The 109,016-nt window shown below is 41.2% G+C and overlaps 3 protein-coding genes across 3 annotated transcripts; all 3 read left to right on the top strand.

Annotated features, from left to right (window-relative positions):
• Nucleotides 1-11,672: 11,672 nt before the first annotated feature.
• Nucleotides 11,673-37,746, top strand: ABCA5 (ATP binding cassette subfamily A member 5). Its single transcript, XM_088537603.1, has 38 exons — nt 11,673-11,786; nt 12,520-12,724; nt 13,894-14,052; nt 14,508-14,605; nt 14,804-15,033; nt 15,659-15,800; nt 16,540-16,728; nt 17,071-17,218; nt 18,099-18,267; nt 19,924-19,982; nt 20,574-20,684; nt 20,903-21,078; nt 21,332-21,451; nt 22,054-22,192; nt 22,355-22,445; nt 22,650-22,789; nt 24,308-24,427; nt 25,026-25,227; nt 25,474-25,643; nt 26,444-26,571; nt 27,613-27,750; nt 28,571-28,684; nt 29,126-29,296; nt 29,959-30,072; nt 30,309-30,446; nt 31,028-31,102; nt 31,621-31,712; nt 32,714-32,840; nt 32,968-33,085; nt 33,205-33,296; nt 33,460-33,635; nt 33,749-33,824; nt 33,910-34,004; nt 34,696-34,815; nt 35,028-35,177; nt 36,207-36,286; nt 36,566-36,621; nt 37,415-37,746. Exons 1-38 carry the CDS (start codon nt 11,682-11,684, stop codon nt 37,520-37,522), a joined length of 4,941 nt encoding a protein of 1,646 aa, XP_088393729.1. The 5' UTR covers nt 11,673-11,681; the 3' UTR covers nt 37,523-37,746.
• Nucleotides 37,747-43,123: 5,377 nt separating this feature from the next.
• On the top strand, nt 43,124-66,907 carry LOC104564921 (ABC-type organic anion transporter ABCA8). Its single transcript, XM_088537436.1, has 39 exons — nt 43,124-43,169; nt 45,287-45,399; nt 45,834-46,044; nt 46,231-46,383; nt 47,123-47,223; nt 47,947-48,173; nt 48,699-48,834; nt 49,492-49,677; nt 50,038-50,170; nt 50,895-51,063; nt 51,496-51,554; nt 52,002-52,112; nt 52,603-52,778; nt 53,160-53,279; nt 53,605-53,743; nt 54,198-54,288; nt 54,904-55,043; nt 55,442-55,561; nt 56,090-56,288; nt 56,587-56,753; nt 57,129-57,256; nt 58,087-58,224; nt 58,537-58,650; nt 59,213-59,383; nt 59,616-59,729; nt 59,892-60,002; nt 60,191-60,259; nt 60,771-60,862; nt 61,188-61,308; nt 61,532-61,646; nt 61,905-61,996; nt 62,707-62,879; nt 63,360-63,435; nt 64,196-64,290; nt 65,089-65,208; nt 65,542-65,682; nt 65,787-65,866; nt 65,957-66,012; nt 66,669-66,907. Exons 1-39 carry the CDS (start codon nt 43,142-43,144, stop codon nt 66,765-66,767), a joined length of 4,884 nt encoding a protein of 1,627 aa, XP_088393562.1. The 5' UTR covers nt 43,124-43,141; the 3' UTR covers nt 66,768-66,907.
• A 3,203-nt stretch (nt 66,908-70,110) lies between these two features.
• Nucleotides 70,111-91,131, top strand: LOC104564890 (ATP-binding cassette sub-family A member 10). Its single transcript, XM_088537775.1, has 38 exons — nt 70,111-70,261; nt 70,644-70,854; nt 71,311-71,469; nt 71,569-71,669; nt 72,498-72,724; nt 73,168-73,306; nt 73,791-73,976; nt 74,609-74,756; nt 75,181-75,352; nt 75,930-75,988; nt 76,431-76,541; nt 76,646-76,821; nt 77,054-77,173; nt 77,341-77,479; nt 78,079-78,169; nt 78,317-78,456; nt 78,763-78,882; nt 79,052-79,244; nt 79,984-80,150; nt 80,414-80,541; nt 80,927-81,064; nt 81,524-81,634; nt 82,025-82,195; nt 82,360-82,470; nt 83,451-83,579; nt 84,968-85,036; nt 85,641-85,732; nt 86,115-86,235; nt 86,477-86,594; nt 87,015-87,106; nt 87,656-87,834; nt 88,383-88,458; nt 88,958-89,052; nt 89,412-89,531; nt 89,799-89,939; nt 90,208-90,287; nt 90,368-90,423; nt 90,848-91,131. The coding sequence occupies exons 1-38, from the start codon at nt 70,160-70,162 to the stop codon at nt 90,944-90,946; spliced, it is 4,887 nt and encodes a 1,628-aa protein (XP_088393901.1). The 5' UTR covers nt 70,111-70,159; the 3' UTR covers nt 90,947-91,131.
• Nucleotides 91,132-109,016: the final 17,885 nt, after the last annotated feature.

Here is a 109,016-nt window from a genome sequence, read left to right on the forward strand (position 1 = left end):
ATAGGAGATTCTCCCAAGACAAGGGGGACCAGCTGGAGGAAAGGATGCCCCCAAGGGAATGTCTGAGGAAGGAGCTTGAAGAAAAGCCAGGGCAAATAGTGGGTGCAGATGCTGGAGGGAATAGCAGGCTTGCTTTAGAAGAGAGGAGGTGATAAACAATGAACCATCCGAAGCACTAGGAGCTTATGGGAGGAAAGACCATCTGCTCTTTCCCAGCCTGAATGGTGCAAAACGATATCCTGCATTCTTTTGTTCTCCAGTTTAAAGGGGATTGTAGGCTGCAGCATTTTGAAAGCCAAATAGAGTTCAGCTACATCTTGCCTTTTGTTCACACTTCCTCTGGCTCTCTCAAGCATTTTCTCTTACAGCCATGAGTAGTGCATTTTTTTTCATTTATATCTTGAATTGTTGGATCAAATGAAAGCGAGAATATTGCAATTAGCAGAAGTTTAACTGCACTACGCCAATATAGGTAGAATAAGGAGTTGATAAAAGTAGTTTAGTGGCTTTAACCAGATAGCTTAGGAATTTATATAGGTTAAAATGATATGTGAAGTACATGCAGCTCATAAAAGTGACAGAACTCTAATAAGCAAAGACTGCTTATATAGATGGGGGTGCAGGAGTTATCAGATGTATCTTGAATTGCAAAGAGAAATAGACCTTGAGATGCAAGAGCAAGATAGGATGTTTCTCTCTCTCTATATATATATATGTATATATATATGAGATTAGTACACAGATGCACAAACCAAAGCAGCTTTGTATCACTGTTTGGGGAAGTTGTTTTTATATGGCATATCTTATTTTGCACATCATCTTTTTTTTTTCTGAATTTGCCATCAGAAGACAGAGGTAGATGTGCTTTGATTGACATTTTTCTCGCTTGTAAAAAGCCTCAAATTTTACCAGATACTTGGTCACATTTTTGCTGTGTTGCCATGCAGAGAGGTAAGTAAGGTTAAGTATTTGACCAAAATGCCTCCTTTATGTATTATAGGAGTGCTTAGTTCAGTCTTTAGTCACGGACCTTTTGTGCTTTGCCAGAATTGCAGCGTTCGCTCTTGGTCCTTGCAGTGCAGCTGTTTCAGTACAGTGAACATCATCAGCCCTTGCAAGACAGTACCAGATAGCTTCATGTTCTTGGACTTGTGGTTGCTCAGCTTCACCTGGAAGTTAGAAATGTAAATATCTTTGGGTTCCTATCTATAATCTTCAGTCTCATTTGTATTAAGATTTGCAGGGCCTTTGCCAGCTACCGACTGAGCATCTAGCAGTGTGTGTCTGCTTTGTCCCAGCAAGGAGTAATCAGCAAATTCACTCTTGATCTTGTAAATTCTGTTTGGCTGAGTGTCTGTGTAAAGAAACAGGAAGAACTTCTGCATGCACAGATACCTTACCACTTTCCTAAGGTTTAGTGAAAGCACCCAACACGCCACAGAAAGCCAAGTGAGTGTGTTTTTAAATTATTCCTTTAGGGTTCCCTTAAGATAACAGTGCGTTTTGGCTTAATTAAGTAAATAGCCACTGAGCAGCATCCATCTGGGTGTAAGTGTCTCTTGCTACTGGGCAAGAGACTTGCAACGCTGTTTGGTAGCAATTATTTAATTGCTATTAACTTCATAGTAGATGTAGCCACAACCTTTGGCCCAATGGATGTTCGTCTATAGCAAGTCACTTGCCTCATATCCGTTCTCAGCAGTGACTTTCAAACTGCCTTTGCTGTGTTTCTGTCACCTTGCAGGACTGCGCTGCACTTTGGACTTTGTTTCCTGCTGCTTTTTCTTGCCTCCTTCATTCCACCAGGGATGATGGCGCCTCTATCAAGCCAACAAGAAATAAACTCGCACGACTAATGCTTAGGAGTTCCTTACCCTAACGCTTAGTTTTTGCAACCAAGAGAATTGCAGGCTCATTTTTCTTTTATTCTTCTGAGAAAAAAGGTTCACCTAGAAATCATTCTGGACCCCCCCAGATGCAGAGCTCTGTCTGTACACGCTCCTCTCAAGGGTTTTTTTTTGTGATCAGCTGTAGTGAGGCAGCGCCTGTGCAAGGTATCATAGCCCAGGGTGTGCAATGGGTGTTTGCAAGGCCTGAAGCTCTGGGTGCTGCAAGAGCAGAGGACAGGGTAGGCATGAGCTGAAGACAAACCACGCTGCCGAGTGCAGCCTGCCAGCAATTTGGTGTAGAGATGGCCTGTATCATCCTGCATGTTCAACAACGATCACCACACGACTGCTTTTTATTGAGGTGGTTTATTAAACCTTTATTATATTTACGTAGCTGTCAGGGGAATGCAATTTGGTGTTAATTGCTGCAGCCTGTTTTCTTGGTGAATACGTCTGAGGAGTTTGTCAAAGGCTCGTGGTAGCATTTTTTGCTACTGCTCAGCATGGTACAAATTCGAATGACTCCGTGTAAACATCAACGGGAAATTCCAGATACCAAAGGCATAAGGGAAGGAGTTGCTCAAATATTGAAAGCTAGAAAATCATGCTTAACTAACAGCCAGGGAAAGGAAGGAAAAGGAGGAAGCTACTAGAAAAACATTCCCAAGCAGTGTTGAATGAGATTTAGCAGTTCAGTATGTGAGATTCTCAGAAAAGCAGTTCTAAATAAGGACAGGTAGCAGCCTCTGTTGAAGGCATATTTTTATTTGGTTGCCAGCAGGAAGCATAATTTTCTTTAAATGACATGTATCTCTAGAGTGTGCCTTAATACAAAGTCGGCCAAAGCGGTGCTTTTCTAAAACAGGAAATTATATTTCATAATCTGTACAGCAAAAATTTACTGGGAAAGGAAAATAACTAGTGTTAGGCAAGTGTTTAACAACCACTGAATGGAGAAGATGCTGCACATACAGTATGATCGGTGGTGAAAAAAACCTGCTTTTTGCTGCATTTCATTACCTGGAGGGACACCTTTGCTTACTGCTAGACTCCTGTGAGGCGGATTAAATCTCTCCTTTCCAAACAACCTGCTATGGAGAGGGAAAGACCTGTCTGTGCTGTAAGTTTTGCATTCCTGCTGGCATCCTTTGCAAAAATGATTTAAAATAGGCATTTTGATTCCTTTTTTCTACAAACATGATGTATCATTCATAACCAGAATGAATACATGTCTCTATAGACATGGCTATAATCACAGTATATATGCATTGCATGCAGTGTGTGTATTATCCTTGTATCCTTATCCCCCGATGCTGTTGTTGTATTTTCATTTAGAAATGTGGGGTTTTTTTCAGAAGTTTCTAGCTTCCCATAAAAGACTCTGGGATGATGTGGATGCAGCATTGTTATGCTAATATACAGGTTTATTGATGCAAGCACATCCTTACCAGTAAGTATGGAATGTGTTTATTCTGTAGAGTGTTCTCTGTTTTCTTATGAGCTGTTTCATCTCCTTCAGAAATGGAATAATTGTTGGCAAGCAAAGTTCCGTGATTTCTATGGTAGTCTTGGGATTAAACTGTGGAACTGACTTTTGGCTTATTTTGTAAGAGGAAGGAAAGGCCTAAATCTGCTGTCCAGTTTCACCTGTGCTAGCAGGTACATCCGCATCATTGTGAAAATCCTTAATTAAACCTAAAAAAAATTCCAGACACCCTGTCTTTTTACCAGTTTTGTTTCTGGCAGGATGAAACTGTGCTAGGTGAGGTGAGCTGGAAAGCAGCAGCACTTTCTGATGTGGTTTCTGCTCTAGCTTTGCACCCCAGTTCATATTGCTGTACCATACCGCATGCTGACTTGCAGCCCAGAAAAAGCAACAATAACAAAAAAAGCCCTTTAACAATAACAAAACAAAAGGCACAGTGTATTGCTGTGGGCTTTTTCTCCTAGCCCGTGCTCCATTGAAAAGCAGGGCACATGGGAAATGCTGTCTCCTAACAGAACTGGGACACAACGAGTAACTCCGTTTTCATCTATAATTTGGTTCTACCTGGCATCATCTCCAATAGCAGTCGTTCAAAAAAATAAAAGACCGGGTTTTTAATGCAGTCCTGCAGCAGTGAGAAGCCAGGCTGTAAGCACGAGGCAGAAAATCTGGCACCAGCTCTCCCTTCCAGCGCTCCTAAAGGGAATTACCACATTCGAGCACTTTCAGACCACCAGCTAGAGTACAGAAAAAACTTTTTGTTGGTTGGGAACATCTGCACCTTCTTATAGCATGACAAAAGCCTGTATGATTTGTTATAAATACTGTTTCTTTTTTTATTTCTGCTTTCTGCAAAGCAAAAGTACCATTAGAGGCAATCTCCCTTTGAAGAGCATGCCAGAGGCTCATAATATTTGAAGTAGCCTTTGGGTTACATTTGCACCGTATCCCCTGCAACAGTGATGTTTTCAAGGTCAGGAGAGTGTCTGCAGCAGAGGAAAAGCACAAACGTAACCGAAGCGCAAGCCTATGTTTTGCATGAGAAAATGGCTATAAATATTAATGAAAAAATGGGCGAGGAGTAGTATTGAAGTTAGTTAATCAGATGGTAAATCCAAAGAAAAAGTAAAACAGAGTTTGTTTTTGCCTGTGTTTGAATCTCTGAGCAATGTATGTGGCAGACTCTGATTCTCAGCGTGTTTTGCGATGGAAATAATGGAAGGAAATTGCTTACCTGAAGTTTCAGCATTCATGGATAGCATCATCTGAGCATTCCTGAGTTTTCTGTAGACTCTGAATATGAAGAGGAATTGGAACAGGTATGTAAAAGCCATGCTGGAGCCAAAAGAATAGTGACAGGAGAGTGACAGGAGAAGACCTGGAATCCACACAACTGAAATCCAAAGATAAGATAAGAGCTGGCCATCTGGTTGTTATCTGCATGCAGAACTTCAGCATACTGAACAACCATTTCCATAATATCCTGTTCACTAAATGCTTTAGGTGAGAATCCAGCAGCTGTGTACAGCATTGAGCAGTTCACAAGTATTGAGTGAAGCCTTTCCATATGATCCTCCAAAAAAGTGAATGTCCATCCATAGTTCCTCAGGCCAGAAGTACTATTCTCCATGCGCTGCGGTGGCTTTGGAGTCCCTGGTGCAACGTGGGTTATTAAATAAGCAGAGTAATGCGAATTGGAGGAAAAAATCTCACTATTTTGTCAAGAGCTGTCAGTCATTTGTGTGCAGAAAACAAATTTGAGACTTACTAGCACAAACACTGGCAAGATACCGAGTTCAAAATTTCAAGATTTATTTAAATTCTTGAACTACATATTCCAAACTTAAACTCCGTCTGCTTAGCTATATATGCCATGCAGAAAGAGCATCCAAAAGGAGGAGCTAGTGAAACACCGTCCTGTTAGCCTCAGCTGTAACTATGATGCTTCCAAATAGTGGCTTCCTTCAGCGTTCTGTACATGAATCTCTTGTCTCTTTTAGTCATTTCCTTCTCTTATGAGGAATGTGGATATGTGGACATGCAGGGATATTGTAAAAATTAATTAGGTAATGGTTTTTATGTTGGATATCTGAAGTTTGAAGACAGACTGGGAAAGAGAAAAGGTTGGGGCTGCCTTATAAAACAAAATAAAGCAAAAAAACCTTCCTGCCACAAAAATTACCAAACCCTATCGCGGGGAGCCCCTCTGAGGCCCTTGCTCTCAAGAGCTCCAGCCCCTCTGAGCTGGAAGGCACCTTGTGCAGGTTGCCTTCCCTTGTCCAATTCTTGTAATTTAGTTTAAACACCAACTGTTTCATGTTTGGAGTGTTTATACCTCTCTCTCTCAGCTGCAGGGAGAAGAAACATCCAAAATTTAAAAATAAATGCCCAAGTGTCACAGCCTGCTTACTAACTCTTTTGCCAGGATTAATCTTTCCATATGTTTGCTGTGGACTGCACCCTTGACTGATGGTGACAAAAGGACCCTTGATGTAGAAGTGAAAGCTTTGCCATTTAGAGGTAAGTAGAAACCGTAAGTCTGTAGTCTGTGTTTCTGTACACAAGATAGGATGGTTTGTACTTACCAAACCTCTGCTTTGTTGCATAATTCTCTTTGCCTGGTTTTGGGTGCTTAAAACCTTATTTCAGTGAAGGAAATAAATTTCATTTCTCTTCAATTGAGAGGTTTTTGCCCAGAAGTAAAAGTTGGAGTGGTTTCTGATTACCACTGGTTGAAGTAAGGATTGTGCCTCTTTCTTAGATGCAGACTCTTTTGACTTCCAACAAATTGCATGACTCCTGCCTGGCTTTCTCACTGTATAAATGAAGATTATATTTAAGGCAGCTAAACATGCAGGGATATTGTAAAAATTAATAGGTGATGGCTTTTATATGCTTTGTAGATGAAAAACATTGCTGTGCCGTAGGTGACAGTTACTCTAGGCAAGCTCTCTGCCCGCTCTGGGGACAGTTTTTGACCCGCTTGTTGCACCAGTCCTGCACACAGATATCAGGACACATTATCTAGAAACTGCAGTGTGAGAGCACTGTTTGAGGTGAAAAAAAAGGTGTTGACTTGCTGATGAGGGGCTGTTATGCTAAAATACCGTAAACTGACAGGATTTCAAAACTTTCTGGTAGAGCATAAATAAAAGTAGCTAACATTAGTTTTAAGAATAAAAGGAGACCACAACAAACAACAGAATGATTAGAAAAAAACAGTCCTAGACTGGTCTTCTCTTATTTTTAATGCTAGATAGTGTGAGGATAAGCTACTTTTCTTGAAGCCCAGGTTAGGCCATTGTATTTACTCCACATTCATTAGGCAAAATTAGGCATTATTTGGAGTATTTGTGTCTAATACTCCTTGCTGGATGGAAATAAGAAGGAAAAAAAGAGAAGTTTTGAATCAAAGCAGTCCTTATCAATGACTTTTTTTTCTTTTTTTTTTTTTCTCTTTTCCTGGTGGAGCAATAGCAAGATGACAAGATGCAACTTGATGGTTTTCTGAAGGTGATGCCTGAACCCAACCCCCTGGGAGGTGTCTAGTGAAAACAGCTGCTGGTTTTCATGTGCTGCAGGAATCAGCGGGTTTGAAGGTGGGAGAAGCTGCCAGGGTGCCTGGAGCCAGGGCGCTCTCGGAGGACACCTGCTGGGAACAGCCTCACCCGCAGAGCCGAGGAGGGGCTGGAGACGCCTTGTTGTGTCCAGTGGACTAGACTCTGCAAAGCTGCACGTGAGATAGCACAAACGATGAAAATTCCTCATCCTCATTGCATGGGGAAGTGTGAACATAAAGGCTCCTGTATGGCAATGGTATCTAGAAATGTAAGCTTGAGCTTTCTGCTTAATGAGGTATCTTGGGACCCTTTTCTTCCAGATGAGGAAGCAGGCAACTGATTTGCAGTTTTCCAAGTAAAAGTATTGAATCCAAATTGTTGTTACACAGCTGCATTTCAGCGCATCCCTATGCGATGCTCATACAGCACTCGATAGGTTCACAAAACCAACCCAAAGGGGCATTTTGAAATACCGGCTCAAAACCTCCTCCACCAGAATACTGTGTTTGCTGGAGGAAGCTGTTGCCAAGCAGTATATTGTGGAACACAAGGAGGTGCACAGGAGTCTCTTCCTGAGCTCTCACGCACACATATGCAGCATCTTTTCTGCAGCAAAACCCCTGGGTTTAATTTCCAGCTTGTGCTTTCTGCTAAGAACTCAAAGCCAGCGTTTTAAACCGAGCATGCAAATTGGTCTCTTGGCACTGGCAGCGCTACTGATAAGAGCTCTGTATCTCTGATCACAGAACATCCTGCTCGCCCACAGTGGGCTGGTCACCCACCAGGGCCACGGGCCTTTCCAATGGGCGCTCAGGAGCCGTGACTCAGCAGGCAGTGTCGCTGCCGTATTCCCGCCACCAGCATCTCCTGTTTCTGTAGGCAGTGCTGGGAGCTGGCATGCAGCATCGGAATTCTGCAGGGGTTCCCAAGATTTCAACGCTTTGGACCGTATTTTGGGTAACGGGGGTGGCTTTTAGCTCTGCGGCACTGCCTTTTACACAGTGGGTGCCCCTTAAAAGCACCTGGCAAAGGGGCCCTACTCGCTGCAGAGGAGAAGGAAGGGGATGGACATGAAGATGAAGGCGGTGGTCATGCTGCTGCAGGGGGGCAGCGCCGCGAAGGGGGGTTTGGAGCAGGGGGGAGGATGCAGATGCAGCCGCGGCGCCGAGGGCAGCTCCGCTCCGCCCCGGGGGCGGTGGCAGCAGCGCGGCCGCCCCTCACCCTGCGCCGGGCCGGGAGCGCCGCGTCCCGCCGGGCCGAGGCGCCCTCCGCGGTGAGTCCCCCGCGACGGAGCGAGGCGACCAGGGGACACCCCGGACCCGCCGGTCCCTGCGGATGGGGCGGGGGGAGGCGATGCCCATGGGGATGAAGCGGGTCGTGGGCGAAAACGAGGAGCAAACAGCAGAGGAGGAGGAGTTTTGCTGCGCCGGGCGTCGCGCGTCATTGCTGGAGAGCAAGCGGAGCGTTGGGTTTGCTCCATTTCCTTAGGTTTTGGGTGTTTTCTTTTCCTTTTTTTTTTTTTTTTTTTTTTCGTGGGAGCAGGGTCCCAATCTGGGCGAGCTCGTAATTAGCGACCTTGCCAAGAGTCCCACGGGAGCCGCTGCCTCACGTTGGGGCAGCAGGGTCGGCGAATATATAAGGGAATATATAAAGGGAAGGCAGTATGGAGTTTAATATGGCTTAAGGAATGCAAGATCAACCAAAGGCCTGTCGGGGTGTTTGTTATATTTAGTCTGTTACCTGCTTGTAGCAAGATCGATAATCTGCGTTGTTTTTATCATTTTGCAGAGTTGTCCTTTGGTGTATTTCCTTTTTTTGTTGTGTTTTCCCTCCCTTCTCCCCCTCAAGCCACATTTCAGTTGACTGAGGCTTACGCTTTTCTTCACTTGAAAAACAAGGGTATGTGATTTGAAGCACGCAAATCACATTAACCACTGCAGGCCACTGTCAGCTTGTCATCTGAAGAAAAGGAGGAAGTCTTCTTGGGCATCACATTATCATTGTTTTTCTCCTGTAAGGATTATCAGTATCTCGAATGTAGAGTCAAATGCTCAAAAGCGACAATTTCCCTGGGGTTGCTTTGATTTGAGACACCCACAAGCTGTTGTGCTTCAGCCGCATCTCCTGTCAGCGCACAATTGCAGAGAAGTGGCTAAATCATTGAGGACGTTTGCAGGTTAAGAGTCTTTTCATTTCTTCTAATATACTTAGTCAAATAGCATCATGGCAATGCTTCTTTCTGTTCAGCAAATGTTTTCTGTTCAGCATTTGTTTTCTTCATCTGCAGTTTCTGAAAGCATTTTTTCCTTCTTGCCAAGAAAAAGTTTGTCAGCATTCACGCAATAGTTCTTAATATTCTTAATTGCTTGTAAAGTAGTTGAAAAAAAATTGCTGTTGCTATTCAAATGCAATACCGAGAAATGAGTTAGTCTTATAGGGACTCTCCCTTCAACCAAAATGATGTGAATTAAAGCATGGAAGCACTCCGAAGGATAAGTAGAAATGATATTGTTTTGTTCGTTCTGTTTTTTACTGCATAGGAAGAAAGGAGCAGTCCTTGACCCATATGTGATTAAATCAGCTTTGCCACTTTTCTGGATTTCATTAAACTGAAGTTTAATGAAGTTAATACTATGCTGTTTTAATCCAGTCATGCTGCATTCAGCAAGGAAATTAGTGGAGCCTCTTTTCTTGTGAATCCCCTTGAAATCTGCTCCTGAATGCAGGCAGTGGAAGTCCAGACGCTTAGAGCTTGTGAGCAGAGAGAAGAAACACTTTGATTTTTACAATTTGTAAGAAACGGTTGCTTTTCTTGGTTATTTTTAAAATCTCTCTTATGTCATTTTGAAGGGTTTCTCACCTGATCCACATCCCTCCTGAACCATATCATCCTTTTTCTTTTATTTTTATTTTTTTGCAAGAATTAATAAGTGGCATTATGGTGACATTTAAGTATCCTATTTTTAAGGAAAGAGAAAAAAAGCAAGATGTTTAATTTTTAAAGTAGCATTCATTTTCGTGCTATTAAAGGCACTCTAGGAAATAGTTGCTTGCTCTGACGGGAACCTGTTCCCAAGGCTCTTTTTGGGTGCAAATGTGTGTCTTGCAGGTCCTTGCATTGCGTGTGCCCAGCCAGAGCTGCCGCGCAGGGACTGCTGACCGACGGGCTCCGAGCATCTGCCAACCTGCCTACGCAGAGCCAAGTCCAGCATCAGAGCCAGGGAGAGCAGTGAGTGGTGGTTTGTTTGCTTGCAGATGTCCTTCCCCTTCTCCCTTTCCTCCTACGCTTAAAGAAATACGTGCTCGGATAGAAATGCCTATCTCTAAGCAGTTTGACCATTTGAAGTTTTTCATTGCACAAGCTAATCTCGCAGCAGCAGTGCTGGCATCTGAGCAACCTCATGTGTTACTTCAGTTAAATGATGTTTGCATTCCCCAAATAGCTTTCAATATTATAATATAGCAAGGAAGGAGCCTTGAACTGTGTGTTGTCTCTGTGTGTTGTCTGTAAGATAGCAGGGCAGCTGGCTCCTGCTACACAAGTGCTTTGCATGTGCAGTCACCAAACGCATTTCTTGACCCTCTGAATAAGGGTCGATAACCGGAAAGCCTGGAATATAGATAAACTCTTAAAAACTGTACTTGTTTTGTCTCGAATGCTGAGAAATGGTTGAATTGTTCCCCTGCAGCATGCCAATACTGCTGCAAGCCAGATTGGTTCTGTGTGATATCAGTCTCAGAAGGGAACATCTGGGTACAGGGTTTCAGTTTCCACCCATTTGAATGGTTTCTTTTTGTGCCATCCCAAACATGTTGCCATTAGAAGGAGATGCTAGGCAGGAGACCTGCCTTGGGTTTGCAAGATCTGCAATATAACTAGTGGGACACTAACCTTCTTAGCTGGGCTAGTAAAATAGGATTTAGAAAGGATGGTGGTAATGGTTTAGAGTTGCTTGTATCTGCCAAGCAATATTAAGACTGCAATTGTTCTCATATTAACTTTCTTGGGAAGTTAAGGCTTGTATTTCAATTTTATAGGTGAGGAAATGGAGATAGAGATTAAGTAGCGACTCTGACAGCAAATTGGTGGCAGAAGTAGGAATAAGAGGCGGATTATTCCCCATCTTACCATTCGCTCTGATCACAATGTATGGCTTGGTGGAATTTTAGTAGCACCTATTGAAAGAGCATTTTCAAATCTCTTTTTGTACCAAATGTGCATGTTCAGCGACACTGTACTGTTCATTCTGCTTGCCTAATGAAAAGGTAAATTAGGAAAATAAGCAGTATTGCATTTGCTGCAGTATAAAGGATTACTCACAGTAAATTGAACAGTTTGCCTAGGGTGATATGTCTTGTTGAATGTATTGGTCTGGCTTGCTGCCCTGAGCTTGTCTGTTGGACATTAGAATTATTCATTGAGTTGAAAATGTTTGTTTATAATATCTGGATAATAAAAAGAAAATAAGCCAAGATTTGCTTGAGTCTTGTTATGTTGCATAGAACTAATCCTGTCTTTGAGTGAAAGACCACTTGAATGATATTCTAAAATCTCTCCCAGACTTGTTTGCAATGACTCTGATTGTAAATAGCAACTTCTGCCTGTAATAGGAGTCTAGCATGTGTACTGGAGAGCCCTTTCTGGAGGTAATGAATGCTGCAACTGCCTGGCTTAGGCGTTTTGAAATTATTTTGTTATTTCATTTTTTTTCTTTGCTTCTGCTTTTAAACAAACTAGTCTTGAAAATGGCACCAAGTACTCGGAGAGAGGCAAGTGTGTGGCGACAAACCAGAGCCCTTTTATTCAAGAACTGCCTTGTTAAGTGCAGGACTAAGAAAAGCAGTGTTCAGGTAAGTGCAGTGCTTGTTTACTGTCATCTTTGTGTCTGCAGTTACTCTACATTTAAGTGGTTCTTGAATTGGAGACAGTGTTCAGCTTCATTACAGTGTTTCTGAAGCTTCTAGGTCTTATTTCTGGTTTGAAATAGGTTTTCAGAATCTATTGCAATCCTTGGCCTGGAAATATGTATCACAAGAGTGGTAATCTGGCATTATCCAGAAGATATCCTTGAATAATTGTGCAATCAGTACACTTTCAAGAAGTGTGCATGCTTTCTAGGGATCATAGCTGACTGGTATAGCAGGACTAGGCCTCTTCAAAAGATTTCTATCTCTTCTAAAGGTTTAGCCAAATGTATGATACTCAAAGGGAAGTTCTGAGGTAAACTCGTTTAGTTGTCATGGTCTTTTTTGCCTTTTTTTTCTAAATAGCATAAGTTTTACTTATACGTAAGACTGGGTAGAATTATTCCTTTTTACCTTTAAAGCTTTAAAAATAGCTTTAAAGCTATTTAAAATAGCTTCTCAAGTTACCAATGCATGCCATTAAAATCCTGTTACAGTGCCACACAGAAGGTTTTGGCATTAAAGGTACTAAATCTGTTATTGCCTTGAAATTATTAAGGGATCTTCATAGCCAAGTTATTAAACATAGTCCCTTCTTTCAACTTTGTATGACTCAGGATTTTATTTTTTCTACTACCGTTCTTTGAAATTCTCAATTTTTATATATTTCTTTGTACAGGAAGTCCTTTTCCCGCTCTTTTTCTTGTTTTGGCTAATACTCATGAGCATGATGCATCCACATAAGAAATACAGCGAGGTCCCTAACACCGACCTTGGTACTCTAGACACCTCCTTGCTGGTGAATTTAATTGTTGGATACACGCCGCCAACCAACATGGCAAGAGAAATCATGAAGAAAGTGGCTTTCGATAACTTTGAAGATGGTATACTGAATGCCTAAGAATTTTTTTTTCTATGTATATCTCACGCTGTGGCTTCAGTTTAAAGAGGATTGATCAGACCTGCCTCTCCTGGAAGGCATTGCTTTTCTATCACAGCTAAAGAGAACAGACCATGAAGGCATTTGGGGTTGGTTGGTAAATATTCCTGCATTGTCTCCTCAGAGCAATTCACATTCTCCACATGTGTGTTCCTGCTACATCCAGCAATTCAGTCCTGTTACATAGCTAAGGGAAAGGATTTTAGAGAAAATGCAAAGGCCTCAAAGCCACTGAAACTCTCTTGAACTAATTTGTATTTAGACTGCGACATCCTGGGATAGGTTCAGGAGAGGATACTGATCTGCAGATATTTCAGGTTGAGTTTTCAATCGTGTTGTTACTATTAGAACAATGATTTTCTTTTTAATGATGATTCGTTAATACTGTGTCACCTCTGTGATTTTAAAAGCGATCTTTCAAAGCACTTTTTTAAATTTTTTTTTCTCCCCCTGCAGAGCTGACATAGCTAGTGGTAACTGAGCTACCCCAAACCACTCTGATGTATTTTTAGTTTGATATCTTTGACTCTCTGCCTTGTGGTGTTCATGCTTCAAAGGTATCGCTAATCTACAGCACAACCTGATGTCTGCATTTTCATTATGGAGATCCTCTTCTGTTTTCAGTAAATCATTCCACTTTCTGCCTTCAAAGCCTGTTCTCCCTTAAAACTTCTGTGGTGCTTTCTGTGGACTGAGAACTGAAGTTTTTTAATGAAGTCAGTGACAAAATACTGTATTTTCATATATTTAATTGTATATGCTAGTTGATCTGCTCTTATTGAAAAGTGCTGATACTTGAACATAAATTAAGGATTGGGACATAGAAGTTGTTAAAACAGAAGAAACGCAGTGGGGAGGGCAGGGAAAGGATTGAGGGAAAGGTGCTGGGGTAAATTTCTCTTTGAATTACTCATGCAGCTATTAACAGGGCGTTCCTGCAGGCTTATATTCATGGGAATACTTTATCAGAACAAAACCATAACCCTATATATAGCCAAATCCAAACAAATCATCAATGACTGGCATGACTTTGCTTTAAAATAAACTGCTGCAGAGTTTTTTCTTGCTGCTGTGCTGATACCTAAATCCATGTGATCATTTGTTATCTTGCAGGCATAATCACAGAAGAGTATTTAAGTGAAGAAGAACTTCAAGAGGCTAGTACTTTCAAATCCTCAAACTTTGTGGGGGTAGTATTCAATGGCGCTATGTCCTACCAACTTAGGTTTCCTGATTCTGTCACCACGTCTTCTCTTTACATGGAGTCGAGAGGTACATGTGCACACTCTTATTTTTGTTTGTTACAGGAATAAACTGGAAAGTCAGATCCTCAGTTTTCCTTTTTTTTCTTTTTCCTTTTCTTTTTTTTATTTCGCTCTGATATTGTATGCTGCAATATGTGAAACTATTTGGAGTGCTGTTTAATTTAGCGAAGTGCAGAAGCAAGTGAGATGCACCGGATAGCTTCAGTACAGCTCTGTGGCCCTTGCTGCTCGAGCTGCTGTCATGGTTCAGGGCAGGCCAGGGTCTGGCAGGGACCCTTATGGCTCTGACACCTGTGCTGTGCAGATATGCTCTCTCTCTCTGTGTGTATATATATATATATATATGTATATATAAAGGGATTGTATAAACCTGCAGCGTCTTTACATTCGGGATGGGACAGCTGTAACTCCAGATTTTGGCTTTTTTAAAATGCTTTTTTAAATGCCTTGATTATTCTGTAGCCAGTTGCTCCAGCTTGGTGAAAGGATGTGAATCCGTAACGTACTGGCATTCCGGATTTACAGCTCTGCAAGCCTGCATCGATGCAGCAATTATACAGGTAAGCGTAAATTAACAGTGTAATAAGACCAGAGGAATTCAAATCCTTGAATTGCCTTCAGTCTGAATGTTTTTGTGAAGTTGTCTGTTATTGGAATAAAATACCTTACTGACCTTTAGCTTACATACATTGAGTAGAAAGGATACAGATGGAAAATCAGAAACCAGGCCAGAATAACTCTTCCTTCTTTCCTTTTAGCTGAAGACTAATCAGTCAGTTTGGGAACAACTTGAATTAACAAGAGCTGTCGTTATGGGAGAGGCTGAAGTGATGGAAATAGACAGTTTTCCTCGTGCCATCATTTTAATTTACCTCGTGATTGCTTTTTCACCATTTGGTTATTATTTGGCAAGTCATATCGTGGCAGAAAAGGAGAGGAAGTTGAAGGAATTCTTAAAAATATTGGGACTTCATGACACTGCCTTTTGGTATGTGGGTATTTGGTATGACCTATTCATTCTGGAGAAAATGTAAAAAAGGAAAGAAAAAAAGCCTTGTAATGAAACTTTGATAGACAGCTGAAAATAATCTAACCAATTTGCTTGTGAGAACATCACCTGTAAGAATTCTTTGCTGAGATCAGACTTGCTCACTGACTTCTAACTCTGTTTTTGTACAGAAGAGTATTTTATTACCCTGTTCAGCTACTGGACTGGCTAATGTATTAAATATTAAATAGAATTTCTTTAATAATTGAAACATACTACTCAACTTCCCTCTTCTGGTTAAAATAGGGAATTAATTATGCACGTTCAGAAAAATACCATGAATCATCAGTGGTTTCGTGTTGAGGCAGTCCTGGGGCCTCATGTGCATACTGTAATGCTACAGACAATTATATTAATATTTACCAGAGCTCTTTTCTTTGGGGAGGCTGTTGTTTTGTTTGTTGCAAGCCTGTCACTTGTTGCATCTGTCAGGAGTAATAAGGAATTGTATTTTTAGCTGCTTTTGGGAGTAATTCAGACTGTGAATTCATTCACTTGTTTGTTTGTTTGTTTTTGTCTCTTTTTTTTCTGTGTCTGTGTGTTCCTCCCCTCCTTTTCCTTGTAGGCTTTCTTGGGTGCTGCTGTACACGAGTTTGATTTTCGTCATGTCCATTCTTATGGCAGTCATCGCAACCGCCTCTTCACTCTTTCCCCAGAGCAGTGCCTTTGTGATATTTCTTCTTTTTTTCCTATATGGAATCTCTTCAGTAAGTATTCTCAATCTCGTTGAATTTGGCCATCCTATCCAAGAGTTTTGCATTCCCATCGGATGCTGTTTTCTTTTCTAGACAATGTGGATGTAGTTTCGTTAGAACCAGATATTTCACGTGCCCTATCCCCTTTCTGTATTCCGCTCTGGTTTGGGGACTTTGAGCAGGTCTTGATTGTGGCTATGAGAAATCGCTTTCCTTAGCAAAGCATTTCAGTTATAGTCATCATATGTCTTTGAAGAGAAAATGCAGTGCTGTACTACTTCGAAGCCCCAAACCATGCCCGCTTCTACACATTTGCTATTACTATATAGTATAATGTTAAAACTCTAATTAAACTCAAGAATCAATTTAGTATAACAAATTACTTGTCAAAGTTCATAATGAAACAATTTTAAAATACTTATTTACTATATATCTCTTAACATAAATTTCTGTATGTATGCATACATATGTATAATTACGTATGTATGCCTCCTGCAAAGAATGGCTTCATATTTTTCTTTCCTAATTCTTCTTTGGTCCCTTGCCTGGATCTTTGGGAAATCTGTTGCTCCTGATAGTCTGTTTTTAAAGGACATGTGGGTCTTGGTTATTGCTGAAATGGCAGCAACCAGGAACACAGTTTGGTTACCAGAGACGAAAATGAAGTTATGGTCTTTCTTTTATATTTTCTATGCTTTGTTATATTTTTTTAATATATTACTGTACTATATATTTTTTAATCTGTTTGTAGGTTTTCTTTGCACTTATGCTGACCCCTCTATTTAAAAAGTCAAAAAATGTGGGTATAGTTGAATTTTTGGCAACGCTGGCTTTTGGTTTTGTGGGTCTTAATATTGTCTTGCTGGAAGATTTCCCGAAGTCTTTTGTGTGGATTCTGACGCCCCTATGTCAGTGCACCTTCTTGGTCGGCATCGCAGAGGTAAATCACCTTGCACTGCTCTGGTTGCAGCCTTGTTGCAGTCATTTGTCTGGCATTACCTTCAAAGCATTAGTGATATTGATATTCTTAGTGTAATTCTCTCTCTTTTTTTTTTTTCTTTGTCTGTTTAATGATGGTGGAGGACATTGCCTACTTTAATAGGTCTCTATGGCAATTTTAATATCAAGTAAAATGCATTGGGCAACTATTGCTCATTTTTGTTGTGATCTCAGTTGCTTTTTGATCTCTTTTCTTCCTAAGTTTTGCACCATGCCATCATTTCATTCCAACTCATAATATTGCCGGTCTGTAACATCTCAGTGTGTCCATGTTTGTTGGCAGGTCATGCATCTAGAAGATTATGAAGATGGTGCAACATTTGCAAATCTAAATCATGGCCCTTACCCACTCTATATCTCTCTTATTTTGTTGGTGCTGGATAGCATATTTTATCTGCTTGTAGCTGTCTACCTTGATCAGGTTATTCCAGGTATGTTCATGAAAGAAACTGAACTGTGCTAACATTATTTCTACCTTGATCAGGTTATTCCAGGTATGTTCATGAAAGAAACTGAACTGTGCTAACATTATTTCCAGAAGTTCTGAACCCCCAGTTTGAAATCAGTGGCATAGGTGGCATTTCTGAACCACTAGGTCCTTTGTCAATGGCTCCAACATACTGTGGTATTGCTGTCCTTTGTGGAGAAATGATATGGTGCCTGCTGTTTACAAATATATTTTTAATTATGGCTTAGACTAGTTTTTCTGAATAATTTTTATTGTAATAAAACTGTGAGATGCGAGGATGATATTAGCAGTTAGAATTGATAGCTTTAAGATATATCAGACAACTTTTTAAAAGGAAAAGCTTCTTTGCTGGGTTAACTTATGTCTCAGCCTTTGCAATTTGTTTTTACAGGGCTGAAAATTAAAGACTACTTTGCCTGTTCCAGACCTTTCCTTGTGATAGCAGTAGTTTTAACAAAGAATATAGAACAACGTTGTTAATCTTGCTACTAATCCCTGCTTAGGCTCTTCAGCTTCTTTTGCTTGTTATCTCCGTTTCTTTACATTGTGTGTATTTCAGTCATGTTTCCTTTGGTACTAGGATTTTTTCCTGAGTGGAGAGAGATTTCTGCATGTATTTAAATACTTAAAGAAACCAGAATCTACCAGGAGCACTGTTGGGAATGATGATTTAAATGCAGATAGTGTGAACTTGGCTGCCTAGATCCCTCCAGCATCAGGAGGTGGGGTTGGCTCCTAAACTTGCAGCAGGATTGCTCACAGGTTAAATAGCCAAAACTGAAACGCTGAGATATATCTACCGTTACTGTTAAGAAGTTTTCTTTTTGCCTATTATTATTCAGGGGAGTTTGGACTGCGCCGAACATCACTTTTCTTCATGAAGCCCTCATTTTGGTCAAAGCGCAGAAAAAATTACAAGGAATTGTATGAGGGCAGCATCAATGGCAGTTTCAGTTTCAGTGAGATGGTCGAACCTGTGCCATCTGAATTTCAGGGCAAAGAAGCCATCAGGTATGACTCACCTCAATCTCCAAGTTCAGCTGAGCAAATCACCTGAATTCCTGATGTTTAATGCCTGAACTGAAAATTGCTCTTGTTTTTCTAGCGTGTTGATTCAAATAGCATATGGTATGCATTGCAGATAGTTCTCTACACACACAGCACAACTATTTTCCATTTTCAATGAAGCCCCATCATCAACTACGTGGATGTCCTCCAAGGATAAATCACTCTGCTTAAGGAAAGGATTTGTTTGTGTATTGTATTCCTTCAATTGGAGTCCTCTCAAAAACAGTCAGTTTTCCATTCCTTTGATTTCACTGAGGCCACAAGAGGCATAAGTGTTTGCAGATGTCGAAACGTCTGCTCTTCTGGGAGGGTTATTTTCCATTAACACGCATCTGAGTCTTACAGGAGAGAGAGTTAAATTTGAGGTTTATACGAGGACTAAGTTCTTCATAAATGGGGGAACTTCTTGGTTGTTTTACACCAGGTATCATATGTAAAAGGGTAAAAGACAACTTAAAAACTGCTATGCTTGCTTTCGTCTTTCAAGTTTCATGTTACCTGTTGTCTTTCATCTAGACTTTTGTCTGGACTGTCATATATATGCAGTGCTTCTCACAGTTTATTTTCAGAATTATTCCCTTAGTCCTTGTTTTCATTGTTTTCCAACAGAATAGCATGAGAGAAATTCTTCATCTTCATTCCCTTTTGTTGGCTCCACTAGGGTCAAGTAAATATTTGAGCTTAGTGAGCAGAATTACTGTGTTGTCTATGTTACCTACGTATCTTGGTATGTCCAGCACACAGTGAAAGGTCTACTTTTCCTCCTGATGCTCTGAGGTTCATGCGAGAGCATTGTAGCCTTTGCTCATCTGCCCTGGACCCTTTCCATAGCATCTCTGTTAGCTCTCCGTTGTTTTTCTCCCCCTTTTGCCATCCTTGTACATCCAGGTTTTGTTGTCTTTCATTCTCCATTCTCCTCCCCATCCTTTACACTTGTAATTCACTCTCTGACCTCTCTGGCAATCTTGCCAGGCTTTCAAATGCATCTCCAAACCCATCTTTGAAATTGTTCCTTTACGTAACCTGGTTGGTTTGTTTTTGTCATTGTTGCCCTTTTTTTTTAAAAAAAAAAAAAAAAAAAAAAAAAAACACTGGAGCTGGAAGAAGGGTTATTACCTTCCTTGAAGGGAAAGATACCTGTATTTCTTTGCCTGATTTTTTGTCAAGATCTGTCACTAGTTACATCCTGGGGTCTTCGCTAATATCACATCTTTTGCATATCCTCTCTGTTAAATCTTCCGTCAGTTTGTGAAATCATTGAGGAATAGTCGTGCCCTCTTCTCTGGTACGGGATTCTTTAGTGCCTTTTTCTATTCCATGAAAGAAATGCAGATCTGAAATTACTCAGTCATCATAGACAGTAAGCAAGTAAGGTGTTGAGAAAAAGCATTCTGAAACCAGTGTGGAGATGCAGTGAGTCCTACAAGAGCCCCTGTCCTTGGTTTGCCTCTGTGGCTCTTTAGATATTTTGTGTGATTTTAGCATGGTCTTTTTTTTGGATTTGTTTGTTTGTTTTTGTGACTGTTGCGGCATGTTGGTCGATCAAAATGACATATGAAGATCTTAAAGTAGTTTATAAAATGGCGTGTCTTCTTTCAGAATCAGCTGTGTTCAGAAAACATTCAGGAAAAAGGGGGAAACTGTGGAGGCTCTCAGAAGTAAGAACATTTTAGTTTTTAAGTTGCTTATGAGATACAGAGGAGCACTAACTGAATTATGAGTGGTCTTTCACGTTTCAGTTTGGCTTTTTGGTTTCTTTTGGTGGGGTGGGACTTGGAGCATGAACACCAGATACGCTTTTGTGTGTCTTCTCTCACCGCTTGGGCAGTAATCCTCTAAAATTGTGTCTGAAAAAGAGGAGCTCTTCTGTCACTAAGAGAAAATCTAATGACATCTTGGTCTTTATTTCACCTCCATTCATGTTGTTAAGCAATGTGATCGTCACAGTCCCGTTTCCCTCTTCCCTTCCCTGTAATTTCCCATGTGGCATGAAATCATATACTTCTAAAGGGAGGTCTCTCTGTAGTTGGTGCAAGCGGTGGCTGTTCCCGGCTTTGTTTGCTGCTGCTCTTGCAGAGCTTTCCATGCTGTACCCAAGAGTGGAAGTAAGGTGTTCCTCTGAGCAGTGTCTAAATGCATACCCAATATGTCCATATTTGAATTTAGTTCTGCGATACAAGGCTCTTGGGTGTAATACAAATATATCACTAGTGTCTCCTTTTTCCATTGCCTTTGCCTTGCTGGGCTAGATTTATCCTTTGACATCTATGAAGGACAGATAACAGCTCTGCTTGGCCACAGCGGGACAGGAAAGACTACACTGATGAACATCCTCTGTGGGCTTTGTCCACCAACGGATGGTGAGTTTCCCAATTTTAGAAAATTTATTTATTTATCATTAACATTAGCCTTTGACATTAACCTTTGAGGTTATTCCAAGTGATGCTAACTTTTTCTTTGGCCTCTGTCTTCTCAAAGTGATCATTTTAGATGAATGCCCATTTTTAGCTGAACCTGATAGCCTACTTTCTGTCTCAGTGTAAAAAAACCTTCATTTGGTTACTTTTGGATTTTTTAGGGTTTGTCTCTGTCTATGGACACAAAGTCTCTGAAATAGATGAAATGCTTGAAGTACGACAAATAGCTGGGGTGTGCCCTCAGCTAGATATAAACTTTGATATATTAACCGTAGAGGAGAATCTGTCTGTATTTGCTGCAATCAAAGGAATACCTCAGAATGATTTGATACAAGAGGTAAGTCAGCTAGACCTCGGTATCGTCATTGTGTGTCATTTTTAATCTAGCTGGGTAGAACAGCCCTGTGCTGCAAAGATACTTCCTTAAGACAAGTATTCAAATGAATGTTAGTTTACAGCAAAACTGAGGATGCAGAATGTTGATAGATATTTTTACAAAGATAAATCTGAATGCTGAGAATTGTAATCCTGTAAAAATGTCATAGTGCCTTTCTTTTATTAGTAATAATTCTGCTTCTTGTTTTTCAAAGGTGCAAAAAGTAATGTTAGATTTGGATATGCAGCCGATCAGAGACAATCAAGCTAAAAAATTAAGTGGAGGGCAGAAAAGGAAGCTGTCATTAGGAATTGCTATTCTTGGAAATCCAAAGGTGAGTGTGACAACAGAGTTCTTGACTTTGTCTCTAGTACACCTAAATGTGTGGGGTTTTTTTGTTTGTTTTTTTTTTGGTGAAAATTGTGTAATATATGCATTTTATGTGTAATATATAGGATGCAGAAGTTGTTACTGTGACCAGTTGTTAATTTTTGTTTCCTCATCTCGTCTGTATTTTAGACAGATAAAATGGTTTAAACATTTCATCCTTCATGATTCAGGGGTTTAATAGTTTATAGCTATGAGTTTGATCACTTCATATTGGGTAGTGTGAGCAAGCACATGGAGTGAGGAGTGGAGCCAGACTGCTCTTCTGTCTTATAGATTGATGTACTTGTGGCTTACAAGAACTGAAACTGCATTTACATTATTTAAAAATAAGTGTGGCAGCACACTGTGATTTTTAAAAGCTTTGCATAACTGCTTTATGTACTTCAGAATTTTTTCCGGTTGTTTTAGACAATAAAAGATCAAGTAAAGAGCAACTAAAGACAACTAAAGAGCAAACAAACAAACAAAGGCCTATATCTGTTATTTAAGTAGGATTACCTGAGATGCGAATATGGGTTTGAAAAAGTTTCTTATTTTTGCATCTAGGTTTTACTGCTGGATGAACCAACTGCGGGTATGGATCCATGCTCGCGACATGTTGTCTGGAATCTCCTGAAAAGCAGAAAAGCAAATCGCGTGACAGTCTTCAGTACTCACTTCATGGATGAGGCAGATATTCTTGCTGGTAAGTTCTGATATGATGCAGGTTGATACAGTCCTAAAGAAACAGTAACGTTACTATTCTAACCACTGGAATACAGGATTGAAATACATAGCTTTTTAAATTATTTTTTTGAAACAAATGAACAGTACTTTGATTCAAAGGGGATTTTGATTTTGTTTCTAGATCGCAAAGCTGTGATTTCTCAAGGGATGTTAAAATGCCTTGGATCTTCTCTCTTTCTCAAAAGCAAATGGGGAATTGGCTACCGTTTGAGGTACTTTATTTATATGATATGTGCTACATGGTGTTGCTGTTGAAATTAATAATATAGTGCCCCACTGAAAAAAAAAAACAGCAAAAAATATTCTTTTATCTTTCTCATACTAAATGTTTTGTGTTCTGTTGGCTAATGTTTCTGGTATAGATACAAGGAGAAAAGTATTTTTTAAAAAACATTTGTTTCTGCATATTTTATTAGTATGCACATAGATGCATATTGCAACACTGAAGCAACAACATCATTGATAAGACAACATATACCTGCAGCCAACCTGGTCCAAGAGAACGATCAACAGCTTGTGTACACATTACCACTCAAAGATATGGACAAGTTTGCAGGTATTGCTTCTTTCTTAGGGATTGCAAGGCTGAAAGAATGTAGAAGAAAAATCTGTCAAGCGTGTCTGTAGCTGGTATTTGAAAAGTGTTATATAGTCATTTCTGTAGGCATGCATGTCTCTACATACTTGGGTTTTGACTGTGATTTTGCTCAAGTTCTGTCAGTGAGGTCTTTATTTCTCACTGGGTTGTTTCTCTCGGGTTAGAGAGGACCTCCTCTCCTCCTCCAAGAGGGTTGTGGTTTATTCAGTGATGTGGGAATCCAAAAGCAAATATTGGGAAAATGCCTTTTAACAGAAATGTAGAGACCTTTTGGCCAAGAATGTGATTGTCTTGTAGAAGCACCATCTTCTTACTGCAGACCATTTTTGTAAACAAGACTGGCCTTCAGCGGGAAGCCAGAAAGGCACAAGTCCTACAATTATCTCTCTTGTTGTGAGCCGGAAAGAACATTGTGTCATTATGTTAAAATTTGCTGGTGAAAGAGAGTGAGTGGAACAAATGTGCTGATTTCACTAGATGGCAGCAATTATCTTCTCAGTCGCACACAGGGCTCCTTGTTTGTCTCCCAGGAATAAATGGAAGAAACACTATGTCCTGTTGACAATGTGAACAGCTAGGAGACAGAACCACTACAGATGTGAATGTGGATCATATTTCATAAATAACTTCTTATTGCATTTCACTAGTAAATAATTTATTAACTTTCTCTTTAGTAGTTACTGAGGGTACTTTCGAAAAACAGGCATCTTTATGCAAGATAGAATCAATTCCCCCAAACTCTAAAGAGGAGCAGAGGTTGGGAATGCATCTCTGCTATTGAGGTAGAAAAAAAACAGGGTGATCTGGTAAGCATCGCTGCGTGTCCTGCTTGCCCTTCCCACCTTTATGCATTTGCATTTCTTTCAGTTTAACCTTGACTGTGAAGCTCCTGGGTTTGCAGAGTGCTTCATTTTATAGGATTGACAAGAGCGTGAAAATGGTTTTTCTCCGGATGTGCTAATGAGTGCTCTCACTCTGACTGTAATTTGGTCTTCAAATTACACACGTCACCCAGAATATCCTGCTCAGTTAAGGTAGCTTTACAGATGTGGGTAATTTTTAACATGTGATTATTCAGGGTTATATCTGTAAAACTGCCTCATGCTTGGCCTCAGGTCTGTGTAGCCTGAGTTCTTCCCCAATCCCTGTGCTGATGTTTCCACAAGAGATGAGTTTGGAGTCAGCTGATGAGCAACTCAAAGCACAGGAAGACTTGTTGTAAACACCACAACTTTGGGAAGACTGTGCAGCATCTTCCCTAACTGACCAGACGTTTCAAAAAGTTTTGCACTTGAAGGAGCTTATCACCACCTTGGTTCTTAATCCATGGCTTGATTTCTCGATCATGAACACATGTATTTACATAGTACTGGCTTTTTGCTGAAGGCTTTAGAGATGCAGTGTCCAACTTAAAGTGTTTTGGGAAGATGATGTTGCTTCTTCAGAGCAACCAACATATTTCATTTCTTCCCCTAGGCTTATTTTCTGATCTTGACACTCATTCACACTTGGGTGTTATTACTTACGGTGTTTCCATGACAACACTGGAGGATGTATATCTGAAGCTGGAAGTTGAAGCAGAGATTGATCAAGCAGGTGAGACAGGCCTCCAATATTTTCCTTTTATATTTTCCCTTATATCCAATTAATGTAGAATTGTCTACGCTATGGCACAGCTTGAAATAGTTTCATTACAGCAGTAGAATAAAAAAAATCACCTGTAAACACTCCCGTCAGGCAGTTTGGGATGCATCAGATCACATGTTATTCCAGACGTCCGAAATATTCAGAAACAGAGAGTCACTTGGGTGAGAACAGATTCCAGAGGGGTTAGGGAAAGCCTTTTACTGGACATCTTTGCAGTGTTTAATTTTTCATCAAGTTTACTTACATCTAACTTCTTTGCTTTATAATGCCACCACTTATGGCCATATGCTTCATCTTCCTTATGGAAGTTTGTACTTCTGTGCAATTGTAGATGGACAAAATATAATTCATTTCCAACTATCTGCTTGGGCATTAGTATTTGTAACCTGCACTTAGGGCTGAGTTTTCTCCCCCTTCTTTGAATCTATTTCCCATTCCAGTTTAAAAGTTTGAAGAAAAATGGATGACCTCCAAACTTCTTCCAGCCCTATGATTCCAAACTGCATAGTTAGATTTTTTTTAGAAGTTTCCTCTTTTCTTTTTTCAGATTACAGTGTGTTTAATTCCCAGCAAGTACAGGAGGATATCGATACAAGATCAATTGATGATCTGGAGCAGAACCTCCTGGTGTTCTCTGAGACTAAAGCACCTTCAATGAACAATACAGCTCTCTGGAAGAAGCAGGTTTCTACTATTGCAAGAGTTCACTTCCTTAGTCTCAGGCGAGAAAATAAATCTGTGAGAGTTATGTAAGTTTTAAGGCTTTCTTCTTTGCATACAGAATTCTCAAAACCTGTTTGAGTAACAACAGAAGTCCTAGAGGATGTGATTTAATATATTTTAGTAGTTACATCTAAGTGATAACAAATATAAGACTGTGTTACTGTTGAATACCTGGTTTTGGGGTGAAGGACATGTTGTTTCAACTGACGTGCACGTAAACTGGGTCTGCTTTCACTGAATTGTAGTAAAAATGAAACTTTTATTTCTTTCAGGTTATTGCTTTTTCTGATTTTTCTTTTAGTTCAGATTTTTTTGTTTCTCATACACCACTACTTCAAAAATTCTGTAGCTCCTATCAAACTTTCCCCAGATTTGTACTTGCTGAAGCCCGGAGAGGAATATCACAAGTACAGAACTCGTCTCCTCCTGCAGAATTCCACAGGTAGGACTGCAAACATCAGCTTCATGAGCTCCTCATGGTTGACTGTGGAGATAGATAGAAACTTGATGCTTATGTTGTGAGCAAATGTTCCTTGAAATTATTCCAAATAATTTATCATGAAGAGTTTCAGACTTAGTAGAGAATAGGTATCTGTCAGTTCAGAGATAGTGCTGCTTGCATGTGTAATACTCACATGACATTTCTGGAGAAAGGACTGTTTTAAATGACGTGGACAGAGACTGTATGAGAGATGTTCGGACATGTCAGCATTAAAGTCTGAGTGCAAAACGCCTTGGAAAATCCTGGTTTGTTTCAATTCAGAATACTTAAAGTTGTGTAGCTGCAATATATGCATAGAAACAAACCTATATTTGATCAGTCCAGAATATGTACATGCTACAGTCCTCCAAATACTGTGTCAGAGAGACTGTTATTTCCTGCCTTTTTAGTTTATTCTCTGCAGTGTTGAAACTTTGAGTATTCTGGTAATATTTCTTGGCACCTCCACTTCCTGACTTTGCATTGATGCAATTGATCTATACAACTTTATTGGATAATGCTGCTACCTTTTTTTTTGTAATTCTAGTAAGGCTGCTGAGTATGAAGCTGAAAGCAAAACATTTGTGGTATTCTAAGAAAGATATTTGTGGTAGGCATGTGTAAGGAAATAGTGATCTTTCACCAAGGGTTATATCAGTGAGAAAAGTTCGCTGCTGTCGACTGGAGAATTAGTTGATATTTTGTGTAAAATATTCCAAGCTGGTGGTGAGTAATAATGCCGTTTTCCTGTCTTATGCTAGATTCAGATATCGATGGCATTGTCAGCTCTCTTGGGAGCCTGAACATACAATCCGAGATGGTCAATGACAGTAACTATGTTGCAGCTGCACCACACAGCGCAGCTTTAAACATTTTTGAATCAGGAAAGGTAAGAAAGATGGACCTGAGCTGCCATTTCCTGAAGACCACTAGTTGTTGGTGACTATTCTGTGGTATTATATCTACCACATTCAGAATCAACTTGATGAATTTGACACTGATCATTCATTTGATGTGATAGATTTAGATTTTATTTTTGCTATTCAGATGAATACCAGAGGACAACTCTAGGTATTGAAATTGTATTGTGGGTTATTTTTAGTAAAAAGGTCAAATTCTAAATGTCACAAGTATTAAAAGAAATATGGCTAATGGCAGAGGCTTGAGAGATTCATGTGTTAACAGAATGGAATATTATCAAGATAAATGTTCTTTCTAATGGTAATTATTCTCGTGGTTTAACAAAACTTCCACCCTGTTTACTTCCTCACAAAAATATGAAAAGCCAAGAGAAACATTTTGCTTCACAAGAGACCTGGCATATGTACGGCTTTTCTTTTCTTTTTTTTTTTTTCCTTCTTATGCAATTTGAATTTTTTTTTTTTTTTTAATGGTATCTTGAGTTGTAAGTATTCGCTTCAGGTAATTTTTAGGATGTCAACCGGATTTGGATATTTGAATTGTATTTAATGCCTAACAAAGAAAATGCTTTGCAATATGCCATCTTGCTCCTTTGTCCCCGCTTTTTCTTTGTGGCAACTGTTAATGTTGGTATGATGATGCAGTACTTCACTGATGTAATTTTTTGACTTTTTAATGCATTAGTGAAAACTTAAGGTACACAAGGCTCTGCATTCATGTTTCTCAGAGCTGTAGTTGGTAAAACGTCATTTGTCATGGTGCCATCGTTCATAAAACATTTTGGGAATTTATTCCAGTTGACTTGTTCTGTATAAGCATAGCTATTTTACTGAGTTGAGTTATGTTTTACTAACCATCCAGGACAGTACAAACCTCCCTACAAAGCATACTTTTTTACACAACTTTTATCAAAGTTGAGGTGTAATTTTGGCCATTTTCAGCCTTGTTCAGGGTATTACCCTTTGTGAAGAAAATTAATAAAGCAAATACTTTTTTTTTTTCCTTCTAGTACTACCTTTTCACAGTTGCTTTCAACAGTACCATGGTGCATTCCCTGCCAGTTTTATTCAATATTGTTAGTAATCTCCTCCTTCGCAATTTGAATGTGACTGAAAGTATTCAAATCTGGAGCAACCCCTTCATCCAGGTAAGCAGGACCCATGTCTGCAGCAGACAATATTAAAAGAGCTCATGACATGATTGTAGTTAAGCTCATAGTGTGCAGCACGTCATTGCTACAGACCTTCCATAGCTTCCCCATGGGGAGGAGGCACTGCAGGGATGGAACAAAATCTGTTACGGGATTGCCTGCAATTTTGAGAGGCGGAACATGGGGTCACTTGGGATTTGCCTCCTCCCACACGCTGCAGGGAATAACCTTTGGCAGGGGAACTCTGGAAAGGCTAGAGGCAAGCAGGAGAGTGAAGATACAGCACTAGATAAATACTGCAGTAATGGACTGGATGCTGCAGGAGATGCTGCAGTGGATAAATACTTTAGTAGTGTGTTAGACACTCCAATTTTTCACTACTCCAGAAACTTCCATAAGCTTTTCTGTCTTCGTGCAACTGCTCAGATGAGTTCAAGATGTATAAAGTGTATATTTTGAAACATACAGCCTTGTTCCAGTTACTATTGCAACTCATCACGCGCATCCTAAATTTCATGGTATGCTCCTCAGCTGATGAACTAGCTTTTTTTTTGGTTAGCACCTGAATGGAACATGCTGTGGTTGAATGTTTTTGTGTTTGTTTTTGTAGTCTGTGCTAAAAACAATGCAATTAAAAACTTGAGTAAGGAGTGAAATTTTATGTCTGATTTAAATATATTTTCCAAGAATAAGTACTTTTAAAAGCATGTATGACACAGTATCCTTTCTTTTTAATTTTTCTCTATGTATGCACGTGTCATAGCAAAGAATCCTCATGTCTTTTCCCCATATCAAGAAAACCTGTTTTATTTTTCAGGATGCTTCTGACACAGTTTTCAAGCTAGAGCTCTACTTTCAGTCTGTTTTACTGGGAATCATTGTTACTGGAATGCCACCATATTTTGCCATGGAGAATACAGAAAACCATAAGGTAAAAGTTCAGTTAAAATACACAGTTTGAGACTTTTGCAAAGTGTGTAATTAGCCATATAGGGGAATATCTTAGGGCATATGGTCATGCAGCAGCTGCCTGCTAGTGTTTGCTCCAGTGCAATGTTGATTTACAGAGTGCACAAGAATTAACCTAAGTTTCAGAAATACTGTCCTTTGACTTGAGAGGAGCAAGGCAGACACCCCTATGCAGACACGAGCATAGCACTTACTACCATGCATAGGAAAACGGGAGAAAAACCCTTTTGCCTCTTGCGGAAATACATTGTGCTGCTTTGGAAACTAAAAACTTTGAATCAGGAATGTCTGGGTGAATTACTCTGACCTCACTTCAATCTGAAAGCATTATATGAGGGTGAAGAATGAGGCCCAGCTCATTTATCATTGAGAGTTAACAGTATGGATGTTCTCCTTTTCGCAGATCAAAGCATACACGCAACTTAAGATAGCGGGTCTCTATCCATCCGCTTACTGGACAGGCCAAGCTATCGTTGATCTCCCACTGTTTTTCTCCATCCTTGTCCTGATGATAGGCAGCCTGTTTGCATTTCACTCTGGTGTTTATTTCCATGTTGGCAAGTTCCTTGCTGTGGTAAGTGTGGTTGTGGATCATGGCATGTAAGGGAGCCTAAGGACCTTCTTATTTTCCACAAATGTTTAGTCTTATTAGAACTAATGATTCAGCAGATATTTTTTTCCAAACTGTGTTCACAGAAAATGCCTGATAAAATCTGGGCGTTGCTGAAGATGATCTGATTTTGACACAGTTGTAAGAGAGGAGGCTGAGGGTTGCACTGAACTCTGCTTTATTTCACGACAGCTTCTTGGCAGGCTACTTGGCAGAATGATGGGAAATCAGGAGCCCTGAGGATGCATCCCGGGCTTTGGCTTAGAGACACCAGTCACATTGAAATAATGGCAAAATATTGTTTCTTCCTGTAGAGTTTTGGAGTTTCATTCAGCCACTGAAATACTAGAATAAAATTGGAGTTCAGAATACCAGGCTCTTCCAGTAAAATATACAATCTTTCAGTGCTTTGTTTGCTAGATCCGCACTGCTTAGCTTAAAAGAAATTCAAAACTTCCATTCTGTGTGAATGGAGTTACTGCCTATCCATGCAATCTTTTATATTAATTATTAGTGTCCAGAATTAGAGTTCCACTCTAATCCCAGTTCTTATATAGGAAATTCAACCACATCTCCTTGCTATATATTTGCTGAGAAACCTTTCTTTTATTTTTTAATCTTTGCAGGTATTTTGTCTGATTGGCTATGTTCCATCAGTAGTGCTGTTCACTTACGTGGTCTCATTCACATTTAAAAAAGTGCAAAATACCAAAGAATTTTGGTCTTTTATATTTTCAGTGGTGAGTAACTTTATCTGGATTTTGTTTCACTATGAAGACAGGTTAACTACAAAGCCAGAACAGAATTTCCAGTTAATATACTTGCATGCGTGTCCTGATTTGAAACTTTTACCTATGTCTCTTTATTACTGTGATATCCCAAAGCAATAAAAGCTTTAACAATGTACTTCTGATTGCTTATACCTGAAGAGTCTGAACTGAGCAAAAATGGATTTTTTCCCCTTTCTTTGTTCTAGACAGCCTTGGTGTGTACTGTTGTTACTGAAGTGGCCTTCTTTATGGGATATTACCTTGTCACTAGCATCCTGCATTATGTTTTCTCCATCTTCACTCCTATCTATCCCCTTATTGGCTGTCTGATTTGTTTTATAAAGGTAAGAGAACACAGAAAATCTTCTCCAGAACATCTCTTAATTGATGTTATTTAATCTGGAGGTGGCTGATTGTCTTTTACTCTCTTGGCATGTAAATAGAAGTTTTCTGCAGAGCTGTGTAATGTCATCAATAGCCACTGAACACATTAAGAATAGCAACTGCTGGTGAAAAGTCTGCTTTCCTGTTAGTGCTGCTGTTTAAAAAAAATATAAAGAAAAAACTTCAATTTAATATTTAATAGAAAGTGATTTGTTTCTCAGTCCGTGGAACTGAGCTATTTTGATGTTTTGAATGCTGTGAGACTGTCTCTGGCAAACTCAGTGACGGGTGGATGGATTAATTTGCAGCCTGTGGCTCTAGACTGGGAGCAGCTCCAGGAACTTCTACACAATTTTACTAATTTCAAACTAGCATAACCATGATGTCTGTAGAGCTCAAAGTGCTTAAATGACTGATTTGAGATATAAGTAAGATGTATCATAGGCAACTTAAATGACTGATTTGAGATATAAGTAAGATGTATCATAGGCAACTTCTGGTGGATATTTGTTTACTTGAATGTGTGTTTTTGCATTGTCAGGTTTCATGGAAAGATCAGCAAAAGAATGAAGGATTCTACAACCCATGGGACAGGCTCTTGATAGCAGTTATAGCTGTAAGCATGTCTGTTTGCCATAAGGGAACATCAACCTGCTGGGAGGTCCTTTCTTTAAGATTAATAAAGATGTAACATCACTCTAGGCTCCTGCTTTGTCACCTAGTACAGCATGAACTTATCTGTAAAAGCTGCCATCCTCTCCAGCACAACATTTGCTTCAGCAGTTCTCAACAGTGCTGCTACTAATCTTCATTACTGTGGAAGGTTGTAAAGGCGCAGCAAGAAGTGCAGAGAAGGGCACAGTCCTTTCTCTTTCCCTAAGACCAAATGGTTGCCACCAAATAGACATATTTTATCTCGTTCTAAGTCCTCAATGTCATTTCACTAAGCAGGATCTTGTGGGCTTTAGAGGAAGGTAACTTAACTTTGGCAGCAGTGAGCCAAATGAAGGGTAAAGGAGAGGGTGAAAGGGCTGTGAAAGAAATGGGAACGAACTGGACAGGGCGAAAGAGAGAATCCGTGTGGGGATAGCTAGCAGTGCTTGGATTAATTATAATTGTTTTTGTCTATTTTAGCCCTATTTGCAGTGTATAGTATGGCTCTTCCTTTTGCGATGTCTTGAGGTGAAGAATGGAGGTAAAACAATTAGAGAGGATCCATTCTTCAGGTTTGTCTCTACGTTGAATAGATATTTTAATAGTGAAAGTCTGAAGAAGATGCTTTTTACAATAACACTGGCAGTTAAACTGGGATATGTAGCACATAGCTGTCGAGGATGCTACTGGCAATAAAACAAAAACATCCCCCTGTTACCACAGGTTACCCAGTTATAAGGTGTTTTGACAAGGAAACATGGATTTGATTCCTATAGGTTCCATCTTCTATTAAGAGATAATATTATATTCATGCATCAGAGATGCTTTATGATGAAGTGAAATGCTATTTTACTTTTTAAAATATATGCATACAACTTTCAGACTTTTGATCTCTGTTTAGAAAACTGTTCAGCAGTTTTACAGAAGGGAACCACGACTGCTTATTGTAAATAAATTGGTTTTCCTTGGCCTGTCTGCAGAGATTGCTGCAGATCTCTGCAGGATCCAATCCCTGGTGCCTAAAGACTTTTCTCTTCGAACTTCAGCTGCCTGAAATTTAGTCATCAGGGAGCAGAAACATGGGTTTTATCTCTGTGCAAAATGAGGGATTTCTTAAGAACCTTATCTTTACATAAATGGAGTAACTTGAGATTTTTCCCTCAGATTGTCTCTTCCAGTAATACATAACTAGAAACACTGGTGTAAAATCCAGGAACGGGTGTAGCAGAAGGGAAGGTCAGTGTGGTTCACCTGGCCACCCGGATTGCGCTTGCTGCTAACAGAGCAGATCTGTTTGCTGCTTGGCAGATGACTATGAACTTCCTTTCTCATTGCCTGACTAGAGACTTGATACTCTTAACAAAGAGCTCAGTATAAAACTGGCATAAATGCAATCATTCTTTCTCTTCCTTTGTCTTTTGGGGTTTCTCAAATGTCCTATGTAAATATGTCACTTCCAGCTTCGACCAACACAAAGTGCTTCATCCATCAGTTAAGAGGGCAAATCTCTACCAAGAGCTTTGTTTCATTGGAACACAGAGTTAGAGGCCTGATTATATTTTCCTCTTCTCAGGAGATATTTTACGAAAGCCAGAACGTGGAAATGCCCAGAGGTGCCACATGATGAGAATGAAGATGAAGATGTGAAGGCTGAGAGACTGCGAGTCAAAGAGCTATTAAGCAGCCAGAACAGCAAAGAGGTGACACCGTGTGGCCACGTTGCTAAAATCTAATATTTCCACTTTACTTTCTGTCACTGGCCAAGAACTTTGTGCCTACCCCACATGGTTAGTTACTGATCTATGTATTATCTCTGTTTTCTTCTAGATACCAGCCATTCTGGTCAGTGGCTTGCATAAAGAGTATGATGAAAGAAAAGAATTTCTTCTTGGGAGGAGAATAAAGAAAGTGGCAACAAAACATGTCTCTCTCTGTGTTAAAAAAGGTTAGAGTCAAATTGCATGCTCTTGAACTGCCACATTTGCAAAAATGAGTCTTGTTTTTGAATTTACAGTTGCATTTACTGGACCTTAAGCAATATTTTGTATGTCATTCATTCTTTAGGAGAAATACTGGGATTGTTAGGACCAAATGGAGCTGGGAAAAGCACATTAATTAATATGCTCATTGGAGACATTGAGCCAACTGGCGGGCAGGTATAATGCATGCTGCAAACTAAATAGAAAATGAATCTAGATTTATTATTTGTTCTTAGTTAAAGAATTTCTAATGGCTTTTTTTTTGCTAAAATTTTAACAAAACAGTTATGAGAGTTCTATGAAAATATTGTCGAGTAAAGTCTGTCCGTCTTCCCTGCAGGTTCTGATGGGAAATTACTCATTTGGACTGAATAGTGAAGATGATTCATTTAAATTTGTGGGGTACTGCCCTCAAATAAATCCTCTTTGGCCAGATATTACATTGGAGGAACATTTTGAAATCTATGGTTCTATCAAAGGAATGAGTCAGACTGATGTAAAAGAAGTCTTAAAACGGTAAATGGTTTAGTTAGGGGGGAAAAAAAAAGGAAAGAAAGAGAAATAGAGCTAAAACCTCAAATATTTTATAATAATCTTGTCACTTTTTCATCTGTGGGCTGTTTCTGCAGTGTCGCAAATGCCCTGGATTTAAAAGACCACCTGCAGAAAACAACAAAGAAACTAGGAGTAGGATTGAAGCGTAAGGTATGAAAAAGCTTTTAAAGCTGTGGTCTTGGGTGCTTTCAGGAGGCTGTAGCACAATTATCCTTCACCTTTCCTTTCCTTTCAGCTGTGTTTTGCATTGAGTATGCTGGGCAACCCTCAGATTACCCTGTTAGATGAACCATCTACTGGAATGGATCCAAAAGCCAAACAGCACATGTGGTGAGTGCTCACTGGTGCCACAGGCTTTTATATAAAAGATTTTTTTTCCTGTTTATTTGTTTATTATTCTTGTGAACATTGAGAAAAGCCAAATACGGAGAATCAATATTGTACCTCCTTGCAAGGTGAACCTCATCTGTGTCCTTTCTCATAATAGTTTAAAGATTAAAAGACTACAAGTCAAGAGAAAGGAATTTTCCAAGTAAAAGAGCATATAGAACAAGTGAGTTTTGAGTCTTATCTGTGAGAAATTCAGGTGTTAATTGTGGCTTTCAGAGTAATGCTACTCCTTGAAGTAAGTGCTCTTTTCACACTAAACCAAGATTTTCTGTAACCTGTCAGATGGTTTTAGCATGTCCCTTAGAAAGAGACATTAGTCTGCCCAAATCAAACCTTGGGCTGCTGTGTGTCTCCACACTGCACATTTGGTGAAACGTTCTTTATATTGGGAAAATTGCTTGTCTGTAAATCCTTTGCAGACACTTCAGTATTTTCCTCTTAAGTAGAGCTTTTGAAAAACTTCAGAAACCAGAAAGAAGCTGAGTCAATTTGTTTAGCTTTTTACAATGGAAGGAAGATGGCAGCATTTTCTTCATGATCCCCCTGATAGCACACACGAAACGTGGAAGGTGCTATATTTCACGGTTGCTTCAATTGTCTTCTTGACTTCCTTTGTTTTTTGCCTTTTTAGGCGGGCAATTCGAGCAGCATTTAAAAATAAGGAAAGAGCAGCTATTTTGACCACTCACTATATGGAAGAGGCTGATGCTGTGTGTGACCGTGTGGCCATTCTGGTGTCTGGGCAGCTCAGGTACTGTGGGCTTGTGCTGCCCATCCGTACATGCATACTTCAAAACAAGTAAAACCTTTGTTGGCCTGAATATGCTTCATTGGAAATTGGATAGATAATTTTCTTCATTTCAGAGCAGCGTAACTAAACTTTTGCAAGGTTCTGTTGAATGTTAATCTGCTTTTTGGGTGAAGTGTAACATGTACAGCACCTGTTTTTCTACCAATTGGTAGGTGTATAGGTACCGTTCAACACCTGAAAAGCAAATTTGGCAGAGGATACTTTTTGGAAATGAAATTAAAAGAAACTATGGATGCACAACAGCTGGAGTATCTTCAGAGACAGATTTTGAGCATATTCCCAAATGCAAATCATCAAGAAAGGTAAAGTTTAATAAATACATAGAAAACATTCATATTAATGCAAGCGTCCTATTTTTCAGTGCTACGTAAGGGATGCCATGATGTTAAAATTAACAGAAAAAGAAAAGATACATTGCTTTAAAAAAAAAAAAAGAGGAAGGGTTTTGCAAGTTGGTGAAGCATATTCTGCTCGTGCTGATGGGCGGAGCTGTGCATTTCTGAGCAACACGTGCACAGATGTTTGGCACAGAGGAAGCAAAACCAGATTTCTGCATAGCTGTTGGCTGAGAGCTTCCTTCTTGGTAGAGGCCCCTCTTTGATCCAGGAAATGTGGGTGGTATTTGAGTCACTAGATCACTGTCTCTTTTATACAAATGTTTGAGAGTTTTTTGTGGATATCTCAAAGTTTGAGAGTTTTGTTTTGCTCAGAAGTATTTTACTGAGCCCCTCAATAGCTTGGAATTCCTGTTTTAGAAATTCTAGGGTTACTGTAGTCTAGTTTGGTTTCTGTTGCTGAGAATTTGAGAAAAGAGAATTGTAATAATTACATAAGAAAACAGATTTACCTATATGTGGAGTACTGGGAGGAGAGTTTATTTTTTGGGAAACCCATTCATAGCATAAAGCAGCTCCCTATTCTGAAGTCTAGGTTACAGGGACCGCTGGGTGAAGCAGAAAGTCTAGAGAAATCTTGTGACACTTGGCTAAGTTCATCCTTAAGGCAAAATATCACATTTCTTTTAGGCCACTGGCATGGATTTTTTTTTTTCATGAGGTGAATTTATAGGTAGAATATAAATGTCTGACTCGTAGCTAAAGAGTGTGAAAATCCTTTAATTGTCCTGGGATCTTGCCTGATGTACCTTGGCTTCCTTGCTTTGAGACAGAGTAATAAATCAGGTGATCTTCTGGTTTTGGATCGTTGGATCATGGTTTTGGATGGCAATAGCTAGGTTGAAATGCCTGCAGTGGCCTTAGGTATGTTGACTTGGGTTTTAGTATTTTTGGTAATTCACCTGAAGTTAATTTTGGTTTGTTTATTTGTTTCAGTTTTGCATCTGTCTTGGCATATAAAATTCCTAAAGAAGATGTACAATCACTTTCACATTCTTTTTCAAAGCTGGAAGAAGGTAATTAAGTGTTCTGCCACCCATTTTGTAAAGAAATCATTCCGTTCCTTGTAACTGAAAAGTTTGTCTCCGTTCTGTGTATGGTTTAGTGTGTCACATTCACATTTCCGTACCAAATTCATTTAATTTAGTTGTTTGGTTTTTTTTTTTTTTTTTTTTTTATTACTGTTGCCGTCCTCAACCCTATTTCTTGTAAGTAAGCATTTGTACCAGCTTAAAATATTTTAAATCAAGTCACCTCAGATAACACCTATTCGCTATTGTGAATTCTCTTACCAGTAAAACATACCTTTTGTGTGGAAGAGTACAGCTTTTCTCAGGCAACTCTGGAACAGGTATGTTCTATTTCATAAAGGTATTCACATATATCTCACATTATATATTATTATTATTAGGTCATATATCCTATTATATATATTTCACATGTTGTTTCATGAAGGCAAACCACGCCAGTTTAATATATTATGGAATAGATTTTTAGATAATATATTCCGAAGTGTCTGGGTGTGGATTCACTTTGCTTCTGCCATATCGAAGTTGGGTATCCAGGCTAGGGAAATCTGTGTTGTCAGCAGAGGAAGGAGTGAGCAGGGAAGCTCTGGCTTGAACCCTATAGAGATGGTTTGAACATAATGTCCAGCTTTCATTCTGCTGAAGCCAACTTTGCTGACTCCCATTCTTATGCTTCTGGGGAACTTTTCCAAAAGCAAATTTGGACTGTCAGTTCCACTAATTGCATAATTCCTGTTTTCCCTTTTCTTTGAAATATCACTTGTAAACTGCAGTGACTGTCATTACTGAAAATATCCCTTACTTAAATGACAGACTTTGCAGTTTGTTTATGAAAAAGTGTAAAGCTGAGGTTCACGTTCACTATTGCCCTATTCTGCTTTAGTTATTGCTGACAAAAAATATCCTTCAGGTTGTGTTTGGTTCAACTTCCTTTTCACTGTGTTCTTGAAGAATTGGGAGGGGAGGGGAGAAGAAAACACCAAAATGCCAAAAACTGAAATGTGAACTCAGATATGAAGCAACACATTGCAAAGTTTTATAAGGAATTCTGCATCTTGTGACTGAAAGTTCTTACAAGAAACATGATATATTTCTATTCTTTTTTGTTAATTTTAGGTTTTTGTGGAACTTGCTAAAGAACAGGAGGAGGAAGACAGCAGCTTTGGCACCCTGAACAGCACTCTATGGTGGGAAAGAACACAGGAAGATAGAGTTGTTTTTTGAACTCTCTGAGACTCAGGAGCTGTGCTCCCTGGTTCGTGTGTTGTATAAGTGATTGTTCTTCCTAGGACACACTGAGAACTAGGGAGGGCCAGGGGCGTGGAAAACATCCAAGAGAGGAAGGAAAAAAGAAAACAATACTTGGAAAAATGGAGCCTGTTCCATCTTACTGATCGCATGAATGATGCTCTCAAAGGAATAATTCCCTCATTAGTTTGTCAGTTGAGAAATTTCTTCTCTGTTCAGTGTTTTCTAGTTTGCTGTGAGGGAGGAATGAGAAGAAGCTGCCCAGACACACACCGTGGTCCCCCTGCTCCACTCTTATGGCAGCACTTGCCTGGCACCTGTCCCTCCTTCATGCTCACCTCTTGCTATACAGAGAGTTCCTTTACACGTTGAAGAGATGCTGATCAGCCCTGCAGGCTTAGGAGATATTTGGAGTCAGGGTAATGTGTGAGGTTCAGCAGACGTTGCAAAAAATAACTCATTTTGGCAAAACCAGTAGCCTGGCATCGATCCTGCCCCACTGTGTGCTGCTGCCGTCCTTGCCCTGGGCCGTCCGTGGGCACTGCTGGTGCACGTAGAAGTGCTGGTCATATCTCTGTTCCCAAGGGCATGGCTTTCTGTCACTGCCATCTGCTTTGATTGGTCCTGTTTGAGGGGAAAAGTCACTCCAAAGTATTGTATTCACTGTGAACAGGTTCCTAAAAGCTACGCAGTAAGCTTAGCTTGGTGTCTGGCTGATGCAAGAAATGTCCATTTGCAGGTACAATGTGGCACTCGCCAACGTATATTCCTTTCTACTGCAAATTGGCAGATCTTCCTAAATTGTGCTGCCGTCCTAGGTGGCATTAATGTTTATAATGCATGCAGCGTGGGGGTTAAAAGGGGGACACAGTAATGGATGTTTTTTCCCCACCAGTTTGGTAAAAGTGCAAAGACGTACTAACTGTGTAGTTACAATATTTGCAGAAATGTCGGTATTTCTAGACTTTGTCAGTGAAATCTAATTCTTTTGTTGAGTGTAATCACATTTATCCTGCCAGCTGTTTCTAGATACGGCCCTTTTTAGATGTTTTCATTGTTCTTAACAACAAATTTGTGCGCACACGCAGCAATATTTCATAACCTGACTTCATTGCGATAGCAGGCAGTGATGCAGTGGTGTGCTCAGCAGATGACTGTTTGCTTCTATCTGCTATGGTAGTTTCTCCTTCAGCTTCATAAACCAAAAAGTGTGAGATACAAATGCACAACCTCGTCAGTAAGAACGCTGCCTTTGGTTGGCAGTAGGAGGACTAATAGTGGAATATATGATCCTATATTCTCAGATGTGCTAAATGTGTGTTTAAGATATATTATTTTAGTTTTTCTAAACAAAGCTATCACTGCTTGTTTAGTTTTATAACATGAAATTAAAGATTGTAAATAGTTCATTGTGTCCTGCAATGAACAAATTTAGTGATGCATTTATACCAAAAACATTGGCTTCGTAAGTCGTATCAATTTTGGACGCTCTCAGTAAATCCCATCAGTCTGGGATGCTCACACATACTCCCTTGTTTTTCTGTCATAATTCAGAAAACTATGGCTTAAGACAATTTTATTTCTCAAGTACCTATAATTATTGGGCAATAATCTATGTAATATTTATAATAATAATTTTTTATAATGTTGAGAGCCCAAGTCTATTTTCATGCATATCCGTAGAAACCTTTTTATTTAATTCAGTATGGGAAGACATGAGCCCAGTATATATAGGTTTTCCCTCCTTCATACCCTTATGATTAAGTATAAATGTATACATTTTGTTTTGTAGATAAAGTTGAGCCCAGGAATTGCACAAACAACTGAACTTGCCATGTGCTTGTGACTGGTTTCTTTCCAAGGGGAATATGCCCATTCCCATAGGAGAGCAGACAGCCGATCTGATAAGTCCAATGCAGTGATCCTTGCAAGTACCCAGTTCTCATATACTGCAAATAAAATACTGGTAATGAATGGATTCAAAGCACTAGTGTGTAAGTGGCCGCTCTAGTCATAATCTTTTGCAGGCTGAAGCCCTATCAGAAAAGAAAAAATTCACAAATTCAGTCTTTTCGTTTATGCGATCCTATTGCTCTCTTTTCGTTAGCACCGAGGAATACACCAGCTAGTTGCTCTCATCTACATCCCTGCAACTGGCCAGTATTTCTGGAGGTTTCTCTGTATTTCTAATAATGGTGAGACAGACTTTGGTCTCCTGATGCTTTCCTCTGAATACGCACACAAGATAAATGTTTCCTGCAAATCACATTACACTTAATTCTGTTCTTCTTTGTAAATGGTATTAAAACTGCTTCAGCTGTATCATCTGTACATCTGTCAAGCAATGTACAGCATATTCTTTGCACATAAAGTTATAAAAGTACTTATCTATGACATCTTTCTTCAATTTTATTCTCTTTTTATTCTCATTTACCCCATTTAGACATAAATAATAGGCTATAAAGCAATTCTTACTCTATACCATAGTATTTGTTTGCATAACATCACCAAAACTTTTCCAGTAGGTGACTTATTTTTGTAGTATTTCAAATGGGCCATACACAGCCTTTTTTAGCATCTAGATTTTTCTCAGCTTGATATTTTTCTTGTTTATACTGGCACAACCCGGTCAATGGTGGCATTGCATTTATACAGCTACTTGTGCAAAGAATTTATCTCATTAAGTTAATTGCATATTTGGGTAGCATCTTCTGTTTTATCTGGCAATGCCATGTTTCAGTGTGGTATAAAATTATCACCCCAAAACTTCTCCACAATATTGTAACCCAAGTGTCTTCCAAAGCGTGACATGATGCCTGTAATTGCAAGAATAGGGAAAATTGCGTGCAAAATCCAACAACAGAATAGCCTGAAAACCCAAAAGAGTGCTTTGCTCCCAAGGCTGAGTCCCTGTGTTGTAGTTCAGCTGTTATCGCTGACTGTGATTTAAGTTGGTGCTCTTTTCCCAGGTGCAATCCTTTACCTGCCTCACAAGGATATTGTGATGGTATAATTAGGTTGTATATACAAAAGTTGAAGATAAATTTACTTGGCAGAGTTACTCGAGTTATATGTTTTTATATGGGGGACTTTAATAATTGAAATCTTGTTCACATTAGTGAGAAAAGCCTTTATTTAAAAATATGTCTGTATAGTGAGTAAGGCTGCTGCATCGAGGACAAACAGCTTTTCTGGTAGTAAGAAGCAGAAGGCAACAGGTTTGAATGTGCCGTACTTCTAGTGCTCAACCTGACATGACGGTCTGGTACTTTTGAGTTGTCCATGGTTTATTTCGTGTTTTTTTGTTTGTTTAGTTTTGGGTTTTATTCTTTTGCTGTATTTATAAAGTAAGTAGAAGTTTTTGTTGTTGTCGTTTTTTTTTTTTTTTTTTCCTTTTCCAGCTGAAGGTTTACTACAATAAAAGAGAATTAGATTGGTAAATCATGTGTTTCTAAGGTGCATGGGCTGGAAGTAGGACTCTTATGCATTTATTTTATTATTCATTTGGTTTTGTTTGCCACTCCAGGTTTTGAAGATCAGGCTGTCAGTCATGCAAATAGTGGGTTTAATCACAGGCTCTTTAATGCAAGGATTAAGATCAGGTTTCTGACTGGTTTCAGGGAAGAACAATATTTTGTAATGGACGATCCACCAAAAAAAAGATACTGCAATGCTCTGGATTTGGCAGTGCTGCATTTCATGGCCAGGTTGCACATGGCATCTCCAGACTCAGCTAGGAGTGATTCCAAGGCAGTTGCAAACTTCTGCCACTGGTCCTGGTGTATCTGCAGAGATGGATCCCATTTATCCACTGCAAAAGTCACCCACAAAAAATCAAACAGTTCCTTTCCAGTTGGGCCAGTACCCTGGACAAACTTGCACTCCGGGTTTTGCTGGTCCTGCCTCAAACCCGGTGGTTGCCCAAGAGACCAGGGCCAGGCAGGATGGGTCATCTCAGGACCTGCTACAAGGGCAGGAGTTTGGGCTGGTGCCTAGGGAGGCCTCAGGAGGCCTGGGCCTGTCGGGAAAAAATAATTATGAAGAAACCGAGCCAGAACTTGGTTGAATGCTCCTGCTTTTCATGCTTGTTTTTCTTCAGAGGTGGCCATGGGGTAGCTTGTCATTTTTTGAAGACACCAAGATCAGTTAATTCTCCTACAGTGTTTTCTTAGAAATCTTCAGAAAGTGACTAGTTCTGATCTATTTTTAATTTTTTGGAAACTATTTTCCTGTGGCTTTCAGTTCTCCTTTTCTCCAAACTGAACCGCTTCCAGTGATGCCCCCAGGGTTCTGCCCCAGCATCTGCATCCCATTCTCCAGGTGCATTTGGAAGCTCTAAGCAGTTAGATTCATGGGCAGCCAGAGGAGTCCTCTGGTGCACAGAAAGGTAACCCCAGAGAACAGCTAGTATTTTTATGTTAAAATATGTTTTCTGAAGGCTCTGGGAGGGCACACCAGAGCTAGCTGCACGAAGGCAACTATTCCAAGGAGAGCATGTCTTCGTGGGTGTGCGTGCGGGTGTTAAACATTACAGCAGTGTTTAGTGAAGAACCGTTGCTTTCTTCCTCCCCATTCCTTTGAAATGACAAACTCCACAGCTGCAAAAGAGCTATGGCCCTTTCCTGAGCAATCCCCAGATTGCTTTTGTTTTCTGTACTTAATTCTACAAATGAGATGCTGAGTCTCTAAGCTGTGGTTCTAGCACAATCACATTACGTTCTTCTAACTCCTTAAGTTGCCACGTGGGTATGCACACTCCCAAGCCATTTGTGATTTCTGGCTTATCTGATTTCCTTACCTCCCTGTTGCGAAAGCAAATTCACTGAAAACCTGCTAAAAAAACATAAATTCCCTACACTGATTCCAGCTGTGTGGCAGCTGCTGGGAAAGCAACAAAAAGGAGCGGGAACCCAAAAATTGCTAAGAACAAAAAGAGAGGAATCAAGAAAAAAAAAAAAAAAGAATATCATTGGTCTGTGGACGAAGGAGTCTTGTTGGCAGAGGAAGGAACTCTTGCTGACTCAACCTCTAAGCAAAAAGGGCACTGGAGGGTTTCCCTGTGGAGCATTCGCTGCTGCCTGGAAGGGACGTGGTGTCTTCACGGCAGCGCTGGACAGGGTTGGGAATTGTGAGTGCTCCGGCGCAGCACAACTCCCCACCGGCCAGACTGGAGCACATGGGAAGACCTTAGCAAAGGTAAACACACAAACAGCTATTTAACCTGGTCGTAATTTTTCTTTTAAAGCTATTTTGTTGGAAAGTGTCATTTTGTTGTTGTCTTAGTAAAATTGTGTGGATTTTTTTTTTCTTTTTGCAGCTAAGTATTTTTCTTAAAAAAACGACTTTCACACCAATTCAGACTTCGCTTAGGTTGTGGTATCTCTTCCCGTTGCTGCATGCTGTGTACGCCAGGTGCAGCCCCGCAGAGAGGTGCTCTGCTCTTGCCACACACGCTGCATTAGTGTCCCCTGGCTGAAGGCCACCTGGTTGTAGATGTCGCTTCGTACAGCTCATCCTGTGGACACACGTTGCAGCTGAACTCGTTCCAGGACCGCAGGAGGACTGGAACCCAGAGCTGCAGGAGACAAACTTGTCATGGAGAATATGGAGAACACACTGCCAGGTAGGAAGGTTCCCCTTTCTGCTTTGCAAGTGGAAAAAAAAATCATAGCTGTTGTGTTTTCATGGGGGGAAGTTGCATTGGTTTTAGTGCCATATGAGGTTAAAAGCACAAAAGCTGCACTTTCTGGCTCTTCTCTCCAACAAACATGGAGCCTTGCCGCCAAATGTTTAAGGCAAAAGGTACTACATGAGAAAAAAAAACTGTTCCGCTTTTCTGGACGCATGGGGTTCCCAACGCAGATGTTCTGCTATGGGTGCTGGTTCTGGTCCTCCCCGCTGGTCCCCTCGCCCCCCTCCCTGTTCACCTCTCTGTATAAATTTAAAATGTTGGGCACTGATACAGTGGTTCAAAATGCCACTAAAAGGAAAACTTGCAGCAACTCAGCAGTGTGCTCCTGGAGAGCGAGAGGTGTTGATGCATCTATTGAGTCCTCAGACAGGAAATGTTCCCAGTGTCACCAATACTTTTACATGTGATGCTCTGGTTAACCATGTCTCAAGCATTACTGCTTCAGAATATTCACTTTGTGTCTTCCAAAACCCACTGCTTCAAACGTCAGGTCGTGCAGAGACTGCTTCTTTCAGGTTGTGCATCCTTCCTGCTGAAATTTTATCAAAATTGGAAAGGACATTCTTCCTGACAGTTTTTTGCAGGCATCATCATTTGTCTGACTTTCTGGTAGCTTAGTGCTTCAGGTTGAGGGGCACTGTGCTTCTTGCTCTGATGGCAAACATAAGGTTAGGAGTGGTAAAAATGTACCAGGACTTTTTTTATAGTGAAGTGCTTCTGTTACTTGTGTAGAAATTCAGTGCAGTTTTTACAAAACTGTAATGTTTTTCTTGTTCCTCAAATACTCCAGCATGAAACTTTGTTTACGCCCAAATATTTAGCTGAGGATGGGCTGCTGGATTGGGTTCAGGAAGAGTGAAAGCCACACTTCGGCACAAAAAAAAAAGTGGCACTTCCTAGAAACTGCTTCCCAGTTGCCTTTAACCTCTATAGTAGACTGTGATGTCCAAGCACTGGAGAAAGTTCCAGGCAAAAAAAAGAAAAAAAGACCCGTTCATGAAGATAAGACTTTATGCTAACAGTCAAAGGGTAAACAGAGATCCTGGATCACTTGGCCCTGGAGCATGCAAATATTTAATTCTTCCCAAAACAAACAATGGCAGGAACAGAGTAGTAGAACTGTTTATTAACTCCAGCTGCCTGGTCTGCAAAATGAGGAAACGCTGCCTGGCGGGAGCAGGGCACAATGTGCTGAGGTTGCTCTGGGCTGGGCTTGAGCCCTTCTGATGGGCGACATTCAAAATGTGTTTTGAGGCTCCTTCACCTGCTCTTGTTCTGGAAAGGTGGTGAAACCAGTCAGGGGTTTGGCCCGTGGCTGAAGCGGGAGCTGAAATTAAAAATTCCCCACATTTGGTACTTCCCTACTTAGTGTTTAGGTGGATATGAAGGAACAAGCAGGATTTTCTCAATGTTCCTCCGTTCTAGCTATATCAGAGCTATTCTTAGCTGTATACATGACAAGCAGGGCTCCAGCTCATTTAAGGGAGACAGTGAGACATCTATTTTAGGCACTTTTAGCCTCTAACCTGAGTTTCTACCTTGCCCTCCTGAACTGCCGCTGCCTCCCGCCATGGTCTCCATGGGGTGAGGGGCCCTTTGCAGCCCGGGGCTTTGGGGCACTTACACTATTGCTGCAAATTATAGGTACTTTAAGTGTTTTGAATAACTGGATAAGAAATATTTTGAAAAGTAAACATTTTCAGTTTTATTTGTCACCCCTTCTAGTACAGAAGAGTATAGCATCTCTGCTGTTCATTTTATGCAGTTGATGAATCAAATTATAGCTGGTTAAGTGCATCTCTCTGCTAAGTCTCTGTGGGTTGAAATAGGATTAATCTGTGAATCTGAGAGAGGCAGCTGTGTCCAGCACAGCTCTATGGCCTCCTGTACAATTTTGGACTATTTCTTTTGACCTTCTCCTTGGATATCCAAGCTGTAAAACAGGGAAAGCTTTTAACCTTTGCCACCTTCTTTGGCTTTCCCTGAAGTTAATATTTTTTCAGCAATCCATACTATTCTAAATGATATTCTTTTATTTCTCATCCTAGCTGGGAAAATGCAGAGAATATGCAAGAAAATCTCAAAAATATTTCAACAAACTTGTGCCCTCTTATGGAAAAATATTCTTAGGATGTGGAGAACAAAAATGGAAACTTTACAGGCAAGTATCTTGTCTACCAAGGAGAAGACAGGATTTCCACTATGAAGTGTTCTTGTGTTGTGTTGTTTTTATGGTAGGTGATCTATGAAAACTCTCAGCTGATAATGTGGTTCTCTAGCAAATGTCAGCATTGGATTTCTCCCAGTGACACGACATCACAACAGCTTGTCTCTACGCTGGCTCATTGCTTTCAGCTGCTGAACACAGTGTGAAAGTCACAATCGCTGCTACAAAATTATCTGCAGAGCTTGTTGGCTCTGATGCTAAGGAGGCGTGTTTTTTCACTTCATATATTCCTCTTACTCTAAAATTATGATACCTGCCAAATAGCTCCTTCTCATTTGTGTAAAGAAAGCATTGGTGTCTGGAGCACCTTAGCGTGACATTAAAAACCCTGTGATACCACTCACCTTTATTTCCTCCTTTTTGTCTAGGAATGGATTACCATGCTGGCCCTCACCTTCATAATATTCTTAACAACACGAGCGATATTCCAATTCCCACATTATGAAATCCCTTATAAATTCCTTGGACGCTTAGATGATCCTGCCTTCAATGCTACCGGAGTTCAAGTTTTATATACCCCAGCAACGGATGCCACCAGGCAAATAATGGCTAAAGTGGCTTCAGATTCGGCAATGATGGGTAATGCTGCTGTTAAATCCTGGTTTATAGTGACAGTATCTGTCCTACCCTGACCGTATGAGTACATCAGTCTGCAGTACTGATGTTGGGGCACTGGCTGTAGCCATGTAGCTGCATATTTTCATGTTGTTTCAGTACTAATCAGAAGCCCTGCTGCGTTTGTCTTGTTTTGTTTGAAAATGCCAGGTATAAAACCTGAAGAAGTGACAAATGATAAAATAGAAGATGAGCTTTTGGATAGAGACCTTATTGGTGTTGTTTTTAAGGATGACTCCTCCTATAGTCTCCGATTTCGCAACTACAGAATAGTAGATCCAAGTGATGTCCTTGATCAAATAGGTAATGGAAAGAAATGAACCTAGAGAATTGCATAACAATTTTGCCTAACAAACTGCTTAGAGGAATCTCTGTGCTGTCCAACCATTTGGAAGGGATCTAGGGTCTATGTGCTGAGTACTTTAAGCGAAGATAATAATTGGGCCGTGAATTTTTGATTCCTTAAAAAGAAATTTAAATGGCAAGGGGAAAAAATGTTAACACAGATTTCAAAAATTCCTTCATCTCAGCCCCCTGTGTCATACCATGTCAGATCATAAAGTGAAGATGAACATCATGTGCACTAACTTACTTCTAATATATCTGTATATTGATACATATTTAATGCATTAAAAGATAATCACGGACACATGTGTCCACATCTTTCTTCAGCAAGACCAAACATGCCCTTATTTGCTGACTAAAAGAAATAAAATATCCAAAACAAAATAGGAAAGCTGGGAAGGTTGAGCTTGTCTGGCTCTGCCATGCAGTGGAGGCAACACTAATGTTGCCTCAGGTGGTCCGTGGAGCTAGAGCCATTGACTCCCAAAACTGCATCTCCAGGGGAAATACTGAGTTGTACTAAATCTTAATTTTCTGATGACTCTTAAGTCAGATACTTTCACCTTCCCCACCCATACATATGCACATATAATATACATATTATATGCACATAATATATATATGTGTGTATATATGCATATGTGTACGTATGTTTAAGCATACATGTAAAGTGCTTCATTTTCTTTCTTTCCTCCAGAAACCTGCTACAATTATTCATCAAGCTACTGCAATGTCCCTTCATACTGGAAAGAGGGCTTTTTATCACTGCAGGCCAGCATTGATGCAGCAATGATAGAAGTAAGTATGATCATGATGGAAAATATATTTTCCTTTTTTTTTCTGAGTTATTCAACTTTACAAGAGGAAAAAAAAAGTAGTTTTCTGTGATCATTATTTTTTAAATATTATTGTGATTCGAAAGTTAAAATAATGATGGGTCATCTTGGCAAATTGCACCTGTCATTTGGGTACAAAAGATTTCCTGTATTAAACTGAAAATTAGCTATCTGAGCCTCACTTTTCTCCAATTTATTCTTTGCAAATTTACAGGAAAAGGCACAGTGTTTGCAGTTAAGCAAGATTTTGGTCTTTATCAAAATGTTCCATTTTGAAAAATAATTATGAAATGTTTAACATTTCCCAAACTCTGTTTTTCAGTGAAAAACTATTTCAACATAAAAATAAGACTGACTCCAAGCACAATATTTACAGAGCAGTAAAGCTATGCATTTCCTGTCCTTTAACTATCCTATAGTTTCATTACTGCTTCTCTCACATTTCTCTTCCATCTGTTGGTTTTAGGTCATGGTTATACTCATAGCTCAAAGCAACATTATTATTTATTGTATGGAATTATAGAAACATATTGAATGTTGAAATTAATTTACATCATTATTGAAATTACACTTAACATCATTATTGAAAAAACTAATAACTGTAATGCTTATGGATAGGTCTTTGTTCTGATGTTGACTATTTCATTATGAAAAATCAAATTAATGGCAAATTTCTGTTCTTCAGGCGAAAACAAATCGTTCTGTCTGGGAAGAGATGAAGTCAATTAGCGGCATTTATCTGAAATCAGACTCAGTCAAGCCTATGTATAGAATGGACTATATTTGGTTCATTTTTGGCCTTATAGTGTGTTTCACTCCAAATATGTACTTTTTATCAGTGAAGGTTATAAGAGAGAAAAAGAAGCTCAAAGTTTTAATGAAAGCAATGGGTTTACAAGATATCGCATTCTGGTAAGTCTAATAGAAGGAGATTAACTGGACATAATTGCAGGAGTTATATTTGCTGGAATGAAAGTGTTGGTCCATGGGGCAGCTCAGCTTTGTTTCCAAAGGCAGGGAGCCCCAGTGATGGGCAGAGCAGGAGACAGCCACGCATGGACTCCGAGTCCTCACTTGCCAGGGCTTAAAGTGCCTGCGCCAGTGATGAGATGCAGTAACATGTAATATAGGGGTTCTTCGCATAAGACAGAGAACAAAAAAAGTGAAATGAGAAATTTAGAAGTGCATTTGAAATGATCAAGGGTCTACCAAAGCAGGAAAGACTTGCATGATTGTATTCGTTCATCAGGAAAAACATAATTAATAGTCTAGACTGCATTACATGCCCCTCAGTTCTTCCCAGTGTCATTGCACCTGCACACTCATGGGTAGGTGCAAGAATGGCTTTTGACATAAGACGAATGTGTCTTGTACCAGATATGTCGTAGCAACTGTTGCCATTTACAGAGGCAAAATTAACAGTGCCTTCATTTGCAGGTTGTCCTGGAGCTTGCTATACACCGTTTACATTTCAATCTTGGCAAGCTTGCTGACAGCCATCACGCTTCAAGTCATCTATGAACACAAATTTACTGAAATATTCTTCTTTTATTTCTTTTATGGCATATCATCTGTAAGTCTGCTTCTGTGTTTTTAAATTATGCATGGATTTTCTTTTCCCACTTGCTAATTAAACTATTTATACATTTAGATTACAGAATACTCCAGGGCAGGACATTGTATTAGAAGTAACAAAAAATTCTTCAGCTGCATTGCTTAGGGTTTTTTTTAAAAAATTGGTAGACTAAAATGTCACTCCAATTTTAGAAGGTTCTGACTCAGTTTTTGTATGTTCAAATCTCACACAGAGTAGGGACCTTTCAAGGAAAAATGGTAATTTCTGTAGAAACTGTACAGACAATCAGTGTCAAGTGCATGGGATCACCCCAGGTTTAATGTACCTGCAGTAGAGAGTCTTCAGCAGTAACATTAGTGGAAAGTCTGGTGCTGAATGGCTCTGGGACGCACCATGTCCTAAGCTGGAGGCAGAGAGGAGTGGGAACATCTGTCCGTATAGACCTGCGCTAGATGTCTCCTTCAGCAGATGGCTACAAAGCCTTCTGAGATGCCACATGCACACAAATGTTTTTGATTTCACTTTCCAAGAACATGACTGTAGAGGATAACCAAAGCCAACCATGTCTTTAATGTTGCTTGTTAGATTTTTATGTTATTCTTTTATCATCAGCAAAAATTCATCCTGCTAATTACAGTTTTTTCTCTTCTGCAGATTCACTTCTGTTTTATGCTCAGCTCATTGTTAAGGAGGCCTAATATTACTAGTTTTGTGGGGTTTGTCCTTCAAATTCTCTTTGGATGTGTGGGCTTTTTGACCTTTTTTGAAATGCTACCTCCGGCTTTTGAATGGATTTTTAGTTTCATGAATTCTTTTGTCTGTGCAGCCGGGATCTCAAAGGTACGCTCCAAATAAAACAAGCAGCAAACACTGCAGATGTGGCACAGGGACAGGTTAGCACTGTGGGCAATATCCATTGCTAGAATGACCCACTCGGGCAGCTCTGTGCTAAGTGATTTGTAAAAAGAAAGTCTGATTCCAAACAAACATAGTTAGTCTCTCATTTGCAGCAGGAATTTTACGAGCTCTGTATATGCCATAAATTTCTGTGTCTGGAAAACTATTAAAAACAATGTTGTGATCGCAAGTAGGCTTGGGTTGATGGTGGAGAAAAGGTCAGAACACAACAGGGGCTTACATACAGGCTCTCGGGCTGAACGGAGTGTTGCATCTGATCTGTACTTTTTTCCCTCTCCTTAGCTTATAAATTTGGAAAAACATGGAGCAGCACTTACACCAGAATTGTACCCTTTCTTTAGTCTCTACATCATATTAGCCCTTGACAGTGTTTTATATATGCTGTTGGCCATCTACTTCGATAAAATTTTGCCTGGTAAGTTGAAATGTAAGGGAAGGAGTATGAATCGGCTTGCACTTTTTTTTTTTTTTTTTTTTTTTTTTCCCTGTAACCCTCTCCTCTCATGGAGGATGAGGAGCTGAAGCAGCTGTGGGATGTTTTTGAGAAAACTCTAACCTATGGGAAACAGCAAAAAATATGTCCCAGAAGCAAGCTACTCAGGTTGTTGAGCAACATCCTGATGGAAACGTACCTGCCCCATTACACAAGGGGCTGAAAACTAGAATTGCCATGATCATGAGGAAGAAATTGTTGGAAAGATTCTTGTTTTCCCAGAAGCTCAGTGTGCAGAGCTACCCAACTTGGCTCTGCCTTAGAAACAGCCTGCAAAAAGAGCCCGAAATCCCACAGCGGGGCACTGAAATCCTTCGCATCTACTCCAGCATCCTTAGCCAGTAAGGTTTTAGAAGGATGTTGTAGGACTTTGGTTCAGAATATGTTTAAAAAAAAAAAAAAGTAAAGAGAGGGTCAACAAAGTCTTTGCTGCCTGTGTGCATTTTCAGATATGAGCAAGTGAGCAACTTTGATCGCAGGAATCCCTTTGATTCAGTGAAAAGAAATGTAAATTTTGTGACTGTAGACAATGAGATAGCTGAATGTATGAATATATATCAATACATATATGCCATTTATCAAAGTTGAACTGACACAGCAATTTGGGAGTGATAGTTAACCTTTTTTTTGTTTGTTTCTGAATTAGGTAAATATGGAGTACAGTATCCTCCTTCATTCTTTCTGAAGCCATCCTACTGGTTCCCACACAAGTACAGGAGCACAGGAGAGGGAGCTGGCAATGGAAGCAGCCATAAACCTCTCAGTACTGCTGAAGAACCGATGCCTCCAGAGTTTGCTGGGAAGGAAGCAATCAGGTAAAGACTTGCAGATATGAAGAACAACCCCTACACATTATATGAGAGTCTAGGTGGCATAGCCACTGTTGCACCAGCGAAACTGCACATGTGCTTCTGATTGCCTTCCATTATACAACCATGTGCTCTTTCATTCCCTATGGCCTCCTGCTTCATTAATTAATTGTTTGTTGAATTTGATTTACAGACACTTTGCTATCGTTATAAAATTGCATTAACTAAATCTGCTTTTAGGAGATGAATTATAAAAACAGTTTTTTTTTTTTTCCCCATGAGAAAATGTAGTAATCCCCTGATGATGACAAGTAGAATCAAATTTAGGAGGAGGTTGAAAAATATCCTTCCAAAAGTTTTTGTAGGTTCCTTCTAGGCAAAAGAAATCTGCCAGAATTGCGAGATTTAGTAGTAACAGCTTGCTTGCCTTTTCTTTAGAATAAACAATATTAGCAAAACATGCAAAAGGAAGGACAAGAGAACAGAGGCCTTAAAAGGTAAGATAAGTTTTACTTCACATTTCCCTATTTATAAATCAAAACTGTTTTGAAATATTTGGATGTACTTAAATCCATCTTCAGCACTGTGAAGTTAAAACACATTATGCACCTGTTATTTCTGCTGGTGTAACTTACTTGCAGATTCCTAAAAATGTGTTATCCAGTTTTCCTATTCCCTCCAGAAAAATTGCTACAGAATATTTTTTGCAGTAGCAGGAGTCTCCTCAAAAGCTGTGTATTTGCAGACATAAACCATTGTGTAAAAACACCTTAGCACACTAAACATGTAAACTAAATTGCAAAGATGCAATCTGTTCTTCGGGATCTGGTTTTGCCCATCTTCAAAAGAAATCGCACTCCTCTATCAAACCTGACAATAAACTACAGGTGCAAATTATTTCCTTCACACACTTTCATCCTAATACTATTCTGTTTTTATTTTAGGCTTGTCCTTGAATGTTTATGAAGGCCAGATCACAGCATTGCTTGGTCACAGTGGATCTGGAAAAACAACTCTATTAAATGTGCTCAGTGGCTTTGCCCAGCCTTCAGCAGGTAAGATGATGGACCTGTATGCTGAAGATGAGAAGCTGTCTGGCTTTCAAGTCTACCGGGGTGAAGAAACAAAACAAAAAAAGCCACAGCTTTCTCCTGGTGTTCAGTTAGCTCAGGTTGTTCCATCCACAAATGCTTTGGGACTAATACAACTCTCGTGGATATGCTAGAGTGTGCAAGCATGCATAGACGGTTATTTCCCAGTTGGATGTCCAATGTCTTCCTTGAGCTTGATATATGCAGGAAATATGTTTTAGTTCCTGAGAGAGAGATTTGGTGCCCTGAGCTATTTCTGACTGGTATTCAAACCTTTGCACAACAGAAATTTATTTTGCCCACCTTATTTTTTTTTTTTTTTTTTTAACATCTGAGAAACGGTCATTATCACGGATTTAATGTCAAAGATACAAACACAAAAGTGTGTGCTTTCCCCGCACAACTGAGAAATACTGTATACTATAACACCTGTTTCATTCCTTTCCGTGTACAGGTTCTGCAATGATATACAACTACAAAATATCTGAAATAGAAGATATGGAAGCAATTCAGACAATTGTTGGGGTTTGTCCACAATCGAATCTGCATTTTGAAGCCTTAACAGTGAAGGAAAACCTGCGAACTTTTGCTCACATCAAAGGGATTCAGATGAAAGAAGTAGAGCGAGAGGTTGGTATGTGTTTGGTGGCTGACCTCTGTTTTCCAGCATCTTGAAGCATTTGTTGGGCTAAATTTATAAAAGACTGCCACCAGTGTTTGATTCTTCAAATCAAGACTAGCCCTAATTTAGGGCAGAAGTACATTTTAATTCTCTTATTCCCAGCAGTCTCTTTGTAATATTTATTTAAATGGAAATCCATTTAAAGCAGTTAAATTTTATATCTTGAAGCTCCGCTCTTGTGTACTGTCTGTAGCCACATGTGAAACAAAAAGTGTGTAATAGTTGGAGCTATTGTAGCCAGCTCAGGAGTTACTTCCCTGTGCATTTTCAGCAGACGGTCTCCACACCTTGAAACTGAAGTTTGGCCTTTCTTTTTGTATATCACCAAGGTGAAGGAAGTACTGACAGCGTTGGATCTCACTGATCTTCAGGATGCCCGCCCCAATACTTTGACTGTGGGACAAAAAAGAAAATTATCTCTTGGAATTGCAATTTTAGGGAATCCAAAGGTAGGGAGAAGATGATATTTGTGTATCTAAACAAAGGTTTAGTGCATAGTTTTGCATTTTGATTTGGCACAGATATTTGTACTTCTTTTCCCTCGCCACCTAAAAAAAATCCTCTGACCTGCTAATTCACTAGGCTGCTAAAAGGGGCAAGGAATCTAGATATTTTAAAAACTGTATTTAAAACAGAAAGTGTAATACTAAATTAGAAGAAAGAACAATAGAAAAGGCAATCATTTTGGGTTGCATTTTATCTTTAGAATAAGAGCATTCGATTTTAAAAGCATTCAAATGATTCTGCATAAACATGGAAATGGTGTCTTTGCAGGTGTTGCTTTTAGATGAGCCAACAGTGGGGTTAGATCCTTCCTCCAGACACCAGGTGTGGAGTCTTCTGAAGGAAAATCAAGCTGATCGTGTGACGCTCTTCACTACCCAGTGCATGGATGAAGCTGATATTCATGCAGGTGAGCCCAGATTCTCATGCTATGGTTGATCATGATTTAGAACCTGTCACCTATAGACCACGATGTAATGAAGTCTGTGCTTGCTAGATGAGTTTTATCTGATAAACTACTCAGCCTAACCTGAGTGAAAGATAAAACAAGGCTAAAACATTCTTCCAAGACCTTGCAGTTCACACTGCTTCAGTAGGAAGCAGTTATATCTGAACAGCACCTACTCAAAATTAATGATATTGTCAGAATTAATAGCTGTCCTGGTTCCTTATTGCTCTTAGGCTCCATGGGAAATTTTCTATAAGCTATAAGAATGCATAATTAAGAGCAACCTTAGTGTTCAGGAGAAAGGCAGGAAACTTTATAATATATAATAATATATATTTAATGTTTAGGAGAAAGGCAGAAAACTTTATAAAAGTTCACTTATTCACTTAAATCCTTTGTATTTACACTTCCTTAGATCGGAAAGCTTTTCTCTCAAATGGGAGATTACAGTGTGTTGGCTCATCTCTTTACTTGAAGAGAAAATGGGGAGTTGGCTATCATTTAAGGTAAATTCTTTTCTTTTTGATCATCACCACATCAACTAGAAGTAGATTTTCATAAAAGTATTTGCTCATAGGGTCCATGTCTCATTTAAAGTTTCCATATAGAGAAATAGAAATCTTGACAGTCCATTTTAGAAGGCTTTAAGACTGCCAAAAGAATGTTGCTTTGGATAGCAAGCTGCTTTTCTTTGAACCCAATCCTGAAAGCTCTGAACATGTAGCTAAAATGACTTTGCAACACCAGGCAACCGAAAGAGCACTAGCAAGAGAAGAACTGCAATTTCCACATAATCTGTGGTGCCAGTCACATACAATGCATTTAATATAAAATTGCTTTTCTTCGGATTTTAATTTGTGTTCTTGGTTTGACATTGCTGCCCAGGGTCATTATTCTTAACCTTGAGAACCTTAACCCTATTCTTAACCTTAACCTTATTTTTTTTCTATGTAGGCTTAGTAAAAACAGGGGCACTGCAGAGCTGTAAGTTGTCTATAAAAATTCCTGCTGAAATATTGCCTAGATTTGGAGGTTTCTCCACTCCTTGAGGAACTGACTGCTGTTTTTGTATTCTTACTGACTGAATGAATGACCCAGCATTTGCTTCTTCATGCAAATAGGATGCATGTAAATGACCTGTGTGACCCTGACGTGGCATCATCCCTGGTCAGGCAGTACATCCCCAATGCCGTGTTCAGAGGACAGAAGGGGGATGAATTATGTTACATGCTGCCCATGGAAAATACTGATGCCCTCCCGGGTAAGAAACACCTGTAACTGAGCTGAGGTTATAAAGGGACACTAAGCAGTGGGAAAATCAGAGAGCCAGGTTGCTGAGATCATCATCAATATGTTCCATGATCTGCCCTCTATATCATTAGGGAGTCCAGAGCTGCATAAATATCAGCTTTAAGGAAAGCCTCTCATGAACATGATACTACTAATGCTTCAGATTAACAAAAGAATATCTACCAACTAACTTACAAACTAAAATCTACTCTGTTAAAAGCCTGGACTTCCAATGACACTTCTATGGTTTCAAGAAAAGCTTTCTCCTGCCAGGAAGAACTTTGCTATGGCTTTTAAATTATGGAGATGGGTGATTTTGAAGCTCAGAAAGTCTGATGATAATCATGACATCTTTGTTTCTGTGCGCAGATCTCTTCAGCCACCTCGAGAGCAACCTCTTGCAGGGGGTTGTTAATTACGAGGTTAACAGGACCACCCTGGAAGATGTTTTCCTGAAGTTAGAGGGTGAGGAAGCTATCAATCAAGAAGGTAAAATCTATGTTTGCCAGCTTGGTGTGATTTAAGTTTCCAAATAGAGGTTTTTTTTTTTTTTTTGAATGAATGAATGAATCCATACCTAGTTTTGCTAAATGTGACTTTCCATAGTTTTCTGTGGGGCAACAATAACAGTTAAATTAAAAATTTAGATTTCCTTAAGTGACAAATATCTTTCCAGAAAAATCTAGACAAACCAGTCTCAATTTTCACAGTTTTTTAAGTATCAGAATTGAAGAATGATTTTGGAATGACTCTGAAAGTTGTTCTGCCTAGACCAGGAAGAGGTAAACTTGTCAGAGGACAATTGAAAAGACCAGCCAAGATGTTGTGTATGTAGACATATGAGCCCAGGTTCAGCAACTCTGAATTCACCCATGTAAACTATACTCTATACAAATTAGCACCCTTTTTCTCTGTTTTTTCTCTTGCTAAATATGAGTATTCCTAGATTTAGAATAGAAAATCTTTGCTCATTGTTCAGCAAAGCCTTAAAGCATGTCCTTTGAAACCTCCTTGTAGATGACAGTGTTTCTAATAATGAAAATACAGAAGATGGAGACTGCTTTGACTTTGAAGGGATGGACCGAAGTCTCCTGACGCTTTGGGAGAGAGGGAGAGCCACCGTCGGTGGCATGGAGCTCTGGAGACAACAAGTTCGGGCGATGGCAAGAGTTCGCTTCTTAAAGCTAAAGCATGACGGAAAACTACTCAGGTCCATGTAAGTCTGGAAGCTCTTGCTTAATCTGTGGCATTGATAGTTGTCAAAGTACCTGAATATACCCTCAAATGACTGAGGGGAGGCTTAAAAAATGGCTGAGATTTTTTTTGAAACTAAGTAGCTGGAAAACATTTTTAAAAATATAGTAATAAGGTCAGCTAGAACCTCTTGGTAGAACTCTGAATTACTTTACTTCTCCGTTCTTAAATCTCCCATTGCCTTCCTCTGCTTATGTCACTGTCATATGTGAGAGGCAAAATGCTTCTGGACCTCATTTATGGTTTGTTTTTCCATCTAGATTGCTGCTGTTTGGAGTATTTATCCTTCCTTTGTTTGTCACTTTTCTTCTATTGCAACTGACGGAAGGATTCAATAACCTTGAGCTGACCGCTAGCTTGTATTTTGTTCCCACTGAAGAGAAAGCTCATATTAAATCAACAAATCTTCTCATCTTCAATGATACAGGTGAAAGAAGAACTTATTTGTCTTCTGCACCTCCCTCAATCTTCTTAGACTTGATAAAAGTAAATGTTCTTACATGTTTTGTTTCCTTTACATATTTATGGCCTTTTGAGGTGTTTTATTCTGAGCAAAACCAAATCAAATTATAATGATGATAACTGAATAGCCAAAATTTAAAAGAATATTTTTAAGGTAACAGGAATTAAATTAACTGTCCAAAAACGTATTGTATTTAATCTGTTCAATAAAAATTGAAAAGATAATTTGCTCAGATTCTGTATGATATTTTTAGCATCCTTCTCCTGTGCTTGTCTGTAAGAAATGATCTATAAGAAAACCTTCCATTTATTCTAGTTTATACTCTTGGCTTGATTTCAGGATCAGATATTGATGATTTCATTCATGCCTTGAAGATTCAAAAGATAGTGCCAGAAATAGCTGTTGAGAAAAACATCACAAGTATCCCGCAGTATAATGGAGCTATAAAAGTATCCCTGGAAGGCAAGGTGAGCAATAGTTCTTCTTCTTTCATTCTCTCTGTCCAGAGGATTCTCTGAAATGTGTTTAAATGAGGCACAGTGTAATACAAAGATCAGAAAAGGAGAAAACACTTATTTGCCATATTAGATGTTGTCAGTAATTCTGTTTGTGGGAAGCTGGTCTATATTTGGTTAATAAATGCCTGATATTGGCTCCAGCTCTGTTTGCATGGCTCAACAGGACTTTGAGGCAAGTGACTGTCACCTGGGTTCATTGCCATTAAGCCGCCTCTGAGCTTCTGCAAAGGTGCACCGCGTCCTACCGTCCTCAATGGAGGAGAAAGAGGGATTTTGGGAATGCTTTCCCTGCCCAGATCCATGGCTCCACAGGCAGCAGAGCAGCCCTGAGCTGTGCCTGTTCCATAAGATCTTTCCAGATATCATGCAAGACTGAAGGTTCAAGCCTCCCTGTTCTGCCTCCAAGATGTTTGAGGTGTCCTCCACCTTCCTGGAATAAACTGGAGCTTCTTTCCTTGGAGTTGTTTAATCTCTGGCAGTTTTTTTTATTTCTCGGAGAAAAAGACAGTCTTTCCACTGAGTGGTTTTTACAGTAATCCCACTGTACTACACAAGATTAGTACCAAGTTTTTTGTACTCTTCTCCAAAAACATAGTTATGTTTATCCATATTTTTGCTGATGATTATTGTTAGCAGGCTTTCAGCTCTTAGCATTCTCACTCTTCCAAAAAACATGGTGGCATTTGTCATTGTTTTTTCCTAAAATCCTCACTCGGTTTAGCTCCTCCTCCCAACTCTCACCGGCATGAAGGTAATGTCCTTTGATCTTATGTCTCCAGCGCTACCACTACACAATCATGTGCAGTGCAGAGCCCATCAACTGTTTTCCGGTGCTCATGAATACCCTTAGCAACACTTTCTTAAGGCTCTTCAAATCCACAGAACATATCCGCATCTGGAGTAACCCCTTTCCTCATGTAAGTGTCCTGCTTTTCTTGCTGGAAATTATTAGAAATGTTTAGCAAACTGAAGTGATAAGGACTGGATGGGTGGACTGCAAGGTGTTTGAAATCCAGCTGGACCAGCAAGCTCAAAGGTCTATGGCCAACAATATTAAGTCCAGCTGGTGGCCAATTACTGTCATTTCTCAGTAGTCATTACACAGGTTATTCAAAGAATTCCTTTCTCCAGCTGTTGCACTCCAGAGGGTTTCAATGCCATGAAACATGTTTTTACTGGGGAGGTGTTGACTGTTGATAATTTCTGAATTATGAATTTCTCTTCCATAGATAAAACACTCCGCTCTCATGTATGACACGTTTTATCGGTTCCTCTTGCTCATGCTCTTGTTGATTGCTGGTTTGCCTTCTCACTTTGCAATGAGTAGCATGGATGATTACAAGGTAAAATCATGCACTGAAACCATTTAGGTAAGGAGAAATTAATACAATTGTGACGTCTCTGGAGAGATTTTTAATCTTGCTTTGTTCTGCAATTTAAGAATCCTAAGGAGAAAAAAACAAAGGGAGTCGGTTTATTTTGAAGGCTCAAGAAAAATGCAGCATACATGTCCACAGCACAGTGCTCTGTATGGGCAGTGTTCCTATTCAGCAGGCTGGCCAGGATTGCTAGTCTGGAGTCCCAGAAGAAATGCAGCCACATGAACATAGGAAATAATAGAGAGATTGGGGCTTCGGTTGGTTAGGGTTTTTGTTTGCAGTTACCTCAAGGCTCTGAAAGCCTCCTGGGTGCTTGTGACCAGAATCAGTACCAGTCTTTCTTTAATTTAATTTCAGTTTTCATGGTGACTTGTTCGAACACACCCTGTCAGGGAGGACCGGGGGCAGTTAGAGGGAGAGGGGAGCAGGAATGGGTTTGTCCGTCGCTGATTCCTCGAGCTGTTTCCAGTCAAGCTGGAGGCCTCCTGTGACAGCCCCACGGACGTGCTTCCCTTCCCCTTGGCAGATCAAGGCTCGCTCCCAGCTGCGGCTCACAGGGCTCTTCCCTTCGGCCTACTGGTGTGGGCAGGCGCTGGTTGACATCCCGCTCTACTGGGCGCTCATCAGCCTCATGTTTGGGACTCTGGCTTTGTTCTGCAACATCACCTTCTTCAATGCCAACATTGTTCTGTCTTTCGTAAGTGTTTCATTTGCTGTAAAGCACCCTCCTACAAATGCCCCTCTCCTATCTATTGTCTCAGGATATTTCTCTGTATGATGGGAATCACTATGCCATCCTTGCAAGGAGATGGCATTCAAAGTACTTTGTGGTCTGGAAGGATTCAATATTTTAATTGATCAGCTCTATCAAGGGCATTTGCTTTATCCACATCCATTTCCTGGTCACTAATATCAGTCTCTTTGTCTAGATCATTTGCGTCATTGGTTATGGAGTATCTCTTGTTCTACTCATTTATTTGATTGCATTTAAATTTCGCAATGGACGGAGCAATCGTTATTTTTGGTCTTTCATCGTTTTTGTGGTAAGTAAAGTGAATCTTCACTCTGCAGTATTTGGTTTACACATCAAGCCACCTGAGGTTCCACTCCACTGATATGCAGCAGAATAACCAAAATCAATGGCAAACTAGTTTTTAGCAATAGCTCATGAATTTTGGAAATACTTCTTTTCTGCTTTATTTTAGATTTCCTTGATTTTCGATATTTTTAGTAACCACGAACAAATCTTCTGTCTCGTCTTTTCTGCATTGATTCCTGTGTTTTCACTGCTGGGCTGGCAAAACTTATTTTTACCTGTAAGTAAACATATTCTGCTAAAATAAATACAGCTTCTTCGTGGCACAACATAGAAAGTAAGGTGTGCCACTGCCAGGAAGAAGGCAGTATGTTAAACATACTGCTTGCCAAATGTCTGCTTTCACCCTGTGTAAATGGACACACACTAAGGAGATTTTCTAACTGACTGTTATTTTTTTCCCCATAGGGACCGTACTATTTTGACAGGGCCGAGGATTTAGAGCTGCAGAGTGAATTCTTTATCCCTGTCTTTGCAGTAAGAAGCAGTTTGATGATGGTTATTTTGTAAAAGGTTCTTCTTGTAATGCAATGGACTCGCGCTGGTCTATCATAACTCTTGCCATGAATAAAGTATGGCTTATGCAGTAAAAGTTGCATATTGGATGAAGGGGAAGTAAATCTTGAGGAGTCAAGCGCTCATCTTTCAGGTGGCCATAAAATGGCAGATTTTCAGACAACACGTGAAAAGTTATTATTAAATAATAAACAGGGTAATGCTGCTGCTTCAAAAGAAAAATGTGGTATCTGATCCTGTAAGGTACCTCAAAAAGAGCCCTTTGGAGTGCTGTTCATTTGAGCTAAAGCTGCAATATAAATGATCTGCCAGTGAGGTGGAAATATTTGTGAAGCTTCAATTCAATTTATTTCCCTAGCTCTTCAGTATCTGAAGTAAATGAGATAGGTCTCAGCATCCCTTTAGAATTAAAATTAATCAAATGTGCCATTACTTGCCTCTGTTGAAACCTATTTTGTTATTTCATTTTCAGCCCTTTATCCATTGCGTGATTTTTGTTCTTCTACTTGGCTGCTTGGAGGCACGATATGGAGGAGCAGCTACAAGACGTGACCCCATTTTCAGGTCTGTGCCACACAGGGAAGGGGCTGTGAGCTCCGAGGGCCATGGGCTTGGTTGGTGGTGACCATGGTGGCCCGCTGAGAGAGGCAGTGTCCTCTATGCTTATTCCCCACCTGTTCGCCTTAGAGTGAGCTTAAAAAACCATGCTGCAAAGTGTGAATAAAGTCAAAATTCACTGCTCAGTGAATAACATTAGAGGAAATACTCTTTGTGGAGTGGCTCCCTTAATACCGATAAGTTGTGCAGGATATTGTATGGGCAGTACCCTGGGAATAAACCCATAAAATGCTCTTGGAGGCAATTTTCCGTGCCCCATCTCTGCTTGCAGGATGTACTGCGGGAAAGCGGTCACGCGCCAGAACAAGGACCATCCAGGAGAGGAAGCTGCAGAAGTGCAGGCTGAGAGGGAGCGCGTCAGGAGGGCGATAGCATCTCTGCCACAGCAAGAGGTAAACCGAGGTCCTGGAGTCTTCCCTTTCTCACACTCTGTCCTCTGCCCTGTCTCTGCTTTCTTAGTTTATGCACTTCTGTTACACATCTTTTGATTTTCAAGCATTAACCGAGCCCACAGTTAGTTAGTGCAGAATTAGTTCTCAACATAATGGTGAGAACAGGTGAGCTGCCTCCTTTGGTAGCAGGAGGGTTTTTAATTCCCATTTTGTTTCTACACAGGATCCTGTCATCGTCAGTAGTGCACGCAAGGAATATGAAGACAGGAAGGCCTGCTGCTTTTCAAAGAAAAAAAAGAAAGTTGCTGTCAAAAATCTCTCTTTCAGCATTAAAAAAGGTTCAAGTGCTTTGCTGCAACTCTTAAAAATGACTGTCTCATGCAAAGGTCATGTTTGGAGACCATGTTTTTGTTACAACTTCCCCACGTATAACCAAGCCTAAGGCATGATGCACATTCTACACCAAGGTCCTTAATTCCATGGGTTTTATTTTCTGGGATATGTTGATGAATTCCCCTTTCTTCCCTTGTAGTTTTAGATATTGTCTAGCCCATGGGCATGGAGTCTCATTAACAAATCCTGCATATCTGTTGCAGGAGAAGTATTAGGACTGTTAGGACCCAACGGAGCTGGAAAAAGCACAACTATGAATATGATTTCTGGAGACATAACACTGACTGCTGGGGAGGTAAGTGATTTCTTTGGAGCAGTTGGAGGATAACCTTGATGCCTTTAGAAATGAAAAATGGGAAAAGGAAGAGCAGCAAAGCAACCTGGTAATCAGGAGCTTTAAAGATGCACAAAATTGATGGATACAGAAATAAAATGCTGATTGCCTCAAAACATATTCTAGTTTTCATTAAAACTAATGTTATAGTGTTAACAGTTTGAGCTAAGCAAAATTTTTAATGTGGTTTTGAAGCCAATCTTGATATTTCGCAAGCACTGTAAAAAATGTTGACATCTTAGTAAACAGTACTGTTTTCATAAAGCCTGGCAAAGGCAGGAAGTTAAAAATGAATACCAATAGGGTTGGGCCAGTAACAATCCATCATGTGCATGATGATTAATGAAATGTGCTGTTGCTGCTACAGCTTTGTGGCTGAAAGTTTGAAATGTAAATATATATATACATATATATATATAAAGAGACAATAGTCTGGTGTTGGTCCTGTTCCCCAAAGCCTTGGTTTTGTATAACACCTTCCTGCATCCGGATGAGCAGATGTCATGACTGATGCAGATTATCATTTGAATAATGCTGGACTTTTTTTCCATGTGTGTATGAAGTCCATATTATTTCATGCTGTAATACAGGAGAAAACATTCAGGGTTTCAAGGGGCTAGTTTTTTCAGGCCAGAATAACCCAGAGCCCTTTCACCATTGTGTTTGTGCAGGTGCTGATCCAGGGCAGCGATGCCTCTTCTCCAGGCCAGGACAGCGCTGGGTTCCTTGGGTGCTGCCCTCAGGAGAACCCGCTCTGGCCCGAGCTCACGGTGCAAGAACATCTAGAAGTGTACGCTGCCGTGAAAGGGATGAGGGATGAAGATGTGGCTGCTAACATCAGCCGGTATGGAACCAAATAGTTTCTGTTTTCTACTCTTCATCTCTGGAGTTAAAAGATGAGGAGACGTGGAAAGGTGGTTTCAGTGATAAACCTGGCTCGTATGAAAAAGAGGTAGCATCTGCAATGAATTCCCTTCATTATGTTAGAAGAATATGACTTCAAAAGATGTCTGCTGTATCAGTGTTCAAATCCCTTGCATGTGTAGATTTTCACCCTAGTTTGTCTAGAAACGCTTCAGAAAGCATCCAGTCTTGCCTTTTTGGGGCCTTTACATTAATAGCTGCCCTTCTCTGATTAGCTGTACTTACTGTCATGAGCCTTTGCAAGAATTCTTTAATTTATCAGTAGAACTAGGAATACAGTTATCAAGTAACCCAAGGTAAGAGAATATATTATCTTTGATTGCAAGGATCTTCAGTACCCCTGACCACAGTTCACAAATGGAGATATGTATTTTGGTCATCTTCTATCCACTTTCCACAGCATAGCAGTGGCCCTGGAGCTCCAGAAGCATTTGAAAACAGAGGTTAGGAGATTGTCTATGGGAGAAGCAAGAAAGGTAAGTTAGATTTGTGCTCTGTAATTGACCAAATCCCTGCTTTTTCTCAAATATGATACACAAAAAAACCCCTTCATTCAAGCTAATAGAGTTCTTTGGATTCTGTATTGATGTCAGCAAGAGCAGAACGTGGTCCTTTTTGTTGCAGAAATTTCAATTTTTCTTTCACTTAGTAGAAATTTTCTTCTTGGGAGAAAGCCTAAAATTCTGTCATGTGTAACCCCTTCTGCAAACATGATGTGCTAAAGAAAGACCGCTGAATTGAAGTCAGTCTGCAGTATTACAGCCCTTGCAAGGGAGTGGGTTCCTTCCAACACAGAAGTGCATACAGCAGGGTATTTCTCGCCTGATTTATTTCCATCACTATCTTCTGAATCCTCTCTGGCAGACTGCCCCATTCTCCTTTTTCCCCACTTTTTCTGGGCAATTATTTGACAAATGGTAGCCACAAATTGGATTTAGCAGATAGTCACTTCTTTGTGCCCTGCAACTTGCATCTGCCAGGAAATAGGATGGAAAAACGCTTTCAAAACTTTGGCAGACCTGCATGTTTGGGGGAAGTTGATTTTGTAGGATTAAAACATTGACTCAGAACGCCTCGGGGCTCTTTCTGTTCTTGCTGCATTTTTGAATTAAGAGATTTGAATGCAAAGATTTGCAGGGGCAAATCTGGGTTTTAACTGGGGCAAGCTCTGGGTTTTAGTGGAGCTGCCCAGGCAAAGTAAAGGCAGACCTGACCTGGGCACCTTTCCTGTTTCAGGTGAGCTTTGCGCTGAGCGTGCTGGGCAACCCAACAGTCCTGCTATGGGATGAGCCGTCCGTGGGCATGGACCCCAAAGGGCAGCGCCAGATGAGGTGAGCAGTGCTATTTTAGCAGAACAGAGGGGAATACAAAAGGTTACAGATTTATAGCCGTAACAAAATGAGTCTGATCCTCACTGTTGTGGTAACTGTTGGACAAGCAAATAGCTTCTGCTCCAGTGAAAGATGGAAATGTGAAAATGTTTTCCCTTTTCCTAGTTGTACTTCCTAAGCCTATGTCTCAGCAGGCAGTAAATCATTGCTAGCAATCAGATGTGATCTTAGTCATAGCATCATTGAAAAAATATTAGTGGGCTCCAACAGGAACCACACATTTGGTACGGAAGAAAAAACTCCTACTTTCTTCAGAGTTTGTGACAAAATTATAAGTTCTCCCTTTCCAAAAACTAGTTGGCCATTCTGGTCTAGTATTTGCTGTTATTTTTCAACAGCTGTTTTACCTGAAATTGTAAAATTTGGAGGGATGCTGACATGACAAATTGTAATGTAGCCTTCGCATTCACATGTCATCTCTATGCAAGATAACTTAAGCAGCAATGAGAGATATGCCAAGAAAAACGGACTCTGTGCTCAATTTATTGTAGTTAGAGCAGGTACAAAAGGTATTTAGTAACTGCTTTCTCCATGCAAGCTCTATTTTATAGAAGTTGTTGAGAGCAAAGTTAGGAAAGCATTGCTCTTTTGCATGTTAGTGGAAATTTCCTTTGCCACTGAAGTCTTTTAAATGTTAATCTGTTTTTTATTATTTTATCATTTAGTTGTTTTTTGAGGCAAAAAATAGAACAGGAAGTTTTCTGTAGGTGGAAATAACTGTGATCCCTCTGTTTCCAGGAAAGCAATTCAGACGGCGCTGAAGAGCAAGGAGAGGGGAGCCATGCTCAGCACGCATGACTTGGATGAGGCCATGGCGACGTGTGACCGGGTGGCCGTGCTGGTGTCGGGGCAGCTCCGGTTGGCACTGGGATGGCACCATTCACTGGGTCTACTCCAGCTTAGGCGCTGTCCTCATCACTGCTTTTAGTTTACTCTTACTAATCTAATAGGAAAATGCTCATTTTGGTGTGCTTTGCCCAATGTGAATCATGACCATGGTGTAAATGGATGAAAAATAAGAGCTGTAGAGTTTCTGCAGCTCTACAATATTTAGAGTGCTACAGAACTGTAGAGTATCTACAATATCTACATATAAAGCAGTATATCTGCTACTCGGATCCAGAGATCGCGTTTTTGATGCTCACGATGGCTTTTCCTTCATGACTGTTTTCCTTCTTCCCTCCTCTGCAGCTACATTGGCTCTGCTGAAGATCTGAAATGTAAGCTTGGTCAAAGTTACTACCTGGAAGTCACGACGAGGGACGCGGGACACCGCGCCGCCGTCCAGGCCGAGGTGCTGCGGCTCTTCCCCACAGCGGCTCAGCAGGAAAGGTTGCCGCTCTGCTACCATTCCATGATTTAGCTGCCAATAGAGTAGCAGCTCCTAAACTCGCTGCAGAGTAACAACATGATGGATTTTTTTTTTTTTTTAGTAGTTCTTCTTCTTTGCTGGTCTACAAGATACCCATGAAAAATGTCCTTCCTCTGTCCCAGTCTTTCTCCAAGCTAGAAGCAGGTAAAAGGAGAGTGAAGTAAGTATGAAGATAGCTTACAAATTGCTCATTTGGGTTTGATCTGTAACTATTCCTTCTCCGTCCCTGCATAGCTAAACGAAATAGGAGGCTTGAGGAGTACAGCTTGTCTCTGCGCACCTTGCAACAGGTAGGTCATGCAGAACTAGCACATGCAGTTGAGGAGTCTGGGCTTCATGCGTGGCAGAGACAAATATCCCAAAAATGGGACTTAGCCAGACTTAAGTGCTGAGGTGGAGTGGGAAAGCCTTTGCCACCGCATGCTGACTTAAGAAAGCAGGCATGCAGTGTGCCTTTGCCATGCTGAATGTTTCATTTGGTTTATAAAACATATTTAATTGCTGTGCAGCTTGAAGTGCATGAAAAATGACTGCCAAATTATCAGTTAAATGAGTTTTCTTGGGAAAGAAATAGTTATTGCAATTAAATGTCAAAGACATTCCTGCAAGTGAGAGGTTACACTACTGCTGAAAAGGCATCATAAAAAAACAAATTCAAATCTCACTATGCAGTTTGAAGGGCGATATTGATTTCTAAATAAGTTCCAGAAAACAGATACTGATGCTTTAGAAAAAAGACTCTTACAGTGTTGATTTAAAGCTTGGAAAAGAGAATGCTGTGCATGTTAGAAATAGATCTCATATAGCGTTAATCTAGTTGGAAAAAAAATACATAGGCAAGAGTAGAAATTATTTTTATTAAAAAAAAAAAAAAGTAGTATGATCAGTGTTAATACTGTCATATCCTTGGAAATAACGTGACTGTTTGTGTTGCGGTCCATTGCAGGTATTTGTAGACCTCACCACGGATTTCGAGGAGCATGACCAGGATGAAGTGTCCAGTAAAGCTCAGGATCAGAGACCTCTTCATCCCAGAGATGTTTAAGCCAGAAAGGAAAATTTTCAGTATATTTTATCAGTACTATTAATATTAGTAAGTGTGATTTATTAGAGTCTCAAGACTTGGTTATCAGCATAACAACATATACAGCTCTGCAGGTTCCGCTGAACCAACAAATACACTTGTTTTTTGATAAATAAAGCCTTGATTCTCTGCCAAATTTGTATCTGTAGTTCATCTGTAACCCCGTCCAGACTGTGAGGCTTGTTTTGTTGAAGAATAACGCTACCAGAAGAAATTTTACTTCCCAAGCCATCTCATCAGAACAAGTCGAAGGACCCAGTGCTGCTGCTGGAGGAGGTCTCAATCCCCCGCGGTGGATGCAAACGAGAGCTTTAGCTCAGGGCTGAGAACTTTCCCCTCAGCAGTCAACAGTGGTATATTTTGGAGCTCAGGGAGGTGTTTTGTCCCTCCAAAGCAGCTACGTCTGTGTATTTCAGATGCTCTTAAGCCAGCCTGGCCTGTCTCTGGTCCCTACCCCTGGTGAGATGCGGCAGGGAAGGATGTTGGTTCTGACCACTTCTGCACACTCCTGTTGTTTAGGCTGAATTTGGGAGCCGGCAGTGAGGAGATGGGTGCAAAGTTGTTACCTCTTTTTTCTCCTGTACGCTGAGTTCAAACACATTGGTACAGAGCATCTGCAAAGGGTCTGCACATGGGGCCATGGGTCTATCGCTGCTGAAGCTGGAGCTCTGCTGCTCCAGGTGTGGATGCAGGTGTGGATGATGCAGGCAGAAGCTGGTGTGGAGGATGTAGGTGGCAGATGCTGTGGATGATGCCCAGGTGGATGTCAGTGTGAATGATGACCAGCAGATGCTGGCCTAGACATTGCCAAAGGCAGGGGATGCCAGCATGGTCAATGCCTGGGTGGAAGATGCCAGGATGGATGATGCCTGGGTAGAGGATGCTGGGATGGAGGATGCTGGGATGGAAGACGCCAGCATGAACAATGCCTGGATGGAGGATCCGGGATGGATGATGCCCTGGTGGAAGATGCGGTCAGGGGGCACAAGCAGAGCGGGCTGGCGGGTACCAGCAGGTGGCTGCAGCAGCTCAGCAATGCGCTGCTCCTGCTGAGGAAGGCTGCCCAACAGACCCAAAATGCTCCTTTTCACAGTAATCTTCAAAAGAAAGGAGATGAACAGGGAAGTGGCAAAAACTTGTCTACTCCATCACTCAAAACAAGATTTTTTTTTTCTTTCCCCCCGCCCCCCCCCCCCCCCCGCCTTGCCAGGAGGGATTGGCAGAAGAAAGAAGGGTTTCTAGGATGCATAATCAGGGGCAGGTCTTAACGGGATTCTGTGCCTTGACTTACACCTCGAAACCTACCTTGGTCTGGCTGAGACATCTGCACATGATCTGAACCTAGTTATTGGTGCCTTTTTCTCTCCGCAGAGCAAAGGGGAGCGGATCCAACTCCCTGGGCGTCCGCAAGCCCAACCTCTGTCCCAGCACAGCTGCTCGCTGCTCCCTCCCACCGCCAGTGTTTTAAGCCTTGCTCACAGAGAAGCAAGGGGCGCGTGAAGAGCAGGAAGGATGCTGCAGAGCCGGGGACCTGGGCTCGGGGTGAAAGTAGAAGGTTTCCCTTTATTTTAAACTTTACAAGCTCTCCTGCAAGGCAAAGAGTGCAGGAGCTTTATTAGTCTCCATGAAACAGTTGTTTGCAAGAAAACCGCAGGGTCTGGAGAGTCAGCGTTTACTCCTTCACCCTGAACACCATGTCCTGATACTCCTTGCAGCTCAAGCCTCTGCTGCTGCACCGAGGAACACAGTGGAGCAGGCCAGAAAAGGATTTTGTAACATTTGTTGAAAAGTTTTTGGCTTTTTTGTTTTTCGCCTTTCTTGGCTAAGACTCAAGTATTTCCTGAGTAACTTTTCCGAGAAGCTGCTTCAGCGCCTCAACAACAATAAACTCTGTTTGCTTTTTTTGATATAAATAAACCCGAAGATGTGCCCAGGGGGAAGGGAGAGTGGGGAGGAGAAGAGGAAGGCAGCAAGAAGTGAAGCACAGGCGTGAAGAATGTCCCTGGGCAGCAGCGCAGTACCGGGGAGTGAGTGAATGAGAGAGGAGCGCCGCGACGGGCACATCCACGGGCATTTGCAGGCGGGTCACCAGCTGCAAAAACCAGCTGCCACACCCTCCCATTAAGGTAAGACCCTTTCCTTTCTTTTTCCTTTCCTTTCTTTTTCCTTTCCTTTCTTTTTCCTTTCCTTTCTTTTTCCTTTCCTTTCTTTCTCCTTTCCTTTCTTTTTCCTTTCCTTTCGTTTTCCTTTCCTCTCCTTTCAGAACTATTTAATTATTCCAAGTGGGTGAAAACATCTGGTAATTAATAACATCACAAGTAATTGGGTTTGAGGGTATGCATGCATAGGGTAGTTCACCAGGAGTCCTTCATTCTAAAAGGCTTCATTAAACTGGTGATTAAGAGAGGAAAACCACGAATGCGAGTATTTGGAGGAAGATAAACTGCAATGCGCCTGTCGGCACCATGAGATAATATTTTCCCAGAGGGAATAGGAGAACATGCATCTTCTTTTTATATGATATAGAGGGTTGAAAGGATTGCGTGTGGAAACATGCCAATATTTCTACAACTTATTTAATTACAAAAGATGAGGAAAACATCTTGTCTGAAAGTATGTTTTAGCTGCTTGTATGCTGGAAGAGCGGTTTGGCTCCGCACACAGTCCTTTAAGGTCTGAGTATTTAGTCCTTTTACTCTGTTCAATTACTCATGGTTGTTTTACTAACAGCTTGCATATCTCATCTACAAAAGTGTCTCAAACAACCCTCTCTATCCCTAGTTTTTCTAAGCTTCCCATGCCACCATTAATGATTATCCAGGCAGTAAATTATTGTTTTGCTTTGGCTAGAGCTGTTTAAACGCTGCTGCCAAGTTTCTCTCTGCTTGGACAGTGACAGTTCTCCAAGTGCGTGTCCAAGGGTTTGCTCTTTCATAACTCCAAGCTGCTTTCCGCTGACAAGGATTTCAGGATGAGCTCAGCCTCTACAGCATCCAGGAGTTGCTCAACACCTCTTGGTGTGAAGCCTGTAGCCAGTTAGAATGATTTTTGGCATTTTTAAGTGATACAGTTGTCATTTCTTGGACATGAAGGCCACCCAAACGAATGAGATCATGCAGTCTGAGCTTCCCATTACGTTTCATAAATACCTCCTCCCAGTTTAAGGATTTGAGTTGCAATGGATAGTTCAGGTCTCCAAAACAAGACTTAGCAGTATGCTGAGGACAACGTGAGCCTTTAAAAAGTCCTATGAGCTGGAATAAATGCAAAGGTTGTACCAATAAAACAGTCACTGCTATTCTTTTTTTTTCTTGCATTTGAAAGTAATTTAAAAAAGAATTGTAGGTTCAGAGATGAAGAGACTTCAGAGAAATATGAGCGTACTCCAGCAAACAAAAATTCTCTTGTGGAAGAATGTACTTGTCAAATGGAGGATGAAAAGGCAGAGCTTTCAGGTAAGTTAAAATACTGAAAACAAAACAGTGCAAAGCTAAACACTGAGGAGCCTCCAGTCCCTGCCCTTCTTTAAACAGCCAGTTCTTTCTGCAAATGTAAAAAAAACCTAGCTGCTAATGAAGACTTGCGAGACTGCTTTTATAAGAAATTGTACATATGTCATTTATGTAATATATGAAAGCACAGATGGGCTCTTTGCGGGTAATTCACCTAAGTGACATGCATAGTGCAAAGATATCCTTAGTTAATCCACCTCTAAAAAGCCAAGGTGATCAAGTGCCTCTTTAGGTCTCAGTCCCTCAGAGAATGTGCTCTCTATTATTATTATTACAAAATTCCCCTATATCATTAAATTCTCCTCTCCATTTTCTCCTTACCTAGGAGTGGACCCTGTCTCTACTTTTTCTGCCTCTGATATTTTTAGTAAGTTTGTTCACAATGCATACACGCCATCCAGAAGTGCCTTACACTTATCTTGGGCAACTTGATGATCCTGCCTTTGATACTACTGGGGTTACTGTTGCTTATACACCCATAACAGCAACCACAAGACAGATAATGAATAAGGTGGCCTTGAAATCTGTAATGACAGGTATGTTTTGTCTTTTATGTATTTAGATTTGTCATTATTTAATCTATTGTACCTGCATTGTGTTTTCATGTGTTTTAAGTATCTTCAGCTAATAGAGAAAACTCATCCCAGATCTCCCATTTCTTCAAATATTTATACTAGTAGATAATATTTTAGTAGTATTTAAAAGACTAAAGAGCACATCTTCTGCTTCTGTGAAAAGTAGCTCTGCCTTACAAGATACTCACTATATAGAATAATATTATTAAGATGCATTGGCTCATTATTTTGAGAAATCCTTCTTCTCGATTGGTTAAGCATGAACTACCTAAAGGTAGGCAAATGTAACTCATCCAGATAGAAGAAGTGTAAAGGGGCAGTTGCAAAGCTGACAAAAGCAGAATATATAAGCAGTACCCATGCTCACATTTTCTGACTTGCAGAAACTCATTGCAATGTTTTTCTTCTAAACCACAGGTATAAAGTTAGAGGCAATGGAAAATGAGAGAGCGCTGGAGCAAGCATGGATTTCAAATAACACAATTATAGGGGTTGTATTTAAAGACAACTTCTCCTATCGCCTCAGATTTTCTACTTCGAGATTAGTTATTCCAAATGAGAAGTTTGGATACATAGGTAATTCAAAATAAATATTTATGGACATACGTTTGCCTGACTTGGACAGGCGTAGCTTTGTTGGAGTAATCCGTATGTGTTAACCTTTCATCCTTGCAGATACCTGTTATAATTTCTCATCTCATTACTGTAACAGTCCAAAGTATTGGTACAGAGGTTTCCTGTCCCTGCAGTCCAGTATCGATGCCGCTATTATAGAGGTAAATCAAATTCATGAAATGAAAGGGGTTTCCTTTTATTTTATATGTGGTGAAGAAAAGACAAGTTCCTCTATGACAATAGCAAAGGACAGAAAATTCTGCGGAAGAACAAATAGCTGAAGTTGTTCAGATGCCTCAGAGGCTTTGGGAATATTACTGGCAGTGGCAGAGGCAGCAGGAACTTGGATGGAATCTGAAGTTTCTCCATCTCAAGGTTCCCTATGAAAAATGACACGCTTTCAATTTTGCTGTCAAGATCTGTGTTTACTGTTGTTTCTCCTGAAGATTGTAATTGCTCTGAAAGGTTGTGAACCAAATGCAATACCGTTATTTGCTTTAGAGAATATCCCAGATTCCAAGAAACAGACAGTTCTTGCTGGGACTGGGCCCTTACCCAGAGTGGTATGAATGTCTGCTGCATGCTATTCATTTGGAAGAGACCTGTCTGTCATTTCTTGCCCTTTCTTCCCAAATTGTACCTCAAAAATGTGTCTGGGTTATTTTATCTGGCTATGCAACCATCTAGACTGTTTACATAGCCAGAGAGAGAAACACGATCCTGGGCAGTGTGAGTGACTTGCCCATTTGGATGTTTACCTCAGGATGAGATGAAGGATTTATTTTTCCCAACAGACTCCAAGGGAGTCTAGCTGGGTCGCAGGCATCTGAACAAGTCAGATGAAAGCTTCCCACGGGGATTATTGCTACACTTGTTCATGCTTTATATAAACGTGTATAAAAAAAATGATTTAGGGGCTGATAAATCAGAAGGTTCAGTACATAACTACACCTCGCTGCATGACGGATTCTTACCTTGAATTCCTTTAGGGGGTGGCAAATCATTCCGTCTGGGAAGAAATGAAATCAATCGCTGGTATCCGTATGAAATCCCGGGGTGTCATCTCCTCAATTTCATTGGAGTACAGTTATCTCATGATTACTGTCGTGATGTGTTTCTCTGCATTCATGCATTTTTTATCAATGCAAATTGTAAAAGAAAAGAAGAAGCTCAAAGCATTGATGAAGATGATGGGATTACATGATATCGCATTTTGGTGAGTCCCTCAGTAGTAGAACTAATATGACTAAAGTACCTATTTACCAAAAATGAGCGTACCCTTGGGTACTGGCACAATGAGTTCACAAGTTCATTGAGTTCACTAAGGACAAACTGTAGTTGAAGGTTGAGTGGGTCAGGGAGGGTGGAGGTATCTTCTTTTTGGGAGTATTTTCACCTAAAGACAGTCATGCTGCCTACTCTAAGTAGAATGTGAATGAGTTTGCACTAGGGACTAGTTAGTATTATAATACCCTGGGATTATTATATTATATTAATTTATAATATTATATTTTTGTATTATATTTTAATATTATATTATATATACTTAATATTATATTTTTAAATAGTTCTCCCATGCAGATGAAGCTCAAACAAAGATTTTTACTTAAGAAAAAAAAAAAAAAGAGGTTATAATGTCATTCATCTCTCCATCTTCAGGCTCTCCTGGAGTTTGCTGTATGCTGTCTATGTGCTGGTCATGTCCTGCTTGCTGACAGCCATCACCGTGCAGGATGCTTTCTACCTTAGCAGCTTCCCTGCAATTGTACTGCTATTTTTCCTGTATGGCATGGCATGTGTAAGTTGGGGATGTTAAAGACAGATTTGATTTTCTTACCATGTAATTTATTAATATTTTGAGTAGCCTAAACACTACTCCAGAGCCACTTGCACAATTGCTCAGAACTCTTATTTTCCCCTGGTCCTGCCAATGCAAATACTCTCTGACTCAGTTGTATTTCATAACTGGCCGTGATTTGGATTGCAGTCTGAGGATCTGCAGGCAGTAGACTGGCTGTAAACAAAACCTCAGATCTACTCACGACAATCTTTTCTGATTTGTTTTATTACATGGACTCAGCTCACCAGGGAGCTGCTAGTTAAGGATATTTATTTTCCTTCTGTTGATGAGATGGCTTTGCATGTATGTGCTGATACACCTCAGAAGTACTTCAAAAGTAGAATAGCCCCTTCAGCACTGTGATTCTGTGTCCCATGCCTCAGGTTGGGGATGGTGGCATTGGAAATGCATCTTGCTAATGGACAATTCCCATTTCTTACAGGTCCATTTTGCTTTCCTGCTCTCCTCCCTCCTAAGGACTTTTAAGCTTGTTGAATCCATTGTCTTCCTCTTCATCTTTGTCTTTGGATCCTTAAGCCTTGCAGTGCTGGTAGAAAATATTCCTGAACCCATGCAGTGGTTTCTCAGTCTCTTTTGTCCTTACGCATTTAACGCTGGAATCGCCAAGGTATGGTGTGTTATCTCCCTAATCAAACTTTTTCAATAGCTTGCGTGGTCTTGAGGTGAAGGCAGAGTGCATTTTATCACAGATAATGGCAATAAAAGCCCTACTGTGTTTCGGAGGTAGAAAGACATGGGAAGTCATGACCCTCATTTCTCATTCTCATTTCAGCAGCTTTGAATGCTGTTTTCTGGCTCCAGTGAGAGCCAGTTCTTTCATCTTTTGGTTTCATGTCAGAATTGTGCACCACCAGAAAATACACTTAGTTTACTACCAGTTTACACTGCAACCAATTATTGTGAAAAATTCTTATAATTTTTGTACTAGATTATGCACATAGTTAAAATTATCTAAGTGTGACAATATCTCATTTCTTATATCCAATATTGTATTTCTATAAAATTCAGATCTTTTCTTCTGTTTCTGGATTATTCTGGAAAATTCTGCATGGAAACATAGGATCTCTGAGTGGAGTAAATCTGTTTCCCTTTCTCACTAGAAATTAAAAGGGAGAAAAAAAAAATCAGTGTTGCCATCCTGAAAGACTTTAGCGTTAACAAGTCGATTGCATCCATAATTTGATCATAACCTCATGTTTTTTCAATCTAAAAAGTCTTTTATTTTGTCCTTTATTTCAGATTTTCCATTTGGAAAAATTTGGGATAGGTTTCTATTTTTCTAACCTTATGGAGGAATCATACTTTTTATTTTCAACTTACATTGTGCTGATCTTTGACTCTGTCTTGTATCTGCTGTTAGCTATCTACTTTGATAAAGTTCTGCCTGGTAAGTACAACGTGTACTTACAACTTTTTCCTGTATACTTTTGATTTATATGGATTGTGTGCAATAGCTCTTCAGGAGAAGGAGACAACGCTCCACTGTTGTGTGAATTAGCATAGGTTTCGTTTTTTAAAAAAAGTATTATATTGCAGAGTGACTTTCCTAATCCTGCCCAAGCCTGGTTATTGACAAATCAAAGGCAGTGAAGTATCAATATCTTAATACATTAAGTAAAACAGCCTGAAACAGCCCTGAATCTCTCCTTCTTGACCCAGATCTCATGCATGCTAATGAAAACCTCCTAAACTCTCTTTTTAGCAACATAAAGTCAAAATTTTGAGGTAGCCGGGTATTTTTAGACCTTCAGAATAGTGCTTAGATTGTGCTTTAGATTGATCATGGGTCATTTTCTTTGCTTTTCCATTAGGCAGATACGGCATCCCCAATCCCCCCTTCTTCTGCCTGAAGCCCTCATACTGGATGAAGAGCAGGAGAAGCTCCACCAGCAAGAGGCCCCAGTCTGAAATGAGCCCCGAGGAGCTGCTCGGTGACGACGTAGAGCCTGTGCCCCCCGAATTCATGGGGAAGGAGGCCATCAGGTTGTAAAAGGGAGTTACTATTGGCACTGTTTGAGTTCGGTAGCTCAGGTCTAATGCTCCCACTAACACTTCCCCTACTCCTGCCACCAGCTCTGTGTTGCTTTGTCCAGACAGTTTGCATATTCATAACATTTCTGCAGAGCATTTCATGGAGAAAAATTAGAGTTAAAATACATATGAGATAAACAGGTAATTCAGGCCAGTCACGAGTGGTGAAAATTAGATTAAACAGTTGCTTGTTTTTTTGATTTTGGGGAGTTTATTTTCTTTTGCTGTGGACTTTGCTAAAGGTTCACTAGGGAAGTTAAAGGGCAGTGAAAGGGCCATCTGTTGCAATGGGCTTGACCTTGTCCATGAAAGGCTTGGTGCTTTGTTATTGCATGCCACATATTGATATTCCCATCTGTGTACACATTCATGTTTGTGCAAAATCCTACTGAGCCCCAATATCTGTTTAAAAAGACAGAAATTACATGAAAATACATAAGGTACTGAGAGTTAAGACCCATAAAAATACATAAAAGGGAAATGTATTAATGGTAATCCAGAAGTGATATTTTTCTTACCTTCTTTTTAGACTCATCAATATTAAAAAAGTCTATAAGCAGAAGGATAAGAAAACAGAAGCCTTAAGAGGTATGAAAGCTGTGATACTGATTCCTGTTAAAGATGAAGAAGAATAATTGTGCAAACATTTCAATCAAAGTAAAACAGCAATAACTGTATTGCTTGAAAAATTATCTAGAATAATAATTGATGCAATTGACTGCTACTTTGTTCAGTTTCTAGAGATTGCCTTTCTCTTTTTACTGAACATGTAGAGAGAACAAAAGCTTTTTTCTTCAGTTGTTGTATTTCTGTCTTCTCTATTAAATACAGAGCAACGTCTTATGAATTTAGCATTAGACTTGCAAAGCTTTATCCCTCAGTTCGTATAATGCACTTTTGATGGATTATTTCTACTTAGTTTTTATATTTCTTGATTTGTCTTGCTATTGCCTATGACAATGAGAAAAATGAAGTAAAAGCTCCCCCCCCCCCCAAAAAAAAAAAAAAAAACCTAATGGTTTTATTCTAGGTTTATTTTTAAACATTTATGAGGGCCAGATCACTGCCTTACTTGGTCACAGTGGGGCTGGGAAGACAACACTGTTAAACGTGCTCAGCGGACTTACTTTGCCTTCTGAAGGTAGGATGTCAAGAGGTGAAATGGTTAAATCAAGGTGGACTTGAATTAAAATCTGTGTGCAAAGAGAGTTTATTCCACCTTACTGTGTCCATTCCTGTGAACAGGTTCTGCCACCATATACAACTCCAACTTGTCTGAAATGGAAGACAGGAAAGAAATTAGAGAGATGATTGGCATCTGCCCACAATTCAATGTCCAGTTTGAAGTTTTAACAGTGAAAGAAAATTTGCAGACATTTGCTGAAATCAAGGGCATCAAGTCCAAAGATGTAGAACATGAGGTGAGTGGGCATATTTTCCTAAAAGGCACCATTGCACAGTACTAGTACTACTTTATAGAGTAGTAGAGTACTACTAGCACTCTCGCCAACAGTATGGTCAGTGTGTATAGCTCACCTTCAGTAAGGACATGCAGAAATTTCACCTTCAGGCTCAATCAGTTCCCCTTCATGTCTAAAGAAAAGGACCAAAGGAATACTGAGGCTTGTAATGGACTTTCTTGTGCTTTTCTAGGTGAAAAACATTTTGGAATTACTGGATATCAGCAACATTCAAGACACTCAAGCTGAGAAACTGAGTGGTGGGCAAAAACGAAAGTTATCCATTGCAATAGCCATGCTTGGAAACCCCCAGGTAAAGAAGCAGGGGCAGTTGTGTAATACTGGAAGGCTGGGTCCAGCCTAACTAAAATGTTATGCATGGACGTAACTGCAAGCTCATCCATGATTTCAAGGCCTTTTAAAGCTCTTATGATTATACCTCAAAGATAGTAAAATCACAAGCATATCTTCCTTTTGCAGGTTTTGTTGCTGGATGAGCCAACGGCTGGGTTGGATCCCCTTTCCAGGTATCAAGTGTGGAGCCTTCTCAAGGAGCACAGGAGGGGTCGAGTGATTCTGTTCAGCACCCAGTTCATGGACGAGGCCGATATCCTCGCAGGTAAGCTCAGGCTCAGACAGAAGCTTCTCTCCAGAGTAAGTCTTGAGCACCATGTTCTTTTCCAAGCTGACCTACCTGGGATGAAGTCCTGATCTTGTTAAATGCACAGCAATGTTTCTGCTGGCACTAACAGCACTAGGCACTTGCTATCCTTAACAGAAGCTCCAGGTCAACAAGGACAGCAAGACTGAGCTTTGCTAGGGTAATAAAAAAACCCTCCTTAGCAATGCAGAGCATTTGTTCTGCTTCCCTGGTGATACGCACTACATCCAAGCTCACTGTAAATGCTATTGGAATTAAGTTCTCTAGCTTTTTCCTGCATGTATCCTTTTTAAGACTCTTGGTTCATATGACTGAGCTCCAGCAGACGTGTCCTCCAGCTGGAATTGAATTTGAGGATGGCATGCCAGGAGATGGACGCTTCTGTATTTACTGCACCATGCTTTGTATGGGTGTCAGAGGCCAGGAAGGGCATGTTAGAGGGCTGGGAAAAAGGGAACGGGCCCCACAACATTGATCTTCACAAATTAGGCTCAGTCACCAAAGGGTTTTGAGTCCCTGCTCTACAGTATAAACTTCTTGGCTTTTTGTTTCTTTAGATCGCAAGGCTTTTATCTCACATGGGAGGCTAAAGTGTATTGGTTCTTCTCTGTTCTTGAAGAAAAAATGGGGAATCGGCTACCATTTAAGGTATCTATGTAAGCCCTAGCAAGCAGTAACATAATTTCCCGCTAAAGTAAGGGCCAAGTGAAGTATGCTGAGCTTTTGATTTAACAGATCCTGGAAATACAGTGGTTTTCCTCAAAATTAACCATTTACTTTTTAAAAATTGAACAGGATCCATGTCAGTGAGTCTTGTGACTTAGAGAATGTTACAGCTCTGGTTAAACAGCACATCCCAAATGCTGTATTCTCAGGACACCGTCAATATGAGCTGCAATATAAACTGCCATTGGAGAATGTGAACAAATTCCCAGGTAATGCATACTAAAATAATTGGGAGTTTCCATAAAAAGGCAAGTTATCAGAAATGTAGGGCGAGAGAAATGGAGAGGAAGAAGTTCTGTGGGAGTCAAATAAGGACTTTTTTTGAATTATTATGTTTTATTCCCTGCTTTGGCCTCTCTCACAATTTTAACTTCCAAACATTTAAGATCAAAATACACAGCGCCAATCTTCTGTTTGCAATGGTGAACCTTGGTGAGGAAACTCAGTGGCCTCAGAGCAGATGTGTGCTTCTGTTTGACTACCCTGAAGACACTTATATTCTTTCTGTCCTGCAGATCTGTTCAGTCATCTTGACAGTTGCTCTGACCAGGGAATTATCAACTATGGAGTTCACATGACAACGCTGGAGGATGTCTTCCTGAAGCTGGAGGGAGATACCACAGTTGATCAAGAAGGTACAATGCTGCCTCCAAAATAAACTCTTCTCAGATGAAGAGAAATGCTGCTTTACTGCAGCATTTGCCATGCTGTAACATGTTCACTATTTAGGGTACTCTTATTTTTTCCACACATTACAATGCAAAATCTGACCCCAAATAAGCGCACATTGAAAACTCTCTGTAGATGACCATGCCTTTGGTGAGGACCGGGCAGAGGCTGGAGCGAGGTCCCTGGATGAGCTGGAGCAGGGTGTCCTGCTCTCGGATGTCGTAGAGGCGACGGCGAGCGGCATGGCTCTCTGGAGGCAGCAGGTCTGTGCCATGGCACGGGTTCATCTCTTGACGCTTAAGAGCTCGTTGAAAAACCTCGGGTCAATGTAAGTACCAAAGCTCTTCCCTTTCGCAGCCTGAGCATGCTGTGAGCAGCATGGTTGCTGCAGGGTAGGGACAGTTTTCACAGATGCATTTCAATTAACATTTGGAGTAACTGAAATCAGGTCATAGCTGTGAATGAATCATTGGGGTTTTTCAGCCAAAACTTAATTTTTAGCAATTTTGATACCCGTTTTCTTTTGTGCATTTTCTTTCCTACATGGAGTGATATCTGCAATAGCAACCCCATTTTCTTTCTGCAGAAGAGAGTCATTCAGTAACAGTTTTGGGTGAGAGAGGAGATTTGAAAATAAAGTTGGGTATTAAAAGAAAGGAGGAAAAAAATACTACTTTCAAACTTCCTCTATTTTTTTTTAACATCGCTCATCCTGTGTCTGAAGGCATTTGACTTGTTGGTCTTCAGTTCAGCATGCCAGCTTTTCCTGGCGGGCACAAGAAACAGAGAGGAAATGCTGATTTAGGAAAAACTTACATCTTAGGCAAGTGTGAAGGGGATTTCATGGCTTTAAAACACGACTTGCTTAAATCTGAGGCCTTCCCACTGAGTTTTCAGGGCTCTTCTGAATGATCAAGGTTTTAGAACTTCTAAAAACAAAATAGCTAAAATATTTTTAACAGCAAAGTTGTTCAATAAGCTAAACATAGTATATTATTTCCAATACAGAAATTCAATCTGCAAAATGTCTGTCTTCAGAAATTTTATTCGTATCTTTCTCATTGCAGCTTGCTGCTCTATGTGGTTTTTCTGATTCCTATTATTTTGCAAATGGCCCTGGTTGCTGCATGGCAAGGTGTAAGTGCCTGGGAGCTGTTACCTGCGCAATATTTTCTCCCACTTGGCAGGAAGGCTCACTCGGAGACAACCACCCTGCTCATCCTCAATAAAACAGGTGCGTGGAAAAAAAAATGGGCTGATCCGCATCATTTTCTATTCAAAAAATTACAAGGCAAATTTTCAGTTACTGAGGCCAGAATCCATCCACTACACAAAAAGTGCAAAGACCTACTTCATAGGTGCTGTCTGAATTTTGCAGTCATTAGATTTTTATCTGTTTTTGTTTGGTAGTCATGGATTCAGAAAAAGGCAGGACAGTTTCACTCAATACTTAATAGTTCAATATTTTGACTCCTCCACTTTTGGCATTCATGCTAGGATCAGGTATCGAAGACTTTATCCACAGTCTAGAACGTCAAGATCTAACAGTGGAAATAAGAAGCGAGGAAAATATCACAGAGGAGCTAGAACATAACGGGGCTATAAAAGTGTCTCGAGAAGGGCAGGTAAGGATTTTTCTTTTCCTCTATTTCTTCTCATTAATTTAATAATTAAGCAAATTGCTGCTATCAATTCTGTTAAAACTATGTGATGGTCCTAAAAAATAAGACACAGGTATAAAGAATTGGAAGTGTTCTAATGAGTAGACCACATGCTAGAGGGGGTCTCATCTCTCCAATTCTCCTCCCCAAACGTTACTATTTTTGTAATATAGTTATAGTAGTTATACAGACTTCTAGTATCTACTAACTTGAGGTTTTTTAGGAGCTAAGGTATAGGTAAAATTAATTCAGCTCTGGATTTCCCCAGTATATTTGATTCTACTATTTCCCTGCAGTAATAAAATAAAATAAAGCCTTGGACTTCATCTTGTTTCCTTGCTCTTTTAAGAGCTACAGGTTTACCGTATTATGTCACATGGAGGCTATCAACTGTTTTCCCGTGCTCGTGAACATCATTAGCAATGCTCTGTTGAGAACTTTCAATTCCACTGAACATATTCGGATTTGGAGTCACCCCTTTTTCAGTGTAAGTGTTGGAGTCTGAGAGCCAGAATGTGTCAAACAACTTGTCTTAAAACTACTTGAGGTTTCAATAACAGGAAGCGACACATGAGGTTGTCTATACACATTCATGTGTTAGATATGGAAAAAGCACAGTTGATTTCAGGAGTGATTCTAAGGATAAATTCAATATGTGCCCTTGCACAACTGCCCAGCTTCTGCCCCTGCTTTCAAATAGCTGGATGCAAACCAGCTCTGAACCAGAAACTGCGTAAGTGCATCTTTGGTGGGAACCAATCCATCACATATAGTAGCTGAGAGTTCAGGTCTATCAATAAAAGGCTCTCTCCCCGGCCCCATAATATTCAGTATCCCATTTTGTGTTTGTAATGTATTTTAAATCATGAAAATGCAGTAAGATTAATCATGGTGTCTATCTCTTATGATGTAGTGTTTTCTACTTTTTTTTTTCTTCTGTTTTCAGATAGATGCACGATACTGGGATTATTTTCTTTCTTTTTACCTCGCTTATATGCTGATCTTATTCCCTGGTTTCCCTCCTCACTTTTCAATGGGCTACTTGCAAGATTACAAGGTAATTCTTGAAATGGTGCAAATTGTGGGTGGGAAGAAGGGCTTTAAACTGTATTGTCACTAGGTACTTGAATGTGACATGCTGTTTGAAATATTTTTCTTTAGATAGACATATTTTGGACTAGATGATCTCTAGCGATCCCTTCCAACTTTAACAATAAAGATAAGCAGTTTTGCATTTAGCAGAGAATAATAAAATACTAAAAGGACTAGAATTTAACCCCAGCAAGCTAAAAATGTGTAGGTCACTCCAGTGAGAAGCACAACCAGGAAATGAATAATATTACGGTGGTAATATGGAAAAAACAACCCTGGTTTATATTTCATAGAGTTGTTCCAAAGGGTGTAACTGGCCAACTGGGATCCTGCTCTTTTCCATGTGTGTCCCTAGGCAGGAGCTCGTTCCCAGCTGCGGATCTCGGGGCTCCTGCCCTCAGCCTACTGGTGTGGCCAGGCACTGGTGGACATCCCTCTGAGCTGGCTCCTTCTCTTCTCAATGTTTGGGCTCCAGTTTGCAATGAGTAACAAAGTTTCTGGGAGTGCTGGTGTCTTCTGTTTGCTGGTAAATATCATTCCGACGGACTTTCTGCGGAGTGAAAGGACTGGAGTCCTTTATACTCAGCAGTAATTGCGGTGTTTTCTCAATGCTCTGAACCGCAATGATGTGCATGGTTTTCTTGTTCTTTGCACACTCCCTTTTCTCTAATGAAAGCTTTTTCACTACAGGTTATGGCTATTTTTGGCTATGGAATGTCTATTGTTCTCCTTGTATATTTAATCTCCTTCCTGTTTCGCAAAGGATGGAACTGTGATTTTTGGTCTTTTATCCTGATAGTGGTAAGTATACAGCTGGATGATGTACTGCAGAGTTTGCAAAAGTATATCTGGGGCTCTTAAGGATGAATTAGAAGCCAAAACACCAAACGTACATTAAGGATATAGATAAGGACATGTATTTTATGTAGGCAATCCTATATCAAACTCATCTTTTTCTGTTCAGTGTCAGTCTCACTACTTCCCCCCAGCCTTTTGCTCTCACCTCTCTAGAAATGAGAAGTCATTTGATAGTTTAGATCATTCATTGCAGATACTGCAATTCTTTCTCTCCTGTCCAGTGTTTCCTTCATGGTGAAGTTTGCAAAACCAAACCAATGGGGAACTCCTATGGTTCTGGTCTATTATTTAACCAGCTTCAACCAGGCTGTACCCAGGATGCCTACTTAAGGGGTCCACTTTGCATGGCTGGGTGATTAGTTAAGGAAGTAGGAACAAGGCAGCCAGTCCCAGGAAGAGCCATGGAGCAATCCACATAGTTCCCCTTCTTCTGATTAAGCTGCCATGAGCAGCTTAAGCTGCTGATGCTGATGCTGATTAAGCTGCCATTAAGCTGCCATGGGGGATGCATATTGAACTGGTACAGGATAGGAAGTCAGGAAGGTTATTTATCACTCTGTTCAATGCTTCATGACTGCACAACACAAGCTTTGAGACACAAGTTGTCGGATTAGAAAGTCTAAGTCTGATATCAAAAGAGGTAGAATATTAGGCATAAACCAGGATTGGGGAAGAAAAGGATCACAGACCTTGTCCTTCTGTCCAAAGCAGGCCTGTGTCTGGGGAGGAGTTTCCCCAGCAGATCTGAAGCAGCAGCTCTCGCGGCCAAGGAGCTCCTGAACCCTCATTTTTTCTGGTCTCTTTCTCATTGACCATTGCCAGAAATTCAACAGGGAAGTAAAAACATCAATGTATGCAATTCTCACCACTGGTGAAGAGGTGTAACCTTTCCTGTCAGCTAAGTTGCCTTTTTTCTCTTTTAGGTAGGTTTGGTTTCTTTTGTTATCAGCAGAATTGTGGATTTCTCAGTGGATTCTAGCATTTCCCTGCATATCACGCCTCTCTTATTTCCTACATATCCACTGCTGGGCTTCGTCATCAACTGCTACTATGTAAGTTATGGTGCTGAGCTACAAGATATATCTGTACATAAAACAAAAGCAGGTATTCTTTAAGGCAAAATCTCATGGTAATTGCAAACTTGTGATTAGGAGGAGTCATTAGTTTTCTCCTGAGGTGCTTCCTGGGGTGCATCAAGAAGAACGTCTCCAGCAGGTCAAGGGAGGCAATCCTGCCTCTCTACTCAGCCCTGGTGAGGCCACATCTGCAGTATTGTGTCCAGTTCTGGGCTCCACAGTACAAGAGGGATGTGGTGCTGCTGGAGAGAGTCCAGCACAGGGCTATAAGGATGATCAGGGGCCTGGAACATCTGCCCTATGAGGAGAGGCTGAGGGAGCTGGGCCTGTTCAGCTGGAGAAGAGAAGGCTGAGAGGGGACCTGAGCAGTGTCTATAAGTACCTCAAGGGAGGCAGTGAGGAGGATGGTGCTGGCCTCTTTTCAGTGGTGGCCATCAACAGAACTAGAGGAAATGGCCAGAAACTGAAGCATCAAAAGTTCCACAGGAACTTAAGGAAAAATTTCTTGACAGTGAGGGTGCCAGAGCACTGGAACAGGCTGCCCAGAGAGGTTGTGGAGTCTCCTTCTCTGGAGATCTTCAAAACCCGCTTGGACGCAGTCCTGTGCCACGTGCTCTAGGTGACCATGTGTGTTCCGGGGGTTGGACTAGATGACCTCTAGAGGTCCCTTCCAACCTCAACCATTCTATGATTCTATGATTCCTACTGCTGGGGCTTCTCAAGTCACCAGAATGCATCATTCAATGACCATTTCAACAAAGTTACAGCCTCTCCAACTGCTCACTGTTGCTACAGGCTACTTCTCTTGCAGTTGAGCTACGGCTACAGATTGGGCAAGCACCTTTAATTCACTTCAACATCATAAAAGAAAATATGGCTTGAATAATCATAAAAGAAAATATAAGGTTTTTTTTTTCTCTGACTTTGCATGTGAACAGAGCGAAAATTAAGAGCAAACTGCTTTGCTCCATGTCAGCTGAGAGGTGGTACTGGAAAAGCAGCTATTAATTTAGCAAAATCCTCCAGCTGCACAAGTCTGTGCTATAAATGACTTAAGAGCGTAAGTCCAAACAGGAGACTCTCTTCATCTTTGTTTCCCTCCACTTCTCCACTGGGAAGCCAAAGGAGAGGAGAACAGATGTTTTCCCATGATAGACCAGTATTCCTAAATAGGAGAGGCTTTCATTTAGCACTGTGTCGATTTCTGGAGTTTGTTCATCTGTGTTTTGAACATTTTGAAGAAATCACAAGGCTTGTATATTTCTGAAGTAGTCGATGTTTGTACTTAACTGTTCCACATTAGCCAGTCTAATGTCTAAGTCTAAAGAATCACATCCTCATTTTATATTTTTTTATTCTTATAGATTTTTCTAGAAGATTCTGGAATAACCTTGGCACCTCCAATCCATGATGTACTAACAGCTGTCTTTGCAGTAAGAAAACATTTAAGATTACCTTTATTTAGGAATGCCCATTTCCTAAAAGATGCTGAATGTAAACGCGTGTACAATTCCCCAACGCTTAACATGGCAGAAGTTTCGTGTTGGATCAGCGGCTGGCCTGGGATGGAGCATCTCCCAACAGCTTCAGGGTGGGCACAGACCCAAACTGCAGTTCCTCCATTCAGAAAGCACTAATTGCTGGCACATCTTCACTTGTGAGGAAGGGAGGCAAGAAAGCTGAGCTTATATTACATGAAAGCTCTGTAAATATGGATGACCGATTACACACCTGCACAAAAAAAAAAAAATTGTTGTTTTAAAATGGTAAAAGGAAAGCAAAATAAGCCCACGATGTGTCTTAATGCTCTCTTGTTATTTTACAAATTGAGTTTCTCTTTTTACAAGTGATATCTTCTGTAGTATTAATAAGTGTTAGCAAAGGCCTTCGGGATTTAGCTCGAGTGTAGATGTTAATGGACTTTATTTTCACATACTGTGTTTTTCCTCACGTACTTTCTAACACTGTCACCATCTTTTCAGCCGTAGCAGGGCAGAAGGCAAAGCTCTTCCTAATGGGGCAACCTCTTTTTTTCAGCCTTACATCCATTCTGTGGGTTTCATTTTTCTACTTCGGTATTTGGAGATAAAATATGGAAGACCAGTTCTGAGAAAGGACCCAATATTTAGGTTTGTATAAATGCATATGCACCACATATGTGAGATATCAATTCATGCTACACAACTTTTCCTTGAAGACAATTTTTTAGACATAAATTGTTGTCTTCGTCCCTATTTTTGTCCCTATTTTTTTTAATACCAATGATTTTTTATAACCAAAATAGCCCATTAAATACTACAGTAAATAGTAATATTAAGTGGTTTCCAAGCTTGTTAGCATCTTCATTTGCCTGTAATTGTGTGGACATAGCAACCCGCTACTTTGTCCAGTACAGAAAGCCCTACAATATACAATAGAAAACGCAAGAAACATTGAACCAGAGGGACATTCAGTTCTGGTCTATCCAAAATACAATGGTGGAGAACTAAATGGGACCTGCTGGATTTGCAGGATTTTTCCAGAAAAAGAGAACAGGCACCAGAACTCCGAGGAGCTAGAAGAAGAAGACGAAGATGTTAAAGCTGAAAGAACAGCAGTGAGAAATGCCATAGCATCTCCAAGTCTGGATGAGGTAAAACTTTAGCTTTCTCTATTTTGTATTAGTAAGAATCCTGGTGGCAAACTTTAAGTTATCAGTAAGGCAAGTCAGGGGTCCCATCAGTCTAGAGAAGAAAACTTTTAAGAGGACAGTCATATTCTCAGAGAACTAGCAAATGAATTCAAAGATCTTTGGAGGAAGGAGTTTTTCTTCCTATATTACCAATATATTACCTACATTACACTATTTTTTTCTTCTTTTGCCTCGCTTTCAGAAATCTGTTGTTGTTGTCAGCAATCTATGCAAGGAATATAAAATAAAGAAAGCTGATTCTGTATTTAAGAAGAAAAAGAAAATGGCAACCAGAAATGTCTCCTTCTGTGTGAAAAAAGGTAAGAATTGGTACTATTCTTCTACAACTATTTTAAAGACCCCTATGAAGTTAATTCATTAGAGTGTCTCAGTTATTGAACAAGGACATAAAGGTCAAATCTACTCACTTTTCTGGTCTGTGGCTGGTGCGTTAGGAAACAGTGGGAATACTGCATATTTGTTACCATGGACTCTATATTATCTAAACTTACATAACCCCCCTACACAAGTCACTTCAGCAGTGGCTTTCAAATGATGCGGATCAGCGCTCAGATTCATCAGCTATATAAAATTGTGAATTTAGGGACTCTCAGCATGGTCTCTCTATTGCTGTTTATTTTTACAAGATCTTTGTAATTTACATCTTTTTTATGGTGATTGCTCCTGATACATTTATTGAATGGTAAGTCTTACTAAGAAATGGTGCATATTGATTTCAGGAGAAGTATTAGGACTTCTGGGGCCCAATGGAGCAGGTAAAAGCACAGCTATCAAAATGATTACTGGAGAGACGACACTGACTGCTGGGCAGGTAGGAGGCACCTGTGGGCTGGAGGCAAGGGCAGAGTCTCAATAGACATGCATGTGCAAAGCTAAGCAATAGCTATATTACACTGCTGGACTGAGCAATCATTTTCAGTCCCAACAATGTCAGGGTTTGAGGCTTTAGCCGAATGCATTATGCCCTTAAAATTATTTATGTAAAATATTGCAAATCATTTCTGACTGCTGTTTGTTGGAGGTGATGGACTTGTAACTCTTCTACATACCTGTCTAAATCTTAATCAATGTTAGACAGCTAGAAATTGAACTAAAAATCTAAATCAAAGTCTAAAAGCTAAAGTCCATGGAGAGAAATTGGCATCTTTGGAGGCTGATTTACCCTGAGTAGCCTAGCTAAATTTTGGAAGGGATCCCTCTCCTCTAATTTACTTTGCTTGTATTTATATAATTGAGGGTTGCAAAATCAATCTTTTGTGCTTTGGGTTTCCTTCCCCAGGAACCCATAGTCTTCCTTTGAACTGTGCTCTTGTCTGTGGGAAGGGATATCTGAGAGCAGAGAAAGTGTCCTGTTGTGTAGGTGCTGATGCTGAAGAGGGATGGAGCAAGCTCCCACCTTCAGGACCACACACCGGGTTTCCTGGGGTGCTGCCCTCAGGAGGACCCACTCTGGCCGAACCTCACGGTCCAAGCGCACCTGGAGGCCTATGCTGCCGTGAAAGGGGTGAGGAAGGAGGACGTGGCTGCCGCTGTCAACCGGTACGGAGAGGTGGTTCCAGCTGCCAGGGAACATTTTTTTCCCCAGTCCAAGGGAACGGGGAGGGAAACAGAACATCAAATTTCACTGTGGGGCAGCAACAGCATTTGAAACCAACTCAGGAGATTATTCTGTAAGAATATTTTAGTGCTCTACCTTGATGGAATGAGTGGGTCAGGAAAATCTCCCATTCACCTATGCACATTTTGTGGTGATAAATTTGCCTCTAACATCCTTTTTAGTATTTTATATGCGAGAAGGGTTTCTAAAACCTCTGACTTTCTATTTGGCACCACAAGAAGGGTGCTTAAGTATTGCCTGTTCAACTAACACAGGCAAGGTAGAATGGCTTTATAATGCTATTCGTGGTAATGGTTATTTTTAAAAAAGAGACATTTTGATGACAAATTCCCAGGTTTAATGAAAATAAGCAGGAACAAAAAGGCAGGGGGAAGAAAGTTCCTTTTCCTTACTGTTCACAGGTAAGAGAGTGAAACTAGGAATAATAAAATGATGGGTTTTTTTCTTCTTTTCTTCCCTTTCCCCACAGAATAGTGAATGCCCTGGGGCTTCAGGAGTATTTAAAAAAATCAACCGGAAAATTATCCACTGGGATAAACAGGAAGGTGTGTTTTGTTTTTTTTTCTGTAGTGAGTTCTGCACTGTTGCTAGAATGAATGAAAATTTAGTTCGGTGAGCAGTAGGTCATACCTGTGTTCCGAGTTACCTGAGAGAGCCTCCTGGGTGGACAATAGAGGGCTTTGACATGTGTCTGTTCTGTGTCAGATTGGCGACAACTATGTCCCTGTGTCAGCGGTTCTTTCATAGCGTGTTTGCCAAATTACTTAATTTCTTCCAATTACAGTTATTGTGAAAGGTAGAGTTATTTCTGTTTATGAAGATGCAGATGACAAGGTTGGTCTGCATGATTTTGCGACCAACTGGCACAGCTCCTGTGTCAGAAAATAAGGAAAATACAATTTGAAGGTGATGTAAGCAGATATTTTCCAAGTCTACGTTTCCTACAAATCAGAACCCTGGTTCTCATAGATAAAGTGAGTTAAATGCTGCCCAGAGGTGCTTGCACCCCATAAAATCTGGCTCAAAAGTCTTTTCCTGTTGTAGCTGTGCTTTGCAGTTTCCATGCTGGGCAACCCCACGGTCCTGCTCCTGGACGAGGTGTCCACCGGCATGGACCCCAACGGGCAGCGCCGTGTCTGGTGAGTAGTGCCCCAGGCACCACTCTGAAGGGCAAAGGGGTTGGAAGCCAACAGCAAGTGCCCTGAGACAAGCAGAGAGAGGTTTACCCAACCTATGGTTACTGCTGGTTGGCTGCTTGTCAACGGCATTGCTGGAAAATCTGCTTTCCTGATTCTCTTGACCTTAAAGTCTATGCAAAGTGAAGGAAAACTGTGTTGTGAATTCAGCCTCGTAGGCAATTTGGTTTCATGAGAGTTATACATGGATTTCAGAAGAATCTATGAAAGGGCTTGTGTCAAGTTTAAAAACAAAGGTATAATAAGAAACATTTGACATGATTTGGAAGTGTCAGCTTTTTTTCCCCTATTTGTATCCTCAGGAAAATGATCCGTGCTGCAGTGAGAAACAAGGAGCAGGGAGCGATTTTGACCACGCACTACATGGAGGAGGCGGAGGCGGTGTGCGACCGGGTGGCCATCATGGTGTCCGGGCGGCTACGGTAGGCTGCAGCACACAACGCCGTGCATGGCTGCTCACCCTTCATGGCCACGGAGCACCTCTCTGCTCTTCTTTGGTCCATGGAGCAGCAGGGGTGCTCCTCTGGTCTCCGCAGCTTGAGTCCACCGCTGTGCACTTCAAATGCTTCCCGTAGTTGGAATACTGAGAGGAGCAGTTGGGAGTGACCAGATGGTTGGGAATCAAAGGATTCATTGCACCCTGTGCTGGCATCTTTGTCCATTCACTGAGCTTCCTGCCTCCACTACAGGTGCATTGGCTCGATTCAGTACCTGAAGAACAAATTTGGCAAAGGTTACGTACTGGAAATTAAAGTCAAGGACACAGAGCGCACTGATCTTCTGCATGCTGAGATTTTGAGGATTTTCCCAAGTGCAGCCCGTCAGGAGCGGTAACTATAAAATACAGCATGAGTGGTGGCTGCACCACTGCCTCCTCCCTAAAAATGTACTGAATTTAATGATCAAATACAGGATCTCAGGTTGAGAGAGATAGTTGGATCCAAGTTTCTGCATTGGGATTTGATTAGATAGTATCACTTGGTCCAACCCTGCTGTAATTCATGCAGTAAAATGTTCACCTCCATATTGTGAGTTAAACTTTTAACCTAAGAAGCTCCAAACAGAACAAGAGTCACTTTTACTTTTTTTTTCTTCCAGGTTTCCATCTTTGCTAGTCTACAAAGTCCCAATGGAAGATGCCTTGCCCCTGTCGCAGTCTTTCACCAAGCTAGAGGAAGGTAAGAGCAAAACACAATAACTTTTTTGGAAAAGAAAACACAGTATGGGAAATTCCAACTCTCTTTTTACTTCTCCACAGCCAAAAGAACCTTCAACCTCGAGGAGTACAGCTTCTCCTTGAACACTTTGGCCCAGGTGCGTGATTTCAAAACTAGGCATGCTGTAAACGATGCACAGGATAGAAAGTTGCAGAGTGGCCAGAGCAGGAGGATGGTCCTCAGAGAAATTGTCTGGAGTGGTGGGAGGATGGCTCTGCTGTCCACGCTCATGGTGTGTGTCAGGTGGAGGATTACTCTGAGGGAAGTTAAGTGGTGAAAAAATGTTTTTTTTGTTTGTTTGTTTTTTTAATCTTTTTTTTTAAAAAAAAAAAAAAAAAAAAGCAGCAGTCTGCTGTTGCACCTCTTGGCAGCTGTGTCAGCCACCCTATCAGTTCCTCACTTCCTAAAGCTACTTCACATACCTCTCATGGGAGCTGCAGAGCTGTATCTCCTATAAAGCTACACTGAAGTGTCTAGTGAGTGTCAGAGGAGTAATTAGAGTTGTATATTGATCATTTCAGGTATTTTTGGAACTCTCCCGAGAGCAAGAGAAAGAAAATTTTGATCTAACTTTGGATGGAACTTTTGACTGGAAACAACTTCAACAGGAAGACAGCTGAAGACCTGAGATGCTCATTTATACAATTATTCTGTATTAACCTAAGTGATCCGATACTGCACGTATTTACTACCATTATCAGCATAACGAGACGGGGAACAGGCTCTGTCTTCCCAGAGAGTGTGAGCTGAGGGCTACTCTGCAGGGCAGAAGACATTTCAAGTGGACTCTGCAGATGTGTCTACACAGAGCCCTGCTCCACGTTTGCAGTGACTGGTTGATGTGCCCACACTGGTAAGAGCTGCTGTCAAGCACAGCAGACCTGACAGAGGCTTAGGAAGCAAAGGGACCAAAAAGATGTGCAGAAAAATGGTTGTAAGCTGTTTCTGGGATTGAGACTTTGTTTTGCTTTGTGGATTTGCGCACATCAGGGAATCAGGCCATGCTGTCAGTCTTCTGGGCTCGTCTCCCACCAAGTAACACATGTGGAACTAAGTGCCTGAGGCATGTTTAAGTACAGCTTATTAAAATTTACACCTTATTTTTGTATCTTTCCAATAAATGTCTCTATAGACACATGTCATCATTGCTGTGCTGGGCCTTCTGGAGCAGGAAGAGCTGAGAAATTTTGAACTTCTTCCTGTGGGAAAAGAGGTGGCTGAGGTAGGATGGAGGCTATGTGGCATGACCAGAAACTAGGAAGCTGAGGGTTGTGGTTCTTCACTCAAACTGCAGCTAAGCCTGTTGTGCCAGGATATTGGGCATGTCACAAATCTGTCATTTCACAGTAAAGCTGGATTTTCAATGAGTGCTTCTGAATTCACAGAAATTACGTCTAGGTTGGAAAGTCCCCCATTTACAAAGGACTGGACCATAAAAAGAGTGCATGGAAAAGTACCTCCTAAGTTTGCCCTATCCTTGCAGGCAGAAGGTGCTACCCTGTGTCCGGCTAGTGGCACAAACAGGACTGCTTGCCAAGCAGTTGTAGTCAGTCGTGTTTACGCTCTTTGCAGTCTCACTCGAGAGCACCCTCACTTCTTCCTCCATGCTGGGTTGCATCATTGTCGCTTGTGCAGTTGGCTCCTCTCCTTGGAAACCAGAGGTTCTCATGAGGCACCACTCATGTTTTGTGCTTTCTAACGAAAACTGGAGCATTTCTAGTCTGGAAGCCTTTCAGCACTTTATTGCAATCTTTGCCATTAGGTTTCCTAACAGAGAGGAGTCTGAGGAGCTGCCAGATACAAAACCTTTGAGAGGGTAAGAAAGGAGAAGAGAGTGAAAAAGAAAGCATTAACACAGGGGGGACACATGACAGAAAAGCAATCAATGTCCAAAAACCCACCAAAAGATATGGCAACAGCACAGAAACATGTTCCCTTAAGACTGCCGCTAATGCATTTACAGAGTTTTTAGGAAGGAAGCATATTATATCTAAGTTTTTTGCAAAACAAAGCTCCCATTTGGTCTGTCTATCTCACAGCACATCGATTATTTTCTTCTTCAGTTCAACTGTGCTTTCAAAAATTAACCTCATAGCTGTTTAGCTTCATTCTTTTGCTGCAAGACCACTTAAAATGTCATTTTTAAAATCTTAAAACTGGAGTTGGTCTACAGGTACCTCAGCACTCCTGAGGTCCTGATGGTTAGATTTAATTTGCTCTGGGTGACTCCATTAAGTTGCTCCGATTTCCCCAGGAGGTTGATAAAGCATCACTAAGGTCAGAAGCCAGTCAAAGCCTGCAGGAGCTGGTATCAATAGTACTGATATTAGAAGCAAACCAGCAATTCAATTGCTTGAGCCATGGCTCAGCAGTGCAGAGCTGGTTCAGAGAATGAGGGCACAGAACCAAATGAAGGGGCGATGCAATTAATCCAGATGCTGGAGTAGGAACAAACCATGTGTCAGTTGTTTGGAATCTGGACTTGTTGGCCACAGATGTTATAGGTTATAACAGGGCAGCCTTGTCCCAGCTGACATGTCACAGGAAAATAGGGCTATATGGCCATTGTGGCTAGAGGACAGCACAAATATTTTAAGTGCTACCAAAAGGGTCGGCAAATCATGTGTGCTGGTTGAGAGAAAGAAAACAAAAGTTTCAAAAGGACTTTGCATCTTGGGGACAAACACACAGACCGCCCAAGAGCTGCAATATGTTTGCCCATAAACCTGACTGCGCTGCCGGGTGCAGGCAATGCCCTGGCTGCAAAGCGACCCTTATCTCAGTGGGTCTGTTTTTAAAAAACAGACTGCAAACTCCGTCCCCCACGTCTCAGGCTGCAGCAAGGGCGACCAGGAGCCAACAGAGGAGAGGTCCATTTGTTTGTGTAGGCGCCGTCGGGGGAGCAGGGAGGCAGGACCCTATAGAAAAATCAATAGGAAAACCTACAGCATAGGAAAATCTGCAAGTATAGGAAACCCCTGTAAGAAATTCCATAGAAACAGCAAAGCAAAAAGACCTGAGACTTGCGATTATTTTGTTTTTTGCAAGCCATTGCCTGAACACTGAGCTATTGAACACTTCCACCAGTATAATTTCAGCTTGGATCAGAAAGTCTAATAAAAGTTACATTTTTTTTCTTTATGAGGTTTTTCGAGCAAAAAGAACAGCAGAAACTTCTCTGTTTTCCTTATTTTCAAACATCCTACTGTAAAAGAAAGAGTTTCATAACACGCACATGCACAAAGCACCCTATCATGAGTTTCTTACAACAGAAGCTGTGAAATATCACATTAAGTCCAAATCTAAAGTGCAGTTTTCTTTATATAATCTGCAGTGGTGACTATGTTACAATCCCTGCTCGTGGGTGTTTCCTATTCAGCTTCAAAACATATTTTGGCTGCTGGAGGATACTTTTTAAGAGAGATGATTCCCCTCCTGACTGCACAACACTGCTGGATCCACTCATCCACCCTGGGAAAATTAGTAAGTGAAATCACTGAACATTTTGGCCACTTGTTCGTACACTCAGCTCCAGAAAATGTAAACTTGGTGGAAATCAAGAGCTTTATTTAGTGCTCTGGAGGTATTAGCAAAGTTAGAGTTCAGGGCAGTGCAAACCATGCAAGCCTCTGCCATGTCAGGTTACTTGACCCATTCCTGTTAATATTTTCAGTAGCATTTTGTGGTTTGTTCCATTGGAGATGCTGCTGGCTGGTGGGAGGGAATGCTCTGATGGTTGCTGGTTTGAGTGGACTTATAAAATCAGACGGAGGCCCAACAGATGCATTTGCTCTTGTGGGAAGCATCCCAGCAGAAGAGGTATCTCAGGAGGAAGATCCCCTGGAAGTGGGGACATCGCTCTGCCCTGTGGAAGAGCCAGGCAGGATGTGCAAGGGAAGAGGAAGCAGTACCTGCCCGTGCAGATGCTGGCCTGAAGGTTGGTCACTGAGGGATGGAGACAACGAGCACTGTCCAGTGGCGAAGCAGGTAGGATAAGGTACAAAATTTACCTGTAGTAATTGTATTGCAGAAGTAAGGCTTGCTCCTCTTCTCGAGGAAAACACCTCCGCCCTTCACTGTTTCTCCCAACACTTCTTGAACAAGTGGTTTTTCTAAGTAACTACTGCCAATTTGATTGCCCGCACCGGCACCATGGGTTTGACCAGTTATTCTGTCCCATAATTGGTGCCTTCCATCACTTGGGATGGCAGGGAAAGGTCAAAGCAGGCTGAGCTGGCTCCAGCATCTCCTGCACAAAGAATAAAGGGACACAAAATGGGCAGAAAGCTGCCAAAAAGGGGCAAGGCCTGGGGCTTTGTGTCACGCAGTGGGGAAGGGAGATAGGGCTTGTGCTGCTGCCGCCACAAAGTCTCGAATTCTGGGTCCTGGCCACCAGCCAGAGCTTGGAGAATTGGGGTCTGTTAGCAGCACAAAGCCGAGCTCAGATGGGCAAAAGGGAACGAGCAACAGTTCTTGCAAAGGTCATGAGGACATAGATTTTCTATTGAAAAAGAACAAGAGAAAGATTTCTGGGAAATTAATAGGCATCCTAAATATTCCCCCCAGGGCCCTCCGTTGCCTGTCTCCTTTCCCCTGCCCAGAGCTGTTAGGGAAAAATAAACACCCTAACAGTGACCCTCACTCCAGAGAGCATTTGAGATAGGATTAAGAGCAGCCCCAGGGATGTATGGAAAAACACCCTTTCTTGTTTCGGATGGAAAAAAAAAAAAAAAATCCAAGACAGGACCAGCATCAAGCAAAGCTATTTAGGTCGCTCTGAAATGAAGCCCAACGTTAGGAAGTGGCCTCCACCTACAAGGCAAATTAATGGCCGGAGTGCCCAACTTGCAGAAAGAGTAACGAAGTAGTGAGAAGGAGCAAGTTTTTCCAGGCAGCTGCCAGAAGTTAAGCTCAGAGCAGCAGGCCTTAGGGACGTTTTGTCGCTGGAAGCACTGCCTGCTCCATGCAGCACAATTGCCCACGCATGGCTGTCCTAGAACAGAGCCAGATGTTCTTCAAGCACAGAAATGAGGCAAAGCAGATGCTGGCAACCACAAATGCGCTAGAATCCAATTCCCTTTTTCCATTCATGGGAGACAAAAGAAGAAATCAGCTTTGGATTACATCTCCACATGTGAACTATGGAGAGGGTGAGTATGGTGTATCAGGTCTTCAGCTAATAACGCAACATTATCTTCTCCCACTGGCGGCACACGAGGATGTGATAACAAGCATCTTGGAGAATGTTTCATTTTTAAGGTATTTCAACTTAAATCATGCATGCGAAAACTGAAAGGTAACATTTCCTCTTATATTAGTGCTCCTTAACTCTACTTAGCACCTCAAAAACCTTCTGATACTCTCCGCTCAAAGCACTCCAGTTCTTTAGCACCAGATGGATAAAATATTAGGCAGAAGACTATGTGCGGCTGTGACAGCAGCCAAACCCAACAAAATATTTACTTCAAAGAAGGCAGAAGGATCGTTTGTCCAGCTGGAAAACACAGGAAACTTTTTTTTTAAGTGTGGATAGAGGGACAAAGAGAGAGATTATTTTATAGGTCATGATGTTTTAATTAGATCGTGCTTGAATGATAGCAGAAGTTCATGAACTTATGTTCTAGGCAAAAAGGAACTGTCCATTTGTCACTGTGCATCTTTGTCTTAGCACAGCTGTCAGGTAGAGCTTTATGGACAGGCAAGTTAGCAAATAAGCTGTGCAGGAGCCAAGTACCTACTCTGTGTTGTCATAGTGACTGAATACATCCCTCCTGCAATGTCTTATGTTTCTCTGAATGAATTTTGGCTATTAGAAAATGACAGAAGTGTAGACTAGTAAGTAAAGCTAGCTATCCCTAGGTCAGATGAGAGAAGGATGATAAATGCCTTATGGATTTCAGTAGGAGCCGGAGGCCCAAATGCTACAGTCTGGATTAGGACAACTTTTTCTTGTGAACATTTCTTGCTCTTCCTCCCCCTTTTCCTTCTCTCCCATGCCCCACTTTCTGGCATTTTCCCTGCCAGATTCGTATGTTTTTTGTCCCGTTCAGACAAAGGATCCCTCTGGTGAGCTCCATGTGGCCCAGAAGCTGTTCCCTGCAGGAGCCCTTCTCTTCTTCCCCTAATGACAAGAAGGAAAAGTCTCCACACACCCCTAGCTGCCCCCAGGTAGTTATAACTACCATCGACCTCCTTGTGTCTACCAGGTAAATGCTTCCAGGTCTGGAGGTACCTTGAATATGTGAGATAGGCATCTCTGTTACACCCATGTTGGCCCTCACTTTGGATGTTTCACTTTCTTCTTTGCTTTCTTGCTCTCTGTCTCCAATATCTCATTCTGCTGGAGCCAGCAGCCAGGCCAGCAGTTGGCTCTTCTAGCCGCAGAGCCTGCCAAGAAGACCTAAGATGACATTCACAAACAGGCAAATGAAGGGAGCTATTTTTGAACCACCTGCTCGAAGGCCCACTAGGATCCTAATTTCCAATGGCCACACATCGGGCTGAGGACACGTTTGTGAAATTAATTGGTAACAGGTAATTTAGCAGCTGGAGCACTGCCATGCTGGTACTGTTAGTATTTAATTGTCAATGGTCTATTTTTAGGTTTCTTCAGTGATTTAAGTGGTGTGTCCCCAGGTGGACAAACAGGCAAGATTTGCACTGGGCCCACTGGAAATATCCACTGTGGGCGCAGTCCTGGCACATATTTACTACCTGTCTTTAAAAACAGGGGTGCAAGGAAGATTTGAAGTCGTGTTTTGCTCCATTCGGACTCACTTTATGTAGCTGAAGACATCTACTTGCTGTGTTTGGCATGGGCCTCGGCTCCTTCCACCCACACACTGTGGGTTTTCTTTGGCCACACTGTGAGAAACTTGTTTCAAGTTCTAAATACAAATCCCCTAAAGGTTTTTCAAGATGCTAAATAGGAATTTAGGAGGAACGATGAAAAGAAGCAAATATATACCTTTTTATTTTATGCGACTTTAATTTGAAAAATAACTGGCCTTGAAACTGTTGCATTTTTCTCCTCTTAGGAGAGGCTGGACGTCCTGCCAACATTATGTAGCATATCTATACCAAACCCCACTGGCTGAGGAACTGATCTTGCTGAATTTTGCCTGAGGATAGGTAATTGCATGTCATAAGAGGTTGAAAAGCCAGAAATGGGTTCCAGAGAGTGAGTAGTTTCACGTCATTTTTGTCCGATTGCTTGAGTTTGCAGAACATCTGTTTACTGTCCTGGGGATTTCATATAAGACAGGCTGTATTAGTTACATAAGCAAACTGATAGGCATTCTGAGAGTAGAAGGGACAATGAGAAATGATTGGCATAGTGTCATAATGTGTTTCAAAATTATCTCTTCAACTGAGATATGGACAATACATTTCTCAAAATGCACTGTTGGTAGCACAAGCTCTGTAGGTTGTGTTTTTATCGCAAGCAAATCTTTCCTTTGGTCTCTAAATTGCACATCCTTTAGGAGAGAATTGCCAGTGGTTAGAAAAAGAAATACTTTTTTTTTTTTTTTAATTTCCTACTACACTGCCTCAGAAATGGGTGCCTAAGAATTGCTCCCACAAATGAAGACATGTGGAACAAGTCCTATGCAAAAAATGTATTTCACCCAGCCTGTGAATCAGCAGATCCAGACCTGCAGCTGAGGCAGAGGCCACAAACTGCCCTCGCTCAGCCATGGACACATGCAGATATTGCTGTGCTGTTTGGTCTGATTTGCCAGTAAAACTCTCTTCAATTTGCTATCTATTAATACAACTCCATATAAGCCATAAACAGAGTTTTTTCAAGGAATCTGTTAACAGATGGGATACTAGAGCAATGAATGAAGAGCAGCTGAGCCAAAGCAGCAGAAAAAGGAGTCATGGGAGGCTAAGCTCTCACACAAAAGGCCACGGGGTTGAATACAGTGACACAGTGACATGTCCTCACAGCTGCTTGGTTTCAGAGGGGAAGGGAAATGTGCTCATTCTGTATCCCCAATGAAATGGGGTTTGTGTGATTTTTTTTTTCCTTGTGAAAGGACTTTGCACAATCGGTTTCCAAGAAAGATGTGAGACTTTGCTTTCCTGGAACTGCCATAATGAATCACTTGGCGCACATTTTTTGGGGATGCACAACAGACTCCTCAAGTCTATCTGAGCCTTTTCCAGTGTGCTCTCCCAGGGAACATCTCTATTCGTTGTGTGCCATCTCCTGGTTACACTTAACAGTGCAGGGCTTGGATTCCTGAGCGCTTTCATAGCAGGATACTGGAAGAGTGACATCCCAGCCACTTGAGAAATGCCAAACAATCTTGGCCTGCTCCATCCTTCAGACACTTGCCTCTGAAATGACAGCCCATTTACTCCATGGTATTCTGTCTCTGCAGGAGGCTTCTTATAACCAGTACAGTGGAAAAACCCTATAGAATATGAAGGGAACGCCAGTATCCCTGATAGCTACAGTCATAAAACAATATTGACTAGATAATAGATCACTTCGGGGTGAAAAAAAAAAGGGGGACAGTTGAGAACTCAACCCTCTGGCTGATAAGCAAAGGCCAGTTCTGCCAGCTCTCCACAAGAACAGTTGACATATGATTACAGAAACAAGGGGAAATACCTGAAAAGTCAGTGACAGAAAAGCGCAGATTGAATTCTTTCTGGAAGACAGATAAACAAGTATCAACAAGTGTAATACAGTCAGCTCCACGGTATGTAAGCTCTCACAGTATAACACGGAAAGCTCTATTGTGAGAATCACCTACCCCTAAAGACACATTTCACAGCTTTTCAGAGGATCTTGTCTTTTAGGGTCACACCTGCACGAAGTATGTGCAGCCTCCCAGGGCAGAGAGCGGGCCAGGTAGAGAGCTGTAAAGAACTGGGCTGAGTCAGTTTCATGATATCGCTACTCAGAATTCCTTCTCTCTTAAGGTAAAAGTACAACAATCAAAGACCACGGTGTCAGAATGTTTTCAATTTTCTAGCAAAAGCATCCAAGGAAAAGTTCTGGAGCTGGGAGAGGTAGTTCTATTCCTACCAGTCCAAGGCACATTCAGTCCTCCAGACACAAAACCCTGGCTGTTTTGTGCAGAAGGTGGCACCGCTGCCTCTCTTATGAGCTGAGCCCACGTCATTTCTGCAGCTTTCCCTGTGCTCACTTTCTAGTAAGTTGTGGCAGATAACCAGGATTCACAGAGGAGAAGAAGGAGCCTTAAATGGACGGATATCCACTTTTTCAGCATGTCCATGGCCCACCTTTCCAAGGAGTTTCATGCACTCAGAACATGCACAGGTTGCACTAATGGGGAAGGGTCTCTCTGTCTTTACAGTCTTAAGAATCAGCTTGGCCCTATGCTGCCTCAAGCAGCAACAGATCTGTGTCCTGTTTCTCAGCTGAGAGGCTAAGAACGTCCTGAGATTCAGGGTGAGAAGTTAATTAGTACTAAAGGAACAACAAGTTTGCACACAGATCTGAAACTAGAATTTATTTGGGAAGATTGTCTGGGTATCCACCAGGGGAGCAGAGTATTTGTCAGAGCAGATCAGAGTATATTCATCACATCTGGTATCCTGCATTAAGAAGATATAGCAAGTGAATGTTATCAGGGGAAAACACCTCCACCGGCACTTGCAGGAACCAGCAAGACCACCAGAAATGCAGGAATCAAGGTATAGTGCTGTCTACAGAGGAAGCAGAGGTAATGCTGTGGATGGATAAAACAGAACTGTCTGCCAATTTCCAGGCCATCATAACACCAGAGCTATCCAGGAAGGTAGGGACAAATCCGCATCACGCTGGGGATGTAGGACCAGTCCCCTGAGTGCAACCCTTGCGTGGGGCTCCCGCCTTAAGACCACCAAAGCTCGCCAGACCACCAAAGCAGAGCACAGCTGGGAGAACAACGATCATTTCTGAAGCATTCCAAGGCTGTCATTGCTCTCCATGTGTCTCAGGGGCTGCTGAGCATGCACTGATGGAGCAGGAAAGGCACTCCAGTTGTACCAGGCAAGCCCTAATCCCTCTCTGCCTCTTTGGGACAGGAACTGCTCTCTGCTCTAGGCACTCCACTCTGCTGTCTCCATGCTTAAGTCTTCTGGACAGTGGAAATAGTGGAACCTCGCTGGAATATTGCAAAGATAAATGTACTGGCTGGTTGAGAAGTGCTGGTGCTCCAAGCGTGACAGCAAGAGCTCCTGAGATGTCCCTGCAGAGCAGCAGAAGCAGCGGTGCTGTTGCAGCTGCAGCCGGACTCCAGCCTCAATTCCAGCTGAGCCAGCTGGAGTGCATCTGATGTTCTCCTCCTGCGAGCAGGCCAGGCAAGAGCTAGGGATTAGCACGTGTTAATCTAAGACCAAAAGCTTTTCCAGGTCAGATCCACAGCCGGGACCATATCCAACTGCCTCAGCCAAAAGGATACATCAGCCCTCTGCATCATCTAACCATAGGGAGATGAGCATAGTTATCTTCAGTGGGTGATGGTAAGAGCAACAAAATCCTCAGGCTCCACTAAGGAAGAAATATGTTTCTGATATTCCTGCCACACTCCAGTAAGAATAACATCACCAGAAACTTTGAGTGCTTGGGAAATGTTTGTTTTACAAACAGGAGTAGGTGCTGCTACAAAAATACAAACCCTTTTTTTAAAAACAATTGGAAAATACTCCCTGTCAACAGGCAAAAATATGTGTGTATATATCCAAAGGCAAGCGCCCTTCCCCATACACAACAGCATGCCTGTTAGGGAGCTGTGGGGCAGGACAGTGGAGAAGAATAATTTGATGGATAAGGACTAGAGCCTCGGCACTGTAGAGGAGCACCCGGAGTTGTGGTGGCCCCAACCACACGAGCCAAGTTCTACACCACTGTTCTTGTTTATAAATAGAAAAGCAGCTAGCTATTTTAGATGTTGTTGAGCGGGTCTGGAAGAAAATTCAGAAAACTCTTCCAAATGTGCTGTTTTCCAATTCAAACAAAGCTCCTGGGGTCAAGTCTAAATAAAAATGTCCCTACCGCCACCTTTAGCACTGGGGGCAGCTCTGGGCAGACCCAGACATGAAGGATATCACCTCTACACCAAGTCATGGTACTCCCAACAGTGGCTAAGGTTGGTGTACTGGTACCATGAGGATGGGTTGTCCTCACCCTCACTCCATGCAAGGGAAGTGCCTATTCTGGTGACAAGGCAGGGCACTACAGGATAAACTTGCCTTAGGCCCTTTATCTCGTCCACCTTCCTCCAGGAAGGCAGAGGAACGGCCAACTTCTGCTCTTTCACACCATCCTCATGGGGATGCTCTTTCCCATGCCTGGTTTGAGGCAGGAGATGACCTCCTCAGCACACCTTCTCATCACAGAAAGAGGAAGCTGAACAAGAAAAATAAAGAAATCCAAGAAGGTAGGTCAAGTTTGCCTGCCTCAAAGCTCTTTTGTCCTGAAACCTCTAAGCTTCATTAATGAGCAAAGAGAACACACTAGGCGGGTTTTGTGTGTGCCCCCCAGGCTGTCCTCATCACCAACCCCTGTCATCCTCCTCCAAACTTATCCTAGACAGCAAGAGTCAGGATGTGCTGAAGCCATAAGAAGAATTTTCATCATTATTTCTTAAGCAGAGGACCAGGTCTTTCAATAGCAATTAGCTTCGGCAAGATGCCCCTAGGCACATGACAAACTATGCTGACATGTCCAAGTTGGTCTGTGCCCTCTGTTAGCAGAGGTATTGTTTTTAAATCTATTTTCTTGCCTATCACACTGTTGGAATACTTTTTTTCTTCTATTATAAAAAACTGGTCCTAAATACACAAATCAAACTGCACCCAGTAATATACAGAATCCAGGACTGAAAGTCTTTCATTAGTGACTGTCCTTTGCAGTGCCAGAGGAACAGAAAAACAAAATACACTTGATCAATACTTTAAAAAATAGGATTTGAAAGCGAAGCATGAGAAGCATCTATCTGGTTTTAATTTTGTATTAAAAAATATGGCTATTTATTATTATATGGTGATGCTGTTCTACTGTAAGGACAAAGCGTAGATTAAACCTGCAATTTTAATGAGGCTGCAAAGAAAGGAAATTTGAAAGCAAACCTTTGGAAGTTTCCAAGTAATCTCCATGCCATTTATCATGTTTTGGCATCAAAAAGTAAAAAAAGACTTAGCATAATGAGGAATATCTAAGAAACAGCCTTGCTTTCTCTGCTTCTCTAAAATCACAGAAAGATATAGTCATAGAAAAAGGAGAAAAAAGAATAGGAAGATCTACCCTCCTGTCAGAGCACAGGGAATCTAATTGCAAAGGTTTCTTCCTGCATGTCTGAGTAGACAATGCGAGACCGGAATTTTGTAATCACAATATTTAAGCGTTCCTTAGTGACACAGAGCTAATTCTGTGACACTTCTGCGACTCTTTATCTGCCAGAGATGTATAGGTAACAACAGCTGATAACTGACTCTCAAACTGAGACTGTGAAAGGGACCCAAAAAGATCAATTATTTTGGCATCTCTTCCCAAGCAGGTCTGCAGCACAGACCCGAGCCCGCGTGGGGAAGTGCTGAGGACACCAGGAGACAACCCAATGTTGGGGCCTGTGTTTTCCTGGGTTTCCATGGATGCTTTGCTTCTTGCAGGCCCCCGAGTTTCCTGGTCACTGGAGGGGTAGATCGTACTGTGGGTCTGAAGCCGCCGCGAGGTACCCAGCCACACTTTGGCTCGTAGGGGCATCTGCCACCTCAGACCTCGGGTAGGATGACCATAACAAGCAGCCAGGACAAACACAAGAGCATTGGGATTTTCCCCTCATGCTCAAGCCTCTTAGCCTCCTACATGTTAAAACTTGCCCATATTGGTAGGGATGGAGAGGCCATGCTCTCGTGGCCCAGCTGTGCTGTGCTCTCTACATCTCCTCTATCCCCCATGTTAGCCACCCTGGCTGCTGACATCAGCAGCTCCAGAGGGATTTGTCCCAAGACAGCCATCCAGTTTGGACAGAAATGCAGAAGGCAAGTCTTGCTAATTGTCAACACTCAACACATGGTTTTGTCCCCTACTAGTTATGGAAGAGTGAAAGAATTCCAGCTTCAATCTGCTCTCTCTGAAGCTACCCAGTGTTTGGCTCAGACTTCTGCATTACACTTACAATACAAACCAGTTTTAGAAAATTGAATGCAAAAGAAATGTGATGCCTGCCTTTATTTCTTCCCTCTTTGAGATTTTCCTCAGAAGAAATCTGTTGAATTCATGAGTCATAAGGCAGACTTTTAAAGGCACCAGAGGTTTATTTTCCCTAGATCTGACAATCTAGCTGGGACAAACACTTAACAGCTTTTTCTGCTCCTTTTTTACAGCACAACAGCTGATCTGTATGTGCACCTGAGGCAGGATTCATTCCTCCTCACAGGAGGAGGAGGAAGAGGAGGCCAGAACACACACAGACTGGCCTGCTTGCTTCATATCACAGAAGGGTTGAGGTTGCACCCCCTGCACCACTGAAAATAGTCTGCCGACATCCTCCTGACATCCTCCCTTAAGATATCTACTTACGCTGATCAGATCCCCTCTCAGTCTTCTCTTCTCCAGGCTAAACAGGCCCAGCTCTCTCAGCCTTTCCTCATAGGAGAGACATGTCATCCGTAATGATGGAAAAATGTGCAAATGCAGCCAGCAATGACAGGCACCATAGTAAGAACTCAGAGGGTGGGAGAGTTTCCAGCAGGCCTTCCTGAAATCTTCACGTTACTAACTCTAGGAGAGAGGAGCTTTTCTGCAAGTGCCATTTACAACAGCCGAGCCAGGGAAGGCTCTTCCTCATGCATCCAGACAATGTCCTTGGCCTCCTTACTGTACAGCCTCCTGAACATTTCCTTACTTTCGTAACAAGAGATCTTAACTTTTCTGCACTTTGCCTCATAAGGAACAAGATTCTACAGTGCCTCACGGGAAAATGATGAGGTGCACTGTTGCAACAGGGAAGGGGAAAAACAAGCAGTGCCTGATGCTGGTGGGTGACTCAAGTTGCTAGAAAGAAGCTGGGCAAACACAGTCAGATCTTTCCTAGGTTATGGAAATAGTAACATGCAGCAAGACCAACCCATAGTGCCTCAGTTGCTTCTCTTTTTTATTTTAATGTTTCCCAAACCAAGAGTAGGCAAATTGCCCCCGAGTCTTTGGTGTGTGGGCACATCGCCAGCCCATCCCACTGCGGATCTCAAGCCGTGTCTAGCCACAAGGCACACCCAGCCCAGCAAGTTTACTGTGACATTAGTCACTCACTTCCCAAACCAGCTGGAAAAACACAGCGACATGTCCTCTTCCCTGCCCCTTCTGCTGCCAAAGTGATGTCAGAAGCCACAAGAAAAGAGTGGCACAATTTTGAGGCTCTGCAGTAAACAGGGACGATGAGGCTAAAAAAACATCCCACAAACCAGCTGGAAAACAAGTCCCAAATGACTTCTAACTCTCTACCTTTGCAGGCCTCTGAGTTCATGTCATGGTTTGGCTCCTGTTGTGTCTTGTTTGGCCTCAGCATAGTCATATTTGTCTATTTGGGGATCTGGAAGGATGAAGTGTTGGAATGAAACAGAAAACCAGGCCAATAAGCTCCTCCCCACCTTGTCGGCTGACCTAAGAAAGTCTTGCACTTGGCAGTACTCAGAAACTGCTGCAGCCTCTGACATCCACCTTGGCCTCTGCTGTGAGATCAAGAGGTTTATGCCACTCTCACATGTCCCTGAAGCCATTTGCATCCTCCCGCTTGCTCTCCTCCATGGAGCCACTTTGCTCATCACAGAGGCCTGCAGTACCCGTCTGTTGCTGCAGTCACTTAGTGTGCACCAACCTAGAGCACTCTAACATCCCCGTCTGCACATTTCTTTCTCTCCAAGTCTGTCATCTATTGCCTTTAGTCTCCAATTTTCACACCCATTCAAAGCTCTGCTTGTGCCAGAAGAGAGATCATTACCAGCCCAGCACATGCCTCCTGTTGGAAACGTTTCTAACACACAGCAGTAGTGAATGGTCCAACCCCAGTCTTTTACATATATATTTGGAATATTTCCCACTTTCACACTCAGTAAAACTTAACACGGCCCACATTTGACCTCTGCGTTACCGACTATTCAGTGCAAGGTCTAATAGGTACCGCATGTTCCACAGAGATATAAATATCAAGGAGGCAGAAGAATGGTTTAGGTTGGCCCAAGACACTGTAGCAACAAGACCTTGGGTGGAAATGAGCAAAAGGAGCTTGCCTGGGTTATCTCTAAGTGGATGGACTCCTCTCAAGAGATGGACCCTTTTGGAGGTGTTCCAAAGAAAAGAGAGGGGATGATGGTTTGCAAAGAAGAATGCTGTCTGAGCATGGTTAGGATGGACTGGCTTTAACTCTGCGGGCTCCAGGCCACTGTGGGAATAACATAAAGTCAAAGTGCTTTGGGCAGATACAGGCCTGCTGTACACAGAGAGAACAACTGTGTGTGTTGTTACACTCACCATGCAGAAGCACACGCCTGCAGGTAGCTGATGTGCCCCCTTGGCCATGGTGGTTCTTCTTTTACAGGCAGAGGATACTGGTCATCCAGTCAAAGAGGATGTAATTCTGCCGCACAAGATGGCACAGATCCAGTTTTCTTCTCAGGATGCTCTTCATTAACCAAAGGCTGAACACTGCAAGACAGAATATTTCAAAGTAAATATTTTTTCCCTGGCAGGTGGTGACAGAATCTGAAGACTCCCCAGTCACCATGTGGGTCATTGAGCCAGGCACCAAACTTCTCTCCATCAGCTGTGCACACAGGAAAGAAGAGATAATACGTATAGTTCTCAGCTCCCTCCTACTAAAGCATATTACTGCAGCAAGCAATGAGACCATCAAGGTTTGTGCTCTGACCCAGAAGAGAGCTGATGATATAAACCCATGCCAGCTCCACACTGGTTGTCACAGGGATTTTTCTCCCTAGAGAGTTTTCCCTATACCCCTGTCTTGCCCTCAGCTCTCACCACGGCTGATGAGTCACTTGCCTCTCTGAAAAGAATCTCTTCTCATGATATTTTCAGTTACAGGGTTGTAGATTCAGTTCTGACCCTCTTTACCTTCCTCACTGTTTGGGATAGGTGCATTATTTAGCATTTCTTTATTTGCCTTTCTCCTCCCACAAGCTCAGAAAACAACATACAAACATTGGGTTAGGTCAAACTAACCGTATTTGCTTTGGGACAGGTCTGGGCCATTCACAGAGGTCACAGCTTGTACCAGCTGAAGGCAACAGAAGCAGCTGAAATCATAGCACCGGTCACGCTACAGGATCAAACATTGCTGGCAGTGGGACAGAGCTGCCACATTGTCCTGAACAACTTGTGCAAGTTTGCAGTGAGTGGGAGAGGACAAAGTGGGTGTAAACAACTGCCTGATAGAAAGCAAAGGCTTTCCTGCACTGCTCACCCAGCAGCGACACTCCTGGCTTTAGGGCACAAGGCCTATTCCTTAGCTACAGTCACAGAACTGAGTTTGAACTGATCAGAAGTCAGAGGCATTCAGGTGTCAAGCTGGTAGAGAGCTGAATAGGTCATGCAGCACTAAAACCAAAGCTTTCCAGCAGAAAAGCACATTCTTCTCTGGGTGGTACTTGAAATTGTCTCTATACATCAGCAAAGGCAGGGTTTGAAACCCACTCCTCTGCTGAACATCCTGTCACAACTGCTTAACCAAAGGAGCAATCCCCAAGCCTGGTTTAACTCCCTCACCCTCAAACAGTAAGACCTACGAGTCTCTCCAAAACTCACTTGAAAGTGGTAGGGAGCAGCTGCACCAAGAGGACACCTTGGCAGTAGATCATTGCCATGGTCTTGGACTTTTTGCTACGGCCCATTTTGTTGGAGAAATTGTGATCTGAAACACGGAATCACAGACAGAGAGTGTCTGTGATTCTATCTAGGAGAGCCTCAGCAGAAAGGGTATCATTTGCTTCAGGATGACTAATGGAGAGTTATTTATTAAATTATGGGCCATGGGACTTAAGACTATTTTGCGTTTTACATAGTTGTACAGGTTCCAAGTTACACATTCTTTTTTTCTCATAAAAACCATTCGTCTTTATTTGACCCTAAACGCTAAATACGTCAGCATCTCAGCTCGGTCCAACATTTTTCTATTTATCTTATGTATCTTGGTTAATGAAAGTGCTTGGGAATGGGAAGAGGCTGACAGATGGTGTCTTTTTGAAATAACTTAAGCTAGGTGCTTCACACAGAAAACTTTCATCCTCCTCCTGAGATCATGACAAGTTACTGAGCAAACTGTGAAGGCTTCTCAAACACCATTTTAAGCATAATTAATGTTTGCAGAGTGCTTTGAAGATGAAAAGCAGCTGTATTGTTATTATACTGACAGAACCATATGAAAGTTGAAATATAAAATGTGGGAAATGGCAGTGTAAAATGCCAAAGGGTCACTGATCCATCCTTCTGAGGGCAAATTGAATTTTGGCCTGAATCTACTAATGTTAATGGAGCTTTTTGAGAGTACTTTGATTCATTCTAATGTTCATTCTCTAGAAATCGAACCAAGCACTCTAATAGAAGTATTTTAAAACACCTCTGTGAGTGCTTGCACATACATCCATGTATGCGTGTATTTGCATGCTGATTTTTTTTAAAGAATTCCATGAGAATTCTTTAAAAGCTTAGTATTCTCAATAGTCAACATTTCTTGCTCTTTTCTTTCATTTCCACTAATATTATGTATGGGCTGAGTTACCTTAAGAAAGTTTTAGGGAAAATAGACCTGGAGATAGTCGGAAAAATTAAAGGCTAGGCATGATCTGACATTTACTTATTTAGTCTTTCTCATTTTGAATGGGCAATATCATAGGCACTGAGTTACAGATACTGCCACTGAGAATAGCTCAATAAAGTTTAAGCCATTTATGGACAATGTAATGCCAGCTAAATAAGAAAGCCTTTAAACATTTTACAAGACTAGCTTTAAAATCAGGATACACAAACCCTTTATCTTGAGAAGGGTTCATCCCAGAAATCAGATGTTCCACTCCAGTACTCCTGTTGGAGAAATAAAAGCCCAGCAAAAATAAAAAACAAAGCCTGAACATTAAGTTGAGCCCAGGAAAAAATAAAGGAAATTGCTGAGCTGAAGTGGGAAAAATGTGGTATTCAAAGCACAACCACACTCAGTTGGAGTGGATAATTTTAGCCTAGCACTAAAAGAAAAGGAAACAAGAAAAGGCCGGAGAGTTTATAGATGCAAACGGGCAGCCCACAGGGCCATAACTGTACGTGACAAGTGGCTATGTAAAATGCAACCCATGAACTCTCTCTGCTGACTTCATCAGCAGGGTAAGCATGCGCTCCTGGCACACCAGGACGATGCAACCCCTGATTTCACTAGCGACCAGGAATGGGAGATGCCGGCCTCCAGGCAGGCTTTTCTCCTGCGAGCTGCAGCTCTACCCTACTCCGCGCAGACGCAGCCGAGCGTGCATACTTGTGCCTCCCCTTCGCCAAAGCCAAGCTCCCCTTGGAAGGCAGCAACTGGGAGCAACCCTCAGTCCTACAGCAGGAATTTGGCCCCAGATGAAAACAGCCCTCCCCCTTCAAGGAAGCAGCAACCCTGCAATTTAGAGCTGGCGCAGAGCTGGCACATTCCTCGCCGGGGCGCGCCGAGAGCCTTCGGA

The sequence above is a fragment of the Tinamus guttatus genome, unplaced genomic scaffold (assembly GCF_059628265.1).
Source record: "Tinamus guttatus ecotype Peru unplaced genomic scaffold, ASM5962826v1 Tinamus_guttatus_pri_ptg000045l, whole genome shotgun sequence".
Lineage (NCBI taxonomy): Eukaryota > Metazoa > Chordata > Aves > Tinamiformes > Tinamidae > Tinamus > Tinamus guttatus.

Excerpts from the sequence above, each read along its gene's own strand:
- ABCA5 (XM_088537603.1), top strand. The coding sequence starts at position 11,682 with ATGGCACCAAGTACTCGGAGAGAGGCAAGTGTGTGGCGACAAACCAGA. Across the intron at positions 15,034-15,658 it reads CTTCATGACACTGCCTTTTG|GCTTTCTTGGGTGCTGCTGT; the intron begins GTATGTGGGTAT and ends TTTTCCTTGTAG. Across the intron at positions 21,079-21,331 it reads AGAATGATTTGATACAAGAG|GTGCAAAAAGTAATGTTAGA; the intron begins GTAAGTCAGCTA and ends TGTTTTTCAAAG.
- LOC104564921 (XM_088537436.1), top strand. The coding sequence starts at position 43,142 with ATGGAGAATATGGAGAACACACTGCCAG. Across the intron at positions 43,170-45,286 it reads TATGGAGAACACACTGCCAG|CTGGGAAAATGCAGAGAATA; the intron begins GTAGGAAGGTTC and ends TTCTCATCCTAG. Across the intron at positions 45,400-45,833 it reads CAAAAATGGAAACTTTACAG|GAATGGATTACCATGCTGGC; the intron begins GCAAGTATCTTG and ends CTTTTTGTCTAG.
- LOC104564890 (XM_088537775.1), top strand. The coding sequence starts at position 70,160 with ATGAAGAGACTTCAGAGAAATATGAGCGTACTCCAGCAAACAAAAATT. Across the intron at positions 76,822-77,053 it reads CCAAAGATGTAGAACATGAG|GTGAAAAACATTTTGGAATT; the intron begins GTGAGTGGGCAT and ends GTGCTTTTCTAG. Across the intron at positions 82,196-82,359 it reads CTGGTGTCTTCTGTTTGCTG|GTTATGGCTATTTTTGGCTA; the intron begins GTAAATATCATT and ends TTTTCACTACAG.